The sequence below is a fragment of the Sceloporus occidentalis genome, unplaced genomic scaffold, assembly GCF_023333645.1.
Source record: "Sceloporus occidentalis isolate IW3139 unplaced genomic scaffold, rSceOcc1.0.p SCAF_1, whole genome shotgun sequence".
Lineage (NCBI taxonomy): Eukaryota > Metazoa > Chordata > Lepidosauria > Squamata > Phrynosomatidae > Sceloporus > Sceloporus occidentalis.
In genome coordinates, this window is record NW_028316981.1 from 26,855,031 (window position 1) to 26,957,671 (window position 102,641).

The window sequence follows — 102,641 nt, forward strand, 5'->3', positions numbered from 1 at the left end:
CAGTGAGAACAAAAATTACATGAAAAAGATTATATTTTGTTGCCACTTACTCAAGGATGACTCTGAGGTGTGATGCTGCTTTCCTGTGCAGATTTTTCTCCAACAGGCAGAGTAAAAGTGACCACTGAAAGTTATCCCCTTGGCTTCTCTTCTACAGAAAGCAAGTCCACTCTTAGCATGGTGGAACAACTCTTAAAAAGCATAAATGTTTCCTAGGGCTATTGAGAAATGACTATATCTTTCTGTGATCTAGAATCTCCAAAAAGGCCATCATAGCAGCCCCCAAGGGCAGTCAGGTAAAGGTAAAATTATTTCTTCCATTCCATTATCATTCCATTTGCTTTAACTAAGATGTTGCAAGAACAATATTCATTTAGGAGTCCTTCTGTGTTCAGCATTGCTTACTGTCACATATGTTTATATAGAACAGATAGCCATAATTACTTGACAGGTCTTAAATACAATCATTGTTAACTCCAGTTGGTCCATTCCTCCAGGCTCCCAAGAACCTTGTCCTCCAATGCTTGGCTTAGGTTCTGCAAATTCAGGCCTGTGACTTCCCTGATTGAATCTATCCATCAGGTGTGTGGTCTTCCTCTCTTTCTCCTGCCTTCTACATTTCCTAGAATTATTCCTAGCACTATTGTCTTTTCCAGTGAATCATGCCTTCCCATGATGTGGCCATCATACAACAGCCTCAATTTAATCATCTTGGCTTCCAGGGAAAGTTCAGACATGATCTGCTCTAGGACCCATTTGTTTGTCATTTTGGCTATCCATGGAATCCTCAGCACTCTTCTCCAGCACCACATTGCAAAAGAGTTTATTTTCTTCTTACCCACTTTCCTCACTGTCTAGCTATCACTTTCATACATAGTGATGGAGAATACAATGGCTTGTAGAATTCTAGCTTTAGTACTTAGGATCTTATCTAGTTCTTTCATAGCTGCTCTTCCCATTCATAGTCTTCCTCTTATTTATTGACTGCAGGAAGTAGGGGAAGGGAAATGGTAAATATCCTCTGAATCCATCTTGCTAAGAATATCCAAGGATAAGGTTATTGTAAGTCACAGTTGACTTGAAGATACATAATAATGTAACACCAGTAACTAACACTCAGAGATTTAAAGTTTAGATCTCTTGAGGTGGGAAGTAAAATCTAAAGAACAGTGATATTTACCTCAACAACATTTTAACAAAGTATCATGTTCCCTCCTAGCAGAAATAGGGGTGATTTGCCCAAGATATGTTCAAGGAAAAAGGAACAGTTCCTGGTATGTAGGGAAAGTTGCAAAGTATGATAATCTACCTTCCTATTGCTTCTTTTTGGGGCACTTTTGCATTTCTCCTCTAATGTCACAGGCCTCTTGGCGATTTTTGAATAGCCAGAAGTTGGTCCTGTCTGACCGGCTTCATTCCTGCCTGCTCAAAGGGTGTTGCTTTGTGAACTGCTACACTGATTAGGGATGCCAGAAAAATCTGGATGGAATACACTGGTATCAGATTTTCACCGTTCTAAAACATGGTATTTTTTAATGTTGGACTGCTTTGTCTCCACAGAATCTCTGGACGCACAAGAAGGATCCTGTTTGTGGAACACTTGCTGAATACTCTATGGCTTAGGCCTATCAGGGGCTGTACAGATGGCCCCTAAGGGGGGGGGGGGCTTTAGCCACCCCTTTTACAGCCAGATTGGGGCTGTGACCACTGCATGCCGCAGCCCTGATCTGGCCTTTCCAGGGCGCAAAAAGGAGCCACAAAAAGCAGCTCCTTTTTGCACCTTGGAAAGGGCGTGATAACTGTGGCGCCACAACTTTATGACGCTCCTTTGATGTTGTGTAGTGAGTTCACAGCACCAGAGGAGCCCTGTGATGCCCTGGTGGCAGAGCCAGGGCATACATCATATGGACGCTATGCCCTGACTCCGTCCCCAACCTGGCCTTTAAGGCCTGTCTCTATACGGCCAAAATGAGTTTTCTTACCACAAAGAGGTGGAAAAAGGTCTTTAATGAAGAAAAAGTGAAATGTACAAATTGTTTTGTTAGTTAGTAAAAATTCTTGTCACTAAAAAAGTGATGAGAGCAGCTTATCCCCTTGGCATTTAGATACAACCTGGACCTGGCTCTGGTTGATTGTTACTCCATCAGCCCCTTCAGGTAATAGGCTCTAGACCAGTGGTCCCCAAACTTTTTTGGGTTACTGCCTGCTTTCCTCTTGGGCAGCAACTTCAGTGCCTCCCATCTATTTTGTGATATTAGGTCTACTGTTTGTGCAGCAGCTATTTGGCTAGTGGTGTTCGCCTCAGGTATGGCTAGCACACCAATCACCTCCTCCTCCACCTTAGCCTTGCATGTGAATACAGCAGCAGTCCAGGCCTGCTCCTCTGGCTGGCCTTACAGCAAAAGGAAGCCCACCTGGCTGGCTGCTGTTTCCAGGATGACTGGGTGCAAAGGAGAAGCAGCCAAGTAGCCATTCAAGCAGTGATGGAGAAGCCTCTCACCAGGCCAGTGTAGCAGCAAAAGCCGGCATGGATAAGAGGCTTTTTGGTTGCTGTTCAACCACCTGTTTGGGCACTGTTCCCTTTCATCTGGTCACCCTGCAGGCAGCAACTGAGCAGCTGGCTGAGCAGCAGCTAAGAAGCCTCTAGCCCATGCTGACTGTATATTTGAGGCTTCTCTGTCACTGCTTGGTTGCTGTGCCCAAGGTGACTGGGTGCAAAGGGAGAAACTTCTCCCTGGTGAGAAAGAACTCTCCATCCTTCTTAGCTGGGGAGAGAGGGGTGCAGCTGGCTTACCCCTTTTCTCCCCAGCGAGGCACAATTCTCAATTTGAGAGAGGCAGAGGACTCTTTTGAAGAATCAACCCTGAATACTCCTTCTCTGCTCCCCCTAGAGACATGACTTCCCCACACAGCTTCAGGTCAACCCCCCCTCCCAACATTGTTTCTTCTGCTACCTCTTCTCTGGGCTTGTCTGACAAAAGAAAGCAGGAGCAGCAGTGCAGCTCCAACCTGCCAGCCAAGTCACAGCAAAACTCACAAAGCTTAAGCAGGGCCCCAAGTGTGAAAGGTCCTTTTTACGCTTCTTCTTCTGCACCACCACATGCTTTTAATCCTCATCCTCACCATGAAGATCCTAAAAGCCTCTGATTCTCCTTGTCTTTCTTCTTTGCCAGTACTTTGACTGAAGCCTCCACCACTCCCAGGGGGGTGCTATTGCACACTTTGAGAATCACTGCTGTAGACCAAAGATAGGACGGCAAATCCCCTCAGCCCAAAGCAGCATTTTCAATGGTGAGAAATGATGAACTTGGCACTCCAATCACATCTGGAGAGCCTTACCCATTTTTAGAGAAATATAGAATAGAAACCTTTGATCCACCAGGTTTTTTGGACCTCTGAAGGTGAGGACAATTGGAGCAAGGAATCTGTATAAATGATAATACAGGTTCACATGGAAGATCACACAGGAATTTTTAGACCTCTCTCCAGGATATCTCTATGCTGAAGGAAACTGACCCATGCTAATAAGTGGCCAAGATGATTTTAAAATATCAGTGCTTGTATGACTTGAGAGTTTAAAGGAAGGCTAGAGGGAAGAGTGAGAAGTTAACTCCTAGGGAAATATCTTCCTTTTAAAATGACATAACACACTGGAGAGAATCAGGATGGGGTAGTGATTTGACTGTTAGACTAGGACCCTGAACATTCAGGGTCTGAATCCCTTTTCAGCTATGGAAACCCATTGGGTGACCTTGGACAAGTCTCACTCTTCATCCTCAGAGGAAGGCAATGGGAAACCCCTTTTGAAAAAAACCTTGCCAAGAAAACTCTGTGATAAATTTTCTTTAGGTTTACTATGAGTCAGAAATGATGTGAAGGCACACAATGGAATTTATCGTACTGCCCCAAGTCAGGTATGGGCTGAAACCTTTTAAAAATGGATTTTATCACATGCCTCCATGCCCAGACAGGAGCCATCCTGTACCTGATCCAGACTTCTCTTGTATTTTGCAAAGAATGGGAAAATCTCATTGAGTATGGGATGCCTCCTGCTTGGGCATGGAGGCATGTAATAAAATCCGTTTTTAAAAGGTTTCAGCCCATGCCTGGCTCAGGAAAAAGGGCAGTGCAATAAACTCCTATAACATCAACATGATTGGTAACATCCAAAATCCACAAAACAGCAATACCCTTATTAGCCAACCAAAATGCACAAAAGACATATCATAAGCTTTCGAAGCTCAATTGGCTTCTTCATCTGGCAAAGGTATTAAGAATCAAACAGGTGAAAGAAAATTGATGATGTTGCAGTCATGTGCCTACATTTTATCAAGAGCTTATTGTAGCTATTATAGCTATTCTCAATAAAGATGGTATATCCATGTAGGCAAAAGACATTACTCCTCCTTTGCTGTGTGGGCTCTGAGACACAAAGAATAAATTTCAGAAAATGAAATATAAAGTTCATTAGCAACACAATAAAGACCTGCCTCATGGATATGCCTTATGAATGGTAACTGAATAGCACAGAGCTAAACCAAAAAGAGAGCCGAGAGCAAGCCTCCCCCCCTCCCCATGGACCAGTGAGAGGGGATTTCAGCTGTCTATAGAAAGAATTTCTTTCCCCTCCACCCACATTTATTATTATTTAACTACTAATGGATAATATCATGCACTTGGAACAATTACTAAGGAAAGTCAAGGAAGATCCTAAATAGTAAAGATATACAACTGAGACAAGATCCTAAACAGTAAATATACAGTGGATCCTCGGTATACGCGGGGGATCCGTTCTGGACCCCCCCGCGTATACCAAAATCTGCGTATGCTCAAAGCACTATTCTGTCCAATGGCGGCGCGCATGCACGTGCGCCACCATTGGACAGAAAAGTCCCCTTCCTCTGAGGAAGAGGAAGAGCTGGCTGCAGCCTGGAGGACAAGGGGCTCCTTGTCCTCCAAGCTGCAGCCAGCTCTTTAAGAGAGGCGGCGACCAGGGAGAACAGGGCCAGGCCTCGTCCTCCCTGGTCGCCGCCTCTCTTAAAGAGCCGGCTGCAGCTTGGAGGCCCCTTGGCCTCCAGGAGCAGCAGCCGGCCATTTTGCGGCAGCGGAGACCGAGGCTGCGAGGAGGACGAGGCCAAGCCTCTTCTCCCTCGCGGCCTCGGCCTCCGCTGCCACAAAACGGCTGGGTGCTGCTCCTGGAGGCCAAAAGACCTCCAGGCTGCATCCGGGCCACTTACAGCGGCGGCGGCAGCAGGAGCGAGGACGCGGCGGCGGCAGCGCGGTGACCCAGGTAAGGAGGGAGGGAGGGAGGGAGGGAAGGTAGGTTAGTTTTAGGTAGGTAGGTAGGTGGGAGTGAGGGAGGGAAGTTAGGAAGGAGGGGGAAAGAGGAGGGGAGGAAAGGGACTTTGTTCCTAATGGCGGCGCGCATGTACACGCACCGCCATTAGGAACAACTTCCGGGGTTGCCATGCGCGTATGCTCAAATACGCATATGGCAAATGCGCGTATAGGGAGGTTCGACTGTATACAAAGGAGCACTAAAGTTAGGATTGTCCAATCCATAGTATTCTCCATCACCCTGTATGGACATGAGAGCTGGACAGAGAAGAAAGAGGATAAAAAGAAAATCAACTCATTTGAGCTGTGATGCTGGAGAAGAGTGCTCAGGATACCATGGACAGTCAAAAAGACAAACAAATGGGTCTTTGAACAGATCAAGCCTGAACTCTCACTGGAAGCCAAGATGACTAAATTGAGGCTGTCGTACTTTGGCCACATCATGAGAAGGCATGATGCATTAGAAAAGACAATCATGGTAGGAAAGGTAGAAGGCAGTACAAAGAGAGGAAGGCCACATGCTAGATGGTAGATTGAAACAGAGGGTCCTGGGCATGAATTTGCAGAACCTGAGCAGAGCAGGGGAAGATAGTCTTAGAGATGTCTCATCCACAGGGTTGCCATGAGTCAGACTTGACTCAAAGGCAGTTAACAACAACAAGAAAAGTTAATAACTTATAAACATGCACCTGAGAGGACAGAAGGAATTTCTTTCTACATTGTCTCTAACAGAGGGAAAAATAACGTTTTAGCTGATAGTTTTATGTGCCTCAGGGAGTTCATCGCTGATATTCTTATTTATGAATATGGCTCTTTTGATGCTAAAGTGAAATGGGCTTCATAATTTACATTCTTGGTGAAACAGGTCAGAACTGAAGCTATGGGTTTGGCTATGGATGGAAAGGTAGCAGAACTAGATTATTTGTAGCTGAAAATGTCATCTAAGGACTGTATGGTTTGGGAATTAAAAGGAAGGCCGGAGGAAAAGGTCAGAAGTTAATTCTAGGGAAATAGATTTCCTTGTTTGATTGCACAACACTGCTTGTGACAGAATAGTGTTTGTATTATAGGGCTCATAAAATTCAGTTATGTAAAATAAGAAAATTATTGAATTATAAAAGATACAATGCTTTTATATACAAGGCAATATGAGTCCACAAGATTGGAGGATTCTTCATTGCTGAAGATCAAAATTGCACAAGTATGTACCTAGGAATTCATAATCTCTATAGAGTTGCTGTAGCGGTCACAGAAAATGAAGTTCTGTGTTGAGCTGCAATATGGTGAAGCCATGCTAATCACACTGTGGCCAATTGGAGTTTGAATCCCTGGGATAAATATTGATTTGTGAATAATTCACATTGATTGAAAAACAATAGCAGCAATTGATACACTATAGCTTGGACACTTTTTTGGACACTCCCTGGTGGGAGCATGGTTCAGGGAACTGTAGTCTGAAAGACATGTCTTGTCCAGTGCATTTGGTAGGTACATGGCAGAGGGTCTTCTAGGTGGCTGCTCCCAGGCTGTAGAACCTCAGGAGACTGGAATTGGCTGTTTTTTACTGCAATTTTTTTTTTAAAAAACTAACATTTCAATAGGATGCTGTACTGTTTTGAACTGTACTGTTTTCAACTGTTTTTTTATTATTTTAATTGTGTGTTTTAAATACTTTTAATGTTAATTGATTGTTTCACTGCATTGTTATGTTTTATCTATATGATATTTCTTTTACTCTGTAAGCTGTGTTAACTCCTAGTTTTAGGGAAACAAGGCAAGGGTATAATAAAGCTGATGATGACAGCAGCAGCAACACTATATCCCCTATCAGATAGTACACTAATTAGACACAGTGGTGTTCCTGCCCCCGGTGTCACACAGTGCAAGGGACAGGGATTCTGAGCAGGGGACAGTGATCCAGGTGGGGGGCAGGGCTTTCTGGGGGCAGCTGCCAAAAAGGCACATTTGCTCCCTCTCCACTGCTGCAGTGTGCTGCTCTCCTCATGAGGAGAGGGCCACGCTAAGCCCTCTTCTTCACTGCTGTGGTGTTGTTCTCATGAGGATCCCTGTAGCAGTCCTCATCCCCCAGCCAGGGAAGGGCCCAACTGTGTGTCACCCCACACCACTGCGCCCTCCTAGTGATTCCACTAATTAGACGTGCTGTTGGCAGGGGATGATGTAAGTGGTAGTCCAACATGTCTGAATGGCACCAGGGTAGGGAAAGCTTGCATATCTTCTGTGCATTTAAAAAATTCAAACTGTACATCCCCTCCAGCATGTGTACAAGCACTTCAATGTGGTGATTATGGAATGCCCTTAACTGAGTTTTGTGGAAACACCTCCCAGGCATCTTTTCAATTAGTCTGAAGATATTTGTTCCTCCTCCACTCCTATACTGAGATATAAATCAGCTTCTGAAGACAGTGATGAATGTCTCATTTACACAGCCCAAATGTTTATGTCCTAGTTTTCAGAAAAGCATCTTAGGGTGAAGACTGAGGGTACGTTTGTTGTTGCGTGCCTTAAAGTCATTTCTGACTTTTGGCGACCCTAGGGAAGCCCTGTCCTGAGGTTTTCTTGGCATTTTCTTCACCCAGTGGATTTCATGGATGAGTGAGGGTGGGTTTATTCATGCATTTGTTCAAAGCTTTTCATACTAACTGCTGCAGAAGGCTCTCTACTTCCTGAGACTATGTAAAAAGCACCCCCATGTGGTGAAAGTATAAACCTGAACCTGTGATCTATGGATCTTGGGTGTTAAGCTATTTATTTGCATAGAAAGTGCCATGTTTGTGTTTGAAACAATGCTGTACAGAATTAGCTCAGTCTCTGCCTCAAGCAGCTTGCAAGCGACCACTCAATAGAATGAAAACAATAAAGAGAATGGAGACCACATTAAGGTTCTCACATCTCTAAGGGTGCATGTAGAAATAATGCAGTTTGACTCCACTTGTAACTCCATTCTATAGAATCCTGAGATTTCCAGTTTTACAAGGCCTTTAGTCTTCTCTGCCAAAGAGTGCTGGTTTCTCACAAAACTACAAATCCTGGGATTCTGTAGGATGGAGCCATGGCGGTTAAAGTGATGTCATTTTTTCCCTACAGATGCATTGTAGGTCCAACAGGGCTGAAGTTAGAGAAGAAGCTGATATAATTAATCTAAACACTGTCCAAAAGCCTTACGACAGTGGTGGGGTGGGGGAGGATAGTCCAAAGTGTCCCCTAGTTTTCATGACTGGCCCCTTTAGGATCAGGGTTTGCAAGTGCCCATTCAGGACACAGTGAAAGCTAAAAGTTATGTGTTATGCAGATCCTTGCAAGACACCCTTTTCTGCAAGAAATTAATTGTAACTGGTGTTATGGTCTTTTTTGAAGTATCTTACCACATTGCTCATTACTGTTTGTCACTTAAAAAAAGATATTAGGACTGATTATGCATAAAACAGTGTAAAGTTTGAAAAATTCTGTTCCAAGTGCCTCTAAAATACCTTTTAAATGCCCTTTCAAGTAACGTTTAAAGTAACTTCAGTGTAACTTTGAAACAATAAGTGGAAAATGCTGTTGCTGCTATGTGCCTTCAAGTTATTTTTTTTACTTATGGTGACCCTAAGGTATTTGATGGCTAGGCCTATTGGGACTTGTAACCCTACAATATTTGGGCTGGGATTTGTAATACCACAACATCTCTGGGCTAAATCCAATGTTAGATCTATTCAGAGTTTGTTGTTGTTGTGTGTCTTCAAGTCATTTCTGACATACAGCTACCTTAAGACAACCCTATCTTATTTTTATTTTTTTGGGGAAGATGTGTTCAGAAGAGGTTTGCCATTGCCTTCCCATGAGGCTGAGAGCATGTGACTTGTCCAAGGTCCTTCAGTGGGTTTCATGGCCGAGCTGGGAATTGAACCCGAGTTTCTAGAGACACAGACCAACCCTGAAACCACTATGCCATGAAAATATTGCCCATTACTAAAAAAGGGACCTGCCATTTCCCCCACCTTTACATTCCTTTTTAAAATGCATCTTCATTATGCCCTCATTTTTAAAAGGATACAGTGGGTTACATGTAGACATTTTAGTATAATGTTTAGTAAAGTAGGGAGCCAGTAGGAATAAATGAGAATGAGAATGAGAATGAGAATAATAATATAATTCTGCCTTTTTTCCAGTCTAGGACTCAAAGCAGCTTACAAGAATTTAAAAAACATAGTTGAAATCTACAAAAATACAAAAGTTAAAAAACAATTAAACGATTGGGAAAAAATTAAAATTAGCTTAATGAAGGAAAAGAGGAAAATTGTACTACAAGTGGATAGACTCAGTTTAGGAAGCACTGAGTTTGCAGGACCTGAGCAGGGCTGCTGATAAGAGCGTGTCTTGGAGGTCTCTCATTCAGAAGGTCATCACAGGTCAAAGCCAACTTGATGTCAAATAACAACATTGGCCAAAGCTAACTATGCATCTGAGGAAGTAGACTGAAGTCTATGAAAGCTCATGCTGCCAACTTCTTTCTTTCATTTTGTCTCAAAGGTGCAACAAGATCTCTCTACATATAATTCTACAGACTAAGATGGCTACTTTTTGAATTCTAACAATACTTAGTTAAACTCTGAATATTGAGGAGCTACTTGCAAAATTGAAGGTCTGAGAAGAGTGCAGTGCCACTCACATATTTCATTAGATGGAAACCCAATGAATTTAAAAAAATAATTGCTTACAATTTCTGATAGGGTTTGTAGGTTATATAGGTTTACATAGACTATGTAGGTTTATATAGGCTATATAGGTTTAGCAAGACTATGTATTACAACAGTCTTGCTCAAGGGAAGCAGATCTGGGTCTGTTCTATGGCTAGATGAGTGACCACCTGGGAATCCTGTTTATTCTATCACCTTGCTTTCTAGCAGAAAAAAGGTGGTATTTAAATGTAACAAAGAACCAAACGTAATCCCTGAATTGTAATCCTTGAATATAGAATTGCCTGGAGTATAGGGTCACAAAATTAACCTGATTCATTTCTTCAGAATTAATTTGGAGTAGATAGATCTTTTGATCTTTCTCACCTCGCCTTCTCAGTAATCTCCTATAGATGACATTCTTAATTAATAGAGATCCCATTAATATCAAAGCACTTGGGCAATCTTGTTCAGTCCTGCCTAGTTTCATAACAGTAGTTTGGCAATATTATTTTTCTACTCTTGGAGCTTCTCCTTCCATTGAAGAGGAGAACTGCATGAAGAAAACAGGGTGGGGAAGCTTCAGACGTTCAACATCACATTTTCAGACCTAGGGTCACTATGGACTACGCCTGCTATGAAATTGGTTGTTGCTGTTGTGTGCCTTCAAGTCATTTCCAATTTATGGTGACCCTATCATGGGGTTTTCTTGGCAAGATTTGTTCAGAGGAGGTTTGCCATTGCCTTCCCCTGAGGCTGAGAGCACGTGAATTGCCCATGTTCACCCAGTGGGTTCCATGGCCAAGTAGGGAATTGAACCCTTGTCTTTAGTGCTGTAGCCCTATACTTAAACTACTACACCATTCTGTGGGCAAGCAAAAATGTCTAATTCAGAGGTTTGATTCTATTTTTGTGGTAGTGGTGGTGAGGAAAGGTGTGGGAAAAACTTGGCCTTGTTTTAAGGCAAAATTGTTTCTCCCAGAGGTTCCCATTTGCAGATAATAACATTTCTGCAGCTCCTTCCAACAGCATCTTTACTTTTAGGAAGTAAACTGCTTTTAAGACGAAGTCAGTTATGAGAATACATTTCAACCAATGAAGTGAGTGCATTTTACAAACTAATTAAATATAAGAAGTAAAAAAGAAAGAATGCCACCAGGAACCTATCAATAGTTCATCTATATTGGGTCCCCACACCCTACTTAGGCCTGGTCCAGGAAATTCTGCTGCCTGAAGTTTAGGAAAAAGTGCTCACCTCCACAGAAACTTATCTGATTAATTTTGCTTCAACACTGGCAAGAGTGTCATTAGGGGGATGCATGGAGCGTGGTCCACACCAGCTGACACCCCAAGCGGGGAGTTACATCACTGATCCACAGACATCTGCCTTTTGGCCTAAATAGGATGTGCTGTTTGCCTGTGGCTCTATAAAATGCTGGAGCTCAGCATAAGAGAAGGTGTGAGTGGGGCAAGTCTGGGGGGGGGGGGAGAAGTCACTCTTTTTTTAGTTTAAAATTTAAAAATTATTTCAAACCTTTCTTTAAAAACATCACATCTCACCAAATTTTCACTTTAATTCCATGGAACTAGGTACATGTAAATACATTTTGGCTGTGCATATGATATTGTAATTTAAAGGGATGATTTTAATTTTGTGGTTTGTTTATGTGGCCACTAAATTCTGTGATATATGAGAGTTATGATTGATGAGTAACGTTAGTACAAAAAACATTATCAAGGATTCGGTATGGTGTGGTATGGGAGGAGGTCAACGTGGGAAGTGACACCATGAACTTTATCGCACAGGCCCTAGAACGGGCCTGTTGCATTCTAAAAGGGACCGTGAAGGCGGCATAGAATGCATCTTACCACATAGGGAGAACGCTGCTGCCACCGCCGGACATTCCCATTGCGTTCTGGATGTGTTCCCCAGGGGTCGATTTTCAGGAACGCTTCTCAACAAGGCCACATAGCCCGAAAAACCCACAAAAAATCCACAGGAATTCCTTCCTGTGTCCCAAATGTAATACTACGGTTGGAGAGTGGGCAAATTTGTTTGGAGGCATGAATTCTGATGCTTACAGTGAACTTTTTTTCTTACCAGAGAAAACTCTCTATGAATGATTCTATACAGAGGACTCCTACTGAAAGACATTTTAATTGCAGCCATTCCATCCTTTTCCAGAACAAATTTCCCTGGAAAATAAAAGAACAGAACAAACAGAGGGAAAACACAAGAAGGCTGCAAACTGAAGATGATGTCATCTGGCCCTCTCACACCAACTTCCATGAATGAGGCAGTGCAATTGCACAGTAAAATGCTCATCTGGAAAGATCCAAAAGAAAAATGATAGAATGGCTACACAATGTCTTTTAAATGTGAACAGCAGGAGTTATCTGCCAGGAAGCACTGCAACACTTGTCTCTGGAATTGTCAGCCTTCATTCACATGGGCATCCAGCCAGCTTCTGGCACTCTGGTTGTTTCCTGTACTAACCTTCTACAATTTTTTTTCTATATTAGGGTTGTATCTATGTCATACTGTTATAGCACTTTGATTCTGCTTTAACCGCCTTGTTCCATCCTATCCAATCATGGCATTTGGAGTTTACCGAGGTCCTTAATTTTTTCTGCCAGAGAGCTGCTATGCTGTAGTTTAGGGGAGAATGGACTACAAAAATCTGAGTACAGTTGGCCCTCCACATTTGTGGCTTTGACTTTTGCAGCTTAATATTTTCTCTCTAGGAATTTCTAGGCCCTCCAGCGCAACTGTGCCAGACATTGACCATAGAGCTGTGCTGGAGAACCTAAAAGTACCTAGAGAAAACACTTCTCTAGGCATCTGTAGGTTCTCCAGCATGATTTTGTGATCAACTTCTGGTATAGAGTTGCACTGAAGCATCTGGAGATTCCTAGAGAGGTGTTCTCTTAGGTAAAAAGAATAGTGTTTTTTTATTATTATTTGCAGTTTTTCCACATTCACAGGGGTCCTTCACACCCAAACCCAGCAAATGTGGAGGGACACTGTACCTCACCAAATCACAAATTCCAGGATCCTTTATGATGGAGCTATGGGACCAAAGTTCTGTAACTGTGCTGTGTGGCTTCCCCCCCCTCTTTTTTGCTCATAACATGCCATTAAAACAACTGTAATGAAAGCCTTCCATCTTTCCTCTGTGAGAAGAAAAACTGCCATTAGAATCACAGAATCATAGAGTTGGAAGAGACTGCATGGGCCATCCAGTCCAACCCCCCTGCCATGCAGGAAATCTAAATGAAAGCATCCCCGACAGATGGCCATCCAGCCTCTGTTTAAAGACCTCCAAGGAGGGAGACTCCACTACACTCCGAGGGAGTTTGTTTCACTGTCGAACAGCTCTTACTGTCAGGAAGTTCCTCCTAATGTTGAGGTGGAATATCTTTTCCTGGAGCTTGTATCCATTGCTCCGGGTCCTAGTCTCTGGAGCAGGAGAAAACAATCTAGCTCCCTCCTCAATATTACATCCTTTCAAGTATTTAAACAGGGCTATCATATCACCTCTTAACCTTCTCTTCTCCAGGCTAAACATCCCTAGCTCCCTGAGTCTTTCCTCATAGGGCAAGGTTTCCAGACCTTTCACCATTTTAGTCCCCCTCCTTTGGACATGCTCCAGTTTCTCAATGTCCTTTTTGAATTGTGGCGCCCAGAACTGGACACAATATTCCAGGTGAGGCCTGACCAAAGCAGAATACAGTGGCACTATTACTTCTATTGATCTAGACACTATACTTCTATTGATGCAGCCTAAAATTGCATTGGCCTTGTTAGCGGCCACATCGCACTGTTGACTCATGTTCAACTTGTGGTCTACTTGGACTCCTAGATCCCTTTCACATGTAGTTTCATTCAGCCAGGTGTCCCCCATCCTATATCTGTGCATTTCATTCTTCTGCCATAAATTCAGTACCTTACATTTCTCTGTGTTGAATTTCATTTTGTTAGCCTTGGTCCAGTTTTCCAGTCCATTCAGGCCACTTTGAATCTTGATCCTGTCCTCTGAGGTATTAGCTGCTCCTCCTAATTTGGTGTCATCTGCAAATTTGATAAGCATGACCCCAATTTTTTCCTCCAAGTCATTGATAAAGATGTTGAATAGCACTGGGCCCAGGACAGACTCCTGTGGGACCCCATTGGTCACTTCTCTCCAGGATGAAAAGGAGCCATTGTTGAGCACCTTTTGGCTTCGGCCGGTCAACCAATTACAAATCCATGTAACAGTTGCCTTGTCTAGACTACATTCTACAAGCTTGTTTGCAAGAATGTCATGGGGAACTTTGTCAAAGGCCTTACTGAAATCAAGATATACTATATCCACAGCATTCCCTTAATCTAACAAGCTGATAATTTTATATATAAAAAAAGAGATCAGGTCTGTCTGGCATGACTTCTTTCTCTGAAACCCATGTTGACTCAGGCTATTCAATGAGTCTTTTTAAAAGTCTAATAAACAGATCAGTTTATTACTAGTTCCCTGGACAGAACAAACAGAAAATCATAACGTGGGCTGAAATTGCAAGAAATAAACTTTTAATTGAAGCTGCCGGCACCTTTAGTGGAAAAGATTTAGTTGTGAGTAAACATTATATTTGGATATTGGCCAGGAGGAAAGGTATAGCTTCATAGAAGAACACTAGATAATGTTATATTAAAACACTGGAATTTCTCCTTTAATTCCAATTCCCACCAATTGTGCGTAAAAACAAAGCCTCAATGGGCTTCAATGTCAAACCAACCTTTGTTCATGATTTTTTGGCCTCCACACATGCACTGTTTACCATCTAATTTCCCAGTTTCTCTTGGCTCCTTCTAACAATCCTGGCTTTGCCATTAAAACACACACACAAGTGAATCAATTTAAATGTTCAGTACGTGTGATTTCTTCTCCCTTTTCTGCAGACCCTAGACATTTCCTCTGACACATGTTCAGCCTATCCCTGCCCCTCATTTCAGAGTCCAGGCATTAAAATTTTCTCTACAAACTTGGGAAGCATCCCAAGTTTTCTCCACCTTGCAGTGGTCTATTGAAACAATAGCATTGGCTGGATGGTGTTGTGGTAGATACAGCACAGATCATGCAAGTATAGACAAATGTGCTTTAAAACATAGCTAGTGTTTTCCCTGCTGACAGATGCTCCCCCCCATCCTCACTGGTTTTCTAAACTTCTTCCAACAGTTAGATTAGCATACTAGAGATTTTGATACCAGCAGTGTTTCAAGTATTTTGAAACTTGAAATTGTGGCATTTAACAAACCCCTATTTGCGTAGCATGTTCCACTCCCCAAATGCTTCCATCCTGAACACATGCTGAATCTCAAAAGGTTAGGTCAAGGGTTAATCATAAGCAATGGAGAAAGGGCATTGACATGGTCCCAGTTCTTGCAAAGAAAACTCAGTCTGTCTTCCCTCACTGTTTTCTCATCTGCGTACTCTACTGGTAGAATACTGCACATTTGTTTTGGGTGTTACTCTTTACCCAATGTAAATGCCCCTCTTGGGATTTCTATTGGAGCAAGCATTAATAAACAGGAAGTAGCCCCCAATGACACAGACTGCAAACGGCCACTGTTTACAAAGATGTCAGTATGAAGGTATTCAAAGAAGCAGAAGGTTCTTGTACACTTTGGTCTCAGCTGATGCCTATTAGGCAACCTTCTCGGTCCCAGTAAGGAGCGATGTCCTCCTCAGGTTTTCTTTCACTTTAATAAATTCTGGTTCATTTTCTTCCTCCTTCTCTTGTTCCCTTTCCAGCTGGTGGAAGAAAGGCAGAAGATATTAATTAAATTAAAGGTAAATGTAAATGTAAAGGTATTCCCTGTTGACAAGGTTGACAAGTCGTGTCTGACCATAGGGGGCTGAAGAGCCAGCATTGTCAGAGACTACTCTGTGATCATGTGGTCAGCATGATTGCACAGAACAGACAAATTCCTAGGTGTTAATCAAATATTTAACAAAATTAGGTATGGCATGAAAAAAATTGCAGAGAGATCAATTTTTCCCCAGGAAACTAACACAGGCAGGGCGATGGTCATTTGAGAGGCATGATGAATAGGATGACTGGTTTCAAGAGCCCCTGATTCAGGCCAAGCACCACACCAAACCATGGTATGTGCTATTGACAATTTATATTGTAAACCATAACTAGAACTTCATATGGCAGTCAAACCACCATGAACAGGGAGGGACAATGTTTACAGTGTTACCTAAAGAAAGGTCGGAGTACTGAGGGGTCCCCACCAACTGTCAGTTTCACTTTAGTAACCATGATGTTGACAGAGATAAATCAGCTTAAGTTCGGTAAGAGGTTGGGTAACCTTTAGGATGGTTGGCACCTGTGTATACCAGTACTCACTGAGGAGGACTCCAAGTTTGGATGAATTAGGAATGTTTTATTGTGAAATTAGCAAGTGTGCAATCAAACACACGATAGTAATTCAAACAGACATAGCATTCAGAGCTAACTGAAATGGAAATTGCATAGCAGAGTTTGAGGGATGCAGAGGGGTGATAATTACCTGTCTGAAGAGAAGACCATGGAAAATGGAAGGGGCTCAGACTGAGGTCTGAGGATGACATATTGCATGGGAGAATTTCTCTGTGCACACAGAGCACAACTGTGTGCACAGAGATGGATGCTGTCTGTGTGCATGAGAAGACTAGGTTTTAGAACTAATATTTATATCTGATAACTAGCCTCTGGAGGTGCTTGATGACATCTTGCAATGTAATGAAGACTTGGTGGTCTTTCCCAGGAATCGACAATGGGATTTCAGACTGGTTGATGGCCAAAATCCAATACCCCCCAATCCAAAACACTTCTGGTCTCAAGCATTTCAGATACGGGAGACTCAACCTTTATTAGAAAATGCCAGGCAGCTGCTAAAAGCTCTTAATTAAAAGACATTTGGATCTTGTATTTTCCTGTCTTTTACTACTAGTTTGATCCCACTTTGGAAATGATTAAAACCAAAATAATTAATAAAAATAATTAGGAGGCATGAAAATAAAAGCGGACAGTAAGGAACCTCTTAATTAAATACAAGAGCATTTCCTTTAAATGGGCTTCAGGTATGTGTTTTAATAAAAAAAAGCTTAACTGCAGCTTTCCAGCTAAGCTCATGTAGGGCTTCCCTAAAGGCATGAAACATTCAGTACATCAGGGCATGTCTTGCATTGTTGGGAATTGCCTGTGATTAGGCACGTTCAGAGAGAAGGAACCTGCCAGTATTAACCAAAAGAAGCATGAACAGAGCAAGATGTTGATAACATAGCAAGATGTTATGCCTTCAGGTGATGTGTGCACAGGTTTATCAACAGCATAATTAAAATCTTCATCTTGCCAGAATGCAATGGGTAACATGTTGGGGACCTCCCACTCTTTTAGGCTGATTAATTAAAAAAAAAAACAAACCTGAAATATTCTGGAACTGTTTACAAGCTTAGTGTTCCAAGTGATTTCAATGGGATTTAACAGCTGGTAAATGGCATAAGATAAAGATAGAAATGCAGCTGCTCAGCCATCAAGGCTGGAGGCTTAGGAATCCTGTGGCTACAATCACATTGCTGAGAGAAGAACACAGATTGTAACCATTTATCCAAATAGTTATTTGAAAACTTGTAGGATATTCCTGTGAATCCTGGGCAAAAGGTAATAGAACACAAAACCATGTCACAAATTGAATCCAGAGTTAGAATGAGAAAGCCTGTAGACTCATGGAATCATAGAACAGACCGCAAAAGCCAACTAGTAACTTGCTAATTAGCTTACTTGATGTTCACCGCTATGATCTTTGGAATAGCGGTATATAAATAAAACAAATTATTATTATTAGTAGTACAATCCCAGGCCATGCAGGAAAATACAACTCAAGGACTTCTAAGAAAAAGTCCAGCTTTTGTTTAAACATCTCCAAAGAGGGGAAACATCTTCACTACAGTCTATTCTACAATGGAACAGATTTTATATTTATATTTGTTTTGACATTTCTATATTGTAATATGTGATTGAATGAAGTGATCCTTCATAGAATTATCTTGCAAAGAGTAAGAAAGAGTTTAAGTCTTTCAGCCTAACAGACTTTAAGGCCCGTTACAAACTGGGTCCGTACTGGGGTTAGGAAGGGGTGTCACTTTTTGACGCCCCTAACCCTAGTATGGACCGAGTCTGTACAAAATGGCGGCACCCTATGCACACGAGGCAGCGCGGTTGTGACGTAGTGGGGCTGCACGAGGGTGCCTAGGGCGCCCTTTCTGCGGCCTCGGAAGGAGCTCCGTTTCGGAGCTCCTTCCAGCTTTGCATCGCTGGGCGCAGCCTTTACATGGCTGTGCCAGTGACACAGAGGAGAAAGGGGCCAAGCGGCCCCTTTCTCCTCCTCCCCACCGCCACCGGGTGTCCTTGGGGCTTGAAGCCCCAAGGACACCCCTTTCCAGGCTGAGGGGAAGCGGCCTTTTGCAGCTTCCCCGCGGCCTGGAAAGTGGTGGATCAGGGCCTCAGAGGCTGCCGTTGTGGCACCTGAGGCCCCGATCCGGCGGGGAAAGGGCTGGTAACAGGCCACTCCAAACGGGCAGTCTGTAACGCGCCTATGTCTAACAGACTTTCAAAACACTTTAGTTTGCTGATATGAGACACAAAAATCCACCCAAAAGCACTGAAAGAAATCGCACTGGAACATCAGAGTCTGCACGTAGGGATCAAAACTGAATTGATAAAAATATCAAATTGGTGAAACACATTTTTATTGTGTTTTACGAATTCAGCACCCCAAAAGACATTAAAAACAGCTACGATGCTGAAAAAAAAGGTGTTTTTTTAAAAAAAATCACAGGTCTGTGTTATTGAAAATAACTATATGCACAACTATATGGTAGACTCACTATCTTTGGAAGTATATAAACAGAGGTTGGATTTTTTAGGAGTGCTTTCATTGTGTATTCCTGCGGGTTAGACTAGATATCCCTTGTGGTTCGTTCCAACTTTAAGATTCTATGATTTTAGAATTTCAGAATGGCTTCCTACCTGTTCCAGCCTTTGTTGCCTCTTCAAGAGCTCTTGTTCAAAAGGAGACTTTAATTTTTTTGCCTCTTCTTCTTCTTTCTTCTGTCGTATCAGCTGGTTTCGTCGCCGATGCTCCAGCACCCGCTGAAGTTCTGGTTTGCTTTCCACTCCTAATCCTCTATGGATGGAGAGAAGAAAATGCAGAAACTGAAATTGAATTTAAGTGCTGGAAGAGAAAACTTTATGCAGTCACATGCTCCTTTCTCCCAACATTTACTCTTGTCAATAGGACATGTTTGAAACAGTTGAATATATGATACCATATCGTTTCCACAATATGTACAATGACATAATACAATATAATACATTTAAAATAGAATACAATAATATAAATATAAATAAATATTGATATTTATAAATATAAAAATAATTTAGATATTATGTATATTTATAAATATAAAATGTTATAATATTTATAAATATAATACTTATATCTATAATAGTTATATTTATTTATACGCGCTGTAATTTATCTACAATTTCTTCCCATATTTCTCTTTTTCTTGCAAACTGAAATCTATCAAATTACTTATTTGTCCAAGTTTTTATTTGTGGAATATTGGAGGGTATATACTGTCTGTGTTCTAAATACCAATGTATGTACTTCAAAACGGGGCTGCAAACACATAAAGGAACACAGGTTCAGCAGGAAATTGGGTTTTCCAGTACTGGTTCTAGGGGAAAATAAGCCTCCCATGCAGAAACTCTACAGAGAAATGCAACTTGTTCAAGCACCAGACTAGCCCTGGCAGGAAGAGGTTGCCATTACCAATCCAACTTCCAGAGAAACCTGCAACAGAAGTGAAAAAGAGTGGTCTGCATTGGCAAGATCTTCCTCACAGTGAAGCTTGTCTGAAAGTGTATGTGTATGATAGGAAGTGGCAGAGAGTTGGCTGCAAGGGGTCTTCTTACATAGATTCTGGCTGACTGAGCACAGCAGAGCTTCCATTCCCCAGGAAGAAGCGGTGAGAAGCAAGAGACCCATAAATCCTTGTGAGGTTCCTACAATTGCATGGCAACAAAAAGACATTTGGAAGCCTCAAGGTGGATCAGTTGGGTGCCTATAATTTGTTGTTCATGTTGTGTGCTTCCAAGTTGATTCTGGCTTATGCTCATCCTAAGGTGAACCCATCATGGGGTTTTCTTGGCAGGATTTCTTCAAAGGATGTTTGCCATTGCCTTCCCCTGAGGCTGAGAGCATGCAGCTTGCCCTAGGTCACCCGATGTGTCCCATGGTCAAGTGGGAAATCAAACTTTGAGTCATATGTCCAAAACACACTGCAGAAATAACACAGTTTGAGACCACTTTAAAAGCCTTGGATCAATGCCTGGGACCTGTAGTTTTGTGAGACATTTAGCCTTCTTCGACAGAGAACACTGGTGCCACAATAAACTACAACTCCCAGGATTGCCTAGCATTCATCCAGGGCAGTTAAAGCAGTCTCAAACTGGACTATTTCTGCAGTGTGTTTTGGACTTTTGGAGATTATCACATGGGGGGACGGGACGTTCTTGTCCTGTCCCTGTCCCGCCCTTCCCACCCAATCACGCAGAGATTTTCAGACGACATTGTCATTATCCCATTCTTAGCATGTTCTTATCACACAATTGCAATAAGATTTTCAAATGACATCACACTTATCCCATCCTTGTCCCATCCTTGAAATGGAATGGCCCCGTCAGTTTGTATTAATGGAAACTCATGTTAATACAATGAGCGGTGTCACTGAAAGGAGAAGGATGGGGTAAGTGTCGATGTGATAAGGACAGGGTAAGGATGGGAGCGATACCTCCTGCCCAGTGTGATAATCTCAATAGTCTCAAACTATGCTACACATACCAGGATCCATATCCATCAGAGCAAAGATGTTTCACCAATTTTTTTATTGTCCTATGATCATCTAGGTGTAGCCATAAAAATAAGATGAAAGAACTACAATAATAAATAATCAGTTTCAATGAAGTATACAATTGATCTTATTTATTAAGATCACCCAGTTTTAAAAAAGTGTAGATCATTTCTTCCTTTCATCCAGCAGGGGGAGTAATTTAATCAGTAATCACATGCATGACTCTAGAATTAGTGTTTCAGGTATTGGTGTTCCCCCATTTAAAAATCATCCCTGGGTATCTCTGTTTGCTCTATGATTATCCATTTCCATTTTGGATTTCAGCACCGCAGAAGCTGAATATCTTTCCCCACTGTTCCAACTTTAGTATCACTCAAGACAAATAATGTCTCTTTCTCCTTTGCAAATAATTTCTGTTACTGCCAGAGAGCCAGCATGTTGTAGTGGTTTGAGTGTGGGACTAGGGGTTATTCAGACGGTGAAAGTAATCCCATTAGAATGTGGGTTGAATATTTGTTATTCACATGCTTGCCTTTCAAATGCACCAGAGTAAGGGTTTTTTTTTTGGGGGGGGGGAGGGGGGGTTGCCAAAAAACCTACTTGACCCAGGTTAACTGATCTCAGGGGTTTTCCCCAAGTTTACCTAAAAGATTTGCATTGTTGGCTGTGTGAATAACTGGTAAGAATAGACCTGGGATAAACCAGGATAAATCTCTGCAATGGCAAACCTCCTCTGAAGAAACCTGCTAAGAAAACCCTATGATTGATTCACTTTAGGGTCACTGTAAATCGGAAATCATTTTAAGGGACGCAACAATGAACAACAAAACATTCTGTATCATTCATGGTTATATTAACACACTTCCTTAGGTCTAGGTGCTTATAATTTGGTTTGCATTTTTTTGTTCTTGTTTTAAGTTTCTGCAAGCTGCCTCAACAGGACGTTTTCCACTGAAAGACAGGGAATAATTGTATTAAACAAATAAATACATTGACAAAAAGAAGAAAATCAGCATCTGATCATCCTTGTTCATCTTATGATAAGCTTTCCATTGGCTTTTAAAAATAAATCTGAGTTCCTCTCCTGCATTATCAGTTTTGAATGGCAAGTGCTAACTGCTCTCTGCTTGCTTTTTCAAACACAAACATGCTCTGTAAAACAAATAAAAGTAGTGGCTGCTGGGAAACAGGATATTTATCACCTCCTTTAACCTCCTCTTTTTGTCTAGCAGAAATATCTTTACAAATGGCCTCATTTTTTCTTTTATACCTTCTTGCAGGGTTTGGGAAATCTTAGAACAGATCATGGTTTACATTCTTTGACTTGGGGTGTGCGTGTATGATGTGTGGGCATCACAGCGCCCCACATGTCATGCAAAGGAAGAGATGTAGTAAGGGCTGCGATGCAGCCCTTATGACATCCCAAAAAGGAGCCGCTCCATGCAGCCCTTTTTTTTGGTCCGCAACATTGCCGGCCGGTTTGGTTGTTACAGCAATGCTGCAGACCAAAAACAGGCGCTTACAGACTGCCCCAAAAGGGGTGGTCTGTACTGCCCCTATGCATATTGGTTCTGAGAAACAGCAACTCCAGAATGCAAGTCCAAATGTAGTTTTATTTATGCACCAAAGGGAATCACCATTCACATAAAGACACTCACTCATGCACATATCCAAGAACTAATGATATAAAAGGTGGTAGCAGATAATGACAGAAGGCAGTTCTGCACTGATGTTAGGTGATACTGTGAGATGAAAGTGGCTCAGCAAGCTGCAATTGGATTGTGGCATGGCCAGCAATGCTGAGGAGTCAAGTAAGATATCGACAAACTGTCTGTCTGACCTCAAACAAAACCAAATTGGGGGTGCCTGTGCAGGCATATTTACTGGGCAAAACCTATCCTGGAGCAGGTTTTGGGTTTAAAATGAAGTTTTCAGGAGGGAAGGATCCCACTACTTGCACCCCATTAACCAAGCCATCCTTGTATATTTTTTTGTTAACCAGAATTTGGAAAATTTATTTATTTACAGTGGGCCTTTGGTATCTGCTGGGGTTTGGTTCCAGGACCCACCATGGATACCAAAATGCATGGATGCTCAGGTCCCATTGTATACAATGGTGCAGTAAAATGGTATCCCATATATAAAATGGCAATATCATGGTTTGCTTTTTGGAATTTATATGTATTTTTAAAAAAAATATTTTCAAGCTGTAGTTGAATCTGTGGATATGGAAGGCCAACTGTACAAAAAAGAGGGGAGATAATATGGGACATTTTAAAAGAAGCTGAAAAGACTGGATGACAGGTAATTAATCAATACTCTTCCTGCCAGAATTGGGATAGTTGAAAAGTAAGCACAATCCTATGCATATTTATTTAGAAGCCAGTCCCACTCAAAATATTTGTCCAAATTGCTGTGTTTAGGGCAGCAGCATTAGATAATTAGTTCTCACAATGGGCTAAGGAAAGCATTTTCAACAAAAGTCACTCTTTAGTTCCAGCAGTATATGTTCTGTACACTTGTGATTTAACACAGGTACACTGCAAGTATCCTCTGGGTAAATCACATCACCTGCATGGATCTTGTCTTTCTGGAGTTGCCCTGCTGAGAAACCAAAGGTTACTCCCCCGAGGCATCCATACGTGCTTCATTTCACAGGCTGCCCCATGTTATCAGCCCATTCATTTCAGATTATAGTTTACTGAATGTGTCTGTGGCTAATGACAGATGACAGACACAAACCATCTTTTCAACCTCAGTTGATCAAATACCTAATGCCTGGGATAAAAGTCCAGTAAAATAAACAGTGCTGCATGTGTTAGGGTTCTACTGACTGATGGAAGTTATCCTGGGCCGTGAGATAGTAAGGATGGAGATTTTGATAAAGAAAAGATCCATGTGTCCCGTACTTTATTGGGCATTATGGAGCCAATCCAATTAACTCCATGAGCAGGAATTCAGAATTCGCAATGGAACATAATAATCCAACTCTGTATCAGGAGAGCCTATTTTGACCATGTAGCCCTTTTTATTATTTGTTTTTAAATAAAATTATAATTTAATACAAAGACATTACCACTAAGCAATAGATCACCCAAGTGTTGCTTACCACAAAAAGTCCCTATATAATGAGAGAGAAACTTGAATCCTTCTATGCTTCATCACTGGCCAGGCTAGGTGGGGCTGGTGGGAACTGGAGCCAGAAATATGAGGAAGGACACAGGTTCTCCATCCCCTATTATATTTTTTGCCCACACTGAGGGCTTTCCACCAAAATAAATATCCAGTTCCCAATCCTCATGTCTGTGAAGGAAAACTTGTAAAGTTGTAAGCAGTTTCTGAAGGGGGCTTTAAATAATTCCAGTCCCTTGATGAAAAAGGGATCTTGTAGCACCTTTGAGACTAACAGGGAGAAAGATGTCTGTGAGAAAATGCATACAAATCCAGACTAACATGACCTCTGAATACTAGTACCACGGAGCCCCTTGGGTTACTGAGAGCCTCCTTCCAAAACTGACTGACTCTTCTTTTCTCATAGTTCTCTTTCCTATGACTCTGAGCTCTGGAGTTCTGCAAATCATAAGGTGCATCTACATTGTAGAAATAATGCAGTTTGACATCACTTTAACTGACATGGCTTCATCCTACAGGATTCTGGGATTTATAATTTTGTGAGGGACCAGCACTCTTTGGCAAATAAGGCAAAAGTCCTTGTAAAATGATATAACCCAGGATCCCATAGGATAGAGCTACAGCATTTAAAGTGGTGTCAAACTGCATTATCTCTTATCTCTACAGTGTAAATGAACCCTTACATACCAGTGGTCCCCAGGAAGACACATGACATTACCCTATGTTCCTAGCTACAGAGCAAAGCCTTGGCAGAAAAGAACATTCTGCACTGTAGGGTTGAAAAATATGTTTCAGCATTTGCAAGTGGGATAAACTGTAAGGGTTAGTGGTTCATGTTTGCAGTGATTTCTTTTTTCTTCATAATTCTACAGTTCTGCATGGCAGACTGGAGTTGGACTGGATGGCTCTTGTGGTCTCTTCCACCTCTATGATTCTATGACATTCCTTGAGGTATAATATTTTAAGCAAATATGTCGCCATTTTCCTTCTTACCTTTTGTGATTCATAAGGAGCTCTCTGTGAAGTTCTTGGTGGCTTTTTGAGGCTCTCACAGGATTGAGCAGCTTTTTAGGCTTGATCAGATCAGGGTTCCCATCAAAATAGTCTGGATGAGCCATGATATTACCAATACCGGGCCTCTCTCTTTGTATTTCAGAATACATAGATGCTGGGGGAGGGAAGAGAGAGAGAGAGAGAGAGAGAGAGAGAGAGAGAGAGAGAGAGAGAAAATGAGAACGTCTCTCAACTAAGATAATAAATAAACAGCATTTTTAGAGAAAATGTGGCATATCTCAAGTCTGGCTTCACATACAGCTGCCCCTCTGTATCCACGGACTCAACCCTCCACCGCTTGAAAATATTTCACAAAGGTATGTACAATCCTCTGTCCATTCTCGCGGTTTTGGAAACCATGCTTATGCGCAAGGGGCAAACAGAAGGGGAAATAATGGGGTGTGTGACCATGGCACACGCATGCACGCTCCTACAGCCACGCACCTATATGCAAGCCAGTGAGGCTTGAATATATGCGAAACTCTGTTTTCACGGGTGGTGGTGGTCAGGAACAGATCCCCGTGAAAATAGAGGGTCGACTATATATATAATATATGGGACACCATTTTACTATGCCGTTGTATATAATGGGACTTGAACATCTATTGATTTTGGTATTCACCGGGGGTCCTGGAACCAATCACTATTTCATACCCTGCAACATTTTACAGATGAAAACCAGGTACAAATCCTAGCTCAGGCATGTCAACCCACTGGATGACTTTGGGCAAATTACATGCTCTCAGCTTCAAAGGATGGCAATGGTAACCCACCCACCCCCCTTGAAGAAACCTGCCAAGAAAACCCCATGATAGCTTCACCTTAGGGTTGCCATAAATTGGAACCAACTGGAAGGCACACAGAAAAACAAGAAATCTTTAACCTAAAACAACTTTCAAGGATAACATGTAAATCCCTAATCCTCCAACTAAACTACAACCTCCCTAAAACACAAGCAGAAATATAAACACATACAAAGAAATACATGTGGCTTCCCACTTATCAACCTAAGGTTAGCATTATCACTTACTCCTACTCCCTCTAATTCATAATAAAAATTACATGCTTATATTACTAACTACAATATGACATTTCTACTTAATAGTATATTATTATATTTCAAATCATAAAACTATTACATTATTCCGATTCTTCTTCATAAATCTGACAACATTTCTCCAATCTTGTTTAAATGAATCAATAGTTCATGGTCAACTTCAAGGTCCCTGTTTTCCTCTCTTCTTGGGGTTCTTCTTCTTTAGCCTGAACTTGGACTGGCCAGCCCTTCATGAAAAAGATGGTTCTCACCAAAGCAGGGCGCATGGGTACTCTTATATTAATATGTGAACATTTGCCTACCCAAAGGAAACATTAATATGGACACTAGTTGCATAGGTGTAAGTGTGGCTGGAGATGCAACAGTGAACATGGTACTGCCAACCTCCATATAGGGTTGTTGGTCTTTGTGTGAATATGCTTAGGGCAGGGGTAGGCAAGTTGCAATTCTCCAAATGTTAGATTGAAACTCCCATCCTTTCTCACCATTGGCCATGGCCATGAGAGCCTCATCTGCACTGCAGAAATAATGCAGTTTGACACCGCTTTAGTTACCATGACTCAATGCTGTGGAATTCTCGGATTTATAGTTTTGGAGACAAATCTCAGGATTCCATAGCATTGAGCCATGGCCATTAAAGCAGTATCTAAATGCATTATTTCTGTAGTGCACATGCAGCCATAGGCTCATGGGAGTTGCAGCCCAACAATGTCTGGAAAAGTGTTCAAAATGAACATTATTTCTCCCTTCTCTACTCCCTCGCCCATGTCGGCCCTTGTGACTGAGGAACTGAATCCTGTGAAACTTTTCCAAAGTCAAAGTGAAAGCTGAGAAAAAGCAGGTCAGAATTAAGTGAATTACAGTCAGATAAAAATTCATGAAGACAGGAGGGAGGGGTTGAAAAGAGGAGCATTCACAATGTTGAACAACTAATTTCACATTGCATGCTAGCAGGACTAGCATCCCACAGCTACGGCCGAGGGGGTGGAACCATGGGGAGGAAAATAGATCACAACCGATTAGATCAGCATAATTGGGGTGAAAAGTGCAATGCTCAGATTAAACACCACAGGAATACTGAAGTCCGGTGACTCTTTCCATCAAATTATTTTACATGAGATTCTGAAACCCTTGTTGGCTATGCAAATAAAAAAGGGAGGGGGTAAGCTGTTTAGGTTGGCCACTTCTGTTCTCGATCAGAGATGTTCCTTGCTGCAAGTCATCATTGCTTCATACAATATGAGGGGCATCTATGGCTTACTTACATGATGCAGTGGGTTGAGCTCTGGCACCCTGGAGATCAGGATTTGATTCCCCGCTCGAGTATAAAAACCCATTGGGTGACCTTGAGCAAGTCACACGCTCTCAGCCTCAGGGGATGGCCATGGCAAACCCCCTCTGAAGAAACTTGCCAAGAAAACCCCAGGACAGGTTCACTTTAGGGTTGCCATAAGAAAAAAAAAAATTACTCGGAGACACACAACAACAAAGCTGTTTATGCTGGCCATTGCTGTTCTTGCTCACAGATGTTTCTTACTGCAAATCATCTTTGCTTCATACAATACAAGGGGCATCTATGGTTTACTTATGTGAGAACAACACAACTCCATAACCAGCTCTTTCCTGTGAATAATAGAACTTTTTGAGATGGTGCCTGATTGATCTTAAACACTACTTGGCTGTTCATCAAGGCCTTTGGGCTTCATAAGTTCATCCCAAACATGTTAATCTTTAAATCTGTTTTTAACAAACTGCAGTCAAGAAATAAGATGAAGACTAGGAATGGGAAGGGCAGTCATGAAAGAACTAGACAAGAGCCTAAACTATAAAGACAGCCAGGGTGGTATAGTAGTTTGAGTGCTGGACTACAACCCTGGAGACCAGGGTTTGAATCCACTCTCACCCATGGAAACCCACTGGGTGATGTGAGCATGTCACACTCTCTCAACCTCAAAGGCAAAGGCAAACCTCCTCTGAACAAATCTTACCCCTGAGGGTAGCAATAAATCAGAAATGACTTGAAGGCACACAACAATAATAACAACAACAATTAATAATAATTCTGTAGTTTTGAACTCAATAAGAGTCTGCAAGCTATGTGAGGAAAAGCTATGGTATTATGGCCTAAGAGAACTTCATACCCAAGCTTGCTCTGTTACAAATTTTCATAAGCTTTATATGCCCCCTGACCACCCTTACTCAAGCTCTGAATTACCCTATCTCACGATCAGGAGACTTTACTTTTTTTGTGCTGTCTGTATATTTCACAAAAGTCTCCTTGCCAAATAAAATCTTCTTACTAAAATCATGCATTGCTTCCGCCGGAATTATACATGCCCAATGGCTGGATTTTGGCCATAAAACATTATTATCTGTAATGGATTTTTAACATATTTGGATATGTATGGATGGATGAAGAATAAACATCTCACTGTACTCTTTGAATTAGAAATGAAAGGCAATAGAAGAGAAAAGCCAGAGAACCTTTCATTTTGTTCTTTGTGACAAGTAAGTGTTCCCACTTGGGTATTTTAGTGTCAAATGAGCCACACAGTTCCTGGGTACTTTTTCAGAAGGAGAAAGGAACAGCTTTGCTGGTTATTTCTTCAAAGTACTCTTAAGTAATCCATTCCTCCTTTACTACGGAAGCTTGAAATTCGTTCTTTCAGAGATATGTTAAATGGGATTGTCCAAAATACAGAGCTTGGATGTAACATACTCCAAATAACAGGTTACGTGTAACCAACTCCTCTTTTTTTTCCAATAACAAAAGTGTAATACTGAATAGATAATGACAAACTATGGAATGCTATTAAAGATATGGAAGTGTCACCACATCTGATAGTCCTGATGAGAAATCTGTACTCAAGACAAGAGGTTACAGTAAAAGCAGAATATGGAGAAACAGAATGGCAAAGGAGTCAGGCAAGGCTGCATTTTATAACCCTGTCCATTCAACTTGTGTGCAGAAAATATCATACGTGGAACAGGTTTGGACATGGAAGACAGAGGAGTGAAGATAGGAGGAAGGAATAGCAACAATCTAAGATATACAGACAGCAGCTTTACTACTAGTGGAAAGTATCACAGCCTTGGAACAATCACTAAAGAAAGTCAAAGAAAAAAATGCAAAGGTAGGCCTAATGTTAAACATAAAGAAAACAAAAATAATGACCATGGAGGATTTACATAAATTCAACCTAGATAATGAGGAAATTGAAATAGTTAAAGATTTCCCATACCTTGGATCAAACACTGAACAACAGAACAGAGACTGCAGTCAAGAAGGAATGAGAAGGGCAGCTATGAAAGAACTAGACAAAATCCTAAAGTGTATACATCTGAATACTAAAGTTAGAACTGTGCAAGTCATTGTGTTCCCTATTAGCATGCACAGATGTCAGAGCTGTATAGTGACAGGAAGAAAATTAATTCATTTGAGATGTGGATGGCCAAAAAGACAAACAATTGGATCCTAGAACAGATAAAGCCTGAACTCTCCCTGGAAGCCAGAATGACTAAACTGAAGCTGTCTTACTTTGGCCACAACATGAGAAGGCACAACTTACTGGAAAACACAATGAGGTTGGGGAAGCAAGAGGGCAGTAAAAAAAAAAAGAGAGAGAGAGGAAGACCGTGGATACCAAGGGCCTACTGTACAAGGTAGTTGTTTCAATGGGTCTGCCTCCAGTCGGGACTAAGGACTGGATTTAGCCCAGAATCTTTTCCCACTGTAAGTCACCACCAGTTAAGTTAAAATCAGGGAATCTTCTCTGTGGGGTTTGAACAGCCTGAGCTTTTGCTGTCTCAGCAGCGGAGGGAAAGGAATCAAGTAACATGATAAACCAGTAGAGGTCCTGTTGGCCCTTATCCAAGGACTCTCCTATGCTTGGTTCTCAACTTGTCTGTGAGAGAAGTTGCTAAACAAGCCTACCTGCTCCAAAACATGAATGACACTTCTTCTTAGACCAGAAGATCAAGGACCACTAGTCCTTTGTCTGATTGCTTTCTGGAATCTGATCACCAGCCTGTTTGTGCCACTTCATTTGTTTCTCTGCATTTACTGGATTCCTGACACTCTGACTCACTGCTGTGCTGACACGTTAAAATGACTCACTCCCATGCCCATATCTTCCAGTTGTCCAGTTTGGTAAGGACAGTCCCCATTACTCCTCTGCATTCCACTTTCCAAGCTGTTTTTAAAATGAATGCCCTGGCTTCTTTCTCTTCCTCCCACATCCTCCCTTTCTCCTTGGTTCACTTCAGTTGCTGCAAACTGTTCAAAGCATTTAAGTGTTTTGCACGCAATTAACTTAACAGAAGGGAGAGAAGAGGAGGGGAATCTTCCTACTTTCCAGGGTATACAAATTACTGGGTTTATTTCCTGTTTAAAATAGTAGTTCATCCTCATCGTTTGTCCCCTTGTTGCAAGTTCCTCTCCTAATGTTTAGGTGGAATCTCTTTTCCTGTAGCTTGCGTCCATTATTTTGTGTCCTGTTCTCTGGACCAGCAGAAAATAAGCCTCAGTATGACACCCCTTCAAATACTTACACAGGGCTATCATATCACCTCTTAACCATCTCTTCACCTATATTGCTGCACACAGAATGTGGTAGGGCTCCATCTTTGGAGGTTTTTAAACAGAGGCTGGATGGCCATCTGTCAGGAGTGCTTTGATTGTGTCTTCCTGCATGGCCATCCCAGCAATCTCCATTGCTCACATGCTACTACTGTACTACCAGCAGTCTTGGGAGCCTAGGAACAGCCTTCCAAGCTTTGCAGCTCAGGTGGCTTGCAGGGGAAATTGGGAAATTATAGGGGAAAATCTCACCAGTTCTGGGGGCTACAGAAGGAGAAGCTTAAGGCTAGTTGTACACCTGTGCATGATATTCGCCACATAGATTTGCATCTTCATAGTAAAGTTTTCCCCTTCTTCTGTAAGAACTCACTATATGATTTGGAGCTGAAACAGTATATGTTTCTATATCCATCATCTACATCAGCAATATTTTCCAAAGGGCAAAGAAGCCTACCACAAAAGGCTCTTAACTAATGTATCAAATTCTGAGGGGCCAAGGGTGGCAGCCTATGGAAACAGAATCATAGTTGGAAAGAACTGCCAGGATCATCTCTCCAACTCTCTGCCATACAGAAATATACAAATGAAGCATTCCTGAGACATGACATTTCAATCTTTGTTTAAAGACCGCCAAAGAAAGAAAGTCTACCAACATCCAAAGTAGTCTATTTCATATTCTGTCTCAGCTTAGCAAAGACAGTTCCAATTAATTTTTTCAACTGCTTTTAAAATGCCCCCCTTTCTCTCTCTTCATTCCATTTTCTCTCTTTCACCTTGACTTACTTCCATTGGTGCAAATTGAATTAAAAAATTTGGAGGTCTTTAAACAGAGGCGGGGATGGCCATCTGTCGGGGGTACTTTGATTGCATGTTCCTGCGTGGCAGAATGGGGTTGCACTGGATGGCCCTTCTGGTCTCTTCCAACTCTATGGGGTTATTCAGATGTTGTTTTTAGTGCAATGATGTGAATAATCTCAACCACACATTCTGGCTTTGTTATTCATACTATGGAACCACACTGATACACATCTCTGTGAGTTCAGTTGCTCACACATGCAAGCATTTGAATAAAGATGGAAACAACAATGCCAATTCATTTGGAACTTTTTTTTGGCATGTTGCATTTTATCCCAGGTCTATCCACATTGGTTATTTACACTACCAACAATGCAGAGTTTAAAAAGCTCAGGGAAAACCCCGATATTGATTAGCCTGGATTAAGTGGGTTTTTTGGCAGTCTCCCCCCCACCCCCCAACTGCATTGGGTGCATTTGGGATACATGGGTACAATGTAGATTCAACTTGGTTTCATTCTGGATTATTTTCAGTGTGAATAACACCTTTTAGAATCTACGATTATAAGTCAGCAGCAGGGAAAGGAGGAAGCAGAATCTTGTCCTTCCCTCTAAGCCCAGGCAAAGGCAAACTACTGCAGCATCTCCTGGCTTGTGTCAGATCAAAGATCCATCTAGTCTAGCCTTCTGTTTGCACACACTGGCCTGTCAAAGGTCCATAGGAACCCCAAATGATGGACATGAGGGCAGTGGCACCTTCCTGCTCATGTTCCCCAGCAAATAGGCATACTACCACTGATGCAGGAAGAAATACACAACCATCATGACTGGTAGCCACTGATAGCCTTATATTCTGAGAATTTGTCTAATCTTTTGGAAACATATACACTCGAAATCTCCACAAGATCTTGTGGTATTGAATGCTGCAGTTAAGTACAGTGTAAAGAAATAGTTTATCAGTTTATCAGTCTTGCATCTCTCACCATGCAGCTCCAGTGGATGACTCCAGGATCTAATATCATGAAAGAAGAAGAAAACCAACCCTTTGTTCCTTTTTCCACGCCATGCCCAATGTTACACACCTCTATCATCTCTTTCTTTACTCACCTTTTTTCTTAGCCAAACAGTGCTTTGCTTCATAAAGGAATTGTTCTAGTCCATTTTGGTTGCCCTTTTCTACACCTAATAATACCAGCGTCTATCTTGTGCAGCAGCACAGGTGAATAATTGTAGTGTCCAGCTCACAATGCACTTAAGAACTGCACTGAATGCCCAGATTAGCAGAGAACAGAATCGTGAGGTTGAAAAAATTTAGAATGATTGCCAAAAAGATTGTATGGGTCACTGCAAGCTCAGGGTAACTGAAGCATGCACTTACTTGACAGGTTGAGTGACTTTCAGACAAATATTTACTCTGGTATCAATAAAAAGGAAGGGTATAGCAGACTTTTGCTAGATCACACCTGCTGAATCACATGTTTCATAAATAAGCCATGGTTTTCCTTAAAAACAAAAGAATCAATCTCTGTGTACGAGAAGTCACCCTGATTTTCAATAGCTGTCAATGTTTTGAATCTGATAAGTGAATCCAGGAAATCCAGCACACAGTTTATGTGGAGTGGGGGGGAAATTCCTGGGGTTGGAGGGGCACATTGGACCATACCAAACCAATCTGGGCTATCCTGCTGTTCAGTTCCCTGCTGAGGTTTACTTGTCAAAGAGGGGAGGGTGCCTGAAATTTGCTTCATTTAGACTGCAACCCACCTGAGATCATAGAATCATAGAGTTGGAAGAGAAAACAAAGGCCATCCAGTCCAACCCCCTGCCAAGGAAGGAGACTCCACTACACTCCGAGGGAGTGTGTTTCACTATCTAACAGCCCTTACTCTCAGGAAGTTCCTCCTAACGTTGAGGTGGAATCTCTTTTCTTGTAGCTTGCATGCATTGCTCCAGGTCCTATTCTCAGGAGCAGCAGTAAACAAGCCTGCTTCATCCTCAATATGACATCCCTTCAAATATTTAAACAGGGCTGTCATATTGTTATCAAGTATGGTTTTATATAAATGTTGGTAGCCATGTGATCTGAAGCCATGACTCCTGACTGATCCCATCGCTAGCTGCCATTATCCCAAGAACAAGCAGACCACGTAGCCAGCAACCCTTGCTAGGCATGGTCAAGGAAAAAAGGTAGATTTAAACCTTTCAGCAGCAGTTTTGGGAGTTGCTATACTGGATTCGCAAGCTACCTGAGACAAGAAGCACAATAGCTATGGCTCCCTCCTTAATGAGCCAGTGATTAACTTAACGGCTCGACCATCAAGGTATTAACTCCTCCTGAATAAGTGGCAGACCTATGCTTTGTGTATCCATTGTGTAAGTTTCAGCTTAGACAAAGATAAGTCATCAAGCCTTTTGTCTGCCAGGCTGCCATAGCCTGAGGTTATGTTTAGCAGTATATAAGGACCCCACTTTTTGCCCTTCAGTGGGCTTGTTAAGCAGTTGTTCCTTGCCTGAGTTCCTTGCTTGTAGAGCATTTCGCTCTGAGCTTGCATTCCTGGAGCCTTGTGCTCTGCTGAAATCACTTGAGCTAAGCCAAGCTCACTGTTACCGGGCCTCTAGTTAGCTTTGCCTGCTGGAACTCAGCTCCTAGCCACTGCGGCCACCGCTTTCTTTCCCCGCTCCCACGGCCATGTCTCACCATCCACCATTCCTCACATCCGACGTCTTGGAGAAGACATTGAAGGTAAATATTCCCAACGGTGCCTTTATCCTTTTCCTTTACTCCCGAACCCACCCCTGCCTTGCTTTAGCGTTGAATGTATGTGTGTGTGTGTGATCCCTTTTGTTGTGTGGCTTTAATAAATGTTCATATTTTAATTGCACCTCCTTTGGCATCCGAGTCTCTTTCTCCCCGGGGTTGGACTAGATGACCTCTGGCATACACATAGGGACACGATCCTGCTGCGTGTGTTGTTAGGACACGCCTCTCGTATAACTCCCCTAATTTGATCCTTCCTAACAATATCACATTTCTTCTCAAGGCTAAACATACCCAGCTCCCTAAGTCTCTCCTCATAAGGCATGGTTTCTGGACCCTTTACCATTTTGGCTGCCCTTCTTTGGACACACTCCAGTTTCTCAACATCCTTTTTGAATTGTGGTGCCCAGTATTCTATTGATGCAGCCTAGAATTGCATTGGCCTTGTTAGCTGCCGCATCGCACTGTTGACTCATGTTCAACTTGTGGTCTACTTGGACTCCTAGATCCCTTTCACATATAGTCTCATTCAGCCAGGTGTCCCCCATCCTATATCTATGCAGTTCATTATTTTCCCCTAAGTTCATTACTTTACATTTGCCTGTGCTGAAATTCATTTTGTTATCTTTGGCCCAGCTTTCTAATCTATTAAGGTGATTTTGAATTTTGATCCTGTCCTCTGGGGTATTAGCTACTCCTCCTAATTTAGTGTCCTCTAGAAATTTGATAAGCATGTCCCCTATTCTATCATCTAACTCATTGATAATGTTGTTGAATAGCACTGGGCCTAAGACAGAACCCTGTGGCACCCCACTGGTCACTACTCTCCAGGATGAAGAGGAGCCATTGCTGAGCACCCTTTGCGTTCAGCTGGTCAACTAATTACAAATCAATTTAACAGTTGCATTGTCTAACCCACCTTTTATTAGCTTGTTTGCAAGAATGTCATGGGGACCTTATCAAAAGCCTTACTGAAATCAAGATATGCCATATCCACAGCGTTGCCTTCATCTACCAAACAGGTAATAATCAGATAATCAGGCAGAGAAATCTGTGGTTATGGTTCAGATTGTAGATACTACTGGTAATTAAAAAGCAGATGATATCAATCCAACCCTTTGGGGAAGTGAAGTTTGAGTTCCTTTCCAATCATGCTAAGAAATGTGTGGAACTGTGATTTAGAATATACCGTATTTTCCGGCGTATAAGGCGACTGGGCGTATAAGACGACCCCCAACTTTTCCAGTTAAATTATAGAGTTTGGGATATACTCACCGTATATGACTACCCCTCTTCCAAAGCACACCAAATACAAATTAAAAAAACATCAGATTTGATTTCAATATGGTAATTTTAATTCAAATGACATGCAGGTACTTAGCAGGAAACCTTGTTGTATACAAAGCCTGCTTGGATTGGTCAACTCTCCCTGCTTGCCCAGCCCTCACTGTCTCCAAGACTATCAGAGCGGTAGCTGCTTTCATACGATCATCGCATATGATGGGGATGCGGCCGCGGCTGTTTTTTGAGCTCCCCCACCATATACAGCGACTGCAGATTCTCCAGTCCAGCTCAGAAGTTTCAGCACCTGCCCTATAAGATGACACCCGGTGTATAAGACGACCCCCGACTTTTGAGAAGATTTTCCTGGGTTAAAAAGTAGTCTTATACGCCAGAAAATACAGTACTTGTACTATAATTACATCAATGTTATGCCATGTTTACTGTCATGTCCCCATTCTGCAGAATTCTGAGATTTATAGTTTTGTGAGATGCTTAATAGTCTCTGCTAGGGCATTCTGGATCATTTGTGTTCTAAATCCCTCATAAAATTTCAAATCCCAGAATTTTATAAGATGGAGAATTGATAATTACAGTGGCATGAAACTGCTATAGGTCTGAAGATGTAGACTTAATACATCCTAGCTAAGCCTGCTGTACAAAGAGAGTAAGATGATAATTGCTTTAGCACTTTTCAGCATACAAAGTATTTTGAAGTTCTCTTTATGTCTTATATAATATATATATATATATATATATATATATATATATATATATTAAACTAACAACACACTGCCTTTTGGCCTCAGGGCAGTTCACAAAACAAATATTTAAACCATTTAAAAAACAGCAGAGCACTGAAGACATTGTAATAAAACTGACTAACCACCCTTTAAAAACCAACCAACTTTTTGCAGAACAAAAAAGTTTGACCACATGTTCGAGGGGCTAAAACATAATAAGACCCCATTGCCTACTTCTACCAAATTAACTTGTCCAGTGGCATGCCTACAAGAGTCAAATGCATCAGTTCTACACTTATTGCAACCTGTGTTCACAACGTAGGGCCAAAGACTCAGTTTGACAACAGACTGTCTTCAAGATGTGAGGCTATTTTTGCACTGAATCAAGGTCATCCCTGCCTTAAACTGCATTAAAAAGACTTATTTTTAAAACCTTTACCAGCAGCCACCATCACCACTGCTGCAAGTCTCTTCCTCTGAGATCACAATGAGGTACCCAGCCATGTGTGGTGGGCACGTCATTTTTAACCTCAGAGAGAGCGACTTGCACCAGTGGTGGCAGTGTCAGGAAGGACAGTGCAACACACGTATAGACAGTTGCCTGGCTTCACTCTGCAATGTACAGGTAATGGGGGGAATTTGGGGCAGCTTCAAGGCCAGAATATTCTGGGAGCATTCTGGTGTATTCTGGTCAGTGTAGACCCGCCCTAAGTTAAGGGATGTACAACCTAGATCTTCAGTGAATATTGTAAATTACAAGTGGGTTCATATAGAAGGAGTCAGTTTTCTGATATCATGGGCCCTGAGCCATTTAGGGATTTGTAGGACCTAGCATTTTTAAAGTTCAACCTGTTCCAGATAAACTTCAGAATCCTGTGTCACTAGGGTTACCAGATTTCAGGGCCTGGCCCCAAATTTTAAGTTTCGTGGGCTACCTCCAGGTGCAATTCTCCAAGGATGCAAATTCTTTAGTTCTAGTGGGCTAACCTCCAGGCAAGAGGAAAGGGTTTATGCACATACCTCCAATTTAGCTACAGAGCAGCAGCTTGATATAATTTGTAAGACTTCATTGGTTTGTTTCTGAAACTTGCAAAGACTCTTTGGGGCACATCAGCTTCTTCCTTCCCTCCCTGTTATTGTGGTGTCAGGTCTCACCCTCTGCTCTGCATCCTCTTTGGGTCTTAAATTGCAAAAGAGAAATACTCTTTCCCTTTTTCTCTCCCACCACTCTTTCTCAATCTGTGGACCTTATCACACTAGGGAAATCCTGAAGAGAAATGGGATTTAAACAAGATTTAAAATTTAAAGAACCCTGCAAATGCGGGAAGTTTATCACACAAAATGACTGCTAAAGTGAAATAAAGCAAAGTTAAAGCGAAGGCAAAACAGAGAAAAATGGAAGCTTTTTACTTTCGAGAAGTTCCAAAAGTAAAAAGCTGCCATTTCCCTCCATTTTACCTTCACTTTAACTTCACGTTATTTCACATTAACAGTGACGTTGTGTGATAAACTTCCTGCATTTGTGGGTTTTTTCTCATTTAAATCTTGTTTAAATCCCGTTTCTCTTCAGGGTTTCCCTAGTGGAATAAGGTCATGCATTTGAATGACAAGCTGTGAGCCACTGTGGTTGGTACTTAGTGCATAATCCCAGCCACACACCTAATATGTTTTCCCCATTGACTGTTCTATGCCTAATCCCTCATTGTTTATTTTAATATTTTATTGTTTAATTCTGTTTTAGGGGAGGGAGGGAAAGGGGATATTGGGATTTGTATGGAGTTTTAATATGTAAGCTGCTTTGATTATCTTTGATAGAGAGGTGGGATACAAATAAAAAAATATTTTATTTATTTTATTACAACATTTAATGACATCACCAGGGTCTATCCCTAGATCTCAGGTTTTAGCCTCTAAATCTCAGGGCCCGTGATAATTGTGAACTGGAAACCCTGTGCGTAACAGATGTAGAACTGTAAAATGTATATGACCTGTAAAATGTATACCAGAAAGCAAGCTTGCTGTACCATTTTGCACCAGTTGCTGTTTCTGAGCACTTTTTAAGGGCAGCTTCAGTTTGAACACTTTATAGTAGTCTAACTGAGAAGCAGCTCCAGCATGCCTTACTATGATATAATAGCTCTGTCTTTCCACCATTGGACATTCAGCCCAACAACAGAGATCAGTGACCTTTCTTGCTTGCCATCTTTTGAACAGTTCTCCATACCTAATTACTAGATGCATCTAGTCTCATAACAGTGAAATCAAACTAGTGGCAGCCTAGATCTAAGCTAATAGATAGCAAAGACAATTCCCATTGACAGTAAGCCACGATCACGATCTACAATATTAACCAAAATGATAATCATTTACTATGTGTTTGGGGTATTTGGTCATGTTTTAAACTCCTAAGCAACAGCAGTGGTAGCTAGGGAAAAGCCTGTTAAAAGGTCAACCATTTCTGCTGGAAAAAGAGGGTCTTGTGAGGTGTGTTAATCAACTGATCCAGCCATGATTTTGCACCGTTCTTCGCTGGATTAACAAATTCACTGGGAATCTCTCTTTGTTTTTAAGCAGCAAAGAAGAATAAACTATGCCTGCAGTTTCTTAGGATAAATGAAGGCCACACAGGACCATCTTTTTGCATACCCTTTAACTGTCTAAATTGGGTGGGGACAGTCCCAGTTCATCCTCTATCATTCCCCTTTTTCAGGTGCTATTAAGTTATCCATGTCTGCGTCCCCCTCCCGCTTTCCCCCTTTGTCTTTAGCCTATTTCAGTTGCTGCAAACTAATTTCAAAGTGCAAAAGAAGTTTATACTCAGTTAAGAGGGGGAGGAAAGGAGAAGAGGGGACAGAATCTTGTTCTTCCCTGCAGGCTAACACAAGAGCAAACTGCTGGAGCCAGCCCTAGTTCAGGTGTTCTTCATTACTAACATTTGCCTTCTTGACCTCATTCTGATATTGCTTGGGCCCATGTTTCTTGGGTCCTTATTGCATCATGAAAGAAAGTTGAGAGGCAGCAAGATAGAAGCCGCTTCCTACTTACCTTCCCACATGATGTTGTAGCAATTCTATTCACCCCAGAGGAAGCTGATCATAAAAGTGTTGCTTTTGCCAAATGTTTTTTTCCAGCAGGACTAAAGGCAGGCATTTACGATAGTCTCCGTTGGAAATCGAGCGGAAATGCGTTGTGGGCATGCAGAAAGGAAAACAGAAAAGCTGCTTCTATCTTGCTGCCTCTCATCTTTCTTTTGTAATGTGATAGGCCCTTGGTTTTCATCAGTGAACTGTTGGAAGGTATGAATTTGTGGCCTGTGATGGAACAGCAAATTGCTGCCTTCCTGCTACCCGTCTCCTCACACGTAAAAACTGCTAGCATCCTGGGCCAGCCAAATTATTTTGGTGCCAGAGGCAGAAAAAACAAGTGCCCCTCTCTGGGAATAAAAACTTTATCATACTAGCCTGCTCTCCTGCCACAACAGTGTGAGATTAAGAAAGGAAGCATACCAATTTGGCATCATTTCTTATGAAACTTTTCCATACAATAGAGCTTTGGTGATCCAAGATTGGGCTAAACACTGTCTTCTCAAAGGAAGGGTGGGAGCAAGCTATCACGGCAGCCAACTGCTTCGTGAAGCTGGCTTCTGTGTGAATGTGCATATATCAGCTGGGTTCGGGAAGGTGTTGGCAGGCATGATTGCTGCTCCCTCCCTTCTCCCAAAGCTCGCTGTCATGTGAATATGCACACAGCAGCCAGCTTCCAGAAGGTGTTGACAGCCATGATCACTGCTCCTCCTGCCCTCCTGAAGTGCAGGGCTGCTGTGTGCACACTCACATACTTCAGTGTAGGGGGATCAATCATGCTTGCCAAGTGTCTCCTGAAGCCAGCTGCTGTGTGAATGTGTACACATCAACTGGCTGTGGGAAGGTGTTGGTGGTCATGATCGCTGCAAGGGGGATGGAGAAAGGGGGAGAGGAGCGGAATCACACCCACTCACACCATGTGACTGCCTGAGTAGCGGGAATGTAGCATAAGGGACCTATTGCAAAAAAAGGCAATAATGGAATAACAGCAAGATTGGGAGCCTATTGATGGGTTTTTCCCATTCATGAAAAGGTGCAATACAGTAACAAATGTAATGCAAGGTAGTCTTTGAATGGACACAACATTGCATGGTAAAGACACTTTGATTCTGTTAAAATTTTGCTTTTATAGTTTCATGTGATAAAGTACTAAGAGTATAGTAAAGTCCCTTTCACAATTGTACAAACTGAAATAGTTTGATTCCACTTTTACTTGACAGTTTTATTCTATTGATTTCTGGGATTTTTTTTAGTTTTATTAGGAATTTAAAATTCTCACTTAGAGATCAGCAGGCTTTCCCCAAACTACAAATCCCAGGATGCCATAGAATGCAGTCAGGAGTTAAAGTGGAATCAAAGTATTATAACTGTGGAGTGTAAAAGGGCCCTAAGAAGAAATCACTAACAGTTTGCTGATTTTTTGCACACCTGAAATGCCTGAGGGAGCAGCCTCACTCTAAGGACAGAACTGGCCCTGATTCCATAGGGAAAAAAAACCCAACTGATGCAGTTTTAACATTGTCATCCCTCCAGGTATGGGGCCAGCAAGGTCATTGTATGAGGCCATGTACTGAATTAAGCCTGTGTCAGGTCTTGGCAAGCTGGCACAAAAATGTATATATTATGGCTTTGGAAGATGGTATGTCAAAACCTGATCCATGCTGAAATAACAGTTTAGAAGACAATCTCTACATGAATGAGTGCTTGGACATAGTGGAGGGATACTCCACAATTTTAACCACATACTCTCCGTGCTAAAGCATGCTGGCCATGTACTCTGGCAGTCCCAAGTTTAGTATTAGTGTGAAAGTAGCCTGTGTGCATCAGTGCCAGGGGCAGAACCAGTGGAGTAAGCAACCTTTGGGGTGTGTCTAGGAAGAGCACAATACTACTATGTTTCACATACATTGCATATATGATGTATTTATTTCTTTACTGTATATTGTCTTCACCCATGGAACTTATATAACCAGAAATAAATTGCCAGCATGATGTTGTGGTTTGAGTGTTGGACTACAACTCTGGAGATCAGGGTTTGATTCCTCACTCGGCCATGGAAACCTACTGGGTGACACACACTCTCAGCTCTAGAAAACCCTGTGATGGGTTCGCCTTAGGGTTGTCATTAATCAGAAATAACTTGAAGGGACACAACAACATGAACATATACTGAGAGAGATTGGAATGAACAAGGCCACTGTAACCAAAGAACTTCCATCCAGTGGCACATGAGTGGACTTCAGTTATGCAGTGGGACTTCTCTTCTTCCTCATCTTCTTTCTCCTCTTCTTTGCATCCCACTTTAAGCCACCATGACTGATCTGAAAGGTTTTCCAATCCACCAGAGCAGAGCTAGGAATCACATGGAGACTGCAAGGGGAAGGGGAATCTGTTGTGTCAATGGTGTCTGTTCCACCATTGCAATGAAAGAACATGAACACTCTTCTTTTTCTTGTTTGATCTTTCATCCCTGCCTCACTCATGCAAGGTATCATTTGATATCACCATTGTCAAGTAATGGACATGGAAATGTGGAACTCCTTTGGATACTGATGTCACAGAAATAATGTTTTTTCGTAAGCTTAGTGGAGCTGCAAATCAAGCAGCAGTCTTTAATTTATGTTAGAAGGCCTGTGGCAGTGAAGAAGCATAAGATAATGATAGGTTGTATGAAGAAATATTTTCTTTCACTTAAAGCTATTGCTTATTAATTTCATTGAATGACTTGTGATTCTTGTATTTTGGCAGATAGAATGAATAATATTCACATAAGTGAATTTTCCTACGACACTTGTGAACTTATAAACATTTCATAGTCATCATTTGTCTTTTTTAAAAATAGTAATTTTAGTTACTAAATGAAACTGGTCTACTTATTGTGTTAGACTTTTGCTCTTGACCAGGATTTCGCACTCTAAGACTCAACAGTACAGTGGACCCTTGTTATCCTCTGGAGTTTGGTTCCAGGACCCTCCATGGATACTAAAATCCATGGATGCTCGAGTCCTATTAAATGCAATGGCATGGTAAAATAGTGTTCTGTATATAAAATGGCAAAATCAAAGTTTGCTATTTGGAATTTATACTTTTTTGAAAATATTTTCAAGCCATTGATGCTTGAATCCGTGAATAAAGAATCCATGGATATGAAGGGCCGACTGTATATCTGCACTACTCATTTCTATCCACTGTCACACTGCAGGAATAAAACAGTTTAATATCACTAACTTCCATAGCTCAATGCCATGGAATTCTGGGATTTGTAGCTTAGTGGGGCATCCAAGCTCTCTGACAAGGAAGGCTAAATGTCTCACAAAACTACAAATCCCAGAATTCCATAGCACTGAGTCATGGCAGTTAAGGTGGAGTTAAACTTTTTCTTCAGTGTGGCAGCAGCCATAGTTTGGCCCCACTTTAGTTATGGTGCATCCTACACACAATCCTGGGAATTGTATTTATGCGTATTTGGAATTCTTTGTTACAGAATTCTTGCCTGCTTCCTTGAATTACAGCAAATCACAAGCTGCACAGTTCCTTTGGAAGGGGACATAGCAATTAAAGTGTCACCAAACCAGTATAACTGTGCATTGCAGAGATACTCTAAGGTTGCTCCAACAGTAGCCTCTTTCCTGGAACTGCTCTACTGTATTCACTCAAGTCTTATGGGGAATCCAGATAATGGCACTGCCATGTTATATTTTCTCTGCCATCCTTCCATAACTTTGTTCACACTGTAACTGTGCTGATTTTTTTTTAAAAAAATTGCTATGTAATGTATTTCCAGCACTAGTAATATTAGGATGTGGACTATGGAGTGACAAGAGGCTCCCACCCCACTACAGTATTTTTACTTTAAAAATTCCTCTTTGTGAAGTCAATCCTCACTATTGCTTCCTCTTTATCCTCCCTGACTGACACTTGATTAGCCAGGTTCTTCTTCTTTCAGAAAGAGATTTTATTTATTTCATTATTTTTTCTTTCCTGTATTGCAAAAATATCATTATTTTGCTATAACAGGAGCTGGGGAGCGGAATGAGACCCATAGCTAATGGCTTTCCCCAAGCTAATGCCTCCCTTACTGAACAGAAAGTAACAGCACAGGCAGAGGTTGTATGAAGGAAGCTACTAACTAACATTGCAGGGGGGGTTCATGAATAAGATGATATACTTGTGAATAGATAAAAAATAATATAGAAAGATTTCAACCATAGTTAAGAACATTGTTGGGTAACATAGTCCTACACACCTAATGGGAGTACTGCTTAAGACAAGCATTCAGTGATTTTTGTTGCATTGTACAAAAATTGTAGCTCCTAAAGATTCTGGGGACATGCATTTTTTAAAAAAGGAACAGTGCCTGTAGGAATTAGGCTACACTATAAAATATGTTGTTCTGACAGGGTCATACTTTTGGGAACAGGAAATATAGTCTGGACGCTTGCCAATTAAAGTCCTGCGTCTGCTTGAAACTTGTTTTAAGTATAAGAAAGAAAGAAAACCCCAAACCTTCTTCCACTTCATCTAACATTGTAAAGCTATCTGCCCAACCATCAGATTTTTTCTCAATTTGCTCAAGAGTCTCCAGATAATAATAATAATAATAATAATAATAATAATAATAATAATAAGTGTTTATATAGCTCCATAAATGCATTTTACAGACACCATCAATTCAACAATCAAACCTGCCAATGGCGTACAATCTAAATCCCCCATTTCACTGCTTGGGTATTACTATGTCTGTACATTTCATCTAATTTTCACAAGGAGGATTATTGTTAATATCCAATGAGAGGCACAATTCTTTACATGTTGTTGTTGTTGTGATTTAATGTTTGTTGATATCCTACCTTTTTCCCTAGTCAGGGACTCAGCATAACGTACAAGTTAAAACTGATACAGCTAAAAATAAACTATTAATAGAATTAGATGCAGAGAACCAGCATGGTGTAGAGGTCTGAGTGTTAAACTACAACTGTGGAGATCAGGGTTCAATTCCTCACTCAACTGGGTAACTTTAGCAAGTCACACACTCTCAGCCCCAGAAAACTCTATGATAGGTTCACGTTAAAGTCACTGTAAGTTGGAAACGACTTGAAGGCACACAACACTCACAAAAGCATGATCTTAGGAGGTGGAGGAAGTTCTGTCAATTCATGGGAATGTTACAATTTCTCCAGCCAGCATATTGACAAACCAGAATGACTGTGTGGAGATGTTGCCCAGTGGACCTTTGTTAACAGTGCAATCCTAAGCATGTTTACTCAGTGGGCCATCACTTAGTAAGTGTGTATAAGATTGTATTCTTAGTTCATCTGTTTGTTGCATACCATCTAGTAGTTTTTGATTTTGGAGACTCCAAAGCTAACCTACCATGATGTTTTCTTGGCCAGATTTGTTCAGAGGGGATTTGCCATTGCCCTCCTCTGAGGCTAAGAGAGTGTGACTTGCCCAAGATCATCCAGTAGGTTTTATAGCTGAACAAGGATTTGAATTCTGGTCTCCAGCGTTGTAATCCCACACTTAAACCACACTGGCTGTCTGCACATGCAAACTGGACATACAAATATTTGACAATTGGCATGTGGCTCTTGAGAGTCTATTTGGCCACTCTGAGAACAAATCACATTCAGATCCCTTGCCATTCTGTGATTCTGTAGTTTTATAATTACAATTTGAAGGTCTCATGCTACTTTCCAAAGAAAAGGACATTACTGCAAAATACAAATACAATATATAACCCAGTGAAATAAAAATCTCAGAACCTTTTCCTCCTTGACAAGCACAGTGGGTGCTTCCAAGAGGCTGACGTTCCAGTGGGCCTATTAAACACAGCAAGCACTTTCCTGCCAAAGTGCAAATATTAAATACAAAAGGGTTTCCATGCCAACACAGATTCTGCCTCCTCCCTTTCTACATTTCAGTGCCCAAATCTGATCTATTCCAAACTATGTCAGAAAAGGGGGGAAAACAAAAAGAAAAAAGAAAAAAAACTTTTGTTGTTATTCTTGAGAGAATTATATTTCTCCACCACCCCACAAAAGCACATGTCTTGCCCTACTAAAATTATTATACGTGTTTTATATGTGTTTGTTTTTTCTGTATGGTTGTTTTTAGGAGAAGTAGAATAAGACAGACAGCGTGGCATAATGGTTTAAGTCTTGGACTACAACTCTGGAAACCAGGGTTTGAATCCCAGCTCAGCCATGCAACCCACTGGGTGGCACATGCTTTCAGCCTCAGGGGAAGACAGTGACAAACCTCCTCTGAACTAATCATGCCAAGAAAAACCCCTTAGGGTTGCCATAGATTGGAAACGACTTGAAGGCATACAGCAACAACAATAATCAGAGCAGCGCACACTGCCTTCCATCCCTTTGATGGGATGAGGTATGGGTACAGAGAATGAAATGCATGATGAAATGCATCATCTCCTCTATTTCCAAACAGAATGTGAAATAGGAAGGAAAATTGTCATGGTGATTTCTGAGCTCAGATTTGTAGGAGTTGAAGAACCTCACCATTTAAAAAGTCTGTGAGACCCCAGTTCAGTTACAATTAGGGATGGGTGACTCCAGCCATGGAGTGAGTGATGCAGGCCCAGCTCCATCAGGCCTGGCCTGGACTAAGAAGAAGAGCCCTCCCTCCAGTCCATCTGCCTTGGCCCAGGCCTCGGAGGGAGAGAAGAACTGCTGGACCTGATCCCCTTCCCCACCATCATTTCCTTCTCCTTTTGTATTGTGTCGTTTTAGACTGTAAGCCTGAGGACAGGGAACCACCTACTTAAAAATTATAATAACTGTAAGCTGTTCTGAGAGCCTTTAGGGCTGAAGGGTGGGGTATAAATACTGCAAATAAATAAATAATAGTTCTTTCTTGCTGTCAAGTACCATGTACTAATTAGTTTATCTGCTTTATTGTCCACACACCACAGAGGTGCTAAACTTCTTCCCCATGCCCATCCTTCTCCCATACTCTGCCCTCTCTTCCTCCAAGTAAGTAAACTCTTCCATGTATGTATGGATGTGCCTTCATGTCACCTGTCAATTTATGGCAATCCCATGAATTTCATTGGGCTTTCTTAGGCAAGGAATACTCAGAGGTTGCCAGTTCCTTCCTCTGAAATATAGCCTGTTCTCTAATTATAGTGTTGGAAGGGAAGCAGGACTGACTGGCTCCTGATTGGAGATATCAGTGAAATCAGATTAATGGAAGGGCAACTATGAAAGAATTAGAAAAGATGCTAAGGAGTAAAGATATACAACTGAGCACGAAAGTAAGAATCGTACAAGCCATGGTGTTCCTCATTACCATGTAAAGATGTGAGAGTGGGACAGTGAAGAAAGCAGATAAGAACATAAATGCATTTGAGATGTGATGCTGGAGAAGATTACTGAGAATACTGTGGACAGTCAAGAAGTCAAACAAATGGGTCCTGAATCCCTCCTGGAAGGCAAAATGATCAAATTGAGGCTGTTGTACTTTGGCCACATCATGAGAAGACATGACTCATTAGAAAAGACAATGATTCTAGGAAAGGTGGAAGGCTATAGAAAGAGAGGAAGGTCCCACGCTAGATGCCTAGACTCAGTCAGGAAGGTAATGGGCCTGAATTTGCAGGACCTAAACAGAGAAGTGAAGGATGCGGGTATGTGGAGATGACTCATTCAGATACAAACAACAACAACACTAGTCTGACAAATTAAACAAAGGAAAATGAGGAGAGCAGGAAGTCTCTGGAGAATTTAAACTACTCTGAATTAGCCTGCAACAGTAGGAGTCAGCAGCACAGTACACATTACATACTGCTCTCCTCTTTTTCCTTTGTTTAATTTGTCAAACTTGTGTTGTTCTTGTCTAACTGAAGGACATGCCCTGAGCCATTGTAGGTGATGTTTAGCGTGCCCTGTTTAATGACAACACTGGGCTTTGTCTCCGTGACATGACCACACACTGTCCTTAGGTTTCATGTTTGGGCACGAACTTTCAATCCTTAGGATGCCTCTGACCCCCAAAGCCCAGGACTCCTCTAGCTAGCACCTCCATCCACTTCTTTCTGCCTAGTCCATTTTTGATTGAAGAAAATGTATCTGTGAGCCAGCATAGCTTAGTGCTTTGAGTGTTGAACTACAACTCTGGAGTCCAGGGTTTGATTCCTGCTTGGCCATGAAACCCATTGGTGACCTTGGGCAAGTCATATGCTTTCAGCCCTAGGGGAAGGGGAAGGCAAACCTCATCTGAACAAATCTTGCCAAAAAAACCCCCATGACAGGTTCACCTTAGGGTCGTTGTAAGTCAGAAACATCTTGAAGGCATACAACACCCCCCCCCCCCCCATACACCAGAGGTTGGGAGGTCATCTTTTTGGTTGTGTAATCCTGCCTTGAAGGGAGTTGGATAGCCATTGTGGTCCCTTCCAACTCTGTGCTTCTGTGTCATCCTCCTTGGGAGATCTCCCAGTAGGCAGGCTATTCTCTGGGGTCAAACTGGTTTTGCTGGCCCAAAGGAGAATGTCAGGAGCTGAGATCTCTGCTTTGCCATTGTTCTAAAATGATAGGAACTACCCGTGTGTTTTATTGATTTTTCTAACCAATATAATGTCAGGGGAACATAGGGTGTCCCATGACCAAATAAAGCCAGCGAAAGGAAACAATCAAGCATGATTTACATTAAATCAGACCTTAAACAGCGGGGGACATTTGGGGTCACTCCCCCATTTTTCTCATTTGATGCAGATCCCAGAGACCCCACAGACGATCTGTTTCCTTTCTCCTCTTTCAATCTATTATTGAAAGACCTTTTGTCTATGATACCTATGGTAGAATGAACCTATGGTAGAATGAACAACTCTAGAGAGTTGGTAGGTCTGGTTTCAAATCTGCCTTAAACCATCAGTGCAGCTGGGTGATTGTGGCTGGTCACTCCTAGTGCAGGCATACATCAGTTAAGAAAGCCTCTGACAAAGAAGCTCCTTTTTACAAAGTTTTTTTAATGGGAGACCAGTGTAGCTTCCCCTGTTTCTTTTTTGTCTTCTGTCTAGCTGGAAGATTTTTTATTTTTATTTTTATTTTTTGCAGCATTGATATTGGGAGGATGGGGAAGGAGGGCTGGAGTAAGACATACTTTTAATTTTGGGTTGCAGGAGCATGTTTAAAGTACACCATGCTATAAAGCTTGACCTGGGAAAGAACGGGGTTCTGTGCTTAGGAAACCAATTATAGCTGTCTGTGTCTACCTACAACAGGTAGAGTAAAAAGCAGCTACCTTGAAGCCCACCTTGAATCCCATTGTGGAGAAAGGTGGGATATAAATCCTGGAAATAAATAAATAAATAATAAATGCCTCCAGAATCCCTTACTGAAAATGCATTAACAGTGAAACAGAGAAAAAAGGCAAACAGATAAGTCTACTCATCAGCCACCTTTAGATGCTTAAAAAAAGCTTAGAGCTATAAGGAGAGAATAGATTTGACTGCTTCATCAACTACCCTGGCATGTTGAAAAAGCATAGATCTATAAGCTTTACACAAAAACGGAAATCATAAGAAATGTGGAGGTTGTTGAAATAAAAAAGTCATCCCTTGATGCATTTTGGAAGATGCTTTCAAGTAGTCCCCACAAGATTCAAACTACTTTAGTTTACTTATGCAAAGCTAACCTGACCTGGGAGATTATCACACTGGCAAATTGGCCAGCCTGGCTGAGTGCCGGATGAAATTTTGGAAAAATTTGCTACGATCAAATGTTATCCCACATCTTCATGCTCAGATTGCAAATATTGAGTCCAGAACTTAGCCATCATGGCCCTGATCCGTCCTTCTCCCAGCCTTCGCAAAGAACGATACCATTCAATAAAAAGTTTTCTGAAACATGTTGCTCTTCTTTTTTTGTGGTGTAGAAGCTATCTCAGTACTTTCCATATTACTTCTACCTCTGGTACCCAAGTTTCTGTGAAAGAAGTATAGCCTAGGATCACATCTACTTCATTAACTGAGGTGTTGCTGTTACTGTTGTTGTTGTGTGCCTTCAAATTGTTTTCAATCTATGGTAAAACCAAGAGGACTCCATCATGGGTATTATTGGGCAATTTGTTCAGAGGGGGTTGCCTTGACCTTCCTCTGAGGCTGAGAGAGTGTGACTTGTCCAAGGTCACCCCATGGATTTCCATGGCTGAGTGGGGATTCAAACCCTGGTCCCCAGAATCGTAGTCCAATGCTCAAACCAGTACACCATGCTGGCTTTCATTGATAGACATATATTATACTTGCAGGTTTGTTGTGGGTACAAAGTGTAGCGGGGGAGAGAACCATGTGGGTCAGTTTGTGTTCAGCAGAGGAGGGCTGGCCCAGATAGCAAGGCTGAAGAATAAATATAATCAGGCCCAAGATTTATTTTGTTGCCAGGTCTGATGTTTTGCTGAAGGAAAGATAAACCAGGAAACATTCTGCCCTTGACAGCAGAACAAAGTGACAGAAAAGATGTGAAACTTGGTAACGAATCAATAAAGAGCCCTTTGTAATAACTTTAAGTCAAGGATTCTTCTACATACTTTTTTCTAGGCTTCAAAATGAGCTCCCTCTCCCAATGTGTGGACCTTTGTGACTGTGGGACTGCTCAGCCATGAAACCCACTGGGTGACCTTGGGCAGGTCTCATGCTCTCAGCCTCAGAGGAAGGCAATAGCAAACCTCTGAACAAATCTTGCCAAGAAAAACCCATGATAGGTTTGTTTTAGGGTCATAAGTCAGAAAAATAATTTCAAGACACATAACAACAAGGTAGAGTGAGAGAGCACCAGCATGGTGTAATAGTTTGAATGATGGACTGCGACTCTGGAGACCAGAGTTCAAATCCCTGCTTGGCCATGGGAACCCCCTGGGTAACCTTGGGTGAGGTATACAGTTTCAACTCCAGAAAACCCCAAGATAGATTCACTTTAGAGTTGCCATATGACTTGTAAGGCACATAATCACAATAAGATTATGGGGAAGGGCTCAGTGGCAGAACAAAAGATGTACACAAAATATGCCAGGTTCAAACCTAGTTACTGTAGAAGGTACCGGATTCCACCTATACTCATGTGAACAGAACAATGCAGACTCCAGTTCAGCTCCAATGAGGAAACTTGCTCCCACATGAGTAGGTTTTCTCATCCATTTCAGTGGTAGGGCAACTTCCCACAAAGGTCTACATTGCCTCCTTCCCAATGAAATGAAAAAAGAACCTCTGGCAAACACTTACTGTATATACCTGACTATAAGTCAGAAAAATTATGCCCAAAATTGACCCAAATATCCTAGGTTGACATATATGGGTCAATACAGTAACATAGCTCAGAAAGGTCCTAAAAGAAGCATGATCTTTGAAGGAGCTTCCAAGGCAGGTGTGTGTGTGTGTGTTTATGAAAAAGGTGGTTCTCTTCTCAATCCAATGTTAAAATCCTCTCCTCCCGCTCTGGACCTCTCCTGTCCACCAAACACCCAATTTTCCTCCAGTGCCTTCCCTTCTCAATCCGATGTTAAAACCTTCTCCTCCAGCACCAGGGAAGTGGTGTTTGATGGTCAGGAGAGGTCCTGAGAAGAAGGAGGGAAGGAAGTGGTGTTTCCACCTTTACATCCTTTCTTACATGCCCCTAAGTTTTGCCCTCGACTTATCCACAGGTCATATCAAAATCCATTATTTTGGCCATAAAACCTTCCCTCGACTTATACATGATATCGACTTGTACATGCATATGTATGGTAAATTCTCATACGATCTACAATTGGGTTAACACAGAATTATACACAACTCTGTAACTCTTAACACTTCCCCAATAAATTGCCTCTGTCTGTCTGTCTGTCTATCTATCATCTATCTATCCATCTGATAGACAGATAATATTTTTAAGGGTTTTATATCCTGCCTTTCTCCCAAAATGGGATCTAGCCAGTCATTTCCAAACCTGTTGAATAATATGTACATTTCAGCTGCCTGTGACTCTGCATCATTATTCCTTTTATTGTAAGACCTTTGCCTCAGCAGTTTGTGGTAGTTTGGCTTACGTAGAGATTCTAGCACTACCCCAATTGTAACTGCCAGCCAAGAGGAGAATGCACAGCATAACTTTAGACGGGGCACCTTTTGCTCTCTACTCATTCACCCTAAGGCCAGACAATGCATCTTTCGGGAACAAAAGCCCAAAAGGAGAATCCAAGCTCCTTTTGTGTGGGTTGCATCTGAAACATTAAATAATTAACCAAGCCTAATTTGCCTGTATTCATAATGCAGCAAGGCATCTGGAAACTGAGGCTGGCTTCATCCTGAGCATTCTCAGAGCTTGGAAAAGTTATTTTTTTCTGAATGCCACTTCAAGAATCCTCCAGCTACCATGGCCAAATGACTTCTTGACCCAGAAAATAATAATGTTTCGTGGCTGTAGGGATTATCGTTGTCGCTAAGCAGAATAAAGGCACATTTAGGATCTGATTTCTCTGCATGATGCTTTTTTTCACGCAGTCAAAAATAAGATGGATTATACATATGGCAAGCCATCCTTACTTAATGTAGGGTCAACCCAACTTCCTCTTTAAAGTGACTTAGAAGTTCCTTGAATTGGACTGTAGAGTATTTACTTTAATTAAAAAAGCTGATTGCAGCCAAAGAAACATGACAAGTCACATATTTGTCCTTCCCTCCATTAACAAGTGCAGTGACTCACTTTAAATAGCTCTTTGAAATGTCAAACACTTGCTGTTCACCAAGTACATTCCAGTCGCCAGTGACATTTTTTAAAAATAAAAACAGTTGCAAAGACACTACTTTAATTGATTTTCCTCTCCTCTTGAAAAGGTATAACTCTCTCACTGATACAGCTAATGCAATCGTTATATGAAGCAATTGTATATATTGTACTTTATTAACAGTCCATACAGTTTGTAGGTAGAATCAGGCAATAAAAATAATCACACGCAACTACACACTAATAATATAATCATACACTGTCATTGTTTGATTATTAATTAATTATCTATGGATCTTTCTGAACCTACTCCCTCCCTGGCCATCTGATGGTGCAGAGTAAGTTCAATACAAGTTTATTTGCTGATAGTCTTTCCTATAAAAAATTCCTTTCCAAGTACAACATTACTCACTTTATAGCTTTTGGTTTGGCCATCCTCCTTTCAAGGAGAGAGCGGCAGTAGAAGGAGGAATGGGTTGCATGGAGGCAGTGGTGGTAATCTTCCAGAGCCAAATAAAGTTAATAATAATAATAATAATAATAATAATAATAATAGAACATGCAATCACAACAAGACACTTCTGGAGAAGACTCATTGAATGAATAAAAACTGCAGAGGAGAAAGTCACACACACATTTAGGATTCTGCCATGCAAGAAAGAAGCTCCAAGACAGTATGAGATTTACAATCCCCTGTTGCCAAAGGAAAAGAGTGAATGGGTACACATGTTCCACCTGCTAATCCTATGCCATTTGGACTTCTTTGGATGTTGCCTGGAAAGCAGAAGGCACCAAACTAAGACAGGATTTGCACTAGGCTTTGTGCTTACCTGATTTGATAAGCATGGCTCTGTACAGCGGGGTTGCTCCAGGTGGGATTCTCACCTGGTCTTCCATCCTCTATAGTCGCAAGCCCTTCAGGGCTCCTTGTGAGTTTCTCTGCACCCTGCTGGCTAACTTAAGCCTCTCCTCCCTTTCTGTACTTCTGCATGTTTCTAAGTATGCATTACTTTTTGGCAGTATACAGTGAAGCCCTTTCACTTGTGCAAAGATCTTTTCAAAGGCAATGAGAACAAGCAGTCACGTGACTCTGCGAGTGGCTGTATAGCTACGGACCTCCCCTGCTGACAAGCACATTCTGCTAAAAAAAAAATCCATTTCCCTCAGATCCTGTGACATTATGTTACTTGCTGTGCAAATGCATCAGCCCACACCTTTAAGGAGGGAGGCCTCTGAGATTCCCTTTGCTTGTTGTTCATGCAGTGTGAACTTTATCAGATAGAAATATGTGCATTCTTGCTTTCATGGCTAAAGAATCATGTTTTTGTTCATTTCGGGAGGATTCTTACACACACACACACACACACACACACACACACACCCTGCACTGAAAATTAGCCACTTTGCAAAAGAATGCGTTATGGAAACCAGCTTCCGATGAGCTAAGGAGTCGCTGGAGTGGCAATTTAGACAGGAACATTTGCAGAATGACTCCTACGCTTGGAATAGCAGGCACAGAATCAAAACAAGCATCATAGTTAGCGCCCAGGTTGTAACAGCCAGAGATGGCTTTCCTTATAGAGGCAGCATTAACAGCATATGGAGAAAAACAATAAATCCTTTAGCCCTCCGACTGGACTCCAGTTCCCTTGATACCTTTGTGTTGGCCATGGTGGGTACAATTGATATGTGCTGTAGGAGGAGCAGATGTCCACCTTTTTGCCTTAAAGTAAGCCACAATGGACTGAGCCAAATCAATTTTCTGTTGATGAACTTGAAACACCAAAGGAATGACACTTGGATTGTTAGGATCAAGGCCACATACCTACTGGATAGCTGGAATATCAGCCAAGGGTGCCACAAAACTCGCAGGGGTCCTACCACATGGGTTCAAGTACAGTATAGAGGGATGTACTTAGGAACTACAGGACATACATGCTTCAATCATCTCTGGTCAAGCACTCACAAGGTATTTAAGTGGGCATGATTTTACAGCTAAAGTGACTGACAGATACGTTGCCTAGAAGGTGCAGGGTTACTGCTGCTATCCCACAAAGTGAGGATAATGTGGTTTTAGGGTACTTGTGCATAAATGGACTACAGCTGCTTCTGCACTTCAAAAATAATCCAGTTTGACACTACTTTAACTGCCATGGTTCAATGCTGTGGAGTTCTGAGAATCTAAAATTGAAGAATTATCCAATAGGGTGGGTAGAGAACTTAGATATTTCCTTTGAAGTGTGAATCCTTAGTACTTCTGACAAGAAAATTATAGAGTGTCATGGGCACTGGATGTTTAACAGCCGAAGGTCATCAGACACCTATGAACACATGGAGTTGCCTTTTGTTGGATCTGACTATCTGTCCATCTATCTCTATATTTTCTGCTCTGAAAAGCAGCAGCGCTCCAAAGTTTTAGGAAAGGGGTGGTCATATAAGCTGCTACCCCTTTCAGAAAAACATTAGTAATTGATAGTTTTTTGTGGGTTTTTTGGACTATGTGGCCATGTTCTAGAAGAGTTTCCTCCTGACGTTTTGCCAGCAGCTGTGGCTGGCATCTTCAGATAATGCTTGCCTGGAAAAAGTGGGTATATATATACTGTGTGACCTGGGAAGGCAGGAGGGATTTGCATGCATATTGTTCTGTGCTGATGTCAGGCCTCAGGCTGGTAGGCCTACCATCATACCTGGGTTATTTACGGGAATGCATCTCCCCATACAATCCGCCCCGCACTCTTAGAACAAGTGGGAAGAACCTGTTAGAGGTGCCATCATCCAAACATGTTTCCACTTCCCAAAAAGCTTTCAGTATAGTTGCTCCTAGACTATGGCATGGACTCCCAGAGGAGACTTGCCTTGTTACATCCTTGGAGATTTTCAAGAAGGCAGTAAAGACAGAGCTCTTCCGCTGCGCATATCCTCCTGACCTTTTATGAAGACTGTTGGTATGGACCGAGAGCACCTGACCCCGTGACTGACCCCATGATTGATTGATGATTTTTATGTTTTTAGCTGTAGTTTTAATTGTAATTAATGTTGTAATATTACAAGTGTTTTTAACTCTGTTGTGATCCCATGTCGATCCATTGGGAGAGGCAGGAAGATACAAATAAAAACTATTATTATTATTATTATTATTATTATTATTATTATTAACCCACTTTTTCCAGGCAAGCATTCTCTGAAGATGCCAGCACAGATGCTGGCGAAATGTCAGGAGGAAACTCTTCTAGAACATGGCCACATAGCCCAAAACCCCCACAAAAACGATGGATGCTGGCCATGAAAGCCTTCGACTTCACATTAGTAATTGAATCCAAGGATATTTGCATATACAGTGGCCCCTCCACATTCGCTGGGGTTAAGGGAATAGGGTCCCATGAAAGTGAAAAAAAATCACAAATAAAAAACTACTCTTTTTTTTTACCTGAGAGAACATCTCTCTAGGAATCTCTAGCTCTTCCACTGTAATTTTGTGGCCAACATTTGGCAGACGTTGACACTGGAGGACCTACAAATGCCTAGACAAGTGTTTTACCTAGGAATCACTTGGTCAACCTCTGGCAGAGTTGCGCTGGAGGACCTAGAGAACCATAGAGAGAACATATTGAGCAACTCTGTGAATAACCAAATCCACAAAAGTCAAAGCTGCAAATGTGGAGGGCCAACTGTATTGCAATTTATAGATTGTAAGCCACCCTAGAACTTCCATGAGGAAAGGCAGGGAAAAATATTAAAACAATGAGGGATGAGGAAGATGAGGAAGAGGAAAGGAGTGATCATCCACCTGCTACCCCTTTCAGAAAAACAATCACTGAATCACAGGGTCATTTGCATAAATTGCATTTCATAGATTGTTGTCCGTCCTGAAAGTCCTATGAGGAAGGGCAGGGAAAATATCCAAAGAATGGATGATGATGATGATGATGATGATGATGATGATGGTGATGATGATGATGGTGATGATGATTTAGGGATCTGGGGGGAAAGAGTTTAGATAGGAGGGGTCTTCTCTCACAACCCATGCTCTATCAGACATTCAAACATTTTTGGAGGCTGTCAAAATTAGAGGACCCTGAAAAATAGATTAACACAGGAAAAGTAAAGAGCTATTACAGTGAAGAAATCAATTAAAGAATAGGCAGGAAGTCTTGTGTTGTTTTGTTTTTATTTACTATGGGTTGCTTATATGTTTGCATTCTTTTTAAAGGGGGGAGGGAGTGAGAGGGGGAAAGGAAATACGTGATCATTTGATTTCAAGATTTTGGTTATGGGGTTTGTTGTGTATATGTAAGTTTGCATATTTAACAAAATTAAAATTAATAACATTTAAAAAGTCAAAATTAGAGGACCCTAGGAGACATCAACTGTAAGAGCACTAACTGAAATCGAAATTTTCCCACTCTCCTCTTTGCTGCAGCTCCTTGAGTTACACAGAACCTACTTCCGATGCTTTCCTTGCATTCCTGAACAGGCCTTGATGGCATGGGAGAGGGGACTGCAGAGGGAAGAGGAGATTCCTGCCTCTCATTTCTGCCAAGGAAACAGCCCTACTGGATCTTGACATGATGTTGATAAACAAGATGCAGGCCTAGAGCTGAGCAAAAATGCCCTCCTGCCATCATTCTCCATTCTGCTTGAGGAGTGAGATCTGCTGGAGGGGCTCTCCTCTGTCTCCCACCAAAAGATAAAATGCAGCTCAGGAGTACATGGGAGAGGGCCTTCATTGCTGTGGTACCCTTGATAGAAATTCCTCTTCTTGGAGGAAATTGGCTGGTCTCTTGCCAGCATCAAGTCAAAGCATGGGTTTTTATTCAATAACTTGGGTCCACATTTACTTTTCTAGAAAGTACATACATGCAGCTTTGCCTGTATTAACCACTTAATCTGTTTTAATCTGTTAACTTGTTTTACATGTTTTAAATATGTTTAAATGACTTTATTACTTTTAATGTGGGGTGGTTTTAAACTGTTTAAATTGTTCCTACTCTAACACCACCCTGAGACTCTATAATATTAGGAGAAATATAAATATTTTAATTAATAAAAAATAAAATAAGTAAATAACCTATCTGCAGGTGGCAAAAAGATTGAGTGGGAGGGGAAAATGGGACGAGATTTTATCAGGAAACACAAAAGATAGCATCAGCTATAGGACCATAGGATTAATTTCCCATTCAAGCAAAATTATGCTTAAAATTATGCAACATAAACTCCAACAGCATATGGAGAGAGAAATCCCAGAGGTGCAAGTGGAGTTCAGGAAAGGAAAAAAGAATAGGGACCACATTGCAAACATACTATGGCTAAGGGAGTGTGTGTGTGTGTGTGTGGGGGGGGGGGAATCAGTGTGTGCTTTATAAACTCTAGCAAAGCATTTGACTGCATAGATCATGAAAAGCTGTGGATGACTCTTAAAGTCATGGGAGTGCCAGTACATCTGATAGCTTTGAGGAGAAATCTGTATTTAGGGCAAGAGGTTACTGTTAAAACAGAATATGGAGAAACAGAATGCCACTCAATTGGCCAAGGGGTCAGGTAAGGCTGCATTTAATCTTCCTACTTGTTCAACTTGTATGCAGAAAATATCATATGAAGAGCTGGTTTAGACTCAGAAGAAGGAGTGAAGATGATAGGAAGTAATATTAACAATCTAAGATATGCAGATGACACCATACTATTAGCAGAAACCATCACAGACTTGGAAAAGAGTTGGATCAAACATTGATCAGAATGGAGACTGTGGTCAAGAAATAGTAAGAAGAGTAGGAATGGGAAGGGCAGCTATGAAAGAACAAGATAAGATCCTAAAGCACAAATATATGCAAAGGAGCACTACAGTGAGGACCATCCAAGCCATTGTATTTCCCATTATCATGTATGGATGTGAGAGCTGGACAGTGAAGAAAGCAGATAAGAAGAAAATCAATTTGAGATATAGTGCTGGAGAAGAGTGCTGAGATAACTGTGGACAGCCAAAAAGACAAAGAAATGGGTCCTAGAACAGATGAAAGCTGAACTCTCCCTGGAAGCCAAGATGATCAAACTGAGGCCACATCATGAGAAGGCAGGGAGGTCATGGGCCTGAATCTATAGGACTTAAGCAGAGCAGTGTAGCACAGGGAGACTTGAAGATGTCTCATCCACTGGGTCACCATCAGTTGAGGTTGACTCAAGGACAGTTAACAACAAACAACACATTGTCTTTGTCACCATTTTTAACAGCTTTTAGAAAAAGCTATACAAACATTTCTTAGGTGAAATGTATTGGTTTTTTTTCAGAACAAAACTTTCTTTTTTTGACATCCCTACATATCCCTACACATAAACCTCAGTATGTGACCATTTTCTAGTTATATAGGGTTTGCTTGACAAGAAAGGGAACTGAGATTGACTGGAGTTTTTTCTTTATGTTCACAAGGAAGGGAGCCGTCTTCAGAATGAGGCAATCACAAATCTGCTGGTGTATACATCCTTACTGAGGGGGCAAAGCTAACCCCATACATTCCCGCACTGCCATGCTCTTGGATATTCATCATTGGAATATGGCTAATATTAAACCTCAGCCCCAAGTTGCACCTGATATCTCCTGTCCTATTCACAGATGTAAAAATGGCCAGAGGCCAATTTACCAAATAATCTTAGCAAGCGGTAGGGCTAGGATTTTCATTCCTTCAAACAAAGCCAGAAAAAGAAAGCTCTCAGGAGATTTTCTCAGGAATGTCTTTTCTGAGACATTATGGTCCAATTCTGGATGCTGCTCTCTCTCCCACCTAGTCTCACAATATTTCAAACACTCACCTGAGCCATTGATAACATGTTTCCCATTTTCCTTGTGACACGTAGACTGAAGAGAGTATTCTTTCTGAGGAAAAGAAAAGGAGAAAGAAATACAATTGGTTTTTTATTAAGTTCCTGGTTTTCCTCTAAAACATAGGAGGTAGGTTATTACAATTGGCCCTCTATATCCGTGGACCCATGGCTTGAAAATGTTTTTAAAAATTAAAAATCCGAAAAGCAAAGCTTGATTTTCCCATTGTATGTAAGGGACAACATTTGACTGTCTCACTCTAGATTAAGGAACTTGAGCATCCAAAGAATTTGGCATCCATGTGGGGTCCTAGAACCAAACCCCAGTGGATACCAAGATCCCACTGTATACTCCTTCTGTATTGCCGTGGCATGGCCATGACCCAAAGGATGCATAATTTTGGATCTTGGGGATCATAGAATCTTAAAATTGGAAGGGATCATAAGGGCCATCTAGTCCATTCCCCTGCCAGGCAGGAATATACAACTAAAGCATTCCTGAAAGATTCCCATTCTATCTCCGTTTAAAGACCTCCAAAGATGGAGTCCCCCACCTTTGGACAGCTCTTACAGTAAAGAAGTTCTCCCTAATGTTTAAGTGGAATCTAGCAATTTGTATCCATTGGTAGTTTTTGGAGCAGCAGAAAATGATCACACGCCACCTTCTACATGATATCCCTACAAATTTTTAACAATAAGCATCATGTGGACTCTTAGGTCCAAAACACACTGCAGAAATAATCCGATTTGAGACCGCCTTAACTGCCCTATTCTGTGAACTGTAGCTTTGTGAAGCATTTAGCCTTCTCTGTCAGAGAGCTCTAGTGCCACAAAAAACTACAATTCTAGGATTCACTAGCACTGAGCCAGGGCAGTTAAAACTGTCTCAAACTGGATTATTTCTACAGTGTGTTTTGGACCTGTTTTCTCTTCTCCAAGCTAATTATACACTACGATAAGTCATTCATCGTAAGACTTGGTTCTTATCCCTTTGATCATCTTGGTCACTCTTGGGACATGTTCTAATTTGTCAGTATCCATGAACTGTGGTCCCCAGAACCGGACACAATATTCCAGGTGAGCTCTGATCAAAGCAGAATAGAGTGGCACTATGACTTTCTTTGGTCTTGATACTATACTACTATTGATACATCCCAAAATTAGATTGGGTTTTTTTGGCTGCTGCATCACTCTGTTGTCTCATCTTTAGCTTGTGGTCTACTAAGACCCCAATACCCTTTTCGTATATACTGATTTCAAGCCAGGTGCCAACCATCCTATATTTGTGTGTTTTATTTACCTCTGTTTAAAGATCTCCAAAGAAGAAAAGTCCACCACCCCCTTAGGCAGTCTATTTTGCTGTCAAAAAGTTTTTACAGTCAAGATGTTCTTCCTAAAGCTTTGGAGAAATCTCTTTTTTTGTAATTTGAATCCATTGGTTCATATTCTAGTATCTGGAGCAGCTGAAAACAACCACATTCTATCCTCTATGTGACATTCCTTTAGGTATTTAAATATCACTATCATATCACCTCTCAGTCTTGTCTGTTAGAAACCTAATGGGAGAGGGGCAAACTTTATCCTGTGGAGAACCAAGTCAGTTCTGGGATGAAGAATAATTAGGAGGGGATCTATCTATGGAAACCCCAAGTGCCCTTGAAATGTATGTGGTTTCCATTCAAATGATTATAAACTGGTTAAATGTCCTAAAACATAACAAACATCTCTTATCTTTTTCCATCACATGTTCTGTTATCACATCACATGTGTTAATTGTCTTCCTTACAGCCAGGAGGTTTGTGTTATCATCCCCCAGTTTTGCCATTCTTTTGAACAGTAAGTCTCCTAAGATCGAGAAATGCATTACAACAACAAAGAGATAAAAATATGGCACATGTTAATCGATATGTACTGTTTTGAATTTGGAGACAGTTACTCTGATTTAAGAAGAAATGCAATAATTTGAACAGTTAATTGGCTGAGGGGCAACTTCAGCACCCAGTTCTCCTTTCTTATGGTCCAGTTCTGGACTGACCAGTCCTTCAAACAAAGAATGCCTCCAAACAGAGGACTGTTCTCTGCAAAGTAGAACAGGTGGCACTCTAGCTATCTATAAAGGCAGCTCCCACTACTAGTATATCACGATGGTATGGACAGCTCAGCTGAGCAGAATCTTGTTAGAGGCTTATGCATGTGTAAGTGTGGTTTATGTGCATGCATGTCTCCTTTGGGATGCAATGAAGGGGTCTATTCTCTTGCCCTTTGCTTCTTGTTCATACCTGCCCCCCATTGCTGGTAAGACCTGCTACTGCTCCTTATTTGAGTGTGGAGAGGGGGGGGGGGGAGAATGGGAAAGGCAATTCAGAGGAGGAAGAAATGTTGTATCTTTGTTCCAGGGGAAAAGAAAAGGATGGTGCACACATGCACCTTCATTTCTTCTCCTCTAGGAGATTGGAACAGTTTTGTCTTCCTCCTAAGAATTGCTTCCTCCTACCCTCTCCTCCCCATCAGTAATGAGCAGCCACAACAGCCCTTCTTGACATTTGACAGCCAAATGGAAAGTGTGGGAAGGCCACAGAATTATGTGGGCAGAGATGTATGCTGTACCTGCTTGATGTAGGATCTCAGCCACTGTTTTCAGAGTCAGACTGTGTTGTCTACATTGCAAAAATAAAGGAGTTTTGGCACCACTCTGACTGCTACGACTATCCTACAGAATCCTGGGATTTGTAATTTGGCAAGGCACCAGAACTCTCTGACAGACCAGGTTGAATACCTCACTGAACTACAAGTCCCAGGATTTCACAGGATGAAGCCATGGCAGTTAAAGTGTCTCAAGCTGCTTTATTCTTGCAGTGCATAAATGCTGAAAGAGTGTAAATCTCTACAACAAAAACTGATAATGTTAGGTATAGTGGAAGGCAGTAGGAAAGGAGAAAGACTGCCTCACAAGGGGATTGATTCAATCAAGGAAGCCATAGCTTTGAGTTTGTAAGACCTGAGAAGGGCAGCTGAAAACCAAGGCTCTCATTCATAGGGGCCTCATTCCCACTACCTTTTAAACTGGATCACAAATCAGTGTGAACCAGTTTAAATGACCCTGGTTCACATTTGAACTGGATCGCTGAAGTGTTTTGGAGAGGGGGGCCATGCGCTAGACCCATTTAACCTATGACTTTTTGATACTGATTTTTCCCCGCTTCTTTTTGAGTAAATCAGTTCCATGTAAGTGTGAACCAGATGCAGATTGGAATCGATTTAAATTTGCCTTTTGGCCAGCTGGAGAGGGTCCATTTTGAATCTATTCATTCATCAATGTGAATTAAAAGTGGGTTATTTTATTTTATTTTGCAGCAAGAAACTGCAATCGGGGCAAAGGTAGTGTAAACCAGGCTCTGCTGCTGATTCAGTTTGCAAAGCGATTTATTTGTAAGTGGGAATGAGGCCAGGGTTACCATAAGTTGAAGTCAACCTGATGACAGGTGACACCAACAAGAACAACCTTATTTGCCACGGTTTTCATCGATGGAACTCTAAGATTTGTAATTTGATGAGGTATTTAGAATTCTCTGCTAGAGAGTTCTAGCGCTTTACCCTGAAGTATAGGACAAGAGCTCCTTAGCAGAGACTTCTAAGTATGGGCTGAATTCTGTGGATTAGTGTCAACTAGAGTAGACCCACTGAATCAATTGCTGAATGATATGTCAACAAATGCATAATTCTCATTGATTCAGGAGGTTTATTTTAGTTGGGATTAACAGCAGGATTCAGAGTACAACTTCTCCAGATCCAGAGTACAGGATTCAGTTAATGACTTCTTCAAAGTACAAATGCCTGCATCCTGTGGGAGGGAACCATGACAGTTATAGTGGTATCAGACAGCTATACAACTATGAGCTTTTCCCATCCTGTTCCACTCATTTATACTGGGTCGCCTATATACAGAGTAAATGAGGTGAGGAATGTGACTTTGACCTCTTTAACACTGGGCTGGAATTAACAAGGGTGGGTTTCACAGTTAAAAAACCAGTTTTTCCAGAAGTTAACTTGAGCTCTAAGACCCCAATTTGGCATCTCAATTAGGGCACATTTCCAACCTGTACTCTTTAAGACTTCTGGACAAAAAGGCTTTGTGTTTCTCCACAGCTCCCTGAAGGTTACTGCATGTCAGCCTTGCTGGTTGCTAGGTGATGTTTCTCTGGAGCTGTTCCTTTGGACAATGCAAGTTTCATGGTTAGAAGACCTCTCTTCCTGCGATGGCACTTAGAAAACTGGGATTCCTGCACTTGATACCCTGAGACAATGTAATATGAATACAAGATAGGAGTAGATGCTTTGGCAAATATTTATCTCAGTGCTAGCATAGCATGTTCCATAAAAGTTTCATTTCAAATTGGAGGAATATGCAAGTAAACATCATAGCTAGCATATTCTTCCTATCTTGTAATGCAATGGGAATTAATAAGGAGACCTGGGAATTTGGTTGGAGGTGTTTTGGACAGGCTCATTTCCTCTCCCCTAAAACAGAATTCAGAGACATAACTGTTTTTATCTGGAATATCAGTATGTAAAAGGATCTTGTATCACCTTTGTGACTAACTGAGTGGAAGAAGTTGTAGCACAAACATTTGTAGTCTTGGCTTACTTCCCCAGATGCTTGGTCTACTTCCCCAGATGCTACAGCTTCTTCTGCTCATTTAGTTTCAAAGTGCTACAAGACCCCTTTGCTTAAAACTGGATGGAGATTATCAGATGGGGGATGGCAGTGAAGCCCGTCCTTATCCCATCCGTGACAGCAATTGCATGAAAGACTTTCACTCTTGCCGTGCCAATCCTGTCATAAACCTGTCAGTGAAGAGGAATTGCATTAATGGGTTCTTCCGTTAATGCAAAATGAAGAGCAAGGACAGGACAACTCCACGTCACTGAAGGGACAATGACAGGATCAGCATGATCTTATATTAAAGTCTTTTGCGCGATCACTGTCATTTGCCCTTCCCAGACAGGAAAATGTCCAGATCAGTGCGATGTCATCTGAAAGTCCTTCCTGTGATCCCGCAAGAAGGATTGGACAAGGATGGAAAAATGATGGGGCAAGGACGTCCCATCCATCTCATAATCTCCGATATCTCTTTCCTCCATCCCCATGGGCTTATTCTTTACTCCACCCTTGCTTTTCCAGTCCTGCCCTGCTGAGACTGGATCAACACAGCTGAAATCATTGACATTACTTGGGTCTGTGGAAGTATCTATGAAAGAGGAATGGGCAACATGTACACTGTGGGCCACATGCAGGCCAAAGGCCATATTTGTGTCTTCCTTACACTGTCCACATTTGACCAAAGTACCACTGCAAAAAGGCTGTGCTCTTGGCTTTCCCATCCTGAAGGGGAAATATAATTTATTTCTCCAGGTTTTAGTAGATAGCATACCCTCCAACATTTCACAGCTGAAAAATAAGACATGTGTGGCCAGGTAACAGAGTGTGGACAAAATAGCAAAAGTTATTTATAAGGAGGAACACATAGGTTAGGATGCAGCAGTTTGCTTTTGCCTTGAGCCTACTAGGAAGGGCAGGACTCCACCACCTTCTCTTCTCTCCTGCCAGCTGAGTTCATGGTATGCAAGCTACTTTTGCTTTCTGAACTGAGGCCATGTACAGACTGGCCTGAAAGGCCAGCCTGGGAGCAGAGTAGGGGCGTCACGTCCAGATGACGCATACCCTGACTCTGCCCCCAGGGCATCATGATGCCGTGTGCCGCTCCACATGGCGCGCACCATCATGGCACTCCTCCAGCATTGCATCCATATGACAGTGCTGCATAGCACTGCCGCGGCTATGGTGCCCTTTCAAGGGCACAAAAAGGACCTGCTTTTTGCTGCTCCTTTTCATGCTCTCAAAAGACCAGATCAGGGGCATGGCATGAAGTTGCCACAGCCCCCATCTGGTGGGAAAAGGGGCGGTCTGTAGAGCCCCACAGTCCCAGCTAGGTTTATTTATGCATAAGCTTGAGTCAAGTGTAGAATCAAAATAGAACCCTAAGAGACAAAATTGGAATACCTGTTGGAGATTTGAGAGAGGAAACTTAAAAAAGGAGAAGATAAACCTGGAGTAAGGGGCAGGAAAGGAACAACAACAACAACAACAAGAGGAATCAGTGCTTCTCCTGAGACCTTGAAAGTGAAAACCTAGGCTACGGATGTTCAATGTGTAATCCTCCAGATGCTGATAGATGGCAACTCCCAAGATGTCTCACTTTTCACTGTGCTGAGTAGGGCTAATGGGAATTGCAGTCCAGAAACAAGCCATAAGTTGCTCACCCCTAAGACTTTACCCAGACAACTACTTGCTTTGGTAGAACAGCACTTTGAGGAACAAATTATTATTATTATTATTATTATTATTATTATTATTATTAATAGTGCTGTAGATTTGCACAGCGCTGTACATAAAAACAATAAATATATACGTGTAAACCTGCCTATGGCGTACAATCTAACAAATAATAGGATAATACATATAAAATACATAGCAATACAGGAAATGGCTCAATAAATATCTCCCCCCCCCCTTTTTTTTTTTTTGTCTGAGTGCAGGGTCTTACTCGGCTTGGCAAAAATATGTTTGGCTTAAAGATAGTGTACTGCTTCTGGCCTTGCTTGTATCATTATTCAACATCTTGGCACAATAAGGACAGCAGTTCTTCTGAAAGAGGACACATTATGCCTGTTTATTTTTATCAGTTTCACTCCCTGTACTTGAATGAAATAAATGTCCATTTCTCTTTAAAATGTGCTTTTAAAAAACCCTCAATGCAATACTGAAAGCTTGCTTTGGAGTTTGTAGAAACTAATATGTATAGTGGGGCCTTGGTATCCTCTGGAGTTTAGTTCCAGGACCCACCATGAATACCAAAATCCATGTCCTGGAAAAGGAGGACTTCTGGTTATCTTGTGCAGGATCCTTGGAATGATCTAAGAGGACTGGAACTGCTGTCTAAATGGTTGCCATTGTTCCTGACCAAGATTAGTTCATGTTTCCTCGGACAGTGAAGATTTGTTTTCTTAATCAGGCTCAGAAGTACTACTACTGTTCTTTTTTTTTTTCCTGTGTGAAAAGTGTAACAATCCCATCTGCGACATCTTTCACTAATGACTGATAGGCAAACATACCAGTTATAAGCAGGGACAGATGTGGTGCAGTCTTCCAGCAGTTCTCAAACTGCATCTTACAGTAAGTAGGAGAGGCACAGAAGTGCTGAGGTGTTCCCTTTTCCAGTAGGACTCAGGCAAAAGTAAACTGTCATGCATCTGAGAAAGTAGATTGAATCGATGAAAGCTCATACTACAACTTTGTTCCCACAGTTAATCTCAAAGGTGCTGCAAGATCCCTTTGCATACTAACATCCTTCACTGTTGACTATCATAGCTAAGATTGATGGGAGTTGCAGTCCAACAACATCTGGGAGCAAACCCCCCCCCCCCCCCACACACACACATGGGATACACACAGGACAGTTCCTCTTATTGAACAATAACAGGTCAAAGAACAGGAAGCAGAATTAGGATTAAGCAGGAAGTGCTTGCTGCGATGGAGGGATGGAAGAAGTACGATTCACTCAAGGAGCTATAATGGCACAAGCATTTTTTTTTTTTTAAAAAGTGTTCCTTGATCCAAAACATACTGCAGAAATAATCCAAAAAATCTAGATTGAGAGCTGAATAGTAAAGAGGCTGATCAAACTAAATTAATTCTGAGTGATATGACCAATTAGAAAATTTAAGAAGTTGAGAATTACCTTACCAGACTAGGGGCCATTTCACATGACACAATTATACTCCACTTTAACCGCCGTGGTCCCAACCTATGGAAGTGTGGGGTTTGGAGCTTAGAGATAGCTATTTAACATTCTCAGCCAGGGAGCTCTACAGCCTTACCAAGTCATGAACTCCAGGAATCCACATGATGTTGCTATGGCAGTTAAAGTGGAATATAGTGCTATAACTGGGTAATATGAAAGGGCCCTATGTAAGTGGGCAATAAAATACAAAAATCACCCCTGCCTCTAAGAAATGGGTCCCTTTAAGGGTTTACTTCACTCTTCCATAGAATGATGCTCTTCATCCCCAGCAGTAACATTACATGGCAGTAGAAGAGTTATTGCTTCAAGTTCTTAAAACCTTCATAATGGCGCGTTCCGGACGGGCCCTATGGGGCGCTGTTGTTACGCGTGAGGGGCGGCGCTTCCTGACGTGCCTTGCCCCTTGCGCATAATGACTATGTCAAAATGGCACCACTGCATACAGATGGGCGCCGCCATTTTGACGTTGCGCACATGCAGCGTCCACACGTCGCGCACCGGAAGTGGCGCCGCGAGTGCGTGCCTTGAGCCTTGCAGCGCCTCTTCCAGGGCCCAGGAAGAAGCGCCATTTTGGCGCTTCTTTGTTGCTGTGCCCGGGAACCATGCGGTTTGGCTGCTGCGGTTCCTGGACGCAGCAAGCGGCAGTGGCGCAAGACCGCCCATTTTGGGCGGTCTGTAACGTGCCAATGTCTCCAAAAGACTCATCCAAAAACATCTTTGTCTCTCTCATTTTCTCCAGGTCAACTAATACTGTTCTAGAGAACAACCTTGTTTTCCATGAGCTAGGAGTTCATTGCAACAAGAACAGAGTTACGTCTTCAATCCAGCAGGCCAATAAATAAACAAATAATATAAATTTTAAAAAAAATTCACACATGTGCCTTGATAGTGCCTGACAACCCTGTTTATTGGGCTTGAGCATTTGGAAAGTTATGCTATGAAACATCAAGGAGAAATGGTGTTTTGAACTGTGGTTAAATCCGCAGAGGCATATCATCCAACCATTGCTATTTGGCAGTGACAGTATTGATTAATCCTCTGTAGTCCCACTTTTTCAGCTGCTTTTAAAGTATCCAAGCTTTTCTCTCTTTTCTATTTTCACCCTTTGTCCTCAGCTTTCTTTAGTTGCTGCAAAAGGAGTTTATACTCATTTAACTCAACAGGGAGGAGAGGCACAAAAGGGCTGAGGTGATGCCCTTTTCAGTAGGACTCAGGCAAAACTAAACTGCTGTAGCCACTCTTGTGTGTTCTTCCTTGTTAATTTTTTTTGTCAGCTGACAACACTCTGATGTTGCTACAGGAAAAGGGATTCCACCTAAACCGTAGGAGGAACTTCCGAAGAGTAAGAGTTGTTGGACAGTGGAACACATTCCCTTGGAGTGTAGTGGAGTCTCCATCTTTGGAACTTTTTAAACAGAGGCTAGATGGCCATCTGCTTTAATTCTGTGTTCCTGCATGGCAGGGGGTTGCACTTGAATGGGCCTTGTCCATTGTTCCATGACTTTATGATTCTATAGAGATTATTGCACTTACTAAAAACCTGACCGCTCCCAATGGGAGACAGTTGGGTTGTGGGTTCTTACTAGGTATTATCAGACTTAATTTGCCACGAATTCTGTTGAGCGATTACAATCCAGCTGCCTCCCAGGTCCTAGGCACACTTTGGAAGCCAGTTTTCTAAGATGACAAGCTCCTGTCTTGGAAGAATGGCCTCTGAGGTATGCCTGAGACCTGGGGGGCAGCTGGGTTGATAATAAATCTGATAATACCCAGTAGGAGTGACCCGCAATCTGACTGTATCCTGTTGGGGAGCAGTCTGGTTTTTAGATCTCCAATGACTTTTTACAGGCCAAGGCTAATGGCCTTTACTCTGTTCTCATCCTTCTCGATTTGTCTGCAGCCTTTGACACCGTTGATCACTGTCTCCTAGTTGACATACTCTCTGACCTTGGGTTCTCAGACTCTGTTCTTGACTGGTTTAGATCTTATTTGTCTGGCAGATCTTTTGCAGTGGTTGCAGGTGGTCAGACTTCTTCTCCTGTTCCCTTATCTGCTGGAGATCCCCAGGGCTCTGTTCTGGGTCCCCTTCTGTTTTCTCTCTACACACTGTCCTTAGGTAAACTCATTAGCTCTTTTGGTTTCTCCTACCATCTGTATGCCGATGACACCCAGCTGTATCTTTCCACCCCTGACCTTTCTCCAAGGCTTGAACAGCAAGTTTCGTCTTGTCTCACAGCTGTCTCACAGTGGATGTGCCATCGGCGTTTCAAGCTCCAAGACAGAGCTTCTTGTCTTTCCTCCTAAGTCCGCCCTTCAACACTCCTTTTCTGTCTCTGTTGATAACATTTCTATTCAACCAGTCCAGCAAGCCCGCAGTCTTGGTTTTATCTTTGATTCTTCTCTGTCGTGTATCCCGCAGATCCAGACCACAGCCAAGGCTTGCCGATTCTTATTATACAATATTGCCAAAATCCAACCTTATCTCTCCGCCTCTTCTGCCAAGATCCTGGTCCATGCCCTAGTGGTCTCACGACTTGATTACTGTAATGTTCTCCTGGCTGGGCTTCCTCTTTCTCACCTCCGTCCTTTAATCTCTGTCCAGCATTCAGCTGCACGCATTATCACATCTGCCCACTGCTCTGACCACATCTCTCCTGTGCTGGCATCTCTTCACTGGCTCCCCCTCCCTTTCCGCATTCAGTACAAGCTCCTGCTGTCGACATTTAAAGCCCTCCATGGGCTGGCTCCTCCTTACTTATCAGACCTTCTTTCTCCTCACCTTCCCACCAGGGCCCTCCGTTCTGGTAGTCAAGGTCTGCTGTCCCAGCCCATGATTTCCTCTGCCCCATCTCGAATTTGCCCCTTTTCACTCGCTGCCCCTCACTCCTGGAACCTTCTTCCCCTGCGAACAAGGGCCATCACTTCTTTAACCAGCTTCAAAACTGAGTTGAAGACCATCCTGTTCAGAGAAGCGTTCCCAGGCATTGCATAATTGTCACTTGCTATTTGATGTTCCTTTGTTGCCTGTTTTATTGAATCATTTCCTGTATTGCTATGTCCTCCCTCCAGTCCATCTCCAGTCCATCTCCCCTGATCCAGGCCTCGGAGGTAGAGAAGAACTGTTGGCCCTTATCCCCTTCCCCTTCTCCTTTTGTGTCGTGTCGTTTTAGATTGTAAGCCTTAGGGCAGGGAACCGTCCAATTAAAAAGATTAAATTTACAGCGCTTTATAAATAAAGGTTAATAATAATAATAATAATAATAATAATAGTAAATCCAAAAACTTCCATGATTGGGATTAGTCTATCTGAGTTCAGTTCAGAAGTGCTGATGTTTCTCTTACAAACTGTATAGTGCTAAGATTATCATTGGAAGCTCTCTGCTAGGTGCTGCTCTTGCTGTCAGGTAGATGATGACAGAGGAGAAGGCCTTCTCAGTGGTAACATTCTTATTATAGAAGTCTCTCCCTATGTAGGCTGGATTGGTTGAGATGGATCTTCTCACTTCCCTAGGTTTTTAATGGTTAAATGGATATCATTTTAAAGATGCAAACTCTTGTCTCAGGTATGATTCTTAACACCTTTGCCTGATGAAGAAGCCAGTGGATTTTGAAAGCTTGCATAATGTAGTTTGTGCATTTTGGTTGTGCATTTTGGTTGGTCGAATAAAGGTATTACTGTTTTGTGGATGTTGAATGTTATTGTACTCTCCAATATGGTCAACATGGCTACCTTGGATATGTTTTGTTTCCTGTTATATATAATATGCTATTCTGGAGGGTTTGTTTTTTTATATTGCTCTAACAATATTGATATTGAAGGTAGCATAGATCTTATTGTTAAAACACATTTGAAGGAGATTAGATATGATAAACATACAAAATACTTATCTGAAGGATCTGAACTGTGACAAGTTTAATAAAACACAAAGAAAATGAAAATCTGTGTATGTGTGCAGAGTACAGAACCATCTGATTATTCTCTTCTATCTAACAATTGCATAGCATGTTTTTCTGAGGAAACTGACATTTCAAATTTCCTGTATGGAAGGACACAGCATGACATGAGGTGGTGCGACACTACTGAGTCATTCGCTTAAAACTGTTATACTGAATGGCAGTCAGTTTTCACTCAGGAAGAAGATAATTAGCTGGGTTTCAAACTGGGAAATTACATGGAAAACACCTCTATGCTTTTGTTTTATAATTTGGGATGGTGTGTTATGCTATACAATTCCACATGCTTGATCACAATGTTAAAAGGCATAGGTGCAGTATTTTTGGAACAGAAACAAAGGCCATAAGAACATGTTAGTTCTGATTCATCAACTACCTTTGGTACCTCCCAAACATGCGCTTGGGATTCCTGTGTTTTTTTGCTCTAGAATGCACATTTAAGGACCAATTTTACTTAGGTTTGGTGTTTCTAATTAGATTGACTACCCAAACAAACTGCTTGACTGACAATCAGATTGACATCTGGCAAACTGCTGTTTTCCCACAGAAAATTACTTTTGATTTATTTTTTCATGGAACTGTTACATTTTTTAAAAAGATTCAAGGTGCTGCTCATTAAACATTTATGTCATGCTATTAAATATATGATGAAAATAATGCACTGAAGAGTGATAGAAGAAAAAGGATGACAGATACTTTTCACATGGACCCCAGAGTTTTAGAAAGTGAAGTTTAAGTTGCACTGAAAGCACTTGAAAGCAATAAATTACAAGGAACAGATGGCATATCAATAGAGCTATTTCAAGCTGTAGAGATGGAAGCCATTCAAATTCTAACAAAATCTGTGAGGAAATATGAATACCAAAACAATGTCCCACAGATTGGAAATGTTCAATAGATATTCCAGTCACCAAGGAAGAGGACACCAGGGATTGTAGTAACCATCAGATCACTGTGTACATCTCTGACACAGCAAAATGATACTCAACAGTTCACAAATACAGTGGAACCTTGTTATACGCTGGGGTTTGGTTCCAACATCCCCCGTGGATAACAAAATCCATGGATGCTCAAGTCCCATTAAACATAATGACATAGCAAAATGGTGTCCCTTATAAAAATGGGAAAATCAAGGTTTGATATTTGAAATTTATACCTTTTTTTAACATTTTCAAACCGTGTATGATTGAATCTGTGTATAAAAAATCTGTGTGTAAAAAGGGCAGACTGTAAGACTCAAAACTCTGCAGCATATATGGAGTGAGAAATGCCAGATGTCTCAGATGGGTTCAGGAAAGGAAGAGGCAAACAAAATTTGGTTAGTGGAGCACACCAAAAATTTTTTGAGGGAAATAACCTGTGCTTTATAATCTATAGTAAAGCTTTTGATTGTGTAGCTCATGAACAACTGTGGACCTCTGTAAAAGAAATGAGAGTGCCACAACATCTGATTGTCCTGATGTATAACCTATACTATGGACAAGAAACTACTGGTTGGACACAGTATGGAGAAACATAATGGTTTCCATTGGGATAGGGTAGGACTCAGACAAATCTACATTTTATCATCTCATCTGTTTAATTTAGATACAGAACATATGATAAGGAAAGCCAGATTAAATTCAGAGAGAGGAACCTCAAAAATCTGAGATATGCAAAGGACTAAATATTATTAGCATAAAATAATAAATACTTGGAATAATTACAGGTGACAGTTAAGGAGGAAAGTACAAAAGCAGGGTTATAGCTGAATATCAATGAAACAAAATTACCACAGATTTACATAACTTAAAAGTAGATGATGAAAACTTTGAAACAGGAATTTTTTTCTACATATTGGCTCAAACATCCATCAAAATAGAGACCACATAATAATAATGATAATGATAATGGTATGGAGACCAGAATAAAAAATCAGAAAAATAAAGATGTTGAAAGGAAGCTATGAAAGAACTAGATAAGATCCTCAAGTAAGTGGATATGTTATGCAGTACTCATATTCAGAATAATCCATGCCATGATTCTGGGGGCAAATCATGAGAACAAATTAAACCTGTACTGTTCCTAGAAACCAACATGACTAAACTTAGGGGCTTGACAGATGGGCAGCATCCAGCTGCCCCTTTAATGACCGCATTAGTGCGCAGCAATCGCATGCTGCACCACTAATCTGGCCTCTAAGGAGCACAAAAAGGAACCCGAAAAACTGGCTCCTTTTTTTGCGCCTTCTAAAAAGTGTCAAAGTGACGCAGCTTTGTGATGCCCTTTTGGCGCTGCATCATCTAGATGCAGCACCAGGGCTGATGCCATGATGCCGCATGCCATCTAGAAGTGTGCACGGCGTCATGACACGAAGTGGCAGAGTCATGGCATTGAGTGTGTGGATGCTGCACCATGACTCTGCCCACAGGCTGGCACTTTGTGCCAGTCTGTACCCCGCTTTTGAACAGAACCAGTGTGGTGTAATGGTTTGAGTGCTGGACAAGGACTCAGAAAACTGGGGCTTAAATCTCTGCTTGGCCATGGAAACTCACTGGGTGGCCTTGGACAAGTTATAGTCTCTCAGCCTCAGAGAAAGGCAAACACCCTTTGAACAACTCTTGTCAAGAAAACCATAAGCAATCATAAATCAGAAATGATTTGAAGGCACACAACAACAACAACAACAAAAAGAACAACCATTGTACTTTGGAGCTACCTTGGGCCTCCTATTAGGACAAATGTGGGATATCAATCAATCCGTCTATGAATGATACAATATGGAAAAGACAATAATACTTGGTATTGGAGGGACGTAGAAAAAAAGGAAGACTATATTACAGATGGATTGACTCAGTCAAGGAAGCCACGGTCCTGAGTTTGTAAGCTGTGAAGATGTCTGTTAATGACGGGGGCTCTTGATGGTTTCTCATGCACAGGGTTTTCATAAATTGAATCTGACTTAATAAGAAATAACAAATCCATCCATCCCAGGGTGAATGTATGTGAGTGTCCTGAATATGTGTCTTCAAAAAAATACAGATAGGAACTGAATCAGATGTGGCAAATATTAACCCTAGTTTTCATGTCCATTGTATCAGAGTAAACAAGTGCATATAAGGTCTTGGTTTTTTCAGCTTCAGAAATCATTTATATCCTTGCAGGTCCATCTGTTAGTGAGATAGTTGAAGACACAAAGGATAAAGTAAGCTCACAACTTTATTATTGAAAGGTGTGTAGGCTTTGCTTGGTATGGGGCAAAATATCCAGATACTGAGCAGCTCACCTGCTCTCCTATGGACACATGACCCCAAGGCTGGTAATGGGGGCAACCATGGAGTGGCAACTGTGGAGGCCACTTGGATTGCAGGCCTTCCCATCTGGGTGTGAGGAATTTAACCCCTCACCAAAGATCCTATTAGCCTTCACCCTATTGTAGGGGGTGAAAGGAAAGATATGAAATGTTTTCTCCAGAAGAAGGCCCTTCACAAAAGGAAATAAATTAGTATGGGTGAACACTATAATATATGTTCTTCTGAGTCAGTTCCTTTGGGGGCATCCCCCCCTTAAATGTGGGAATTTGTTAAGAGACCTTATGCCAAATATAAATATAAAAGATTTACACATGGCATGGCGTAACCTGGTTTAGTAGAACAATGGAGGACTTTAAAGATTTGGTACATTTGTGTGACAAGTCAAAACAGTTTCTAGGTTAAAAATAGAAAGTTAAGATTAAGCTGCAGCTGGTCTTACATAGAAGAAATAGAAGAGATCTAATTTTTGTGCTAAAATCAATAATACAATTTGCCTTGGATCTGTTTCTTTGGGGGTTATATTCTTTCTCTTCTTAAATGGTGAGAACTTTATAAGATGTCTTATGTGAAATATAAATAAAAATTAAAATATTTTAAAATATGTATGGCCTAAATGGATTAAAACCATTATGAGCAGAAGTTGAAAGTTATGATCATGTTGTTTAAAATACCTATGCATATATTAATGTGGCTAATAAGTAAAAGTCTATCTGGCAATGTTTTGCAGGAGGTAGCATTAGTAGATAACTATCACCAGTAGTTGGCAAGCCCCCTCCCCCTTTTAGTTAGGTTTGTCTTGTATTGTAGCAATAGCAATAGCAGTTTAAGCGGTTTACAACTGTAACCTAATTGCTGCCAACAAGCTGGGTATTCATTTTAGTGACCTCGAAAGGATGTGAGGCTGAGTCGACTCTGAGCCCCTGACTGGGACTGAACTCACAACCTTGTGGTTTGTGAATGAGTGGCTGCAGTACTGGCATTTAACCACTGCGTCACCAGGGCTCCTATTGCATTGTAGTGTTATATGTGTTTTGTATTGTGTTTTGTGTAGTGTTTTTTCCTTATATATAATTGTATACGATAAAATTGTGTGTCCAACAAAAATTATTTATAACCCCAACAAACTGCAGCTGCTGTGGTCTTGTGACCAGACATAAACCAATATGGCAAAAATGTGCATGCAGTACAAAAATACACTCCCTTGTACTAACGTGGCTATTTAATGGGGTTCTCCTGTGGTTTTCTAAACTGATTTCAGATTGGATTAAAGCAGGTGTGTATGGCAGTAAAAAGGCCAAACCGAGGTGAGGGTATATGCAGTGGAGCTGAGATATAGTCTTCATGTAGCTTCAGCCTAGAAGAGTTGAGCATACATTTGGCAAAACATCATTTTTCTTGACTCGCCATTTTATATCTGAAAGTAACAATGGCAAAATTTGTATTCCATAGAAATTCCTGACTGAATGGCCCTCTTGAAAGAGAACAATACTTTTGCAAAAGCTATGAGTCCGCTCTTCCATGCAAAGTGTTAATCGTATGATAATTGCACTACACCTGGCTAGGATGGAGTCACCCCTCAAGAAAATGAATGCTGTCAGTAATTGGTGCTTGTGTTCTTGCTTTGATTTAGGCTGCTTAGGTAAAGCCAGCTGTCAGCGTGTACATAATCTAAGTACCAATAATGCAGACTTAATTGCTTTGTAACAAGAGTGCCTCAGAATAAATTCAGGCCTGTGTGAAAACCCTTGTGTTACAATCTTGTCAGCACTCTATTATGCTGCTATTTAAAGTTTGATCTCATGAACTAGGGAAGGAATTGCAGATAAACCGGTATGATTCAGAAGTATTAAGATATGTAAAATCCTGGCCTAAAAGAGACCAAGACTTAAGGAATATTCCAGAGCCCTGTGTATAAATCAGCATAAAATTTGGGAACTGTATTAAATTGACTCCAAGTAGATACTTAATTGCTTACCATCATGTGATAAAAATCCGTGGTATTTGTGGGTCATAAAGATCTGACTTATACTGAGCCAGACAGTTGCTCCATCTAGCTCAGTTATACAGGCCCGTTACAAATGGGCATAATAGTACAGACTGGGTCCGTACTAGATTTAGAAAGAGGCGTCACTTCTTGTTGCCCCTAACCCTAGTATGGACCCAGTCCGTACAAAATGGTGGCGCCCGTTCCACACGGGGGCCGCCATTACGACGTCACGAACGCGCCGCCTCCAAACGAGGGGGTGCGGACGTGACGTCGTCGCGCTACGTGAGGGTGCATAGAGCGCCATTTTGGCGGCATGAGAAGGAGTTCCGAAACAGAGCTCCTTCTGTGGTTTGCATCGCTGGCACAGCCTTTAGATGGCTGCGCCAGCGACGCAGAGGAGAAAGGGGCCAAGTGGCCCCTTTCTCCTCCTCCCTGCCATCGCCGGGTGTCCTTGAGGCTTGAAGCCCCAAGGACACCCCTTTCCAGGCCGCGGGGAAGCGGCCTGGAAAGCGGCGGATCGGGGCCTCAGATGCTGCCGTTCTGGCAGCTGAGGCCCCGATACAGCGGGGAAAGGGGCGGGAACAGGCCGCCCCAAATGGGTGGTCTTTAACCCGCCACTGTTACATTGATTGGGAATGGTTCATGATGACAGTAGTGGTTGGTAGACAGGTGCTTGTCTGTTATAAGATATTGATATGGTATAAATTCAGTAGCAGTCCATGGTACATGCGGGAGTTGGGTGGAATGCTGATCCACTACATCAGCTAATGTTAGAAGCACTGCTTTGTGTTTTAGACAACAGTCCTTTCCAACTCTATCTGGAGATGTGGTGGGGGTGGAAGACAGCACATAAAACCTTGGGTATGCAAGGCATATGCTCTAACATTCAGCTATATCCCACCCTAATAAAAAAAATCAACCATGAATAATATTCCCTTGAAGGAGTGTGCCACAATCTATCATTGAATGATTTCTTTGTACTCTGTGTCACAGTGACACCATCCATTTATTTGTGAAAGCTATTCATGTATCAGTCTAAAATGTCAGACTAACATGAAACATGGCTGTGGGTTGCTTAAAGTCAAGGATATTACTGTCTACACATGGGCACTGAATGACTTTTCAGAATGCACCACTAAATGTTAAACCTGGGATCAGACTACAGGAGCACATAGTGTCAAAGAACTTTTGAGCTTTGTTGTTGTTGTTTAACGTCAAGTAGTTTCCAAGTTATGGCCACCCTAAGGCAAACATATCATGGGGTTTTCTTGGCAAATTTCTTCAGAGGGAGTTTGCCATTCCCACCTTCCATGGTTGAGCTGGGATTCAAACCCTGATCTCCAAAGTCATAGTCAATGCTCAAACCATTATACTACACTAACCCAAGTGTTGTCAAGAAACCTATTAGAACTCTAAAGCCAAATGTAACTGGTTACAAATCAGTTGAGAAGGAGGAATTTCACATTGTTGAAGAAGTTGCTTGTGTTGTGCCCATGCTGCCACTGTGTGCTCTGTCATGGTGCTGGAGTGACAACAAGGTAGATGGGAGGATAGTGACAACAAGGTAGATGGACAGATAGTATTTTATCACACACCAGTGGCTTGTTCTGCTTTTGTCAAAAGTAAAACATAACTGTTCTAATTAATTTCGAGTGATATATATATATGAAGAGTTACTTTTTAAAATTATAATTCAAAATTTATAAAGCTGCAGCAGTTTGCTCTTGCCTGAGCCTACTGGTAAGAACAATATTCTGACACCCTCCTCTCTTCCCTATACAGTTCAGGGTGACCACACATCCTCTTTTTCCAGGACATGTCCTAAATTTTAGCCTTCTGTCTGGGGATCCAGGAGGAATTGAAAAATGTCTTCCATTTTCAGGCAGAGGAGGCTCCGCCAAGCCCCTTTCCTTCCCCCACTAGACCTCCCCTAGACCTCTCTGCCAAGGCTCTTCACTGCTCAGAGTTGCCTCTCCCAGAGCAGCTATGCCAGGAGAGAAAGGAAAGGAAGGGAATGGGTGAGATCAAAATTCAAAGTGACCTGAATAGACTAGAAAGCTGGGTCAAACCTGACAAAATGAAATTCAACACGGAGAAATGTAAGGTACTTCACTTAGGGCAGAAAAATTAAATGAACAGATATAGGATGGGGGACACCTGGCTGAACGAGACTACATGTGAAAGGGAACTAGGAGTCCAAGTAGACCACAAGTTGAACATGAGTCAACAGTGTGATGTGGCAGCTAAAAAAGCCAATGCAATTTTAGGCTGCATCAATACAAGTATAGTGTCTAGATCAAGAGAAGTAACAGTGCCACTGTATTCTGCTTTGGTCAGGCCACACCTGGAATATTGTGTCCAGTTCTGGGCACCATAATTCAAAAAGGACATTGAAAAACTGGAGTGTGTCGAAAGGAGGGCAACTAAAATGATGAAGGGTCTGGAAACCATGTCCTATGAGCAACAACTTAGGGAGCTGGGGATGTTTAGCCTGACAGTAAGGGCTGTTTGACAGTGGAAGACACTCGTTCAGAGTGTAGTGGAGTCTCCTTCCTTGAAGGTCTTTAAACAGAGGCTGGATGGCCATCTGTTGGGGATGCTTTGACTGAGAGTTCCTGCATGGCAGAGGGTTGGACTGGATGGCCCTTTCAGTCTCTTCCAACTCTATGATTCTAATAACTTTAAAAAATCTTTTCAAGTTCTGTCTAAAATAGGAGGGCTATTATGTCAATGGTTACTGCTTTCACTAAGTTATAACCCAACCCGAATTGCCAAGATAGAATGTGGCATCACCTCCATTTCTGAGAGAGGTTTCTCCACTTTATATTTTAATACACTGGTTTGGTTCCTTTTGGTTATCTCTGACTAGAGGAGACCCATTGAGTCAATGGTTGGATGGTGAGTCAACATGTAGGAAAATCCCATTGATTCAATGGGTTACCTCTTGTTGTGAGTAGTAATAGGATCCAGACCATTGTCATGGGTTTCTTCACATTGGTTTTAAGATCAAGCACAGGAGTTCCTCTGCTCATCCCATTATTAGTGTGTCACTACTTCTCCTATTTGTCCTTCCTTTCCCCTACCCACAGGCACAGAGGTGCAGGCAAGGTGCCTGCTTATTTTGGAAGTGATGCATAAAGATTATATTACATTCATTTCCTGACCTCCACACAGTTGGTTTCAGTAGGTATCAGATTGCACAGTGCTCTTGGGAGGACTGAGGAGTTATTGTTGTAACATTTTCTTGCTGATCTTCAGACTTAAAGACAAACACACAGGCAGACCCACACAGATACACAAAATTTCCAAGCTGCAAAGGAGGACAGAGAGTTTGAGAAAGAAGGGGCAAGACTGGTAATATTTATGTGAAATTAGTGTTTGGAAAGACTTCGCAAAATGTGCAAGACTTGTGATTTAAAATGTCATATTGACAGCAGCCACAGTGCCTCATTAATAGGCTATTATCACAGCGGTGTGTTACCATGGCATTGTAACATGTGCTGTGGCCAACAGCCACTCAAGCAAATAGCCCATTTGCCAGTTTTTCTCATATTTTTCAATGGGTCTGCTCAAGACCATCTGAGCAGAAATAGTTTGGATATCAGCCTGATCTACTTAGATGTAAGTTCCAGTTACTTCAGTTACTCAGTAGAACACTCCCAGACTTAAGAATTAACATTTGCACATTGCAGTTTATCAGACAAGGGGAATTGGAAGTATAATCCGATGGCAATCTGAACACAATCATGGGGTTTAACGTTATTGCATGATAACCCACTACACACAAATTCAGGCAATGGGAAATCAGTCTGAACGCAATCACGTGGTTTCATGTTATTGTGTGATAGACTGCCACACACAAATTCGGGCAATGGCATGCTATTTTCGGGCAATGGGGAGCCAGTCGACTGCAATGTGTATTCATGTAATTGCGCGAAACTAGCGACTTTACAAAGTGAATGCGTTTTGACCCCACTTTCTTTTCATTCGAATTTAAGAGAAATTCCTCCCGTTTGATAAACTCCATTGTCTACTACACAGCACATCTTCCTCTATACAAGTGTGATAGCTTGCATATAATAAATAATATGTAAACCAAGGGGGCAGCACAGCTGTGAATTTTCTATCTATACAATCCTATCACGGTGGAATCATGTCGGACGCACAGGTCTCATAGAATAAGCTTTTCATTTGCATTCTGCATTTCAGGAACACAGAGGCCTTTTGAACAAGTGGTTATATACAATGTCAAGCAGTCAATAAGTTTTTGTCCTCACTGAAGGACTTTAGAGACAGGTTGGTGTCAAGCCCTTTGAAGGTAGTAGATGGGACTGTGATGATTTCAATTAGGAAAGAAGTTGGTGGGAATGACACCATAGAGTCTTGCTGGAGCAGTCTAAATGCCTACTGAGTCCACAATCCTGATTCCTACAATGTCCAATCCATGGGAAGCACACAAGCAGGACATATTTCTGGTCCCAGAGTTATCCCTGGAGAAGAACGGTTTTCAGGAGAAGCAAGAGGATGGAATTATTGGTGGAAGAGGGATTTAGCATCTCCATGGCTGTCTCCCCTCTGCTTAAAAATTATTTCACACATTTTCAATGTTTTGATGGAAAGACCTATGAGACGACAGCACAAAGCTGTTCTTGTTAACAGATTGGCTGTCACAATAAATGATTGGGCATAACATAGATCTATTTTGGCTACCTAACTCTCTCCCCCCCATTATGGCTGCCTTTCATTAATCTCTGTAGGGAAGGCTTGCTGGTGTAGAGGGTTATCTGATCTTTATGCCAGGTGAAGATTCCATCATTTCCCACAATAGAATGTGGGGGCTTTGGGAAGATACAATAATCTCAGGATGTTCCAGGCCTACAAATTAAGATAAGACAGTACACCTGACTGCTGCGTCCAATTAAACCACTCCATCCAGCCTTCAAAATCCCAGATGCAGAGCCTGGCTGTGCCTAGACCGGTGTGGGCAATTGCTACATTGCCCACTTTTGGCCCAAAACTGAAACAAAAAGAAACTTCCTATTGTAACTTCCAGATCTATCAAGTAATTTGGAAGGTTTGGCATGGGGTGGCGATACTTTGAACAAATCCACCTCTCCTGGAAAATATTTTCCATTAAACAACAGGCTGCACATATGCCAAAACTGAACAAAATTGTGATTTCCCAGAGTATAGGTAGCTTGCTATAGTTTGTGTGAAACCCAGGTATCTCTTGCTTGTTTCCAATCACCAGCATCACAGGCTGATGGTGTTTCTATGACCCCCCCGACACTGCACTGCAGATGAATTGGCCAGCAAATGTATGGAATCTATGGAATCCTTACACTGCCATCTGCTGGCTACACAGCCAGAAGGTAAAGCTCAGCAACTACGTTTCTTATTTCATACTTGCCATGGAAAAGGAATCACTCTTGTATAATCACTGGTGGTCCTTGTGATGAGGATCCAGAAAACAACAAAGAGAGTTCAGAAGTATATCTCCAATACTGCCTCCACATAACAACACAGCAGCAACACCTTGAGAAAATGCAGGCCTTTGACTAACATTGTCATTATATATATTTTTTTTTCTTGTATGATTTTTAGCCACTTTCCCTGATAAAGAAGCCAATGGAGTTTCAAAAGCTTGTATCATGTATTTTGTGCATTTTGGTTGTTCAAATAAAGTTTTGATGATTCTGGTGATTCAAATCACTGTTTTGAGGATTTTGGACATTATTGCCCATTACTCAGTTATTGCAGTTTGATAATACTTTAGTTTCCATGTCTCTGTCTTATCTAATCCTGGAGTTTGCAGTGTGGTGAGGGACTTAGAATTCTCTGCTAGTGAATTTTAATTCAGAAGTAGCCAGATATTTAGACATCTATCTCAATATCTCATTTGTTGTTGATATTGTTATTGTGTGCCTTGAAGTAGTTAAGCCATCATGGGGTTTTCCTACTTATACCATCATGGAGTTTTTTTGGCAAGTTTCTTCGGGTGGGGGGGGTTTTACCATTGCCATCCTCTGAGGTTGAGAGAGTGTGACTTGCCCAAAGTCATCAAGTGGGTTATAATGGCCCAGCTGGGATTTGAACCCTGGTCTCCAGAGTCCAGCGCACAAACCTTTACACCATGCTGGCTCTCAATACTTCAAAAGCTCAACAAATGATAAATTCTAGGATTCTGTAGGTTGGAGCCAGGGTAATTAAAGTGGTATCTACCAGCTCTCCCTGTCCAGTGTTGATACTCTACAGGTCTTACTATGAGGCTTCAATGCCTTCTTTTTAAAACTGCAGCCCTTTGTGTCCACCTCACCCTCAGATCTCTTCTGGAGAATGAAGAAGTGGGATGCATTTGGAGGATGATGGATTAGCAGAGGACATAGAGTAGTAAGAGCTGTGGGAAACTTGGTTCTGTGAGTTGTAGTCCTAAAGGGTGAACATTTCCAACCCTTGGTTTTCCTTTAGTTCTCCACAGCATTCAGCAGTCAATATTACCCGGAGCTCTCAAAGCTTGGATGAGTCTCCCATGCTGAATGTTTCTTCTCTTCCGTAATGAGGATTCTAGAGAAAAGAACAAAATGGAACTCTCCCTCTGGCTGGCAGCCATGATGGGAATGGGCCCCTTTGCAGCCTAATAAGTCTGGGCAGCTGCCCAAGTTGTCCAGCTGCTGGTACTGGCCTCTACCTGTTGCTATGCCACAGAAATAATAATATTTTCATCTTGTCAACTGCCCAGCAGGAGCCAAAATGATCTACAGAAGCTGGAGATCAATGGTGAGCCCCACCTGCATCCCATCCCACTTGTGGGGAGCTCTCTTTTCCATTGCCAGCCCCTTTTGCTTTCCAGGGGAGGGAATGCGTAAAGTGCATTGAAAGAAGGGCATGTGAATGGCTGCATCTTTTAGCAACGGCACCTCTTCCCTTTCTCTTTATAGCACTGTTGCTCAAGGCCCTGAAATGCTGGCAGAAACACATGACCAAGCTGTCTAAGTGGCTGGCATTACATGCTAATCCCCTGGAAACGTTAAGGGTTCCCCTTTGCCTACCCCTTTGAATAAAAAAGAGGTATTTTCCTTTAGAGCTATAAAGCTGTCCTCCGTTTCACTGGTGGAAAACACTACCCTCTTGTCTGCTCTCTCCCTTCCTCCAGAATAAGGATCATGCATGCTTGTATCTGGGACAACAGATTTCAATGCTTGGACTAAAAGTTTTACATGCCCTCCACCATTTCATAGATGAAAACTGGGTTACATGTGTCCAAGCAACATGAGAGTGTGTACAAGGTGGCAAAAGTGATCAATGAGAAGCTGGGAGAGGCTGCAACATTTGCTTTTGCCTGAACCAAGTGGATTTGATGGCAATTAAACACAACAACAACAAAGTGGAAGAGGAATATCCCTTCCCCTTCTTTCTTCTTCCATCTGCTGAGTTAACTAAGTGCAAACTAATTTTGCTCTTTGTACTCAGTTTGCTGCAAATGAAGTAAGCTGAGGACAAAGAGGGAAAGCGGGATGAGGAAATAGAAACTGGGACATTTTAAAAGCAATTCAAAAAGTGGGAAGACAAAGGTTTGAGACTGTCCTTGCCAAAATAGGAACAGTTGGAAGATATGGTTTTATTTTTCATTCTCTTTTTGGGCTGGTATCCATGGCCACCCCAACATCCCTCTGGTTACTCCTTCCAGAGTAAGCATAGACTGATTATTGATCCCATCAGGCTGAGTGTCCTGCCTATAAACACATTTTTTATTATTTATTTAAGGCCGTATAATAACACATTTAATTAACACGGATTGCACTCCTTTTATTTTTCAATTAAAATTTAAAAGTGCTGTTCATCTTCAATGGCCAGGTTCCTCTGTTGCTTCACTATAGAATAATTTTTTCCAGCTGAGGTGTTACATTTCCATTGCACAAGCTTTGTACTGAATAGTAACAGAGCAGAATGAAAGCACATTGGTGGCCAGTGCACATCACTGTCAGTGCATAGTACATTTGTATTCACATGCTCTTCCATGAATATCTGCTTGTGCACAAGGGGACCTCCACTTCTGTCACTATCCACTGGATAAAGCCATTTCACGTTGCCCACAAAATTCACTCTGTGTATGTAGTGCAACTTACACCTGCTTATATCACTAGCAGGATTCTGGCTAATGTATGCAGGCAACCACCACCCAGTCCAGATTCCTGCTAGGGCCCTGTTCTCCCTCTTTAGAGTGCTTTCATATTCAGGACTTTCAGTGCTACAAATCCAAATACATTCTGCACCTTGTGAAGTTTTTTCTGGTAAGGTAAAAAGATGCAAGAAATATATGGAAAACATGTGAGAGTTACATTTGGGAGATGATGCATCCTGGATCCTGTGGCATCCCAACCTATACTGTCACCTGGTGTGTCTGTGGGGCTGCTGGGGGTACTACTGGAGTGGCAGTGGCCAAAAGTGCTCAACCTGAGGAAAATGGAGCAGAGGACAGAATAGGGGAAATGCAGCACAGAAAAACTAAAGATGTAGTATAGGAATACCTGGGCGGGATACAAACCGCCATATAGTACATATTCTATACGTACTAGGGTTAGGAAGGGGCGGTGCTTCCGCACCCCCCTAACCCTAGTACGTATAGAATACGTACAACATGGCGGCGCCCCTTCCACATGGGGGCCGCCATGTTTATGTACTGGACGCATAGCGTCCAGACGTGTCGTGGCACCTATGATGTCGTGAATGCGCCAGCGGCGCCTCGCGACATCATAAAGGCGCTGCAAAAAGAAGCTCCGAAATGGAGCTTCTTTTTTGCTCCGCGCGGGAGCCGCGCGGTTTGGCTGCTGCAGCTCCCGCACGGAGCAAATGGCGCCGGCGGGAGACCGCCGCAAAGCGGCGGTCTGTATCCCACCCTGGTTAATCAAAATGAATTTTAGTCTCTGGGACCACATGAACTACATCCAAGGATATTAAAAGAACTGGCAAATGTAATCTCAGAGCCACTGGCAATGATCTTTGAGAACTCCTGGAGAACAGGAGAAGTCCCAGCAGACTGGAGGAGAGCAAACATTGACTGCATCTGCAAAAAGGGGGAAAAAGAGGATCCCAACAATTACCATCCAGTTAGTCCAAAATCAATACCAGGAAAGATTTTAGAGCAGATCATTAAACAGAAAATCTGTTAATATTTAGAAAGAAATGGCATAATTACAAAAAGTCAACATGGGTTTCTGAGAAACAAGTCATGCCAGACAAATCTGATCTCTTTTTTTGATAAAATTACCAGCTTGGTAGATGAAGGGAATGCTGTAGACATAGCATATCTTGATTTCTGTAAGGCCTTTGATGAGGTCCCCCATGACATTTTTGCAAACAAGCTTGTAAAATGTGGGCTAGACAAGGTAACTGTTACATGGATTTGTAATTGGTTGACCGACCAAATCCAAAGGGTGCTCGACAATGGCTCCTTTTCATCCTGGAGAGAAGTGACCAGTGGGGTCCCACAGGGGTCTGACCTGGGCCCAGTGCTATTCAATATCTTTATCATTGACTCAGACAAAAGGTTAGGGGGCATTCTTATCAAATCTGCAGATGACACCAAATTAGGAGGAGCAGATACCCCATAGGAGAGGATCAAAATTCAAAATAACCTTAATAGATTAGAAAGGTGGGCTGAATATAACAAAATGAATTTCAACATGGACCACAAGTTGAACATGTCAACAGTGTGATGCTGCACCTAAAAAAGCCAATGCAATTCTAGGCTGCATTAAGAGAAGTATAGAGTCAAGATCAAGGTAAGTAATAGTGCCACTTTATTCTGCTTTCGTCAGGCCACACCTGAAATTCCGCACCCAGGTCTGGGCATCACAGTTCAAAAGGGATGTTGACAAGATGGAGTGTGTCCAGAGGAGGACGACTAAAATGGTGAAGGGTTTGGAAACCATGCCTTATGAGGAGAGACTTGGGGAGCTGGGCATGTTTAAGCTGGAGAAGAGACTTTAAGTAGTGATATGACAGCTCTGTTTAAATATTTGAAGGGATGTCATATAGAGGATGGAGCAAACTTGTTTTCTGATGCTCCAGAGAGTAAGACCCAGAGCAATGGATTCAAACTACAGGAAGAGGGATTCCACCTCAACAATAGGAGGAACTTCCTGACAGTGAGAGCAGTTCGACAGTGGAACACACTCCCTCGGAGTGTAGTGGAGTCTTCTTCCTTGGAGGTCTTTAAACAGAGGCTGGATGGCCATCTGTTGGAGATGCTTTGATTGAGATTTCCAGGATGGCAGGGGGTTGGACTGGATGGCCCTTGTAGTCTCTTCCAACTGTATGATTCTATGATTCCTTTGTTCCCATACTCCTTTCCCCCATCCCAATTCCCAGCCCCAATGTCTTGGCAGTCTCATAGAGGAAGACTTTTGTTTCTGAAATGTGTGAGCTGGTACTGAAATGTGTGATCTTTTTAATTCTTTGCTCAGCTAAAGGAGGGAAAAAGCTTCTGGACCTCTTTTAGGAGTTGCCAACATGTTGCAGGCAAACTGGCAATGCACTTGAAATTTAAATCCAAATGCTGAACATCCTATTGAAGTCCAGACATTCAATGGTACTGGATGCAGTGATGTGTAAGGCAAAGGTAGAATGGAAGAGCAGTGTGGGAAAGTGGCAGATACCAAATTGGACAAATACGTAGGACATAGGGTAGGACCTATATATGGTTTGATAAGCTTTATGTGATGCGTTTTTATATTTTCCTTAATACAAGCAGACAAGTGGCTGGGGTGGAGGATCCCTAGACTGCTTTTCCCCATAGAATGCTGTGGATTGTAGCTTGTCTGTCTGTCTGTCTCTTACTCTTACTCGTTCTCTCTCTCCCTTTTCTGTGGAAGAGACTTCCCTGGGAAAGACAATCAAATTAGTTGAAGGCTCAAGCTTTACACATACTTACATGAAAATGGTTTCCTCTGAGTTCAATATAAAATAGTTCTGAGAAGACATGTTCAGGACTACATCTAAGAATGCACTACAAGGTCGAAATAGATGATATGTTAAATGTGCACATGCATTTAATATGGTCTTTCTTTCTTTCTTTCTTTCTTTCTTTCTTTCTTTTTGCCTTTAAAATGTCTACTGGGTGTGCTTGGATCAGGACTGGGACTGCAATGCTTTGATCCTTATGAAAATCTACCAAGGTGGAAGCCAGAGGCGCGTTACAGACAGCCAGTTGGGGGCGGCCTGTAACTGGCCCTTTCCCTGCCAGATCGGGGCCTCAGCTGCCACAATGGCAGCCTCCGAGGCCCCAATCCGCCGCTTTCCAAGCCGCGGGGAAGCTGCAAAAGGCCGCTTCTCTGCGGCCTGGAAAGGGGTGTCCTTGGGGCTTCAAGCCCCAAGGACACCCGGCGGCGATGGGGAGGAGGAGAAAGGGGCCGCTTGGCCCCTTTCTCCTCTGCATCACTGGCGCAGCCATGTAAAGGCTGTGCCCAGCGACGCAAAGCTGGAAGGAGCTCCGAAATGGAGCTCCTTCCGGGGCCGCAGAAAGGGCGCCCTAGGTGCCCTCGCGTAGCCCTGTTTAGAGGCAGCACGGTTGTGACGTAGTCATGGTGGCGCCCGTGTGCATAGGGCACTGCCATTTTGTATGGACTTGGTCTGTACTAGGGTTAGGGGCATCAAGAAGTGACACCCCTTCCTAACCCTAGTACGGACCCAGTCCGTACTTTTATGCCCGTTTGTAACGGGCCAAAGTGGCAAAACTAAGGCTGTCATACTTTGGCAGATCATAAGAAGGTATGAGAAGGCTAGGGAAGGTACAAGGGAGCAGAAAGAGAGAACAACCACACACTTGATGCATGGACTCTTTTAAATTCATGGGTTTAAATTTACAGAAGCGATATATATATATATATATATATATATATATATATATATATATCGCCCACCCTTCCTCCAGGGCTGGGACTAAGGGCAGCTTACAACATTAAAAAACACCATACAGTTAAAAACATACAAAAATAGTATATTAAAATAGAATTAAATGACTACTATAATTAAAACAGACTCCATGCTAAGAACAACTACTTTAAAAAGATTAAACTGCTTAAAATACCTTAAAACAACATAACGACATCCCATCACATGTTTAAATATTTGAAGGAATGTCATATTGAGGAGGGAGCAAGTTTGTTTTCTGCTGCTCCAGAGAATAGGATCTGGAGCAAGGGATGCAAGCTCCAGGAAAAGAGATTCCACCCCAACATTAGGAAGAATTTCCTGACAGTAAGGGCTGCTCAACAGAGGAACACATTCCTTTCTTGGAGTGTGGTGGAGTCTCCTTCCTTGGAGGTCTTTAAACAGAGGCTGGATGGCCATCTGTTGGGGATGCTTTGATTGAGAGTTCCTGCATGGCAGGGGGTTGGACTGGATGACCCTTGTGGTCTCTTCCAACTCTATGATTCTATGATGGCGGTGGGATGGAGAGAAGGACCTCCCCTGAGGATCTCAGGACCTGGCCAGCTCATATAGGGAGATACAGTTTGCCAGATAGCTGGACCTGAGCCATATAGGGCTTTATAAGTCATCACCAGCACTAAGCAGATCAGTTGAAGACAGGTGGTCTTGAAGAAGTCTCATCCATGTGGTAGCCATGAGTTATGGTTGATTTGAGAGCAGTTTTCACACCAGGACGATTGGCAGAGCTATTGAGGGAGGGTGGGGCTTTGATACCCTCCATGATGAGACCAGTATTTTTAAATGATATCATGGTCCAACGGACCAAGCTGTGGCACGTGATGGAGGGTGGAGTCAGTATATAGGGACAGTACGCCAATTTACGTGTTTGGTCTCTTTCTTTCATGGTTGGGTATCAAAACAACAACAACAACAACAACAACAGCTATACCCTTATTTTGTTTCTAGACCCCTGTCACCCAGTGCATTCCTTGCTATTCTTTGTTGCTTTATAGAATGTAAACATGGAGGCCTGTTATAAATATTCTATACACTAAAAAGGATACCTATCCTGATCCTCCCAATTTGCAGTTACTGGGAAGCAGCCACTGTGATCAATGGGGGGTCTGTTCCCTGCCAATTGGGAAACTGCTAATTGACAGTCCCGCCACCTCCTTTGAGGGATCTATGATCTGATAGGCAGAAACAAGACTCCTGCCACAATTTTTGCTCATGCTGGAGATCCTCTGCCTGAAGAGTGGGTGGGACTGTCAGACCACTTATTCCTGATCAACAAGGGAACAGATCCCCATCAACTGAAGCAGCTGCTTCCCAATAAGGGCAGACTGGGGGATTTTCATGGACCCTAGCAGCTACATAGGGGTTGTGACTACAAAACAGTAATGAATACATAATTCTTGGTTACACATTCACAACTGCTGAACAGGATTTCAGTCAGACTCTTTCATGTATCAGGGTTGCCAGAGTCCCATCTTCCCCACCTTTGCCTCAGAAGTGGTCAAATTATAAGACAATTGCAACTGAAAAAGAAAATGTAGCCACACGATCACACAACAGCTGCAGCAGGATTAACACAGTGAATGCATTTGAAGTACCCAAAGGTCCTTCAAGTCCCTGACAGGCAAGAACATGAACAAAGAAATCAGACACAAAACAATGGGATTAGGTCAGATCAGGTGGAGGGGAAGGCCAAGCTAATAGGCTTTTCTTTAAAATAACTCTCCCCCCCAACATAAAAATAGGAGAGGGGCTTCCCAAAAGGTAAGGCTCACAAAAGAGATTTATTTTAACAGAGACCCGAATTGGAAAACCTTCCAGAGGCAGCTGTACTCCAACAATACCAGCAGCAACGACAACAGAGGTCTGTGGTACAGGAAAAGACTAACAGATTAAATGTGGCACAAGCTTTGATGGAATAAGCTTATTATGAGGCAATAAATCTGTGTTTAAGTTGCCACAAGGCTCTTTGCAGAGTGGAAGGTGCCATTTTAACATGGGACTGGGAGAGCAAGAGTTGCGGCTCAGTGGAATAGTATACACTTTTCATATAGAAGACACTACTTGGTGCAATTCCTGTTGTCTCCAGCTAAAAAAGATCAGATAGAAGGGTGATAAATCCACTTGAGGTTTTAATCTGAATTTACAAGGAGTAGATAGATTTCAACACTGTGGGTTTCTCCTTTAAAGTCTGTAGTAAAATCTGGAGCAGATTCACTTCCCCACTGACATGGAAGCCACCAGTCACCAATGCCAGCTTGAGTACCTCCAGAACCACTTCCAGTAGAAGCAGACAGTACAAGGCTCGATGGACCAATAACCTAAAGCAGCATAACATTCAGCAGTTGAGCAAGCAGAGTACAGTTGGCCCTCCACTTTTGCTGCTTTCACTTTTGTGGATTTGATTATTTGCAGTTTTGCTTAATATATCTTCTCCAAGGATCTCCAGGGCCTCATTCACACTGGTGGCATTGCTCTGGAACGAACTGGTCAAATTCTGGGGGCTCCCTCCCGAATCTCTCCAGAAGCAAGTGCTGACTACCAATCAGGGGCATTTTAACACGAATGCCCTCTTGGAGAATTCGGGTTTAAGGTGAAGGTGCCTGGCTGTCAATCAAAGTTAGTTCCGCGATGGTCATAGGTGACGTTTCCAGCACTGATAGGCCCATCAGAAGTGTGCTTTCCATCCCTCCCTTTTTTTTAAAGGACCAGGCACCACTTGTCAAATTTAAAAACCTCTGGGATGTGTGTGTGTTGTGGGCATTTGGGTCAGTGTTGTAGATTATGATCTGCCCTTGGCCCCATTTTCAACCCCAAAATGAAAGCTAGTGCCATCTCTGTAGCCTGTATCCTACTCCCTTGGCACCCCAGAATGCCTCATACACAGGTAACAACAACAACAACAACAACAACAACAATAAAATTAATTCCTCACCTCGGAATGCCAGAAAAGGATGCTTTTTTTTTTTTTTTTGGCTTTCCCTAGGCTACCCCTGAATTCCTTAGAGACAGTAGCAAAAGCTGTATCAATTTGCCAATTTGCCTAATTGGAAAGAGAAGCATTACATTCGATTTCTAACATTCATTCGCTTTGCAGCAGTCCTACCCCTGAAGCCAGAAGCAAAAGCTGTATCAATTTGCCAAGTTGCAAGATTACATTCGAATTGAAACATTCAGCATTGCAGCAGTCATTCCAAAGGAAAAAATAGGCTACCCCTGAAGACAGTAGCAACAGCTGTATCAATTTGCCAAGTTGCAACACTACATTCGAATTCTAAGGGGCCATTCATTCTCATTGCAGCAGTCATTCCAAAGGAAAAAATAAGCACATTTTTTTGCCAAAAATAATTTAAAAATAATAAAATCCAAAGGAAAAAGGTCTCTGTTGGATAGCAGAGGCTTCCCTTGCTGTAGTGCCCTGACTTGCCCTGAATTGACCCTTGCTCCTGCTCACAATCTATCTATATATCTCTATATATCTATATATTTTTACCTACAAACATGCACATTTTTTGCCAAAAATAATTTAAAAAAATAAAAATTAAAGGGAAATGGTCCCTGATGGATAGCAGAAGCTTGGCCTCTTCTGCCCCCCCGACCTGCCCTGAATTGACCCCATCAGACACCCCCTTTTTGCCTCCTGTCACCCTTTGCATCCAGCGATTCCCCTTTTTTCAGCTCTTTCCTCCTCCTCCTCCCCCTCCCTTCTGACCTCTGCCCGCCCCTGACCCTAATCCCTCCCTGAATTTGCCCCGAACATGATTGAGGGCAAGTTAATATTTTGCTGAACCTGGGTCTTTTGAGAAAAGACGGATTTTAGCCTGATTCTGGATACCCCGGGGTAAGGGGCATTTCCTTGTGTAAGCCTTGACATCGATTGTGACAGAATCGGGCCCAATATGAACTTCACGTGCAAGAATCGATTTCAAAACCGATGTAAAAGGTAATGTGAATGGCCTCCAGGTCTTCTGGCAGGATATAAATAAATATTTCATTCATTCATTCATTCAGCTGGAGAATGGGGCTAGGAGGAAGATGGTAGTAAATGCAACCAATCCATGGACGTTGACAGAACAAGAGACATCTTCCACTTCCACTTCTTCCAAGGAGCTTTTCTTTTCTGCCTGCCTCACAGTACAAGGCAATTGTGAGTGTATGGGTAAGTGTGCATGTAGATGCACACATGTGCACACAGCACTGCCAGAAGCATGGGAACCCTGGAGCATTTGCTCCCATTGGACATTTGATCATGCAGTCTTCCCAGATGCTTGTTTGCTCTTCTCAGGGCCTGGGACAAGGCCCACGTCTCAATAGGAGTCCCACTGTTATTCTTTGAACTTTTCTGGCCCTGATCCTCCTTGATATTGCTGCCTGTTCACTGGCCATCTCCAAGCATGCAATCAATGGTCAGAATGAGGAAGTGGAGCAGCCCTTGTGCTTCCCTCTTAGTAGACATTGATTGATATCCTGATAGTGATGTATGTGCACATGCAAGTAAGTCCCTCTTTGGACAGGGCATAGTGGGCCATTCCCTTGCCCTTCACTCCATCCAAAACTCTCCTACTCTCCACAGGATTGCCTGCTCCTCCTTCCTTCTAGAGGGAAGGAAAAGCAGGGGGCAGGGGAGATTCAGACCACAAAGATCCAGATGCTCTGAGAAATCAGGGGAAGAAAAAAGTGGATGCACTTCATTTGATTTTGCATCCTCATTTCTTCCCCCACCAAACTGAGACCAGCTGCTTCTTTGTAGCAACAACAGGGATGTAAAAAGGAGAAGAGTCTGAGAGAATGGTGAAGTCCACAGAAAATTCCCAGCTCTCCCCTCACCCCCAAAAACCTGGAGCTAACACTAGCTTGTCCTTTCTGACAATGCCCTCTTTAAGTAGCCACAGAACATGAATTCTGCTTATAAATTTCTTTCCCCCCCTTCAACCCTCAACAGCATTTTAAACTGTGGATACACTTCCAGGAGTAAATAAATACAATAAAAGTTGAGCCTCCCTTATCCAGAATTCCAAAATCCGAAAAATCCCAAAATCTAAATTTGTCCTCATGGGTGGCTGAGATAATGACACCTTTGCTTTCTGATGGTTCATTGTACACAAACTTTGTTTCATGTACACAATTATTAAAACTATTGTATAAAATCACCTTCAGGATATGTGTATAAGTAAATATAAGGTGTCTATGAAATGTAATTGAATTTTGTGTCTAGACTTGGATCTCATCTCCAAGGTATCTCATTATGTATATGCAAATATTCCAAAACCTGGCAAATAAATAAATAAATCTGAAATCCAAAACACTTCTTTCAGATAAGACAGGCTCAACCTGTATGTCCAATAACAAACAAGAATGGAGAAATAATATACAAACATCACAACTGACATTATCGTATATGTCAGGTGGGAACTTTCCAACCTGTACCAAAATTCAGTATTTTAATTTACCAGACTTAACTAAAAGAGCATCTGATGAGATGAATATCCAGGAAATCTGAGGTTCACAATATCACCTATGAGTACATTATTTGTGTGACTTATTTGAATGAAAATATTTGTCATGCACAAATTCACAAGAACCCCTCCAGGAACCACCTTTACAAAACTGACTCAGAAGATGGGCTGAATTCCAGCTTTACCACCTACACAGTTGTCAGTTTGAGGCCCACCCTGTTCTCTTCATTGGCTTTCAGAAATCTTTTCCTGCCTCCCCTACTCCACCAACGTGGCTAATTTATCCCTCTGATTGGGTAAAAGGATGCTACTTAGACCACATGTGGGACCAAAGTCCATGGTGCCATCTCCACCAGACTACAAACACAGAGCATAAAAACACCATTACCTTCTTCCCATGAGTTGCTCCCATGTTTTTAGGAATTCGGTGTTGTCCCCTGGCAGCAGTTTTAATGTCCTTGATTTTGTAGCATATGCGTTTGTGTGTGTGAGAAAAGAAGTTGTACTACGTGAGTCGCTTAATGGGTCCTTATTATTCTGCCACGCTGTCCATGCCACCGCATGTGGACAGACACTTCTTGCATCCAGTGCTGGAAAGGGTACCGAGATGCAGCATCATGCAATCCCATTTACATGCAGAGTAAGAAGAGCAAAAAAGCAATGGCCAGATCTTCAAAGTAGTGATGATAAGCAAAAAAGTTTTTCTTTGACGGCTTATCCTGGCATGTAAAGAATTCATTTTTTTACCCTTATACACCTAACGACCAGCGTGTACACTGCCAGAGAATCCGCACAAAGACAGCCTTCATGATGCTGGAGCCCAGCTTCTAAGCAGAATTTGTCATTGTGAAAGCCTGTTGAAGATTAGAGTAATCAGACTTGACACAGCAAGATGTCACATAGAATGCAGAGCCGATCGGAGAGAAGAATTCAACCTGCGTGGCACAGTTGGGCCCCAGCAGCAAGAACAGCGTGAGAGCTGAGCGCCTTCTTCGCATGGGGATTTGTGCCATCTACTCTCCCCTCACCCCGGCCCCCTGCAGCTCCACTTGTGCCTCACCTCAATGCAGCTTTGGTAAAAGAACTTGAGAAAGAAATGTTTCTGAGAAGCACTTCGGGAGCATAGGAAAGCAGTGGGTTACCGCTGTTGATCAAACATGAGTTACTGCTTGGCGATATCACAGACCTGCTTGGCTTATGAGATCAGAGAGCCAAGAGATTCCTGAACAACTCCACACTTCCAATTCTTTCTGCTGCCCACAGAGAAGAAGCTTAAACTGCGGAGTTGCATAATGTGAAGGCAGCAAGCCACAACCATGAAGCTAATGAGGCTGGGGGGATGGACATAGGCCTCTGCACTGTCCATGGTTTTATACATACTTCTTTCGCAGGGCACTACTATACACATCAAGTTAAGGTGTTATTCTCAGGTAAGCAGGTACAGGATTGCAGCCTAATGTAAACTGTTTTGCGCTGCCTGATAGCAGCTTAATGATGTGACACATACTCTCCAAGTGTCCTAATCTCACAGAGACAATCCCAGTTAACTCTCTGCTTTCCCACTTTTCAGAATGTCACCCTTCCCAGTAGGCTCAGACAAAAGCAAATTGCTGAGCCTCTCCTAAGTGTGTTCTTCCTCATTTTAAGAATTTTCACCATCCTAATAACATTCTGTTGTTTTGCCATGTGTCCCCTTTTTCATCTCTGAAATGTTGGAGGGTATGGTGGCACAGTGATTAAGGTCATGTGCTATGTGAGCTGGATTTTGGCCAGTGTTCAAATTATGGAGGAAAAGGTGAGAGGAACTTAATGCAATCCACCAGCTTTGGAGGACATAACAGCAGCAACAACAAAAATAAGGTATGTGTTCAACTTCTCTCACTTTGTCACCCAAGCTCTGCCCTGGCCTTAAGAAAGTGGAGTCTCTTGTAAGACTTTTCACACAAGGCTTGAAATCTGAAATGGGCTCCTTTGGTTGCTGGGGGCTCACCAGTGTTTCCACCTATGTGGCCTGTTTTCTGCACTTTTTTCTTTCAAAATCCACCCCCCCCCCCAGCCATAAATGTAAGAAAACTTCAATGCCATTGTAAAACCACCTATCAATTTCTTGGAAAGAATTTTACGTCATGCAGGCGGAACAGAACATTCCTCACATCCCTCACACATCCCCAAAGTAATCTTTGAGCACTGGAGCACACTTCCATGGTCATTTATTGGCATATTGAGACACATGTGCAAACAGCTGCCTGGAGATGGAGCAGAGGGGTGGAGGGAGTCGGGACAGCTCCAAGGCCAAGATACTCTGGCCTGCTCCCAGAGTATCGTGGCCCATCCAGACCCCCACTCTAGGGTTGTCACTTCCTCCTTCTTTCTCTTTGAGCCTCCCTCTTTGGGGAGAATATATCTTTGCTTTGTTCTGGGGACAAACATGAATATGTGATACACTCAGTGCATAATTAGAAGCAGTGCACCCTTAGGTGGTGAAATATGTCTTTCTCATAGCACATGCTTTCTTTCACTTTGCATTACACTATGTTCTGTTTTAGAATTTGTTGAAAGAAGGTAAAAACAATCTGCACCTCTGATTGCTGAGACAGATCTGTAAGGATGACCCCAAGCTCTCTGTGAGAGGGAATGATATAACACCAGCTGAAAACGCATTAGAAGCATTTATAATAGTCTACCCTTTAGCTATAAAATTTAGAATGTAGTGACATAATGCTTATAGCTATGAAATGCCAAAGATTTCACTGGCAGATCTGTCTGAAGACGCCTGCTTGACAGCACTAACTCCGGCTCCCCACCCTCCACCCAAGAAACTCAGCCTCCTTATTTATAGAATCATAGAATCATATCACAGAATCAGAGAGTTGGAAAACAGCACAAAAGACCATCCAGTCCAACTCCCTACCATGCAGGAAGACCAAATCAAAGCACCTCAACAGATGGCCATCCAGCCTCTGCTTAAAAACTTCCAAAGAAGGAGACTCCAACAAGGGACTGTGTTTCACTGCTGGACAGTTCTTACTGTCAGGAAGTTATTCCTGATGTTGACCTGGAATCTCTTTTCCTGTAGTTTGAATCCACTACTCCAGGTCCTATTCTCTGGAGCAGCATGCTCCATTCTCAATATGATACCCCTCAAATATTTAAACACCTCTTAACCTTCTCTTCTCCAGACTGAACATGCCCAGCTCTCTCCTCATAAGGCATGGTTTGCAGACCCTTCACAATTTTGCTCATCCTCCTCTCAAAATGCTCCAGGTTGTCAACATTTGTTGAATAATGGTGCCTAGAACTGGACACAGTGTTTCAGATGAGGAAGCAGAGGTCTGACGCTATCAGCTTTGCAGCACTAAATCCAACTCCTCACCCTCCACCAAGGAAACCCATGGGCTGTGCAGACTGGCCATTAAGGTTGGCCTGGGGGCGGAGTTGGGGCATGGCATCCATACAATGCAGGCCCTGACTCGCACCATACACAGCTTTCAGCATATGCTGAAAGCTGTACCGGAAGAGTCTGTCGTGTGCCCCAGAAGAACTAATAAGGTGTGTGCCTATGGCGCATGTGCACCACTGTACACCGTAGGTGCGAGCCCCCTTACTCCCAATGGTGCTCCAGCACATGCGGAATTCTCCTTATGCGGTGGGATCCAGAACAGATCCCCGCATAAGGGGAGGGTGCACTGTACATTGCCACCTGAATTTCCTTGACACTTCTGCCAGATGCCAAGCCTATGACCAGGATATTGCTCATCCACTAAATGATCATCTTGCTATTTCCTATGGTCTGTATCTCCCTTGTTTCAGTTATTCTGATGACCTTTCCTCCCTCCCCTCTGTCTCAGTGCTTTTGTTTTAGGAAGATGATAGATTGTGACCCCTTGCACCTGTTTTAAGGAAGAAAAAGTTGTGGTATTGAGATACAGTATATCTACATGACATATTTAAGAACAGGTTGATGCCCTTGAGCTGTTATGACTCCATCCCAAGTAGCTCTGGAATTTGTAGTTTGGTGAGCTACTTAAAAATTCTGCTAAACTACCAATCCCAGGATCCCTTAGGATGGAGCCAGAACAATTGAAGATACATAAAAGTGCCATAACTGTGTAGTGTAGCTGTACTGTAAGTAGCATGGAATCAGATGATGCATGGTGTAGTGATATGAGTGTTGGACTGTGACCTTGCAGAAGTCGCACTCTCCATCCCTAAGAGGAAGACAATGGTAAACTTCCTTTGAATAAATCTTGCCATGAAAATCCTATGATAGAATTACCATAAGTTGAAGTCGACTTGAAGGCAGATAAAAACAAATCTTGGGTCACTCTCCTGATATAAGTCCTCCTTCTACCTATTGGAACTTCATGGAACTCTCCAAAAGGAAGTTCAGTTGGTCCCTTATGTGATCTCCTTTTGCTGGCAGGCAAAGACCATTTTACTTAAATGGGCCCTCAGTCTTTAAGTGGTGGGGATAGAAGGATGTACACTGAGTTTGCTATTTAGAGGCATCAATGGGACTGTACTGGGGGAGCAAGCCACACTAGGTGACACCCTTAACCTTAAGAAAGAACCTCTTTATGGAGGTGGGGCTTCTGTGAGTCACTGGGAGTGGAGCTAGCAGTCTGTCTCTATATAACTGGCAGCAGTTATATAGGCTTTCAAACTCAGTCCCTGCACAGGAAGCAGAAGGAGAGCTGTGTCTGGGAGAACATCCTTGGATGCATGGTGCATTTGTAAACTTGGGTGAGTGTGTTTGTTCCTGATCTTCCCAGTGTGGATGGTTCATCCGCACTGGGGCTGGCTTCAGGGTTAGCAGTGTGTTTGGCAGGAGTCAATCCAGCTTCAGAAAAGGCTGCTTGAAACCAGTTCTTAATTTGAATGGGCTGTATTGGGTGGGAGACTGCCAAGAAATACCAGGCACTGTAGGCTATATTTCAGAGGAAGGAACTGGCAAAACCACCTTTGAGTATTCCTTGCCTATGAAAACTCCATGATATTCATGGGATCATCATAAACTGACAGGTGACTTGAAAGCACACGTTGTTGTGTGCTTTCAATTCATTTCCAACTTACAGTGAACCCTAAGGTGGCACAGTGGTTAAATGCCTGTACTGCAGCCATTCAATCAAAACCATAAGGTTGCGAGTTCAGTACCAGCAAAAGGGCTCAAGCTCGACTCAGGCTTGCATTCTTCAAGGTCACTAAAATGAATACCCAGATTGTTGGGGGCAGTTAGCTTACAGTTGTAAACCACTTAGACACTGTTAGTTCAGTATGAAGTGGTATATAAATGAAGCTGTTTGTTAAGGTTAAGGTTACTATGGGGTTTTCTTGGCAAGTTTATTGAGAGGGGGTTTGCCATTGCCATCCTAAGAGGCTGAGAAAGCGTGACTTGACCAAAGTCACCCATTGGGTTTACATGGGTGAGTCAGGATTTGAACTGTGGTCTCCAAAGTCGTAGTCCAACACTCAGATCACACACACACACACACACACACACACACACACACACACACACACAGAGTAATGTGAAAATCTCTCATTTTTAATTTCATTGGGCTTCTACAGATCCTACCTGGGTTTGTTCTCATTCTTGTTTTGTATCAGGTTGTAAGACTTTGTGTTCTCTCTATACTGAAATTTACACATATTATAAGTGCATTTAGCATAATTTCTACATATATTTGAATCACTTATACCTAAATGAGGCAGTTTCCTTCATGACTGAAATGTGTTTCATACATAGAATCATAGAATCATAGAATCGTAGAGTTGGAAGAGACCACAAGGGCCATCCAGTCCAACCCCCTGCCATGCAGGAAATCTCAATCAAAGCATCCCCAACAGATATACACTTTTTGTAATATTTATGTTATTTTTATTTTAACCATTTGCAATTTAAAAATATGCATATTGTTTGTGTGCCCTGTATTTTTTCAGCCATGCTTTGAACTGTCATTGAATGTATGAATGCTTGAGGTGGGGTGATAATTTCCTCATGAATCTTGGGAGGTGAAAAATGGTCTACCTTGGTTTTGACTGTTGGGTCCAAGAAAATTTCTTTCCATCTTTGGCTAAGAGCATTGTCTGAAGAAAATTCCCCATGCCTGTGATTTATAAAAAAAGAAATTAAAAACAAAAATAATGATTTCTATTTAACTATGACAACCAGTCTAACATTTGCTCTCTTTCTAATGGGAAGATTTCCACCTGCTGGCTAGAAAAGAAAACTGTCAGTTGAATTATTGGTACTGTACTCTTGAGAATTCTATATTCAGCGTAGAGTACTGAATGTTTTCTGCTGAACATTCATCCTTTTCAAAGTAACTTTTGTTTCCAGCCCCTAAACATAGACTATGCCAAGAAGGCTGAACTGTGCGCCCAGCAGGAGCTTTCTCTGATGTTGCTGTCACAAGGAAAACTCACAGAAATGAACATCTTTGATAGCTGAAGCCTTTACTGAAAGTTACAATTCATAATAAATATGGTGGTGAGCCATGTCATGTAATGCAGGCGCTCTATTTTAGATATTAGTGTGTTCAGGGTGTATCTACAGAGGAGAGCAAATGAGGGTATTACACCCCAAATATGAATTCTGCCTCCCAAACAAAGGCTTCCTTCAGTCCCCCAAGAACTTTTCACCTCTTCACCATAGCCACAAGTTTTATATTTCTGTGGCTATTCATACAGCCTGATTGTATAGGTCCTTTCAGGACAACACTTTGCTCCATGCATCTGAGGAAGTAGACCAAGAGCCTGTGCAAACTGTCCCTAAGGGCTGACCTGTAGCCACCTCTAGCTGCACTGGATCGGGGCCATGGCAAGCACATGGTGCAGCCCCGATCTGGCCTTTCCAGGGCACAAAAAGGAGCCACAAAAAGCAAGAGAGAAACCGAATAAATGCTTATTCCCTGTTTCACCTCAATGTTTGTCTGGAATCTGACTGGTTTATGTGCAGTGTCATCTGAAAAGCTTTTGCAAAATTGTCCCTAATGCCCTGGATGACCCTGTATTGTGACCCATTTAACCTTCCAGTTTTCCCCATGTGAAAAAGTCCTCTGTATTATTAGCTATTTTTTTTAAGCTGAACTTTTTACCTTTCTATTTTCTGTGCTAAACTTCCTGACCTTTGTAAACTAAGGCTTTGAGAACTAACCTATTAACCTTTTGGTTGTAAAAGCCCAACAAGAAAGAATTTAACCTTGTTTTACAAAACGGTTAAACCAACGTAGCAAGAGAGAGGACGTTTTGGAATTCCTCCTATACAGAAGGGAGAAATAGAGGACATGTCCTGGAAAAGGAGGGCATCTGGGAGTATTATTAGCCCTTGCTGAAATCAGGCAAGTTTATGGACCAGCCCTGTCCTGTTTCTCTCTAGTGTGTTTGTGTGTGGTTTTATGGGTGTTTGCAAAGGGAAACCTCAGCTTGCCTTCCTCTGAAACAGCTTCTGAGGCAAAGAAGATTTCCCTCCCTGGAGCATGTCTGTGTATGCACTTGTGGAAATGACAGTTTGGAGTATGCACAAAAAAGTTATTTCCAAGCTAGTAATGGGATTTGTCCTTATCTGTATAAAACCCAAATTTGCTTTCAGCCCACTTTCTTGCCTAAGTAATGTGCTTTTAACCCTTTGTTCTGCTCTCTGTGTGATAATCATTAGCGAATTTGCTTGCTTTTCCGGGATGCCAACACTTTAACTATTTTTGGGATGGAAGCACATAGGTCCCCGTGTGAAATAATCCAGAGTGGTATAATGGTTTGAGTGTTGGACTACAAAAGGACATCAGGGTTTGATTCTCTGCTTGGCCATGAAACTCATTGGGTGCTCTCTTCCTAAGGCATAGGCAATGGGCCACCCTTCTCTGAACCAATCTAGCCAAGAAAACCTCATGATAGGTTCACCTTAGGGTCACTATAAGTCTGAAATGACTTGAAGGCACAAAGCAGCAGCAAAAGGATACAGAATGTTCTCAAGAACAAAAAAAGTTTAGCTCAGAAAAGAATAAATGTAGTTTGCAGAAAGAAACAAGAGACTACCTTCCTGTAGGAATGTAAAGTATATTCAGATTTTTTTTTAATTGGTTGTGTCAAGAAACTCTGATGAGAGGAATCCCAAGTAGATAAAAATCTCATCATTTGGGACTTTTGTGCAAAATTTCTGCACAGAAAATAATGACTGGAATTCAGTGTGGAATGTACATTTTCCTAATTGGGCGTGTGGAAAACAGAACTGAACAGTTTCACAATCTATATTTACCTGGGGCCTCCTGTGATGTTACTATCTATGGGTGTCCATTGCACAATGGTGGAGTGATTGATGTGCCATAGCCCAATGTACAATGGCCCCCAGTGTGCATTGGCTTTCTGCCCAATATGCAGTTGAATATTGGCTAGAAAGTGTTAGAGTGCAACAGGAGTGCCTGATACATGTCAGAAGTACATGTCAAAAGTGCTCAGTATGCATCAGAAAAGCCCAGCGTGCATCAGAAATGCTCAGTGCACACCAGGTATTCCACATGGACATCAGAAGCCCCTGACACATATCAGACTGGTCTCATGCACATTGGGGCATTCTTACCAGCACCCTTGGTATGCATCTTTGCATTTCACTAAAAGGGTTAATGTAACATAGCTAAGGATGCGTAAAGTAACGCAACATAGACTGAGATGTACAAAGAAGTATCTTCTATGCAGAAAATAATGTTTTCTATGTTTCTTGTGTAGAGAATGCTGTTTTTTTTGCAAAAGAACACTGTCCAAATTTTGCACAAAATAAGTCTCAAATTATGAATAGCCTTTGATAACTGCGTGGGTTTTGAAAATGTGCTCAGAGCAGAAAGAAAATTGCTCAGATTAATCACCACTTCCTTCAAGAACAAAATAGCCAAGAATTACCTCCCTACCTTTTTGATTAGTTGGAGAAGGGAAAAGAAAAGATTTCAAAGCTAGAGAAGTAGAGAAAAAGAATATATTTTTTAAAAGGCTAGATTCCTGGAGGAAATTTAAAAAAGAGTCAGAGAGTGGATTCACACAATGATACATGGTTTGCATATTCTTGAATACTGACACTAAAGTTTTTTCCTTTGTACAATATAAACTCTTACATTGCCCTTACTATTCACACATACCTTCCATGGTGTTTCCTGCCTTTGTAAGCATGGTATAAGAAATCTCTAGAACA

General features: G+C 42.0%; 1 protein-coding gene across 3 annotated transcripts; it reads right to left on the bottom strand.

Moving 5' to 3' along the window:
* Positions 1 to 14,563: 14,563 nt before the first annotated feature.
* FAM107A (family with sequence similarity 107 member A) lies at positions 14,564 to 94,363 on the bottom strand. 3 transcript variants are annotated; one of them, XM_089518678.1, is made up of 5 exons: positions 93,852 to 94,363; positions 58,957 to 59,020; positions 25,082 to 25,256; positions 19,068 to 19,224; positions 14,564 to 15,802 (listed from the first exon to the last, which is right to left on the bottom strand). In XM_089518678.1, exons 1-5 carry the CDS (start codon positions 93,873 to 93,875, stop codon positions 15,695 to 15,697), a joined length of 528 nt encoding a protein of 175 aa, XP_089374804.1. In that variant the 5' UTR covers positions 93,876 to 94,363; the 3' UTR covers positions 14,564 to 15,694. The 3 variants fall into 3 exon arrangements, with proteins under 3 accessions (XP_089374804.1, XP_089374812.1, XP_089374820.1); XM_089518686.1 differs by lacking the exons at positions 58,957 to 59,020; positions 93,852 to 94,363 and adding an exon at positions 52,986 to 53,228; XM_089518694.1 differs by lacking the exons at positions 58,957 to 59,020; positions 93,852 to 94,363 and adding an exon at positions 32,679 to 32,792.
* Between the last annotated feature and the right edge of the window lie 8,278 nt (positions 94,364 to 102,641).

What these genes read in the sequence shown, in the direction of transcription:
- FAM107A (XM_089518678.1), bottom strand. Translation starts at nt 93,875, where the DNA reads ATGGGAGCAACTCATGGGAAGAAG. An exon ending in ACATGTTATCAATGGCTCAG is followed by an intron (nt 25,257 to 58,956) that starts GTGAGTGTTTGA and finishes TCCCTCCCCCAG; the next exon opens with CATCTATGTATTCTGAAATA. An exon ending in CTCCTTATGAATCACAAAAG is followed by an intron (nt 19,225 to 25,081) that starts GTAAGAAGGAAA and finishes CTCCATCCATAG; the next exon opens with AGGATTAGGAGTGGAAAGCA.